Source organism: Grampus griseus (genome assembly GCF_964374135.1).
Source record: "Grampus griseus genome assembly, chromosome: X".
NCBI lineage: Eukaryota > Metazoa > Chordata > Mammalia > Artiodactyla > Delphinidae > Grampus > Grampus griseus.
The window spans coordinates 23,834,925-23,955,167 of record NC_138999.1 but is presented as its reverse complement, the minus strand read 5'-3'; the positions used below and the strand labels follow the sequence as shown (position 1 = coordinate 23,955,167).

Below are 120,243 nucleotides of genomic sequence, written 5' to 3'. Positions count from 1 at the left end.
TAAAAGGCGATAAATATTTACATTCCCTTATCATGTTTAGTCTGTTGTTCTGTAAAATTAAGAGATATATACTTGGATGTGCTTACTTTATTCAAGAATGTAGAATTAATTACATCATAAGAAATTAGACCTCTTGCACACTGTCTCATCTATTTCTCAAACATTCCATGAGCATCTGCTCTTTGGCAGGCTCTGGGCTACTACTGGGAATGTCAGGAAAAACAAGACCAACTGTGCCCATAGAATTTTAGAGTCTAGGAACAGCTGTAAAGTAAGGAAGATAATGAGATACACCCTAAGACCTAAGGACAGGTCAAAAGGAGGAGAGGACATAGGAGGATCCAGAAGAGAGCAGTCAAGTGTAAATGCCCTGAGGCCAGTGGGTTTGGGAAATGGCAAGTCCTTCAGTGTGAGTCAGTGCTGTGGTAAGCTGGGAGGCGGGTCAGACGAGGCTGTGGGAGTGGTGGGCAAGGGCCAGACACTCAGAAGGTGTGTCCAGAGTTGAGAGACTAAAGCCTGAAATGGAAAATTTCTAGCAGTTACGTTTGAGTCATGGATAAACCAGAGAAAGTTCTCCACCTGGGATAAGAATGGAAGGTGACCTACATCCTTTCCAGTGTCCTTTTCCCAGTGCAGTTGAGCACAGCACGTGAACTATGTGTTTTATGCTCATCATCCCCAGGGAATTTCTGAGAAATAGGGGTGATCATCTATGACATGCGTGTGGTCAGAAGCCACCATGCTAGCAATCTTTGCTCTGGCCTGGGAGAGACAGAGTCCACTACATTTCAAGTTCATCTTATTTAGGTTGTCTTGTGTGTAATTTGGCAAACTCCAGGTTAGGGCTAGATTTTTTTTTTTTTTAGGGCTAGATTTTTAATGGGACTGAAATAAATGAAAATAGAGGTGGTTTGAATGGAAGGACAGTTGGAAGGGATGGAAGGAGTTGGTGCTTGACACAAATTCTGGAATCCCTAAGTTCCACCTGGGGAAGATTCCCCTAGACACACAATAAATAACATAACCTCAAAAACTTATGTAGTAAGTAATTTAGTTTTACTTGCTAAGCATCATGTTAGCTAATATGTTATGCCATATCATAGGGTGCCCCATATTCTCTGATATCTCTTGGATTAAAAAAATCATAGAGCAGATTTTGGTAGGGTCTGCGGTCAAAATAATAACAGTAATAACTGCAAATCATGAAAAGACTCAATACTTGCCAGACACTGTGCCTGGTGCTTTCATACATTACATACATCCCAGGAGTCCTACACAGCAGGGCTTATCAAACTCACTTCATAGAAAAGCCTCACAGAGCTTCGCAATTTTCCTGACTTCACATGGCTCATGAGTGTCAGAACTGGGACTAGACCTCTGGTCTGAATTCATTTAGGGCTCTCACTGTTCCACTCCTTGAATAAAGCAGTTGCTCTGTCGCTTAATTCAGTTCTACTCTCAACACTCCACAATGTCTTTTAGGCAATGAAATGAAGGACCCTGTTGCCAATGTACTAACGCCAGGTATAATAAGTAAAAATTAAAATGAGAATTAAAAACAATTCAGGATAGGCTGTGAGCTTAGTTTACCTAGGCTCCTCCTGCCCCTACCCCCAGAGATCCTTGAGATCTGACTCTGCCCTAATCCAGCACTTCCAGAAATATATCACTCTTGGCCTGGGTCTTCCTCCTGTCACAATCTAGATCCTGACTTGCTGTCTAGTTTCCTTTCTTAAGGCTGCTATCTGCTCCCAGTGGAAAAAAAATCCCCGAATCACCCGCCTCTCCCCTGATTTAGAGCCTCCCAATCCCCACAGATGTCCCCTGTCTGTCCCATCCTTGACTATGGAATCCCTCTGATAACAATAGCCCCGTCCATGTGGTTGTTCACTTTGGCAGTGAAGTTTAGACGTCTGCTCATCTGCTCTGGGCCCTTCCCCTACACTCAAAGTTTTTTCCAAATTGGCCTGTGAGTAGAGTCTGGTTTGGCACAGGATCTACGGGTTATTGGAAGATAACCCTGAAGTTAGGGAAGAGATTTTAGAAAGCGGATGAGGTTAGTAAGAAAGGAGAATTTAACTTGGGATTTATTTGAGACTGACCACTGAATCCATACACTGAAGAGTGAGCTTAACTAAGTGGCCAAGAACCAAAGCTTCTTTCCTAAGTGGTAGATGAGGAAGGACCAAGGAAATTGCTGTGTCACAACCATCTGCAGAGGCTGGATTCCTAAGAACTCAGGTTTTTAGGAGGATTTAGTATTTTTCTATTGCTGACAAACAAATTGCCATAAATTAAGGGACTTACAACAACACACATTTATTCTCACATTTCTGTAGATGGGATATATGGGTTGGCTATGCTGTTTTCTTTGTTCAGGGCTACACAAAGCCCAAAACAAGCTGTTGGAGACTGGGTTCTCATTGGTAGGTGCTGAGAAGAATTGCATTCCACTCTTACTCAGGTTGCTCTCAGAATCCAGTTCTATGAAGAATTCAGTTCTTTGTGGTTATAAGACTGAGGCCGTTTCCTTGCAGACTGTCAGCCGGAGATGCCATAGTTCCTCTAGGCCTTCCTTCAGTCCTTGCAAATGGGCCCCTGCTTCTGAAACAGCACATTGCATCTGTCTCTTGTGGAAACTCCTACTTTCCCCTCTGCTGCATCTCTCTTCTGCATCCAGCCAGAGAAAAGTTCTTTGCTTGTAAGGGCTCATGTTGTTTGATTGGGCCCACCCAGATAATTCAGTATAACCTCCCTATTTTAAGGTCCATTCCATAATTTTAATTACATACACTAGGTGCCTTTGGCTATGTAACATGACATATTCACAAATTTCAGAGATAAAGCTATGGGCATTATGTGGAATGACTATTGAGTCTACCACTGAGGTAGAATATGTCTCCTTGGTGGAGATGCCAGCTTTAATAAGAAAAAGAAATTGACCATCATTTTCCTGAGTCTTGTCTGTATCTGCTCCAGAGGAAAACCCTGCTTTTCCAGTGTGCCTAGAGACATCTGTACAAGTGTTCAGGCATGTTCAACAGGTGGTGAATAGCAGAGACTCACAACTATGATTTTTTCATGCAGCAGAAGGAAGAAGAAAAATCTCAGTGTATTGAGATTATAGAGGTTACTGAAAAGGTCAGTGTAGAATGGTGCTAAGAATGAAGAAGGGCGCATCCTCCCTGCTGAGATTTATGAGATCCTTTTGAAAGCTGAGGTGACCCTGTATTTGAAAAACACAGGTCACATACTGGCACTAGAAAAAGTTGTTGAATTGCAAGGAAATTTGATCTTCCCAGAAAATCCTCCAGGAATGATGAGGGCTAATGTCATAACAAATTTTAATAGTTGCTCTTTTTTGAGCAACTACTGTGTGACAGTTAATGGGAACGTCTACAAGTGCTCATTCACTTCGTGTCCTACTCTCCATCCTTGTAGTTCATATGGAGACTACACGCACAACCACTTGTAGCTAAGAAGGGTCATGTGATTATCCATGACACTGAAATATGAGCAGAAGCATGCTTGTCACCTCCAGACCCAGGTATTTGAGAACCAGTATGTCAACTCCATGCTTCGTGTTTCATTCAGCAGCAAACGCGGAGAGCCTGTGTTGAGATGTGGAAGCTCATGATGGAAGCAGCCTAGATCCCTGAGTCACCTGACAGTGTAGACACCACCACCTCCTGCCAGCACCCATCAGATTTTATGTGCATAAGAAATAACATTTTGTTATGTTAAGCCATTCAGAAATCAGACTTCTCCCATCACATCTCATAAAAATCTTTATCTGAATAATACATACCTACTCTTTCTGTTATTTTTATTTAAATATCTTAACCAAAAAGGAAATAGGACATATATTCTTGTTTCCAAAACATTCTAACAATAGGAAGAAATCCCAATTCCTCTTTCTTACCATGTTCCTCCAAAATTCATCCTTGCCCAGAGGTAACTGCATTAAAAATTCTTCTGTGTAGTATTTTAGCATTTATTCCAGGCCTAGTCTTACATACCTGTGCTAGAAATATACACTGTGAGTTTTTAAAATACATGCATAACACTATTGTTCTGGCTTTTGCCCTTGTCACTGAATAAAATGAATGCAGGATCTTTCCGTGAGAACATATATAGATCGTGTCGCTCTTTTAACTATGCCCTAGAATTCTAAAGTGTGTATGTGTTGTAATTAATTTAACCATTCTCTTCCTGACAGACACACAAGTTGTTTCTCATTTGCTGCTATGATTAACAGAACTGACATCAACATCATCGAACATCAATTCTCGGGCAAATGTGCATGTTTTATCATAGGAAAGATGTACAAAAGTGCAATTAGATTAAAGTGGAAGGAGTGTGATGATAGTAAATTTTTATGAATATTGGTGATATTCTGTTCCAAGAATGCTATACTAAATTATCTTCTCACATATTTATGTATGTGAATAAATTAAGCTCTCATTGGTATTTTATCAAACTTTTAAATTTTGGTCAAACTTTTGATTGAAAATATATCATCTCACTGTCATTTTAATTTGTATTTCCCTATTTTCTAAATAGATTGAGCAGAAAATTAATTTAGTCCTTCACCCATATAAAGCAGAGTTTCTTCAGTGATATCTTAAGTACCACGATTGCCCTACGTGCACGCTTTAAGAATTCTGATAAGTCAAGTAAATGTTCCCTTTACTTTGAGAAGCAAGGATCTGTCAGAATGATCAGGTGCCAGGAAATGAGCCTGGACAGGAAAACATCACTAAGTGAGGGACAACAGGAGGATGTTGGGAGGGGTGATGGGGTGATGGGGGGATGGGGGGAGTAATTTCCAGAATCCATGAGAGAGATCAAATATTGAAACAAGTCCAGAGAGCCTAGGGCAGCTGGAAGTCGGGGACCTGTATACAGACTTCAGCAAAAGATGGAAAAGGTACAAGGAGGAGAGAAGGTGGAGAATCTGGTGGAGGGTACTGGACAGCTTACATGGAAAGGCTAGGGAATCTCTGGATCATCATTACCACCCTGAAGTTGTAGAGTGGTCTGAGTGGGAAGGTCTGCTGGATCAAAGTACCAGAGGCACGCCTGAGAATGCCCCTCCCCAATGTCAGGCAGAGTATAGCTAGCTGATCTGTGTCATCCACCAAGTGACGTTATTGACGGATTCTGGGAGGGTACATCTCTTCACTACTCTGGTGGTTCCGTGCACCCTTGCCAGTGTACCAGGGCCGAGAGCTGTCTTGATGCCTGAGGGAGACGACTATTTCTCCCCATGTATGTGGCCCTCCTACTGCTGAGGCTGAAGCTATGCAAGTGGATGGAATTGGTTGGTGATCCAGGTCAGGTTTTAACTGGGCAAGTATTACTAATGAGTAGAAGGGGGTGTGCAGCTGCAAGGAGGGGGAAACTGGAGGAGGAATTCCCTAAGGCTAATTACCTCAGTGACTCTGGGAATAAAGGGCTGAGTATAGACATGCCTTGAAAAACAACTCTGGTGTTATCCCCAGCTTGGACTGCCTCCATGGTTCCTGATTTCTTTGCACACCAGAGGGCAGAAGTACTTTGGCTCTGTTTGGTGGTCTGTGTTGCTACCAGATACTGACTGGAGTAGGGGGCTGGTCCACAATGCAAACATTTACAGGGTAGATGGAGAACCATGTAGTTTGTGTAGTTCCTTGTTAAATGGACGGTGGATGACAGATATATGTGGAATCCAAAGCTATATCTCTCTTATGGTAATAACTCTTATGGTTTAACTTGATTGAATTAAAAGTAAAAAAAGAAAATTCTGTGCCAGCCATTCCTGAAATCATCACAGTGATCTGTAGTAAATATAGTAAAATCAAACTCTGAAGTGAGGACAGTGGACCAGCCTGTCAGTTTCAGGCTGGCCGATGGAGGAAACCCAGGCCCTAACAAAATTAAAGGTGAGGACTCTGAATGAGGTCAGAGGGACCAGCCATTCCAGAACAGATGGTGCCATACAGAGGCCCATCCCTGTTGTCAGCCTTGGGAAGCTCCAGAAAGCGTGGCTGGAAATGGCTTCCCTTGAATTCTGTCTCTGGTGTCTAAGGGATGTGAACACTTTGATCTGAGGTGGGCAGCATCAGGTCAGCAGAGGGAAGAGTTTCTGTCTTGCTTGGCGTTTAGGTAAGGTCCCTGATTTAGTTTGAGGGGACCCCGCACCCCAGAAGAGTGGACCCCAGGGCCTCACCCCTGCTTTCAGTCCTGGCAAGTTCTGTGCAGGGATTTCCTAAAGTAGTGCCTTCTGCATTTCCCCTCTGGGGACTCAGAAAGTTGGGGGCATTGGACCTGAGTGTCAGCTCAATGGAGAGTGGGTCCCAGGCACTAACAGAAGTAAACATGAGAATTCTGTTTGATTCTGAAGGAACCCCAGAACATGTGGGCAGCAGAGTGGCCTGCTCCTGGTGTCAGCTCTGGGAAACCCCGGTATGGCTATGAGGCTCAAGAAGTCCCTTCACCTCACCCTTTGAAACCTGGAGAGCGATGTATGGAGGGCCTTGGTTTCAGTCTAGTTAACCAGAGGGAGGATACACAGGATCAGGCAGGAATTAAAAAAAAAAAAAACCCTATGTGAATTCCAAGGGAATCCCCACCCGTACAACAAAGTTGAACCCATAGAACCCCGCCCCCTCGCCCCATGTCAGTCCTGGGAGACCCCAGGCAAAGCTGGCCGGAAGTGGTGCACTCTGATATCTGCCTTGGGGTCTCAGGGAAGTGAAGGCATAGGTCTGAGGGGAGCGGTGTCTTGTACGCTAAGGGAGGCACTCTGGGCTCTGCATGGAATTACAGGAAAGATCCTGAGTTAGATGTGAGGGTACCGCCCATCGCGGACTAGAGAGGCTCCCAGAGAGCCCCACTCCTGCTATCGGCCCTTAAAGAAACCAAGCAGGAATGTAGCAACCTCTGAGAACCTTCTAAATTCCCTCTGAGAGGCCTAAGGCAGGTGAGGGCGGTGGGACCAGGGTGTCAGCTTCAAACTAGCAGAGGGACGAGTCCCAGGCCCTAAAGGAGTAAAGGCAAGGACCCTGGGCAAAGTCTGAGGGAACCACCCGCTCCAGCGCATAGGTGGCCTCGCAGAGCCCAAACCCCTTTTGCCGGCTGCGGCGAGGGGCCTAGGTAGGGGTAAGGATGTGACGTGGGCCAACTTCTGCCTGTGGTGTCTGAGGAGGCAGCATCACGTCAGTCCAGGGAAAAGCTCCAGGCTCTGTGTGGAATTACGGTAAAGACCCAGAGTTGGGATTGAGGGGACTGGCCAGTCCAGATTAAAGGTGTCCCCAGAGAGTTCCACCCTGCTCTCAGCCCTGAGAGAACCTGGATGGCAATCATCTGACCGAACGACCTGTTAAGTATTTTTGAAATTTCCCCTGAGGGGATGAGGGCGGAGCAGGGTGTCAGCTTCAGACCAACAGCGAGACGGGTCCCAGGCCCTAATGGGGGTAGAGGCGACATCTGTCTCTTGGTGTTCCGGGGGAATGAACACTCGAGAATGGGAGGAGGATGGCATGGCGTCAGGGGGAGGTGCTCCCAGGCCCCGCGGCCTGTTACAGCGAGGGCGCCGAGTGAGGTCTTGGGGAACTCCCACCCCCGACAAAGGGGGCCTTGCAAAGCCCCACCACCGCCGTCAGCCCTAAGCAGCCTCCCGTAAGGGGTGAGGCCGCGGCATCCCCTCGTGTGCTCCTCGGGCACTCTCAGCAAGACGAAGTCTGGTCTGAGACAGCAGCCTCATGGTCATTAAAGGGAGGGAATCCAAGCTTTTCCAACCGTCAGTGTGAGGATCCCGAGTGAGGGCCGGGGGGACCACCTGCCTCAGAACAGTGGGGGTCACAGAGAATCCTATCCATGTCATTAGCCCCGAGGGTACCTGGGGCAGATAGGTTAGACTGAGGCCTCCCTAACCTCCTCCTCAGAACTTTCAGGATTTGAGGGCCTTGCTCTGAGAGCATAGGTCTCATGTCAGCAGAGGGAGGAGTCCTAGGCCCTACCAGAAGCGAAAGTAAGGGCACTGAGTGAGGACTGAGATGGCTAATCATCCAAGGATAGAGAGGGTCCCACGGAGCTCTGTGTTCTCTTCCCTGTGCATTCCCAGGCAAGTGTGGTATAATGAAGTTCTGCTCATTTCCATCTCTGGGGTCTCAGAGTGATAAGGACTTTGAAATGAGGGGTCAGCATCAGACCAGTAGAGCACAGGAACCCCAGGGCTTGCCAAAAGTGAAGTGATGACACTCTGTTCGTTAACTCGGAACAGAGCCACTGCTCTAAGCCCCAGTGAGCCCCAGGCAGATTTGGTAGGTAGGAGCTAAGGTACACCCTAGTTATTTCCACAGGGTCCTCAGGGAAGAGGCAAATTAGAGAATAGGAACTTTGTGGGCTCCTAGAACAGTGCCCTCAAGGAAACCTACAGAGGCGGCCTTCAGTAGAGGCCAAGCCTGTATCTATCTCCCTGTTGAAGTGGCCCAGCAATCTCATCCTCTTTCCTTTAGGTCACTGAGTCACCCGCCACTTGCCTGCTGCTTTTGTTGAAAGTCATCATGCCTCGGGGTCAGAAGAGTAAGCTCTGTGCCTGAGAAAAACGCTGCCAGGCCCTAGACGAGCCCAAGGATCTGGTAGGTGCTCAGGCCACTGTGAGAGTGGGAGAAGAGATCCCGTCTTCTTCCTCATTGCAAAGCTATTTCCCAAAACTCACCTATTGCTTGGTCATGTTGCAATCCACAGGGTCAGAGAGCCAGAGCTGTTTCATACACTGAGCCCATCTACAGAGGCCATATGGATGAGAAGGTGGTTATACTGGTGTACTACCTGTTGTACAAGCATCAAATGAAAGAGCCTATTACCAAGGCAGATATGCTGAGAAATATAATCCAGATTTATAGGAATCACTTCCTTGAGATCCTCAAGAGAGCTTCTGAGCACCTGGAAATGATCTTTGGCCTTGACCTGAAGGAAGTGGATCCCTACTGGCACATCTATGTCCTTGTCAACAAGCCAGAACCAAGCTATGATGCAAACCTGAGCGATGATAAAGAGGTTCCCAAGACAGGCCTGTTGATGGCTGTTCTGGGTGTGATCTTGACTAAGGGCACTTGTGCCACTGAGGAGCAAGTCTGGCAAATATTGAATGGGATGGGGTTATATGAGGGGAGGAAGCACTTCATTTTGGGGGAGCCCAGGAAGCTTATCACCAAAGATTTAGTGCGGGAAAGGTACCTGGAGTACCGCCAGGTGCCCAACAGCGATCCTCTGTGCTATGAGTTTCTGTGGGGCCCAAGAGCCCACACTGAAACCGGGAAGATGAAAGTGCTGGAGTTTGTGGCCAAGATCCATGATACGGTCCCCAGGGCCTTCCCATCCTGGTATGAAGGGGCTTTGAGAGATGAGGGAGAGAGAGCCCGAGCCAGGGCTGCAGCCAGGGCTGGCACTGCTGCCCTGGCCAGCGTGCGCTCCAGGGCCATAGCCAGCAGCTCCTCCCACCCCAATAGAGTCTGAGGCAGATTCTTCACTTTGTTGTTAAAAAGAGAAGTCCACATTCTAAGTAGTAGAAGGTTGGGGTGGGGCTGCAGACAACATAGTGTATAACATATATTTGTGTTTCTGTTCTATGTAGTAACTTGGATACTTTTTTAAAATATTGTTCCTTTTAGTAGAAGGTTTAAGTAGCTTCATAATCCAAATCTATGAGTGATGTTGCTCAAACACTGATGGCTGTGAATGAGATTTAAGAGTAAGAGTTTTATTATTTTGTAAAACTAATTGGAAAAGTTCTACCTTATTTAGTAATTTGGAATAAGATAACATGGCAATAGACGAGGCATTTCCTTGGAAATGTGAAAAACTCAACAATGTAATAGTTGGGGTCAAGAAATAAATAAAAGATGATAAATTCTTGGCTTCATTTATCACTTTTGGTCTGTTATTTCATAACATGATATATATATAAAAATAAAATAATATTGTAATAAATATTGTAATAATAATATTTATTATTATTAATATTGGAGAAATAATATTGTAATAAATTAGACCTCTTTTTCAGTGGCCCACTTTTTTCTCCCTTAACAATAATTAAGCATCTAATCTTTGCAAAGCTCCCTGTTAGTATGGGGAATACTAAGATGAACAAGAACCATTCCTGCCCATAGAATTTTAAAGTAGAATTTTAAAGTCTTGGAGCAGCTATGACGTTAGGAATATTGTAAGATATTCCCTACCACTAAAATGACAAGTCAAAAGATGGTGTGAGGACTTGGGGGTTTTAATTGTAGTGAAATGTAAATATCCCATGGTAAAGGGGTTTGAGACCTTGGGAAACTGCAAGCCCTTCAGTGGGAGGTAATTTTAATTAAGCTGGGTGGTCGGTCAGATGAGTTTGTTTGAGCGGTAGGCAGAGACTAAAATCTCAGATGATGTGTCTCAGATTGAGAGACTAAAGCCTGGAATGAAAAGCTGCTTTTAGCAGTTGCTTCAAGACCATGTATAAAGCAGAGCGATCTTCACCTGGGGCGGAAGTGGAAGAGGGCCTGTGCTCTTTTTCCAGTGTGGGGGAACACAGTCCAAAAAATAGGTGATTTGTGCACATTATAACAATGGAGTGTCTGAGAAGTAAGCGTGATACTTATATGAGGCGGGATGCTCAGAAGCCACTGTGCTGGCAATCTTTGCCTTGGGCTGGGAGAGACATAGTCCATCCAATAGATGGGCATTTTAATTAGGTTATCTGGGATGTAATTTGGTAAACTCTAAGCTAGAACTAGATTTGTGACGGAGGTAAAGTAACTGCAAACACAAGTGTTTTGGATGGAAGGGAAGATATAAGGGAGGGATGGAAATAGCCTTTGACACAAATTTCAGGAATTTTGAGTTGCATCAAACTGGGTAGGATCCCCCACACCAGTAATAAATAATATATCCTAAGAAAATTTATACAGCAAGTAACTTAGTTTAACATGTTAAGCAACATATTGGCTGATTTCTTATGCCATATCCTAGAGAGCTACAAATTCTATGATATTTCCTGGATTGAAAAAAAAATAAACCAGAGGGGGAGGTTAGTAGGTTTTAGGGTGAAAATAATTATAGTAATAACTAAAGTTTAGTAAAACCCAATAAATGCCAGAGAGTGTGCCAGTGTCTTGCATAAGTTACATTCCAACATTCCTATTTACATGATATATGTGAAGCAAGAGCAAGAGGACTACTTATCAAGTCCATTTCACAGATGAAGACTCTGAGGCTCATAGCGTTTTGCAATTTTCCTGAGTTCACCTGGCTTGTAAGTGACAGAGCTGGGACCAGAACCCTGGTCTGAATTCCTCTAGAGCCCACACTGTTCCACCCCTCCCAGCCTGAGGCCAACTTTCTATCTTTTAATTCATTTCTCATTACTCCACAATGTCTCCCGGGAAATAAAAAAAAGAAGTTATCTGCAGCCAATGTACTAAACCCAGGTGTATTAATAAAGTGAAAATGAGAATTAAACACCACGTGAGGACTATCTATGGCCTGCATTTGCCTAACGTTCTCCTGCCCCTATCCACAGGGTTCTTTTAGGGCTGATTCTACCCAGTGCTGGTACATGGGACCAGATCCAGTCCTTTCCGAATTACATCGCTCTTCCCCTGGGTTTTCCCCAGTGTGCCCTCATGCCCACATCTGGATCCTAACCTGCTGTCCAGCTCTCCCCTGCTTCCTTTTATAAGGCTGCACTCTACTCCCAGTGGAACAGAAAACCCAGAATCACCCACCTTTCCCCTGATTTAGAGCATTCCAACTCCCTGCAGACATCCCATCTGTCCCATCCCTGACTGTGGAATCTCTCTTCTAGCAGCAGCCCCAACCACTGTTGTTTACTTTGGAGGTGAAGTTTAGAAGTCTGCTCATCTGCTCTGGGTGCTTCCACCACACTTTCAAAATTTTTTCCAAATTGGCTTGTGAGTAGATTAGGCACAGGATCTACAGGTTCTTGCAAGATAAACCTGAAGTTAGAAGGTTTTAGAAAGCAGACAATGTTAGAAAGAAAAGAGAATTTAATCTGCTGACTTATTTGAGACTGGCCACTGAATCGGTACACTGATGAGTGAGCTTAACTAAGTGACAAAGAACCAAAGCCTCCCTTCTAAATGGTAGATGAGGAAGGACCAAGGAAGTCACTGTGTCACAACCATCTGCCTAGACTGGATTCTAACAGACCCTGTAGCCCTTCCAGAAGTTTATGCCAGTATTCCACATATTGCCACAAATTTAGCAGTTTACAACAACACAAATTTATTCTCTCACATGTCTGTGGGTAAGAAATCCAAGTTGCGTCTGCTGGTTTCTCTGTTCTGGGTTTCACAAGGCCCAAGTCAAGCTTTCAGCTGCCAGACCTCTCCTCATGAGTTCTGGGAACAATTTCCTTCCAAAAGCATGCAGGTTGTGGCAGAACCCAGTTCTTTGTGATAATAAGACCAAGGCCCTGTTTTCTTGCTGACTGTCAGCTGGAGCTGCCATAGTTTCTCCAGACCTCTCCCCCGTCCTCACATGTGGGCCCATATATTTTGAGTCAGCAATTAAACTTTGAATCTTCCTCACGCTTGGCATTTCTTGAACTTCCCTGTCTGCCACATCTCTCTTCTGCAGCAAGCCAGAGAAGGTTCTCTGCTTGTAAGGGGTCATGTCATTAGATTACCTGGGGTCCAGCCAGGTATTCCAGTATAATATCTTTATCTTAAAGTCGCTTGCATAACCTTACCACATCTGCAAAGTGCCTTTGGCCATGTAACATAACATATTCACAGGTTTCAGGGATAAGGTATGGGCATCTTCATGGAGCAATTATTCAGTCTACCAACAATATAGAACATAATCTCCCTGGTGGACATGCCACCTTTGATAAGAAAAAAAAATTGACCATCATTTTCCTGACTCTTGCCTGTATCTGCCCAAGAGGAAAACCCTGGTTTTCCAGTGTGCCTAAAGACACCTGTACAAGTGTTCAGGCATGTTCATCAGGTGATGGGCAGCAGAGGCTCACAAGCTGTGATTTTTGACCACGCAGAAAAAAGAAGAAGAAAAGTTTCAGTGTATTGAGACTACTGTAAAGGTAAGTGCAGAAAGGTACTATTTAGTGACAAAAGGTGACCGACACTTCCCTGCTGAGATTTACAGTGTCCTTTAGGAAACTGGTGTGAGCCTGTATCTGAAAACACCTGTCACATAGCAGACACTAGAAAAAGTTGGAGTGTTGCAAGGCAATTTTTGCCTTCTCAGAAACTTCTCCAAGAATGAAGAGGGCTTTTGTATACAAATTGTAAGCGTTGTACTTTACTGATGATCTCCTACTCCATTAACTGTTTGTGGAGAGATTGCAAGACTGTATCGTCCAGTCCACTTGTATTAGAAAGGGTTTTGTGACTACCCTTGCCACTGAAATATGAACAGAAACAATGTTTCTCCTTTTCAGACCAAGGCATTTGACAGTGTGCTACCTCAATGCTTTCTGTTCAATTAAGCAGCAAATATGCAAACCTGTGCTGAGATTTGGATCCATACGGTGGAAGCAGCCTGGATCCCTGGGTCACGTGACAGCAGAGACACTGGCTAACCAAGGCAAGCTTTATGTGTAGGAGAGAGAAACTTTTGAAGTGTTGTCATTCAGGTTTCCGGCTTCGTCCTACATTTCTGCTAACAGATACTTTATCTGAATAACACACAGCTACAATTATTTCTGTTGTCCGTCTTACTTAAATATACTAATTACAATAGAAATACTGCATATATTCTTGATGCTACAAAAATATGGATGAATCCAAATCCCATTCCTTATTTCATCCTCCAAAATTCAGCCTTACTCACAGGTAACCATAATTTTTCAATGCTTATATATTATATTAAAATATATTCTGGGCTTTTTTCTTACATAGATATAGTACGAAAATTCAACGTGAGTCTTAACACACATAGATAATGATATAAATATTGTTTTGCCTCTCATCCCTGTCACTTAACGAAATGAGCGCAGGATTTTCTGTGAAAGCACATATGGATCCATCTCAGTCTTTTAACTACCCCCAATAATTCTAAAGTGTGTATGTGCCATAATTAAATTAACCATTCTCCTTCTGATGGGCACATAAGTTGTTTTCCATTTGTTGCTATAACTAATAGAACTGATACCAACATCGTTAAATATAAATTATTGGGCAAATGTGTATTTTTTCTTATGGAAAGACATAGAAATGAACATTGGGTTGAAGTGGAAATAGTGTATTGATTGTAAATTTTTATGAATATCACTGCTATTCTGTTTCAATAATACTGTACCAATTTCTACTCTCACATATTAATGTATACAAATATCATAAACTCACAAGCATTTTGTTTGATCAACTTTAAATGTTGATCAATCTTTTATGTGAATATATATCCTCAATGTTATTTTATTTTGTATTTCGATTTTCTAATTATTTTACTCAAAAAATAATTCCTCATTAATTAATTCCTCATCCATACAAAGCAGAATTTTTGTAAGGTATCTTGAGTACTGGGATATCTCTGGGTACATGTTTTAAAACTCTATGTCAATAAGATTCTTTTCAATTACTTTAAGAAGCAAGGATTTGGTTAGAATGACTAGATCTCCAGGAAGAGTCTAGACAGGATATCCTCAACTAGTAAGGAGCACCAGGAGGCCTGGGGGGTAAAGAAATTTCCAGAATCCATGAGAGAGGCCACATACTAAACCAAGTCCTGATAGCCCAGGGCAGGCTGGCAGTCAGGGTTCTGAATTCAGAGCTCGGCAGATAGTGGAAAAGGAAACAGAAAGACAGAACATGGGGAATCTTGGAGGGTCCTGGCCAACTTCCATGAAAAAGCTTAGAAAATCTATGAATCATTACCAGCTTAAAGTTGTAAAGCCATCTGAGTGGGTAGATCTACTGGATGAAAGGACCAGAGGCTTGCCTGATACCCCTCCCTACCTTAGAATCTCCCCTGCTCACTGTCAGTCAGGCAGAGTATAGATAGCTCCCCCCCTGTCAGGCAGTGATAATATTAATGAATTCTGGGAAACCTACATCTCTTCACTACTCTGGTGGTTCTGTGCATCCTTGCCAATGTACCAGGGCTGAAAGCTCTCTTGATGCCTGATGACAAAAGCTATTTCTTCTGTGTACAGAGCCCTTCCAGCACTGAAGTTGGGGCTAGAACATTAAAAAATAATCTAGATGCTATCCCCACCTTAGACTGCCTCCCTTGGTTCCTGAGTTCTTTGCAGCCATAAAGCAAACGTGTATTCGGTAGTCTATGTTGCCACCAGATACCCTCTGGGGTAGACAGCTGGCACCAGGTATGTAAACATTTTGCAGACTGGGTGGAGAGAATCATTGCAAATGGTGCAGATTGGGAGTTTGGGATTGACATGTACACACTGCTATGCTTAAAATAGATAACCAACAAGGACCTACTGTAAAAAAAATAAATTAAAAAAATGACTGGAGTTGATATGTGATGTCCAAGTTGTTGTAATAACTCCAGATTGATTGAATTAAACATTAAAATTAAATTCTGTGTTAGCTATTCTCAACATTTTCAATAGTTTTCTAATTACAGAAAAGTTGCAAAGGTAGTACAGAGAGTTCCCTTATACACAGCACTCACTCTCCCCTATTCTTAATATCTTACATTAGTATGATAAATTTGTCACAACTATTGAACCAATATTGATACCTTACTAGTAGCAAAAGTCCATACTTCATTCAGTTTTCCTTCATTTTTTTCCTAATGTCCTTTTTCTGGACCAAGATCCCACCCACAATAGCACATTGCATTTAGACATCACTTCTCTTAGGCTCTTCTAGACTGTGACAGTTTATCAGACTTTCCTTATTTTTGATGATCTTGACAATTTGGGGGAGTATTTGTCAAGTATTTTGCAGAAGGTCCCCTCTATCGGGATGTCTTTGATATTTTTCTCATGATTAGACTGGCATTATGGGTTCTTAAGAGGAAGGCCTCAGGAATAAAGTGCCATTTTCATCACATTATATCAAGGGCACACTATCAACATGACTTAACAACTGATGATATCACCTTGTTCACCTACCTAAGGTAGTGTTTGTTAAGTTTCTCCACTGTACAGTTACTCTTTCCTCCTCCTTTCCATACAGTACCCTTTGGAAAGAAGTCACTATGTTCAGCCCACTTAAGGGGTGGGGAGTTATGCCCCGCCTCCTTGAGGGTGGAGTAGCTATATAAATTATTTGGAATTATTCTCTACATAAGATTTTTCTATTCTCTCTGATTTATTTATTCATTCAGTCACTTATATATAGCAATGTAGACTCATGGGTATTTATTTTATACTTTGGGTTATAATACAGTATTAGGTTTATTTTCCCACTCATGTTGTTCCCTTGCTATTAGAGTCTTGTTGCTTTTAAGCCCTCTCAGAAGATAGAGCTTAGAAAATGTCTGTATACTAGCCCATGTACCCATATATATCTATAATTATTTATACATCTGTCCATTTGTATCTATATTAAGGTACACATGAGTCATACTGATGTCTCCAACTCTAATCTAGTATCACGTTGATTCATTCTAGCCTTCCCCCCTGCTTACCTTTGTGAGAAAATTGGCTCCAACTATCCGTATACTTATTTACTCAATCCCAGTATACACGTATATTGATTTCAGATTGTTAGCCCATACTCTTCTAAGAACCTTACCAACTAGAATACAGTATCTATATACAGTTCCTTTTTTCTTTAGTCTTACAGTATCCACTCATTTCCAAAGTTACTTAGGTCAGCACTCCTTTTCCCCATACTCTTCATTGATGTTATTTCATACGTTTGTAAACAGCTAGATTTTTTTTTTTTTGTCATAGTCTGCATTCCATCCTGGGATACCTAGATCTCTGAATTGATTTTTTATTTGCATACGTTAAGGTTCACTCTTTGTTCTCTAATGTTCTATGGGATTTAAAAAATGCATAGTGTCTCATATCCATCCTTACAATATCATAAAGATAGTTTTACTATCCTAAAAAATTCCCTGTACTTCATTTGTTCAACCACTTCCCCCCTGACAAAAAAACGTCTAGAAACTACTGGCCTGTTTTTTGTCTCTGTTGTTGTCTTTTCCAGGATATCTTACAAATGGAATCATATAGTATGCAGTATTTTCAGACTGGCCTCTTTTGCTTAGCAATATGCATTTAAGGTTCATCCATGTTATCCCGTGAATTAGGAGTTGATAGTTTATTACTTTTTATTGCTGAATAGTATTCCATTGTATGTATGTACCACAGATTATTTATTCACTCACCTATTAAAGGCATCTTGGTTTTTGGTAAGGTAATTATGGATAATGTTGCTATAAGCATTTATATACAGTTATTTGTGTTGACATTAAGTTTTCAATTCAATTGGATAAACAGGAGCACAATTTCTGGATTGTATCAGAAAAACATGTTTAGCTTTTTAAGAAACCACTAACCTGTTTCCAAAATAGCTGCATCATTTTGCATTTTCAACATCAATGTGTGAGAGATCCAAATACATCCTTGCTAGCCTTTCAGTAGGTGTGCACTGGTAAAAAATTGTTGTTTTGGGCTTCCCTGGTGGCGCAGTGGTTGAGAGTCCGCCTGCCGATGCAGAGGACACGGGTTCGTGCCCCCGTCCGGGAAGATCCCACATGCCGCGGAGCGGCTGGGCCTGTGAGCCATGGCCGCTGAGCCTGCACGTCCGGAGCCTGTGCTCCGCAACGGGAGAGGCCACAACAGTGAGAGGCCCGTGTACCGCCAAAAAAAAAAAAAAAAAAAAAAAAATTGTTGTTTTAACTTGCATTTCCTTAGTGCCAAATTGTGTTGTGCATCCTTTCACATGTCCATTTATCATCTGTCTATCTTCTTTTGTGAGATATTTGTTGAGATCTTTTGTCCACTTTTAAAATAAGGTAATGTATTATTTTTGTAGAACATCTGTAATAACACAAACTGGGAGGCTTACAACAAAAGGAGTTTATTCTCTCACAGTTATGAAGGCCAGAGGTCTGAAATCAAGCTGTCAAAAGAGTTGGTTCCTTCTGGAGGCTCTAAGGGAAGATCCATTTCCAGACCTTTCTTCTACCTTCTGGTAACTACCCAGCAATTCTTGGATGTTCCTTGGCTTGTAAATACATCTCTCCAATCTCTGCCTACACCTCCACATTCACATGCCTTTCCCCTCTATGTCTGTGTCTCAATTCTTCCTCTTTCTCTTATGGGACCTGTCCTTGGGTAGATCATCCTTAATCCAGGATGATCATATCTTGAGATCTTTAACTTAATTATATCTACAAAGACTTTTTCCAAATAAGGTCACATTCATAGGTTTCAACAGTCTCTTTTTAGAGACACCATTTAAACCACTACTGGTTCCTTGTTTTATTATTGTTGAGTTTTAAGAGTTCTTTGTACATTCAAATACAAGTCATTTATCAGATATGTGATTTGCAAATATTTTCTCTCAATCTGTGGCTTAGTTTTTCATTCTCTTAACAGTATCTTTCACAGAGCAAAACTTTTTAATTTTAATAAAGTCCAACTTACAAGTTTTTTTCTTTTATATATTGTGCTTTTGCTATTGTATCTAAAACTCATCACCACATCCAAAGTCATAGATTTTCTCCTGTATTTTCTTCCAGAAGTTACATAGTTTTGCAGTTTACATTTAGATATATACTCTATTTTCAGTTAATTTTTGTGTAAGGTGTAAGGTTTGTGACTAAGTTCATTTTTTCCCATATGAACATCCATTGCTCTAGCACTGCTTGGTGAAAAAAAATATTTTTCATTTATTGATATTTGCCTTTGTAACTTTGTCAAAAGTTAGTTGACTATATTTGTGTGGGACTATTTCTGGGCTCTCAATTCTCTGGTTCAACGATCTATTTGTCTATTTCACCAATACTATGCTGTCTTGATTACTACAGCTTTATTTTAAGCCTTGAAATAGGGTACTGTGAGTCTTCAAACTTCATTCTTCTTTTTCAACATTGTGTGGGGTCTTCTAGGACCTTTGCCACTTCATATAAATATTAGAATCAGGTTTTTTTTAATTTCTACAAATAAGTTACTGGGATTTTGATTGGGACTGCATTAAATGTATAGATTAAGTTAGAAATAATTCACATCTTAATAATGGTGAGTCTATCAATTCATTAACAGAGAATATTTCTCCATTCATTTAGATCCTCTTGGTAAGTGCCTTGTAGTTTTCCACAAATCGATTTGGTATATATTTTGTTAGATTTATAGTTAAGTATTTCATTTTTTTGCATTGGTAAATGTTTTTGCTTTTTTAAACTTCTAATTTCAATTGTTAATTGCTGGTATATGGTAAAGCAATTATACTGTTATTAGGTCCAGGAGGCTTTCTTTATAGATTCTTTGTGGTTTTCTACATAGACAATCATTTCCTGTGCAAAAAGTATATAATTGTAATTTATCCCTTTCCTATCTGTATACCTTTTTTTTTTTTTTTTTGTGGTACGCGGGCCTCTCACTGTTGTGGCCTCTCCCGTTGTGGAGCACAGGCTCCGGACGTGTGCAGGCTCAGCGGCCATGGCTCACGGGCCCAGCCGCTCCGCAGCATGTGGGATCTTCCCAGACCGGGGCACAAACCCGTGTCCCCCGCATCGGCAGGCGGACTCTCAACCACTGTGCCACCAGGGAAGCCCTCTGTATACCTTTTATCTATTTGTTATTGTTTGTCTTGCACTGGACAGGACTTCCATCATGATATTGAACTGGAGTAATGAGGGGACATCTTTGTTTCATTTCCAGTCTTAGGGGGAAAGCATTCACTCCCTCATTATTAGGTATAAGGTTAGCTCTAGGTTTTATGTACCCTTTATCAGGTTACAGAAATTCCCTTCTAAACCTACTTTTTAAAGTTTTTATCCTAAATGGGTATTAAAAATTTCAAATTATTTTTCTACATCTATTGGTATGATAACATTTTTCTTATTCAGTCTATTATTCTGATAAAATCACTAATTGATTTATAAATGTTATATTAGGCTTGAATTCTGGAAATGAGCCCTACTTGGTAATAATGTATTACTCCTTTTACATACAGCTGAATTCCATTTGCTACTATTTTGTTAAGGATTTTTTTGTCTATGTTCATAAGAGATATTTGTCTGTAGTTTTCCTCTCCAGTAATATATTTATCTGGCTTTGGGCTTAGGGTGATGCTGGCCTCATAAAAAAAACAGAGTGCTTCTCTCTTCTTCTATTTTCTGAAAAAGATTGCACATGATTTGTATTATTTCATCCTTAAATATTTAATGGAATTCATCAATGAAACTATCTGGGCCTAAAGATTCCTCTATTTAGAAGGTTTTTAACTATTAATTAAATTTCTTTCATAGGTGTAAGGCTCTTCAGACTATTTCAATTTAAATGAGTTTAGGTAGTTTGTGCCTTTCAAGGAGCTAATCCATTTCATCTTTATCAAATTTGTAGACATAGAGCCGTTCATAACATTCCATTTTGACAAAAATCCTTTTAATGTCTCTGGGATCCAGAGTGGTGATCCCTCTTTTATTCCTGATATTGGTAGCTGATGTCTTCTTTATTTTCTTTCTTGGTTATCCTGGCTAGTGACTTACCAAGTTTATTGATGTCATTGAGGATTTTATGGATTTTCTCTACTGTTTTCTTATTTTAAAATTTCATTTATTTATAATTATTTTTTATTATTTCCTTTCTTCTGCTCATTTTACGTTTAATTTGCTCTTTTTTCTCTAGTTTCCTAAGGTGGGCTCTTAGGTTATTTGCATCAGAGCTTTCTTTTTTTTCTAATATTTGCATTTAATCCTCTAAATTTCTCTCTAGGCAGTAGTTTAGTAGCAATCCACAAATTCTGGTAATCTGTATTTTCATTTTCACTTATTTCAAGAAATTTTTAGATTTCAAGAGAAATTTTAATTTTAAAGAAATCTTTGATATAAATTTTAAAGAAGAAATCTTTGATTTATGAATTATTTATAAGTGTATTGTTTAAGTTATAAATATTTGGGAACTTTCCAGATATATTTCTGTTATTGATTTCTAATGTCTGCTGTGATCTGAGAACATATTTTGTATGATTTGTATTCTTTTAAATTTGTTAAGGTGTGTTTAATGGTATTTTATGGACAGAGATATGGATGAAAATGTGGTGTATACAGTAGGCCCTTATTAGTTATCTATTTCATGTATAGTAGTGTGTATACTGTATAGCACAGGGAACTCTACTCAATACTCTGTAATGGCCTATATGGGAAAAGAAGCTAAAAAAGAGTGGATACATGTATATATATAACAGATTCACTTTGTTGTAGACCTGAAACTAACACAACATTGTAAATCAACTATACTCCAATAAAAATTTTTTAACAATTTTAAAAAAGAAAGAAAAAGAAAAGTTGGTCTAGCTTGGTGAATGTCACATGTAAGCTTGAGAAGAATGTATATTCTGCTGTTGTTGTTGGATGGAGTAGTGTATGATGTCAATTAGGTCAAGCTGATTGTTAGGATTGCTCATGCCATCTATATATTTGTAATGATGTTCTGACTTCTTCATCTATCAATTACTGACACAGAAGTGTTGATGCCTGCAACTATGACTGTATATTTCTTCTTTCAGTTCAATCAGTTTTTGCCTCATGTATTGTGATGCTCTGTTGTTAGGTGCATATATGTTTGGGGTTGTAATACATTCTCAGATAATTGATCCTTTTATTATTACATAATGTCTCTTCACATCCCTGATATTATTCCTTGTTCTGAAATCTGCTTTGGCTGAAATTTATATAGCTACTTTAGCTTTTTTTGACTACTTTTATCATGGTATATCTGTCTCTATCCCTCTACTTCTTTTTAAGCAGTCTACTCTGAAGTGCATTTTGTTGAATTCAAAGGTGAAATGCCTGAGATACAAGAAACTAAAATAAAGTTAGACAAGCATGCATCATGAGACAAACCAGTGATGAGTCCCATTCAAACAAAATCAGAGCAGATACTAGTTCATACCACAGCCCCCATGAATGTGTTTCTATTTAATAGAACCGTACATTAACAGTAGCAACACAATGGCCACAAGAGACCATAAGTGCACTTGAACTTTTAGTTAGTTCTAGCTAGGCTCTGACAAGTCTACCATTCTTTTTTCACCAGCCAAGTAAACAAAAGAATTTATCTGTTAATGTCAGAAACCTTAAAGTTCTTTATTCAGCTGAAAGTGACCACAAGTAAGGGTGCATTTTCTAGCTTCCTGCTTCCTCAATACAGATTTGCCTAACAGGTTAATTTCAGCGTAACAGAAGGTGTCATCTGGCTGGCTGCACCATGTACTGGTGAAAGGAACAAGTTTAACGTGCTTTGTGCTCAGGTTGCTAAGCTTCTTGGCTGGCCCTGTCTTGCCCTGCACCTTGGTTCTCAGCATTCTGAGACTTGGTCAGCTGAAGATAAAAGAAATCTACCAGACAGTTTAGAGGTATGTTCTTAACAAGATAATCCATCACATCATCTAAAGACTCCTTCTTTTTCTGTAGCTGACTCTTGCTTGAGTGCTTTAGTTCAATTACAATATAGATTTATTCCAATTACAGTAAGCTGGTTATGTGTCTACCATGTATGTGAATTTCCCTTGCTCTTGTTTTAATTAATAGACATTATTTTTAGAGCAGTTTTAGACTTACAGAAATATTGAGCCGAAAGCACTAGTTCCCATATACCCCCACCCTGACACACACACACACAGTTTTCCCTATTACTGACATCTTGCATTAAGTGTGGTACATTTGTCACAATTAATAAACTAATATTAATATATTATCATTAACTAAAGTCCATAGTTTACATTAGGGTCACTCTCTGTGTTGTAGACTTTGACAGATGCATAATGTTATGTATCCACCATTACAGTATCGTATAGAAGAGTTTCACTGTACTAAAATCTCTCATCCTTTTGCTTTTAACCTATCAGAGTCTTGATACACAAATGGGTTTCTCATAGATAGCATATAGTTGAGTCTTTTTTAATTTATTTTTTAACCACTGTGACAATTTCTGCCTTCTAACTCGTGTATTTAGAGTATTCACATTTAAAGTGATTATTGATATATCAATAGTTTTATTAAAATCTACTATTTGTGTAACTGTTTTCTATTTGTTGCATTTGCTCTTTTTTATATCCTTTTTTATGCTCTCTGGTATTAACTGAGCATTTTATATGATTCTATTTTATCTCTTTTCTTGATATATCGTTCATACTTTTCGTTAACCTCTTCACTGGCTTTCCTAGGGTTTACAATACACATTTCTAAATAATCTTAGTCCACCTTCAAGTAATATCATATTGTTTCACATGTAGTGCCGATTCTTTATAACAGAGGATTTCTAATTCCTTCCTGTCTCTTGTGACATTGCTCTCGTTTATTTTACTTGTCCATGTGCTACAATCACCTAGTCCATTGTTACTATTGCTGCTTAAAACAAACATTTTTAAATTAATTAAGAATGACAAAATTTAAAGATTTCATTTTATCTCCATTTATTCCTTCTCTGATGCTTTTCCTTTTTTATACTCATCCGAGTTTCTGATCTATATCATTTTCTTTCCACATAATGAATTTATTTTAACACTTCTTGCACAGTAGATCTACTATGAGGCCTATGAGGCAATGAATTGACTCCGGGTTTTTTTGTCTGTCTGTTTGACTGAGAAAGTCTTTATTTCCCCTTCTCTCTCTCTTTTTTTTTAATTTTGTTGGATACAGAATTCTAGTTGATACTTTTTCTTTCAACATTTTAAGGATTTCACTTCACTCTCTTCTTGCTTGCATGCTTTCTGATAAGGAGTTTGCTATAATCTTTATTTTTTTTCCTCTTTAGGAGACGTGTCTCTCCCCGCCCCCAACTTTCTTCAAAATGTTGTCTTTGCCTTTGGTTTTCTGCAGTGTGAATACGATATGCCCAGGTATAGTTTGTTTGTTTGTTTTGGTATTTATCTTGGTGTTCTCTGAGCTGTCTGGATCTATGCTTTGGTGTCTGTCATTAATGTTAGAAAGTCCTTGGCCTATTGTTTCAAATGTATTTCTACCCCCATTCTTCTCTGTCTGGCATTGGAATTATCTGTATATTACACCTTTTGATATTGCCCCATGGTTTTTGGGTGTTCTGTTAATTATTTTGTTCTTTGTTTCTCTTTTTGATTCAACTGAGGAGGTGCAATTCACCTATCTTCAGATTCACTGATTGTTTCCTCACATGTGTCACATCTACTAATGAGCCTGTCAAAGGTATTTTTTCAATTCTCTTACTGTATTTTTGATTTCTAGCATTTAGCTTTGATTCTTTCTTATACTTTCCTTCTCTCTAATAACATTACTTATTTAGTCTTGCATATTGTCTATTTTTCCTATTAGAGCTCTTAAAATAGTACTCAAATTTATTTAAATTCCTCGTCTGGAAATTTCAAAATCTGTAAAGTAAAAACCTAACAAATGCTAACTGGATCAATATTTACCACTAACTATTATGTTTAACCTCTAACTATTAATGATTGTTGATTCTGAGTGTCAGGTATATTGGGTTCATTTTACTCTTCTCTGAACGGTTGTATAACATTAATAATTTCTCTAGTGAAAATGTTCATTATAAATATCATATCTTTATACCACATTTTCTTTCTCCAATAATCTGTTGATGAGAAATTGCTAAACTCATTTTAATAGGTGTGCTGACCTTCATACAGAGACCAAATAATGACACCCCAAGAAAAAAAATCACTTGAGCTAAGCTCACTTATGTAGAGGCATCTATCCTAAATAAATTCATGGCATATCCAATACAGCAGTGAGTAAAGAGGCTGACTTCAAGAAATGCAAAGATATTATAACATTACAAAAAATTGTCAACTGGACTTTCTCTATATTAATAGATTAGAGAATAAAATGTATTTGATCACGTCCAGGGGTGTAGAAAAAGCCTTTGAAAAAATACTTAACACCATGGTTAAAAGCCTTTAGTAAAATAACATTTGAAGAGAATTTTCATTTCCTAAAATCTACAGCAAACTTAGATAAATGTGAAATGTTAGAAGCATTCCCATCAAAGTCAGGACAAAGATACAGATATTATGGTACTGTATCTACTGTTTAAAAGTGGACTGGAATACATAACTAGAAGAATAAGAATATTGAAATAAATAAGAGGAAGGAATATTGAAAAGACAGAGATAATAAATGGCAACAATATAACCCTCTAATTAGAAAATCCCAAGGAACCAGTGCACAAAATACTCAAATGAACAAGAGACTCCAAAAGCTGTTGTATATAAGATTACTATACCAAAATCAGGAGCCTAACCACACAAAAGCAATAGCTAATTAGAATAATTAATAGAAAATACTCCCATAACAACAGCAGCAGCATCCAAAACTTACTTAAAAGGAAACTTAACAAAAATGTACATGATCTTTTTGTAGGCAACTATAAAAATGTACTGATAGAAAAAGAAATCCCAAATAAATAAAGAAGTACACTATGTTTATTCATGGGGAAAAGAATATTGTAAATATGCCACTTCTCCTTAAATTATTTACAGATTTATTACCTGGTATGGACTGAATTGTGCCCTCCCCACTCCCCACAAATTCATATGCTGAAGCCCTAATCCACCACTGTTACTGTATTTGGAGACAGGGTCTTTAGGGAGGTTATTAAGATTAAATGAAGTCATAAGGGTGGGGCGCTAATCCAATAAGGCTGATGTCCTTACAGGAAGAGGAACTGACACCAGATATCATTCTCTTTCTGTGTATTTACAGAGAAGAGGCCCTGTGAGGACATAGCAAAAAGCCAGGAGGAGAGCTCTTACCAGAAATTGAGTCGGCCAGCACCTCTATCGGGAACTACTAGCCTCTAGAACTGTGAGAAAATAAATTTCTGTTGTTAAGAAATCCAGCCTGTGGTGTTTTGCTACGGGAGCCTGAGCATGCTAATACACTGCCTCATATGTAGTTTCCAAGATGGCTACCAGAATTGGGCTGCTGTTTACTAAACTCGATACTGGAGAAACTATAAAAGGGAGAATGAAAGAACAATACCAGCAACAACAAAACAAAATAAATGAGAACCCCCTGGGAGAGACTAAGGCTGTGTTGAACTAGAACCTGACTGTGGGCAGGTAGGGGGATGCCCTGAATTCGAGACAGGTCTGTAGCCTGCAAGAGAGGCAGATGACAGGATTGATTAGAGAAAAGCCTATAACGTTGAGCCCTTGATTCTTCCACTGTGCTCTGGGACCATGAATCTCTACTGCTTCACTGAAGGAATCTGAGGCAGCATTTCAGAGCCCGCATGCCAGGAGCATGGGACACCAAAGATTGGGCTGGATGTGGCAGTATGGTCCACAGGCTGTGAAATAACCATCTGAAACTTTCTTAGTGCATGACAACTGGCCTTTTTAAGTGATCATCTTAATAGACCATCGCACACAGACTAAAAGAGAAAAGCAAGTAACACAGTAGTTGTACAAAAGGACAGAAATTCATTTCTGAACTTTTGGGCAATGCCCCTGATGTCAACAAAGAGAGACCACAGTGGGAACTGTCAGGCTAAGGCGCCCCTTCACTAACTCCTCTGGGATTCTGTGGGGCATGGCTGGGGACAGGGATGGATTCATACCAGAGAAGGAAGGAATCGCAGGCCCCGCCAGCAGTCAATGTGAGGACCTTGAGTGAGACCTGACGGGCTCCAAACCACAGAAGAGTCTCGCCTCCTTTCCCCTCAGCTCATCTTACCTGCAGCAGCCATGTCTGGGAGGCTCCAGGCAGAAGAGTCCAGATGAGATGTGCCTGCACTTCACACCAGCAGTCTCAGGGAGTTGATGTCTTTGATGTGAGGCCTTGGCCTCAGGTCAGCAGACGGGAGGTACCCAGCACCTACAGGGAGTCAAGAGAAGACACTGAGAGATGACTGAGAGCAGCATCCACCACAGAAGAGGGTGCCCCAAAGAGCCCTCACAGTCAGTCTCGGGGGACCCAGGCATGGCTGTGAGGCTCAGGGCCCCAGATACTTCCGGCTGGGGGTGCCGACAGAAATGAGAACCAAGGTGTGACGCCTGCTGACTCAGCTCAGCAGAGGGAAAAGTCCCAGGACCTGCCAAGAGTCAATGAAAGGCCCTCGTGCCAGGTCTGCAGGAAGCTCCCCCGGAAGCACCCCCCACCGCCCACCCCCACTGCCCCGCCCCTGCCGTCCTCCTGGAGCCCAGATGCGCATGACCGGAAGTCACGTCCTCCGAGCCGCGCTGTGGGGGCGAGGCCATTTTTGAGAGCTGACGTCCGGCGACGGTGAGCCGCGAGAGGAGTGCCACGTCTCGTCAGGTGTCAAGGTGTGAGGTGACCCCAGTTAGAAGTGTGGGGACACGCCCCTGACACCCCCAATCCCCATCCCCTCCGAAAAGAGGCAGCCACACAGGCCCCGCCCACGGCCACACAGGCCCCGCCCACCACGCCCCTGCTCTCGGCCCCAGAGGCTCGGGCCTGGCTGTTAGGCCCAAAGTCCATCCGCTTCCCCCACGGGGTCTCGGGCAAGGAAGGCCTCGCTCTGAGGCTGGTGGACCCTGGCTCAGCTCAGTAGAGGGAGTGCCCCAGGCCCTGTGGAGTGAAGGACGGGACCCTCGTGAGGACCGCAGGGCTCCACACCCCAGAATGGCGGCCACGCGGACCCCGCCCCTGACGTCGGCCTGGGAGCCTCCGGGCAGGTCTAAAGACTGAGGGGCTCCCTCAGTGCGAACGCGGACGGACGGACAGACGCGGGAGGCCCAGGGAGGAGGGGGCCTTGTCCTGAGGGGCTGGCCGCAGGTCAGCAGAGGGAGGATTTCCAGGGCACGGGAGGAGTCAGGGCGAGGACCGTCCTCCCCGTCGCAAGGGCACCTCAGAACCCCTCCCCTGTTCTCAGCCGCTTCCTTCTGGCCACACACGGAGGAGGGAGGGCTGCTGTCTGAGAGGGGAGGTGCAGGCCAGCAGAAGGCGCGTCCCTAAGCACTCCCAAGAGTCAGCCCAAGCCCTTGAGTGAGGGCCAGTGGGGCCGCCAGCCACAGGGCCTCGACCTGTCTGCCGCACGCTGCAGGCCTGGTAAAACTCTGCCACGTGCGGCCGCGTGGTCACCCTCACCGCCTCCGAATGAGACTCAAGGCGGTGCCGGCACTGGTGCGAGCAGATGGCCCTCGGGGCAAGAGAGGAGCTCCAGGCTGCACCGGCCGTCCAGGGAGGACCCCGAGTGGGGACTAAGGGAGTCACCCACCCCGAAGAGAAGGGACAAGAGAGAATATGGCCCGTCCCCTCCTGTCAACCCTTAGACTCCCAAGGAAGGACTGTCAGGCTGAGACTGCCCGTACTTTCCTCTGCCAGGTCCGAGGGAGGTTAGAGCTTTGTTCTGAAGGGGCAGCCACCAGGCAGCAGAAGGGAGGGTCCCAGGACCCTTCGGTGGTGGGCTGAACGCTCCCGCCTTTCCTCCTCCTGGGTGTCGTGGAAGATGGTGGTGTCAACTTCAGAGCAGCAGAGGGGAGGGGGTGGGGGTGGGGGTCTTGGCAACAACTGTCATCCTGACTCTGAATGGGAACCGTGGGGACCTACCTCCCCTGCCAGCCCCCACTGTCACCCCCGTACCGCCCAGGCAGGGCTGGCTGGCTGTGCCCCAAGGCTCACTCTACCGTCCTCCACAGGGGTCTCAGGGGACAGGCTGAGCAGGAGAACAGGAGCCCTGTGGGTCCTCGGGCAGTGCCCTCAAGGACCCTGCAGAGGCGGCCTTGGTTAAAGCCAGGGAGGAATCTCCCCGCTGAAGGTGCTCACAGCATCTCCTTGTCCCTCCCCCAGGTGCCCTCGTTGCCTGCCTTCCTGCGCACACTCCCGCCTGCTGGCCCTGACCTGTGTCATCATGCCTCGGGGCCGGAAGAGCAAGCGCCGTGCCCGCGAGAAACGCCACCAGGCCCGGGGGGAGACTCAGAGTCTCAAGGGTGCCCAGGCCACTGAGGCGGCGGCGGCAGAAGAGATGGAAGAGTCGCCCTCCTCCCCCGCTTCTGTTTCTCTGGGCACTCCCCCGAGCTCCCCTGCTGCTGGCACTCGCCAGGAGCCTCAGGGAGACCCAGCCACGAGCTCTCGTGATGCAGGGGTTTCATGCCCAGGATCTGAAGAGGGTGCCCAGAGCCAAGATGAGAAAAGTGCAGGTACCTCCCAAGCAGCACCTTCCATTCACAGCAGTTGCAGAGATCCTCTGACCAGGAAGGTCAGAAAGTTGGTGCAGTTCCTGCTTGAGAAGTACAAGACGAAGGAGCCCATCCCGCATGCAGCACTGCTGAAGGCTATCAACAGGAAGTACCAGAAGCACTTCCCTGAGATCCTCAGCAGAGCCTCTGAGATCATGGAGGTGGTCTTTGGCCTCGAGGTGAAGGATGTTGACCCCAGCAATCACTCCTACGCCCTCATCAGCAAGATGGCCCTCCCCAGCGAGGGAAGTCCCAGTGATGAGTCGGGGCTGCCCACATCCGGTCTCCTGATGACTGTCCTGGGCGCGATCTTCACGAAGGGCAACCGTGCCACCGAAGAGGAGCTCTGGGAATTCCTCAATGCGTTGGGTTTCTATGCTGGGAGGAGGCACTTGATCTTTGGGGAGCCCAGTAGGTTCATCAGGAAAGATTTCGTGATGCAGAAGTACCTCACCTACTGCCAGGTGCCCGACAGCGATCCTCCGCGCTATGAGTTCCTGTGGGGCCCGAGAGCCCACGCTGAAACCAGCAAGATGAAAGTGCTGGAGTTTGTGGCCAAGATCATTGGTACCGTCCCCCGTGCCTTACCAGATCTCTATGAGGAGGCTCTGAAAGATGAAGAAGAGAGAGCAAGAGTGAGAGTCGCGGCCAGGGCTGCAGCTGTTGCTGCGGGCAGAGCCCCTTCCAGGGCCAAGGTCCACATCTGCACCAAATGTAGTGGGGGAGGCCGCGGGCAGATTGCTTACTTTGTTTTGGAAGAGAGCAGTCAGGCTCCTAAATAGTGCAGAGTAGTAGTAGGGGTGGAGGGAACAAAGTATAGATCTTATTTATCTTCCTGTTTTAAACTAGTAACTTCTATATATTATTGATTGATTGATTTAGGTTTTTTCAAATTTTTTTTCTTGTAATAGATAGTGTGTTTTCTTAAGAATATGAATTCGTGAATGACATTGCTTGCATATTTATTGCTGTTTAAAGAGTTCTAAAGTTACAGTTTTGGTATATGTAACAGAAAAACGAACCATCTATATTTTCTGTATGATCCAGAAGTAGAAAACATGGCACTGCAATAGAGATTTTCATGGAAATGTGAAAGGCGACCACAGAAAATATTTAGAAACAAAAAATGGAGAAAACAGAGAGTAAAAGCCATTTAACTCGTGGTTTGCCTTACTTCGTTTAAACTTTCTTTTGGTAGAAATAAAAGATACTTTGATTTAGCTCATTTGTGAGTATTTGTTTCTTTTGCCCTAGTGCACTGCATATTCTCTGCTACCTACTGGATTAAAAATAAACTCTGATGGGAGGGTGGTACTTTGGGGTTCATAATAATCATATCATAACTGCCATTCATCAAAAACCCAATATTGCATAATGAGTGTGCCACTGCTTTACATGTAGTACATAACATTCCAACATTCACGCAGGATAGGTTTTAGCAGACTCCCTTTATAGGTGAATAACTTGCAGATGTCTCAAGTTCACAAGACTGATTAAGTGACCTTGCTGGGTCTAGTCCCCTGGTCTGGAATAGTCTAGAGCCTACACTCTTCCACTCCTCCCAGCCTAAGCCAGACCTTACGTCTTTTAATTCATTTTTCTTCTCACCACTCCAAAATGTATCTCATGGGATAAAAGGGGCCCTGTTCCCAAAGCACTGTTTTGGAATACAGTAACGCTGAATAAGTGAATGGTATGAATAAAAAGAAAAATTTTTGGTGACAATGGGGTCTTCTACATATGCAATGTCAGATACCCTGAAAAGATCAGCATCTCCTCATTTACTCTTCAAGTTTCTCAGGGACATAAAAGCCTTGGTTTAAGAGCTGTGTCCTCAGGTCAGGGGAGGGAGGAGTCCCAGCCTCTGATAGTTACTCAAGGTGAGGACCTTAGAACAGAAGGGGGCCCCACAAAGTCTACCCTGCTTTCTCCCTTGTGTGGCCATGCGCAGAGCTGTCTGTCTGAAGGTACCCCTTCTTTTCCTCCGGGGCAAGGGTGGAGAGGTTCTCAGGGAGGTGAGTTCCTTGGTCTTGTGGCAGCATCTCCAATTCTGCCCAAGTAGGAGATCCTAACAGGCCTTAGTTTGCTTCAGGGTGAGGACACTGGGTGCCGATGAGTGGACTCCCCATAACAAAGGGGACCACACAGAGGCCCCTGGGAGGGGTAGCCAGGGAATAGGTCTCTTATCTCCCCTTCTGGTGTCTCAGGAAGGTGAAAGCCTTGGCCTGAGGCTGGCAGACAGACAGTAGGGAGGGTGGAGTCCCATATGCTACCTGAAGTCAAGGTAAGAAACCTGAGTTAGGACTGAGGGGCCACTGACTCCAGAAGAGTGGGGCCTTGTAAAGTCCTGCTCCTCAGAAGACCCCAACAGCTTTGGACAGATCTGGTTCATCCTGACTTCCAATTCAGAATTCCCAAGAAGGTAATGCCTTTGTTCTGAGGAGCACAGCTTCAGGGGAGTGGAGGGTGGAGTCCTGGGTCTGGTCAGGCATCACGATGAGGACCCTGAATGAGGAGCAAGAGGACCACTCACTCCAGAACAGAGGAGAATGCAGAGTCCCGCCCCTGAGGTCAGCCCCAGGAGGCCCAGGACAAAGCTTTCTGGCTGACCTGCCCCCTCTTTCCACTGGGGGTGGTCTCGGGGAGGCGAGGGCCTTGGTCTATGGGGAACAGCCTCACTCAGTAGAGACTGGAAATCTAGTGACTCTAAATGAGGATAAAGGGACTCCACCTAGAGCAGAGCCCTGCCACTGGATACCTCCCCTCGGCAAATCCAGGAATGTTGGCATGGTGCGCCCCACGCCTTTCCTTTTAGAGCGTCTCAGGTAGATGAGGCACTTGGTCCCAGGGGCCAGCCTCAGGGGAGCACAGGGAGGAATTCCAGGTCATGCCAAGAGTCGAGCAGAGGACCATGAGGACTGAGGGAACCACCCAAGTCATAAAAGCGGGGACGCCACAGAATCCCTCCCTTACTGTCGGCCAGGAGTGACCACAGGCAGTCATGCCCACGTGAGGCAACCCTCACATCCTCCTAGGTGGTCTCAGGGAAGTAAAGGCTGTAGTATGAGAGCACAGGCCTCTCTAGGTCACGGGAAGAGCCAGCGTAAGGACTCCGAGTGAGGACCAAGGGGAACGCACAACCGAAAAGAGACAGGAACAAACGCATAGCCCCACCACCCTTTCGGCCCGGGGAAGCCCCAGGCAGGGGTATTTCCATGTGTCACCCACTTGCCTCCGGCTCGGGAGGACTCAGGTCGGTAGAGGGAAGAGTCCCAGATCCTGACAGAGTGAGGATTATTGAGGTCACAAACCCCAGAAGAGCGGAGCCCGGGGAATCTTGCCCTCTGTGTTAGTCCTCAGAAGCCCCTCAGAAATAGCTGTGGCTGCACGTGGCCTACTCTGACTTCTACTTCTGGGGACTCAGGGTGGTGAGGACTCTGCTCCGAGGCTGGCTGACTCAGCACAGGGGAAATTTCCAGGTTGTGCTAGGAGTTGGGGTGAGGACCTAAGGCTGGAGTGGAGCATGAAAACCATAACAATGGGGACAGCACATCATCTCTCCCCTGCTGTCAGTCCTGGGAGACACCTGGAGAGATGTCAGGCCGAGCAGAGGCAACCCTTAACTCCTCCCAGGGTGACAGAGAAGTGGGGACAGTAATAGGTGAAGAGAGGGAGAAATATAGGTCTTCTCAGGAGTCAAACTGAGGAAGAGCCTGAGTGAGGACCGGCGTGGCCAAGCATAATAAGGCCTGGATCTGCTGGCCCCGGCTTCCTGCCTTCAGAGACCACAGGTAGACGTGGGACATCAGGCTACCCTCACTTTCTTCTGTTGGCTCTCAGAGAGCGGTGGGCCTTTCTATGAGCACATGTCCTCAGGTAAAGAGACAGGAGCCACAGGCCTTCCCAGGAGTCAAACTGAGAACCCTGAGTGACGACTAAGGGGAACATGCCCCACCCGCTGAGCTGTGGGGACGACAAAGAGTCTAGCCTTGCCCCTGCTTTCAGCACTTGAAGGCTCAGGACAGGGCAGTCGGGCCGAGGCTCCTTTACATCAGGTCTAAGGGAGGTGAGACCCTTAGCCTGAAGGTAAAGCCATCAGAGGGCAGAAGGGTGGGTCCCAGGCCCTACGTGAAGCCAGCTGAGAGCACTGAATAGGGACTGAGGACCCAGTGATCCTAGGATAGAAAGGACTCCACAGAGCTGTCAGCACGGTGTTCCCCGTCAGGCTGGTGAGCTGGGCCACCACTCACTTCCTCCTCATGGGTCCCCGGGACCACTGAGGTGTCAACTGCAGAGCAACAGAGGGGAGGAAGCCCAGGCCCTGGATGCCGTCCACCTAAAGATCCTGAAGATGAACTGAGCAGACTCCCCGCCCTAGGACACGGAAGGTACCACTGGCAGCCCCTTCTGTCACCCCAGTGACACTCAGGTAGGCTGGCAGCCTGTAGTCCAAGGCTCACTCTACCGTCCGCCACAGGGGTCTCAGGGGACAGGCTGAGCAGGAGAACAGGAGCCCTGTGGGTCCTCGGGCAGTGCCCTCCAGGACCCTGCAGAGGCGGCCTTGGTTAAAGCCAGGGAGGAATCTCCCCGCTGAAGGTGCTCACAGCATCTCCTTGTTCCTCCCCCAGGTGCCCTCGTTGCCTGCCTTCCTGCGCACACTCCCGCCTGCTGGCCCTGACCTGTGTCATCATGCCTTGGGGCCGGAAGAGCAAGCGCCGTGCCCGCGAGAAACGCCACCAGGCCCGGGAGGAGACTCAGAGTCTCAAGGGTTCCCAGGTCACTGAGGCGGCGGCGGCGGCAGAAGAGATAGAAGAGTCGCCCCCCTCCCCCGCTTCTGTTTCTCGGGGTACTCCCCCGAGCTCCCCTGCTGCTGGCACTCGCCAGGAGCCTCAGGGAGACCCAGCCACGAGCTCTCGTGATGCAGGGGTTTCATGCCCAGGATCTGAAGAGGGTGCCCAGAGCCAAGGTGAGGAGAGCGAGTCACACACGAGCGGGCCTGCCCCATCCTGGACGGTTCGCCTTTCCCTCCCCTACCTGGACACTGGTGGTTGCAGCATGCCCAGAGATCCTCCCTCTCGTGGTCCAGGACCACTGCTAGGTTTCCAGCCATACCAGGACCAAGCAAGACAAAACCGCCAGCACAGGTTGACGCAGGCGCACCAAGACCTACAAGGTGACTCAAGGTAACCCAGGGTTCATTACGCCTCACTTGTAATAACTTAGCATTGCGGCTTTTGCTTCCCCGCCCCACCCCATGGGTTCTGCTTGGGTGCTTATGGGTAAGTGCCTGCATACTAGCAGGAAAGTTATATAGCCTAAAGCTGTCGATCGATTTGTCAGTCAAATAACACAGGACACAGGGAGGGACCACCACTCTACAAAACACAGTCCTACCCCATCGCGGGGCTGCTTCTGGTTTCCAGACAGCCCGCTCTCCTGCTTTCTCGGGAGCGTACCTTTGCTTTGCTTAACTGAACTCTTGCTACTTAAAACTGCTCTACGCCTCTCGACTGAATTCTTCCTCTTTGGGAGGGCAAGAGCCCAGGAAATCGCCATTCTGCCGGTGACAGTATGGATCGCATATTCATTACTTTTATCAGGTACAAGTTAAAGTTTTGATATTTCATAAAACAAATTTAAAAACCTTCCATTTTTTTTTTATGACCTAGAACAAGAAAACACAGCAATGGAAGAGGGATTTCCATGGAACTGTGAATAGACTCGGCAGTAAAATCATGTGGGTCAAGTAAAAAAAAGAAAAGAAAAAGCGTACATGGTGGTACATTTTTGGTTTCTTTTATTCTTTTAGTGCTTCTTTTTGTAAACCTGAAAGATGTTTTCTTAGATTACTCAAGATTGTGAGAGAAATTAAACAATAATAGAGTAGACATCCTTATCGTTGCCACTCTTATTCCCAACCATTAATTGAGCAGCTACTCTTTGGAAGGCTCCGTGGCACAACTGGGGATGGGAAGAAAAAGAAGACTGAGCCACTGTCCATAGACCTTCGGAGCCTAGGAGCTGCTGCCATGTCAAGATGGTGAGACACACTCTGAGACCTAAATAAATGGCAAGTTACAACAAGGGGTGAGAAGGAGAGGAGGTTCCAGACGAGAGCAGTCAAGTGTAAATGCTCTGAAGCAAGGAAGTCTGGAGCTTTGGGACACTGCAGTTCCCTCGAGGAGGTGACTTTAAGTTAGGCGGGACGGTGGGCTAAATGAGGCCGAGTGAATTGTGGGGGGGAGGGTGGGACCCTTAGATGGTGGGCCTCAGAGTTGACGGACTCAAGACTGGAATGGAAGCTTACCCTGAATTTTTACTTTGCGACTGTGGGTAAAACAGAGAGAATCTCCACCCGGGGCAGGAAGAAAATGGCTTCCATGTTCCTGTCCCAGTGCAGGTGAACACAGTGCACAAACTAGGTGTTTTAATCCCATCGCCTCCAGGGAGTTTCTGAGAAACAAGGATGATACTTCCTTGAAGTGAGATGTCAAGAAGCCACTGTGATAGCACTCTTTGCACTGGGGTCAAAGGGCCAGAGGCCACTCCCTTAAAGGGATGATCTACTACTTACCTTAAGTGTAATCTGGGGAACTCCAAAGGAAGGCTACAATTTTTGGTGGTGGTGAAATTATAATGAAACTAGGGGTGGTTTGGATGAAAAGGCACCTGGGAGGGAAGCTGTTGGTCCTTGACGCAAATTCTAGAACCTCCGAGTAGCATCCAGCTGGGAGAGGTCCCTCTACACTCAAATGACATATTTACAAATGGGGAAGTTTTACATAGTTTCAGTGTCTAAGCAGTTTTGTTCGTTCCAAAGGTGCTGCGTATCGTATTTTCTGACATCTCATGAGATTAAAGAAAAAAATCCCCAAGAGTTGGTATTATGGTCTGGGGTCATAGTGATCGTAGTAATAAATGCCATTCTTGAAAGACCATTGTTGCAAGTGCTTTACAAACATCACGTATATTACAACAGCTCTACAAGATAGGGCTTATCAGACTCACTTTGCAGATGATGAACTTGCAATTTTCTCAAGTTCACAAGACTTGTGACAGAGCTGGGAATAGACCCTTGGTCTGAATTCGTCTAGAGGCCACACTGCTCCACTCTTCCTGGCCTGAGGCAGACCTAGTATCCTTTAATTCACTTGTCTCCTCACTACTTCAAACTGTATTTCAGGCAATTTAAAAAATAAAAAGCAAGCAAGCAAACAAAAAACCCTGTAGCCAAAGGACTATAAACAGTCCTGATGAAGGAAGGTTAATACAAGAATAAACCGTAATTTGGGGATTGTCTGTGGGCTTCATTTATCTAGAGTCCTCCTGCCCCTCACGCCAGGGTTCCTTGAAAGCTCACTGCCCTGGTCCCAGCACGTGTGTTCAGCTCCAGCACTTTCCCACGTTAGAGCTCCTTTCTCCTGAGACTTCCCCAGTGTGCCCTCAAGTCCAACTCTGGAATCTGTTAATGGTGTGTTGAGACTGGCCTCTGAATAAATACACCAATGAGTGAGCTTACCTAGGAGGTCAATATCCAAAGCCTCCCTCATAAGTTGGAGATGAGGACCTGAATAGACATTTCTACAAAGAGGGTATACCAGTGGCCAAACAGTACATGAAAAGATGCTCAATATCATTAGTCACTAGGGAAATGTATACAAAAAACACACAGTGGGATACCATTTCACTAGGGTGGTTATAAAAATGGAAAATAACAAGTGTTTGCGAGGATATGAAGAAATTGGATCCCTCATACATTGCTGGTAAGAATGTCAAATGGTTCAGCCTCTTTGGAAAACAGTTTGGTAGTTCCTCAAATTTAAACAAAGAATTACCGTATGACCCAGCAATTCCATTCCTAGGTATATAACCAAAATAACTTAAAAACTGTATTCAAACAAATCTTTGTACCCAAATATTCAAAGAAGCATTATTCATAAAAGCCAAAAAATGCAAACAACCCAAAATTTCCATCACTGAATGAACGGACAAACAAAATGTGGTATACTCTTACAATGGAATATTATTCAGTCATGAAAAGGAATGAAGTACGGATAACTGAGAGACCATGGATGAACCTTGGAGACATTATGATAAATGATAAATGAAAGGAGTCAGAAACAAAAGGTCACATATTATATGACACCATTTACATGAATTGTCCAGGATAAGCAAATTCATAGAGACAGAAAGCAGACTGATGGTTGTCCGGGGCTAGGGAGAGGTATGACTGGGAAGTAACTTTTTGAAGGGTAAGAGATTATGTAAGCAGATAGGATAGGCGGTCCCTGGAGAAAGAGAACCAGGTATGGCTTTCTTGACATAAGAGAAGCCAGTTTTTGGCCTAAGCCATTTTGTGATCTAAGCCTGGAGACAATGTTTGCCCTTGAACACACCTCTGTAATAATGATCTTAAGGGAATTAAAGAATGCGGCGACAAAAGACTGTTATCAGGCAGGAGTAGTAACAGAAGCAAAGGTAATAAATCAGTTGTTAAGACTCTCAGTCTTTTCAAGGGTAAAGATTAGCCTGAAGCACAATCTTCAGTTGTTCTGCAGAATTCAAACCCCCCTCCAATGATCAACCACCACCAGATCAACTGGAACTGAAGGAATGAAGACGGTAATCTTCTCTGACCCTTGTGACTTCAAACCCCTATAAAGCTAGGACTCTGTTGACCTTTGTCCCAAATCTAGGCTGAATTCTCCTCTGCTCAAGCCCCTTCATGAATATGCATGTACCCTTAGCTTGAAACTTCCCCAGTTCTGCTGTCCAGGGAAACACTGCTTTGGGGAAGATCCCCAGGGTTCTCCTTCCTTGCTGCAAGTAATAAATCCTTCCTTCTCCTGCTCTTTGACTTGGTTGTGTATTTGGCTCGACACCCACCAAGAGGCAAACCCAGTTTTCGGGTAGCAGTTACCTTTTGGAATGAGGAATATGTTTGGAACAAGATAGAGGCGGTGATTGTACAACATTGTGAATGCAGTAATGCCACTGAATTATTCACTTTAAAATGTTATGTGGATATACATCAATGAGTTATATTTTTAATATTATATATAATACAATCAATAGATTGATTGATCCCACTATACAGATAATATATATAATATATAGGTATATGTATGTATGTAAAATCAATGGAATGATAGAATCAGATAGAATGAGAGAATTACCATTCTACAGCCCCTAATGGATTAATGGATAAGGGTGAAGATCCTCACTACCTGCCAATACCACCAGGAAGCAGAAAACAGACACTATGTATCTCCTAATGGAAGCACACAGCTTGGTCTCAGGAGTGAACTTGCCAATAAACAAACTGGTAAATCAATAAGCCTTAATCTGAACAAGCTGTTTCCTACAATTATGGAGGATCCTTGATGCTGAGTTCCAGGTATATTGGGTTCATTATTTTATTCTCTGTAATGTTGTATATGATTGTTTTTATTATAAATATCATGCCTTTAAAGTTGAAAACCCAAGTAAAACGGAACAATTTTTAGCAAACTATAAATCACTAAAGTGAAAATGTAGTCCAAACCCAGAGCACCATCAAAATGTGCCAGGACAATCCAGGTTTGGAGCCCCCTCACACCAAATGATCAGGGAAAAACTAATCACCACCTTATTTGAATTCTTCCAAACCATACAAAAAGATAGAAAACGGATCAACCATTTTAATAGGGTAGCCCTCCTTGATACAAAGTCCAGATAAGAATGCCCCAATAAAAGGATACTCACACATAACCATGTGATTAAATGAAGAAATGGGCTATGACTAAGGAACACAAAGATATCATATTAGAAAATACTGACAGTTGGAAATCACTGCACTAACAGAGAAAGGAGAAAATGCATTTCTAAAGGGAAAGAATATTTGTCTCTACACTTCTATTCCCAAGCCTGTTGACACCAAATGTATGGGCTTTTTGTTTTGTTTTGTTTTGCTCACACAAACCAATTCTCTACCACCAGCTGAGTATCCTACAATTCAATTCAATTCTGACAATACCTACCTGCAGTTAGCATCAGATCCCACAAGGTAAGGGCTCATTCCCACAAGATTGCCCTACACTTAATCCAAACCCAGGTCTCCCATAATTCTGACTGACTGGCTATAAATTGGGGGCTCCCACAACCCCCTCCCTGGGTTTGGTAATTTTCTAAAGTGGCTCAAAGAACTCAAGGAAACAGTGTACTTACTAGATTACTGGATTATTATAAAAGGATGTGACTCCCTAACAGCCAAATGGAAGAGATGTTTAGAGTGAGGTGTGGGGAAGAGGTGTGGAGCTCTCATGCCCTCTCCAGCTGCATCACCCCCATAGCACCTACCTGCGTTCGGCAAACTGGAAGCTCTCCAGACCATTTTGGTTAGGATTTGTATGCAGGCTTCATTACACAGGCATAATTAATTAAATCATTGGCCACTTGTTAATTAAGTCAATCTCCAGCCCTTCTTCCGTCAGAGGGTAGGACTGAAAGTTCCTAGCCCCTGATCACATGGTGGGTCCCCCAGGCAGCCCCCCACCCTTAGGGGCTTTCCAAAAGTCACCTCATCAACATAAACTCAGGTGTGGTTGAAAGGGGCTTGTTACCAGTAACATGAAACACTCCTTTCACCTTTCTTGCTCTTTTCACTTAGGAAACCCCAACAGTTTTAGCAGCTCTGGGGACAAAGACCAAATATATATTTCTTAGTATAAATCACAATTTAATTATATGCAGGGGTAAAGAAAGGGCCTTTGATAAAAATTTTACACCAGTCCATGGTAATAACTTTTAGCAAACTCACATTAGTAGGGAATTACTCTTCTGTAAAATCTATACGTATTAAACATACTTAAATGTGGAATATTATCAGAATTCCCAATAAAATAAGAAACAAGACACAGATATATGGTACCACCTCTACTATTTGACAAGAATTTTCCTGCTCTGCCACATGAACATCTTGGAAGTCATCACTCCCATCCTCACAATGATAAAAAGCTGAACAAACTCAAAATCAACAACTTTTCTTAGATCCATCAGAGAATTGAAGTTACAGGGAAAACCAATGCTTCAAAACTGAAGATGCAGGGAAATACAGGGAATCACAGCTCACTGGGAGCTGAAAGTCCTGGATCCAGGAAGGAGGAGAAAAATTTACATTGTACTTGATGCAACACTGGAAGCTATGTGTGACAAGCTTCAGAGCCCAAAACTCCTAGGAGCCTAGTCTTAGGGGAGCCCGCACACTTCTGTGAGTTTTACCTTCTGGGGTCCTAACAGGTTCTCACCGTAAAGATCCAAGAAAAATGTCCTCATGCTTCTGGCATGAGGGGGACATAAACCCTTTTGAAGTACACCTAGGAAAAAGTAACCACAGGCCCAGATGTTTCTGTTCTGTGTATTTCCTAAACCAACTAACTTGGATGAAGGGAAAATCCTAACTCCAGCTCCCTCCAGACTTCCTATGTCACATAACAGGGGGGATAAAAGCTGAGAAGCATTTGTGAAGGCAATAGCCCAGGGGGCACAGAGCCACTAAAACATGGACAGCTAATCACAAGATTATAGAACACTTCCCGGACAACTTACCACTGCATCAACAAGGTCCAATATAATACCAGAGGATTCCTGCTGAAAGAATTGCAAGGCTTAGACTACTTATGAAGGTGTTCCTAGGGAAAACCAAAGACAACAAGAACACTCAAGGAAACTGAAATCTCAGGTGCCTACATTAAGAGCAAACAGTAAACACGACATAACTCTTATGCAGATAAACACAAACTCTCATGCTAAAGGCCCTTTAAATCGGTTCCTATTTTCCAATACATTAAGTCCAGCCTTCAACGAAAAATTATAAGATATGCTAAAAGGCAGAAAAGCACAGTCTGATTAAAAAGCAAGTAAATTAACCGCACTCAGGTATAGGAGATCATTTGGAATATCAGACTAGGATTTTACAATACTTATGATTCATATGCTAAGCCTCTAATGGAAAAAGTGAACAACATGCAAGAATAGTAGGTAATGTACGTAGAGAGATGGAAACTGTAGGAAAGCATCAAAAGGAAATGTGAGAAATCAAAAACATCATAACTGACATGAAGAATACCACTGATAGGCTCACCAGTAGACTGCATATGGCCAAGGAAAGACTCAGTGAAATTAAAGATATACATTGATAGAAAACCCTCAAACTAAAAAGCAAAGAGAAAACAAAATAATTTTTAAAAAGGAAAAGAGTAACCAAGGATTGTGGAACAATTACAAGAGATGTAACATATGCATAGTGGGAATAATCTGAGAAGAAACAGAGAAAGCAGCAGAATTTTCAAAGTAATAATGACTGAGAATTTCCCCAAATTAATGACAGACACTAAACCACAGACCTAGGAAGCTCAGAGAACACCAAGCAGGATAAATAGAAAAAAAAAATCTACACCTAGGCATATCATACTCAAACTGCGGAAAACCAAACAGAAAGAGAATTCTTGAGACGAGGTAGAGAAAAAAAGAACTTACTATAGAGGATCAAGGGTAACAATTACCAAGATTTCTCTTCACAAGTGATGCTATCAAGAAAAGACTACAGTTAAATTTTTAAAGCATTGAAATGGAAAAAACCCAACAACAACAACAAAAACACTACCACCAACCTAGAATTCTGTAGCCAGGGGGAGAAAATCCTTCAACAGTAATGAGAAATAAAGACTTTCTCTGACAGACAAAAACTGATGGAAATTTGTCACACAGATCTACTTTGCAAGAAATATTAAAAGAAGTTCTTCTGGGAAAAGGAATATGATATAGGTCAGAAGCTTTGGCCGACATAAAGAAAGGGAGTAACACAAGGAGTAAATGAAGATAAAATAAAACCTTTTATTTTTATTATTTTCAACTGATCAAAAAAGATAAATATTTCTTCAAAATAATAATATAACAGCAATGCATCCAGTGATTATACATTATGGATAAGAGAAATAAATGGCAGAAATGGTATACTTGCACTGTTACGAGATACTTGCGCTAACCGTGAAGCAGGATGATGTTATTTGAAAGAGGACTTGAATACGTTGGAAAAGTATAACGCAAATGCTACAGAAACCACTAGAAATTTTTTAAAACTATAACTGATATGCTAAAGAGGACAGAAAACGGAATAACATTAAATCTTGAATTAAAAGTAGAGAAGGCAGAAAAAGAGCAGGGGATTAAAAAAGAAACAAAGAGTAAGCTCAATGAGTAGAAAACAGTTACAAATATGGTCAACGTTAATCCAACTGTATCAATAATCACTTTTAATGTGAATGGTCTAAATATACCAATTAAAAGGTAGAGATTGATAAAAAGAATGAAAACAAAGGTGACCTAACCCTATGCTGTTTATAAGAAACCCAGTTTAAATATAAAGACATGAAATGATTAAAAGTAGAGGGATGGATACAATAGCTGGTCATGGAAGCAACCTAAATGCCCATCGACAGATGAATGGATAAAGCAGATGAGATACATATATACAATGGAGTATTACTCAGCCATAAAAAGGAACAAAATTGGGTCATTTGTAGAGACGTGGATGGACCTAGAGTCTATCATGCAGAGGGAAGTAAGTCAGAAAGAGAAAAACAAATATCGTATATTAATGGATACATGTGGAATCTAGAAAAATGGTACAGTTGAACCGGTCTGTAAGGCACAGATAGAGACACAGATGTAGAGAACAAATGTATAGACACCAAGGGGGGCAAAGCGGGGGTGGGATGAATGGGGAGATTGGGATAGAAATATATACACCAATATGTACAAAATAGATACCTAATAAGAACCTGCTATATAAAAAAAATAAAATAAAATAAAATTCAAAAGCAAAAAGTAAAGGGATGGAGAAAACTCTACCATGCTAATATGAGTGGAAAAAAACAACATCTGCTCTAGCTATATTTATTTCAGACAAAGCAGTATTCACAACAAGAAAGTCAGGAATAAAGATGGGCATTACTTAATGATTAAGTGGCCAATTCTCAAAGAAATCATGGCAACCCTTAATGTGTATGCACCAAAAAATTCTGTTAAGATACACGAGGCAAACACTGATGAGACACATCTACTCTTATAGAAGGAGATGTCAACACATCTCTTTTCATAATTGACAAATCCACTAGGCAGAAAATCAGTAAGGTGCAGTTGAACTGAAAAGCAACATCAATTAACTAGATCTAAATGACATTCATAGAATACTTGACAAAAGCAGAAAGCACATTATCTTCAAGTCCACATGGAACATACACCAAGATAGATCACATTCTATGCCATAAAACACACATCATCAAACTTAAAAAAATATAAATGATACAAAGAATGATCTCATTCTGCGATGGAAATAAACTAGAAACTGATAACAAAAAAGTAGCAAGAAAATCAAGGGTATTTGGAGATTAAACAATATACTTCTAAATAACACATGGGCCAAAGAGTAAATCTAATGAGAAATTTTAAAATATGTTTAACTAAATGAAAACAAAATTACAACTTATCAAAAGTTGTGCAATATAGCAAAACCAGTACTTAAAGGGACATGTATAGCATTGAATGTCTATACTAGAAAAATCTAAAATCAATAATTTAAGCTTCTACCTTAGTAAACTGGTGAAAGAAGAGAAAAAAAGCAGAGGAAAAAGAAATAATAAATCAAAGCAGAAATCAATGACACTGAAGAAAGGGAAAAAATAGAGAAAAAACAGCAAAACCAGAAGCTATTTCTTTGAACATATCCAAAAGAAAAAACAAGAGAACATTCTAACCAGGGTACTCAAGGAAAATAAAAAGAGAGAAAACACCAATGAAATCGCTAATAGCAGAAATGAAAGAAGGGCCATCACTAGTGATTGCACGGACATTAAAAGGATAATAAATGAATGTCATAAACAACTCCAGGCCTACAAATTTGAAAAGTTAAATCGACAAATTACTTGAGGATACAATTTCCCAAAACTATACAAGGATAAATAGATAATCAGAATAGGTCTGTATCTATTAAAGAAATTTAATCTATAATTAATAAGCTTCCAATAAAGACAGCACCAGGCCCAGATGATTTCACTCATGAATTCTAACAAAAATTTAAGGAAGACATGAAAACAATTCTCTACAATCTCTTCCAGAAAACAGAAGCAGAGGGGACACTTCCTAATTCATTCTATGAGGCCAGCATCACTCTAATGTCAAAACCAGAAAAAGAAATTAAAAGAAAGGAGAATTGACCACCAATATCTCTCATGAACATAGATGCAAATTCCCCAACAAAATATAAGCGAAACAAATCTAACAATGTATAAAAGGAATTATATACCACAACTAAGTGGACTTTATTTCAGGTGTGCAACATTTGAAAATCAGTAAGGATAACTCATCATATCACTAGGCTAGAGAAAATAATCACATTATCATATCAATAGATGAAGAAAAAAATTTGATAAAATCCAATACCCATTCATCATAAAATTTCCCAGCAAACTAGAAGTAGAGAGGCATTGGCTCAGCTTCATATACTGAATAGAACATGTAAAAAAGAAAAAACAACAACAGGTAAAACATCCTACTTCATACTGAGACGATAGATGCTCTCACACTAAGATCAGGAACGAGGCTAAGATATCCCTTCTCACCATGCCTATTCAACACTGGACTGGAAGTCCTAGCCAATGCAATAAGATAAGAGAAGGAAGCAAAAGATATACAGATTTGAAAGGAAAAAATACAACTGTTTTTGCTCACAGATGACCTAATTGTCTATGTAGGAAATCTCAAATCATCAATCACAAAAAACTCCTGGTATCAATAAGCAAAGGTTAATATTCAACAGTCAATTGTTTTCCAATAAACAAATGGAATTTGCAATTGAAAAACCTAATGCCATTTACATTACCACCAAAAAAAGATTGATTATAAATAATTCTTAGAAAAATATGTATAAGATTCATATGAGAAATACAAATGTCACTGAAAAAAATTAAAGAAGATCTAAATAAATAGAGAAACACTCCATGTTCATGGATAGGAGGATGCAAGATTGTTGAGATGTCAGTTACTCCCAACTTGATTTATATACTCAAAACAATTCTGCTCAAAACTCCAGCAAGGTATTTTGTAGATAGTAACAAACAATCTAGAGTTTATATAAAAAATGAAAAGATCCATAATAACCAACTCAAATCAATACTGAAGAAGATCAAAGTCAGAGAACTGATATTACTGGATTTAAAAATGGACTTTAAAGCTACAATAATGAAGACCACATACTATTAGCAAAAGAAGAGACAAATAGACCAAGGCACAGAATAGAAAACCTAGAAACAGACCCCCTCATACAGTCAACTGATCTTTAAAAAAGGAGCAAAGGCAATTCAATAGAGAAAGGAGTCTTTTAACTCACAGTGCTGGGACAACTAGACATCCACATACAACAAAAAAGAATGCTGATACAGACTTTACATGTTGCAAAACAATTAACTCAAAATGGATCACAGACCTAAATGGAAAACTCAAAATTAAAAAAAATCCAGGGACTCCCCTCATGGTCCAGTGGTTAAGACTGCACTTCCACTGCAGGGGGCATGGGTTTGATCCCTGGACAGGGAACTAAGATCCTGCCTGCATGTGGAGTGGGAAAAAAAAAAAAATAGAAGGTAATATAGGAGAGAGTCTTGGGTTTGGCAACGAGATTTTAGACACAACACCAAAAGCACAATCCATGAAAGAGAAAAATGATAAGCTGAACTTCATTAAAATTAAAAACTTCTACTCTGTAAAGGGTACTATTAAGAGAATGAAAAGACAAGCCGCAGACTGGGAAAAAATAATTGTAAGAGACATATCTGATAATAAACGTGAATCAAAAATATACAATGAACTCTTAAAAAACTCAACAATAAGAGAACAAAAAAGTCAATTTAACAGTGGTTAAAAGAGCTGAACAGACGCCTCACCAAAAATATACACAGATGGCAAATAGCATACGAAAAGATGATCAACATCACGGGTCTTCAGGGACTTTGGGATTAAAACAACAATGAGATACCTATCAATATGGCTAAAACAAAAACAAACACCTGACAATACCAAATGCTGGCAAGGATGGGGACCAATAGGAACTCTCATTCAGTGCTAAAGGGAATGCAAAGTGATAGAGACACACTGGAAACTGTCTGGAAGTTTCTTTTAAGCTAAACATAATCTTATCACATGATCTAGCAATTAAACGCCTAGGTATTTACTCAAAAGAGTTGAAAACTTATGTCCACCCAAAAGCCTTCAAACAAATGTTAATAGTACACTAATTCATAGCTGCCAGAAACTGAAATCAACCAAGATGACCTTCAGCAGATGAATGGGTACACAAACTGTGGTAGTCCACATGACGGAATGCTATTCAGCCATGAAAAGAAATGACATTTCAAACCACAAACAGATATAGAGAAACTTAAATGTATATTGATTAGCAAAAAGAGCTAGTTTAAAAAGCCTACTTATTGAGTTATTTGTAGTGAGGTGGATGGACCTAGAGTCTGTCATACAGAGTGAAGTAAGTCAGAAAGAGAAAAACAAATACCTTATGCTCACACATACATCTGGAATCATAAAAAAAAAAAAATGGTCATGAAGAACCTAGGGGCAAGACGGGAATAAAGATGCAGACCTACTAGAGAATGGACCTGAGGATATGGGGCGGGGGAAGGGTAAGCTGTGACAAAGTGAGAGAGTGGCATGGACATATATACACTACCAAATGTAAAATAGATAGCTTGTGGGAAGCAGTCGCATAGCACAGGGAGATCAGCTCGGTGCTTTGTGACCACCTAGAGGGGTGGGAAAGGGAGGGTGGGAGGGAGGGAGACAAAAGAGAGAAGAGATATGGGGATATATGTATAACTGATTCACTTTTTTATAAAGCAGAAACTAACACACCATTGTAAAGCAATTATACTCCAATAAAGATGTTAAAAAATAAATAAATAAATAAAAGCCTACATACTGTAGCATTCCATCAATATTGTATTCTGGAAAAGGAAAAACTTCAGAGAGAGTAAAAAGTTCAGAGTTGTCAGGGGCTCAAAGTGAGGTTTTGAGGGATGGACAGGTGGAGCACGGGGGATATTTAGGGCAGTGAAACTCTTCTGCATGATGCTCTGTTGGTGAGTAGATGACGTCATGCCTCTGTCAACCATTATAGAACTGAAAAGCACAAAAAGTGAAATGTGTTATAAACAGTGGACAATAGTCAATAATAATGTATCACTATTAGTTGATCAATTATAACAAATGAACTTGTATCTACTGAACCAATACAAGATGTTAATAATAGGAGAATCTAACTGGAAGAAGAGAGTGGCTGTATGGGAACTCTCTGTACTATCTGCTTAATTTTCTGTAGTCCTAAATCTGTTCTTTAAAAAAGTCTATTAATTTAAAAACTGGAAAAAAAACCTGGACAAGAACACATAGCCAGTACAGAGCTATATACAACAATAGCAAATAAATAAGAGTCATGAGTAATGAAAAGCAAAAGATAACAATGCTAATAATTTGATCCTCTAATTAAAGATCTAAGGGAATAGGCACAGAGAATAGTCAAATATATAAAGAACTTCAGAAACCTGGTGGAAAAAAAGATCACCACAGCAAAATCAAGAGACTGGCCTGAAACAGTCAACAATTACTTAGATCATGTTAATCAAAAATACACCAAAGACAAAAGCAACAATATAAAAAACATACCTAGAAGGAAACCATACAAAAATGTATATAATCTACATGGAGGCAACAATAAGAATTTCCTGATAGACTTTGGAAAAAGAAGTCTCAACCAGAATAGTATGTTATGTGTATTCATGAGGAACAGATATTGTAAGAATATCGATTTTCCTTAATTCTTTTACAGATTTAGTACCTTATCCATAGCAGCTGATGATAATCAAACATGGGCTACTATTTCCTGTACCCAAAATCAACCATGGAAAAATTATAGAAGGAATAAAGAAAAAAACATTAACAAAAGCAAAAACACAAAACTGAATAATCCCTGAGGGACAATAAGTCTTCACTGAACAAGAACCTGAGTGTGGGCAGGTAGGGGGATGCCCTGAATTCGAGACAGGTCTGTAGCCTGCAAGAGAGGCAGATGACAGGGTTGACTGGAGGAAAGCCTTTAAACTTGAGCCCTGGATTCTTCCACTGTGCTCTGGGACCATGAATCTCCACTGCTTCACTGAAGGAATCTGAGGCAGCATTTCAGAGCCCACATGCCAGGATGGCACCAAAGGTTGGTGTTGTTTGAAACAGAATGAGTCCAGAGGCTGTGCAATAACCACATGAAACCTCTTTAGAGGATCAGGACTGACCTTTTAAAAAAATTAATATTATGATCAAACATAAGGAATGGAAAGAATGAATCACACTTAACAAGGGTAGGTGTTCTTTCATGAAAAAATGCATATACACACACACTTGTTAGAGATACAAATATATTTCTTAGTATGAATGAGGGTCAAAAAATAAAAGTGACCACACTGGACTGAGCAATGTGAGATAATATAAAAGAGCTAGGTCTCACAAAATCCTGTAGCTTAGCCTCTTCTCCTCAGAAAGTAGATCTTTTAGAGTAGAAGGTTCCCCAAAGTCTAAGTATGGCTGGCGAACAAACGCTATGGGCCAGTGTGCCTTTTCTTTTACAGCCCACCATGTGTCCTGGGACCCCGCCTTATACTGCAACTTTCCCGTCTGGTATGTAGCCTGGGACTCATCCATTTTCTGCAAGGTTTGCAGGGAAACAGCTCAGAGCTTTCAGAGAGTTAGTATTTCCCAGGAAGTCTTTAAAGAAGCAGCCAAGAGGAGGACACCCTACTCCATGCCTCCACCTTGAGGAATGACGCGACAACCCACCCCAGAATAGAGGAACCCGCACAGAGCCCCGCCCCCGCTTTCGCTCCTGGGAAACCCAGGGCAGAGCTGTCACCATGAGGTACTGACTGACTTCCACCTCCAGGGTCTCAGGTCTCTGGAGGGGAGAGGAGACGCTGAGAGTGAAAGGAGGACGCTTAGAATTGCAGGAACGTGCCTCCCTAGAACAAAGGAGACATCATAGAACGCCTGCTACAATCCGACGCGTGCTAAAAGGCTAGCGGCAAAACTGTTAGGCCCAACGCACCGTCAGTTTTGCCTCGGGGTCTCAGGGAATGAAGACGTTGATCTGAGGCTGGTGGTCTCAGATCAACAGAGGAAAACATCCCAGGCTTTACCTGGCGTCGAGAGGAGACTGAGCGAGGACTGAAGGCACGCTCAACCCGGCACACACACTTGCTGTCCCTGCGGTCCACCCTGGGAGGCCCCGGGCAGGGCTGTCAAACTCCGGCGGGGGCCGGGGATGGGGGGCGGCTTGGCCTGGTGGGGGTGGCAACATGAGCGACGACTGAAAACCCTAACAAAGGGGGTGGCAACATGAGCGATGACTGAATCTAAGTGTATGAATGATATTGTGGAAACGCAACGCTGGCTGACTGTGGATCTGAGGCTCGTAAGCAACACAAGCCGGGCTCTGGGAGAGGAGGCGGCGGGGCGGGGCAGGTCTGATTTTCTGTTTCGTGCAGCCAGCTGAAGGCTAAGTGCAGCTCTAGATGGCGTGAAGCATGCCTGCATCCGCGAGCAAAGGAACTAGCTCCTTGGGACTCATTGAAGTATAAAAGTTTATAATTTTACAGCAGTTGAAATACTGACATCAATATTAAACCCATCAACCCCTGCTCCTGTTGTCAGCTCTGGAAGGCCCCAGCAGGGGTGGCCCGCTAAGGCTCTCCCTCATTTCCTCCTGGGATGGGGGGTGGGGTTTAGGGAGGGAAGGCCATTGGTGGAAGGAGTTTAGCTTCAGAGCGGTAAAGGGGAGGATGGCCGGGCCCTGCCAACGGTTGACAAGATGATCCTAAATGTGAACTGAGAGGATTATAGAGGGGACCACACAGAGCCTAGACCTGCCAGCCCAAGGCACACTGACTTCTCTGCAGGGGTCTCAGGGGACAGGCTGATCAGAAAAGGAGCCCTTTGGGTCCTAGTGCAGTGACCTCACAGAAAACTGCAGAGGCGGCCTTGGTTAAAGCCAGGGAGGAATCTCCCCGCTGAAGGTGCTCACAGCATCTCCTTGTCCCTCCCCTAGGTGCCCTCGTTGCCTGCCTTCCTGCCCACACTCCCGCCTGCTGGCCCTGACCTGTGTCATCATGCCTCGGGGCCGGAAGAGCAAGCGCCGTGCCCGCGAGAAACACAGTCAGGCCCGGAGTGAGGCTCAGCGTCTCCAAGATGCTCAGGCCCCTGCAGCAGAGGAAGAAGAGTCTCTCTCCTCCCCCACCCCTCCTCTTGGTGGTAATCTCCAGAGCTCCCCTGCTTCTGGGTCAGGTAGAAGATCCCAGGGGTCTCAGAGAGCCCCATCCACTACCACTACTTCTGCAGGTGTTTCATGCACAAGATCTGATGAAGGTGCCAAGAGCCAAGATGAAGAAAAACCAAGCACCTCTCAGGCATCACTCGGCACTGATTTTTCCTGCAGAACCGTTGTAGACCAGAAGGCAATTCTGTTGGTGCAATTCCTGCTGTGCAAGTATAACATGAGAGAGCCCATTACAAAGGAGGGTATGCTGAAGCATGTCATCAAAAAGTACAAGGAGCAGTTCCATGAGATCCTCAGGAGAGCCTCTGAGCTGATGGTGCTGGCCTTTGGCATTGATGTGAAGGAAGTCGATCCCACCAGGCACTGCTACGCCCTTGTCAGCAAATTTCAGCGCACCAGTGATGACAGGATGAGGGGTGAGGAGATCATGCCCAAGACCGGCCTCCTTATGACAGTCCTCTGTGTGATCTTCATGAAGGGCAACTGCGCCACTGAGGAGGATATCTGGGAAGTACTCAATGTGATGGGGATATATGCTGGAAAGAAGCACTTCATCCACGGGGAGCCCAAGAAGCTCATCACCAAAGATTTGGTGCAGGAAGGGTACCTGGAGTACCGCCAGGTGGCCAACAGTGATCCTCCACGCTATGAGTTCCTGTGGGGCCCGAGAGCCCACGCTGAAACCAGCAAGATGAAAGTCCTTGAATTCTTGGCCAAGATTCATGATACGGTCCCCAGTGCCTTCCCACTCTTGTATCAAGAGGCTTTGAGAGATGAGGAAGAGAGAGCCCAAGCCAGATTTGCAGCTATGCTGCTCACTGGTGCCGTGGCCAGTGAGCGTTCCGGGGCCGACTTCCAGGGCAGCTTCTCCCACCTGTAGTGAAATCTGAAGCACCTTCCTGCAGTAGTGTAGGGGCTGAGGTGGTGGTGGAGGGATCACAGTGAATAGCATATTAGAATAACTTACAGATTTATGTTTTGTTGTTGAAGGTTTTCAAATGTTGCTTCTTCTTTAAAAAAGTTTAATTAGCTTCAGAATCTAAGTATATGAATGATATTGGTTACATACTTAATGCTGTTTATGAAGTTTAAGAGTAATAGTTTTGCCATTTTATTAAACAAATAGGGTAACGTTCCATCTTTTTTAGTGACTTGGAACAAGAAAAGATAGCATTGTAATAGGCATTTCCTTAGAAATGTGAAAGAAATTAGCAGTAAAATAGTTGGGATGAAAAAATAGAGAAAAATGTAAAAGATGATCAATTCTCAGTTTCCCTTATTCCTTGTATTTTGCTGTTCTGTAAAATAAAAGTTATACACCTGAACTTGCTTCGTTTATTCAATAATATAGGAGAAATAAAATCATAATAAATTGTTCACTTTTTTTCCCCTCAAACATTAGTTGAGCATCTGCTCTTTGGAAGGCTCCATGGTAGTATGGGGGGTGGTAAGAAAAAGAAGACTGAGCCTTTTCCCATTGAATTAGAGTCTAGCAGCAGCTAACATATAAGGAAGATGGTGAGATGCCCTCTAAGACAAAAAAGACAAGCAAAGAAAAAAGGATGAGGGGGAGGGGGAGGGCCAGATGAGAGCACTTAAGTATAAATGTCCTGAGGCAAGACAACTTGGAGCCTTGGAAAAACCTCAAGTCCTTCAGTGAGAGGTAATTTTCAGTTAAGATGGGTGGTGGGTCAGAGGAGGGTGTGTGAGGGTGGTGAGCAAGGGCCAGACCCTTGCGTGGTGTGTCTCAGAGTTGAGAAACTGAGCCTCCGATGGAGAACTGCTTTTAGCGGTTATTTTGGGATCATGGATTAACCAGAGAGAAATCTCCACGCGGGGAGGGAGTGGAAGGTACCCTGTGCTCTTGTCCCAGTGCACAAACTAGGTGTTTTATCCACATCATCACCAAGGAGATTCTGATAAATAAGGGTGATACTTCCTTGAGGTGGGATGCCAAGAAGCCACTGTGCCCATATCCTACTCTTTAACCTGGACTGGGAGAAACAGAGCCTGCTCCATTAGTAGGGTATTTTAACTGGGTTAATGTGAGTAAAATTTGGCGACCCCTATGGGAGGGCTTGATTTTGGTAGGAGTTAAATGAATGAAAATAGGGGTGATTTGGATCCAAGGGCAGCTGGGAGGGAGAGAAGGAGTTGGTTCTTGACACACATTTAGCTTTGAGTTGCATCCAGATGGGGAGGATTCCCCAACATCCAAATTAAATAATACATCCTCTAAGGGGCATGACTTACTGAGGTATATTTTCTTGTTAAGCAGAATTTTTGGCTGACTTGATGTTCAGTGTCCTATAGCACTGCATATTCTCAGATATCTCCTGGTTTAAAACAACAGCAAAACAAAACAAAACTTCTCGGCAGGAGGGTTGGTATTATCTGGGTCAAAAAATCAGGCAAAAATTGCCACTCTTTAAAGTTTCAATGCACACCAGTCACTGTGCCAGGTGTTTTGCATACATTATACACATTCCAACAGTCCTAGAAGACAGAGCTTATCAAACACACTTCATTGAGGAAGAATCCAAGGCTCACAGAATTTGGTAATGTGCTGAGTTCACATAGCTAGTGACAGGGCAAAACTAAAGCCCTGGTCGAAATTCCTCCAGAGCCCATACTGTTCCACTCCTCCCAGCCTGAGGCAGCCCTTCTGTCTCTTAATTCATTTCTCTTCTCACTGCTCCATGATGTCTCTCAGGCAATAAGAAAGAGGAACTTGTAGCCAAAATATTAAAAGCAGGCCTAAAGAAGGAAGGTGAACATGAGAATCAGACACCATTTGGGGATTTTCTGTGGGCTTCTTTTACCTAGGATCCTCCTGCCCCTCGCCCCAGGCTTCCCTGAGAGCTGATTGCCCCGGTCCCGGCACGGGGGTCCAGTCCCAGCACTTTGCGGCATCACAGCGCCCTGCCCCTGGGTCTTCCCCAGTGTGCCCTCGTGTCCAGACTGGAAGCTGACCTGCTGGCCAGCTCTTCTCTGCATCTTCCTCTGGAGGCTGCACTCAGCTCCCGGAGGAACGGACAGCCCATATGCCCTGCCCTCCCCTGACTCGGAGCATCCCGACTCCCCGCAGATCCCGTTCGTCACCGTGGACCCCTGGGACAGCAGCTGCCCTTTCCATGTATCTGTTCACTTCAGACAGTGACGTTTACACACCTCCTCATCCCCACTGGGTGCCTCCACCACATTCTCAGTGTTTGCAAACCTGCTGGTGACGAGACTCTGATTTGGCACAGAATCTACTGGTTGTTAGGGTAATAACCCTGAAGTTAGAGAGGAGGTTTTGGAAACCACCCTGGCATTTGCAGTAGAATTTTAATGGGCTGAATTATTTGAGATTGGCCACTGACCACATACCAATGGTTGAGTTTACCTTTTTGGTCAAAACCAAAGCCTCCTCCATAAGAAGTAGATGAGAAAAGATCATCTACATAGACAGAACTCCTAAAAACTCAGGTGTACTTCTAGGAGGTGGAAAATGGTTCTGTGGCAGATGTGCCATCCTTGATAAGAAAAGAAAAAGTCAACATTCTTCCACTGCCTCTTGTCTCTATGTTTGCCCCTGAGGAAAATTTTGGTTTTAAGTAATAGTACAAATGCTCTTACTGCCCCCAGATTCTAATAGTATGGATAACTCACAATTCCCCTTCCCTATCACATTCCTCTAGAATTCATCCCTCTCCTCAGAAGCAACCACAATTAAAATTTTGTGTTATTTTAAAATTGATTCTAGACTTTTCCTTACATAGATGTGTTATAAAAATACATTGTGAGTTTCTTAATATACATGGATAACAGTGTACATATTGTCCCATCTCCTGCCCTTGTCACTTACTAAAACGAATGCAGGGTCTTTCCCTGAGAGCACATATAGATTCATCTCACTCTTTTAACTGCTCCTAAGTATTCTGAAGTATGTATGTGCCATAATTAATTTAAACATTCTCCTCCTGATGGACACATAAATTATTTCCCATTTGTTGCTATGATTAATAGAACTTGTATCAACATTACTGAGCATGAATTCTTGGGCAAATATGTGTGTTTTCTTATAGGAAATACATAGCAAAGTGCAAACTGGATTGAATTGGAAAGAATGTGATGATTGTAAATTTTTATGAATATTGCTGATACTCTGTTCAAATAAAGCTGTACTGATTCATATTCTCACATATTAACGTATGTAATTTGCACTCTCACAGGCATTTTATTGTATCAACCTTTTAAATTTTGGCCAAACTTTTAGGTGAAAACATATTGTCTCACTGTTATTTTAATTTCCAGGTTTTCTAAGTAGGCTGAGCAGAAAATTAACTTAAGCCCTCATCCATAGAAAGTGGGATCTCTTCAGTGATGCTTTGAGTATCAGAATTCCTCTGGGCATGCTTTAAAATTCTGAAATGTCAATAAGATTTTTCTCTTTACTTTGAGAAAGAAGAATTTGATCAGACCGACCAGGTGTCAGTGAAAGGGTTCAGACAGAACACCCCCAGCCAGTGAGGAACATTAGAAAGAACCGGGGAGAGAGCAGTGACCAGAGTCCATGAGAGGGAATATGAAGTCCAGAGAGGCCAGAATTTCACGACACAACCTGTTATCTAACTGGTCTATAGCAGCTATAAACATTTTAGACTTAGGGCCTCTTATTCCAACTTAAGCCTTCCCCAGAAATCCAATCTGTGATTTGAAGGCAGTTAGGATGCTGTTATGGTAGCCATTATTTTTGGACTACATTCATCCTATTCCTACAGCTTAGACTTGTCTGAAACTGTACCAAATTACTTGGGGTGTTCAAAGAGGATGCTCCCCTCTGGCTGTTCAATATTTAAAAGTCTCCCAGCCATGTTTGTCTTCCAATAGTTGTTCAGCTCACTGCTCTCCAGTATTTTTTTTAACTCCCCTGGTAGTTGCCCTTTGCCCAGTCCCATGGAGTCCTGCCCTTTACGTGAGCAGCTTAATGTTCAGTGAAAGACCCAAGGGGACCTTCTACAGATTTCTGGAGCATTAACTCCACCCAGCTCTCTTCTCTCCACCAACTTGCTCTGCAAATTTCAGCAGCTTTACTATTCCCAAACTCTACTTACTGTATCCTCAGTTCAATGAGTCCACCACGCTCTGTTGTGGCTTATCCTCCTTGCACTACAGTCTAGACATTGCCTCTAAGCAGAAATACAGGGTCATTTGGGGAGCCTACCTCATCTGTTTTCCTACTTTTTGGGATCATAATCTTGTGCTGACTGTTTTCCAGTCACTTCATATATTCTGCCTATTTTGAAAGTTGTTTACAGCAACTAACGTGGAAGTCCTCCTGAATTTTTTATAATGGCAATTTTTTTAAATGAGTATAAAAAAATAAATTTTATTATTTTTATCTGCTTTTCCTCCAGCTTAAACTACATGTATATTTTTGGAAGCTTGAGTTCCTAAGAAAATTCCACAATTTCCACTATACCAGCTCCCACAATGTGACTGAGTGAGGTTAATCAAGGTCCTACTCCCATAAGGAAATTAATTTTTATCCTTGCGGATTCTGAACAAGCAGACCTCTAGGAACTTAAAAAGCAGGTGCTTTCATTAGGATCCTTCTAATATGGGGAAAATGCAGCCATCATCCATTAAAACACAATCCAGTTTGGGTACAGGTACTCTTCAGGCTTTCCAAGTTCTCCACTTGACTAACAGACAACGCCACCAGCTTTTCTGGCAACCCAGCCTCTCCAGCTGCACCAAAAGTGGGATTCACAAAACTGAAGATAAAGCATTTCTGACCTTTCTTCCTGGAAGTTAGGAGGCTCTCTGGGTAAGAAAGGTAAGGAGGTTTTGCATCAAGCTTGCCTTAACAAGGAGTACTAGGGGAGGGACTGCTAAATCTACCCAGTGCACACCTGTGTTGATGGTATGAGTGTATAGCGTATACTTATCCATCACCACACAAGAAAGATAAGAGTAAACTTATAAATCAATCTGGACCAAGCCCCTCAAAACAGAGGCGAATTTCATGAACCAAGGCCACTGCCTGTCGTAAAAACCTCAGTTCACCTAGGTCCTTTCCTGAGGAACCATATTAATCTCCTGATTCAAGAGGCACCTGGGCCAGGACAGAGGACAGAAGGGAAACGTAACTTCTGGGTAGGGCAATGCCACATGGAGTTTAGAGGTTGTGATTTATACTACAGTACAAGAAGATGGCAGGGTCACTAATACTTAGAGCTGGAAAGAGCCTTGGCTGGACGACACTCCTGGAGCATCTTTACTAATGCAGCTTAATGGCGGTTGCCCAGATGTCGTTGCTGGGGAGCGGGGGAAGAACCCATCCTTGGGGAACGGAGTTGCCTTTGGGATGATCAGATGGCACCAGGTACTGATCCCAATCATGTCTTATCGGGATGAGCGCTGGCAGCGAGTGCTTAGCCTGGAGGTAATACTGCCGGAAAGGCTGCAAGAGGTGAGCAAGTGGGAACTCATCTGGATCCCCAAATAACTTGGACTCAATTTCACGCTTCTGTAGTAAAAATTTCTCTTTTTCTTTCCTGTTTCTTCTCTAATTCTCTTTTCCTCTCTTCCTCTTGTTCTCCTTCCAACATAACTCTGAGGGCTCTCTCTTCAGCTTCATATAATTCAGAGCGTTTTTTAATGAGTTTTCTCAGTCGCTGAAGGTGATGCTCAAAGGTCTCATCTGCTGAGGCTGGAGGACAGACCCCTTTCCTTGCTGCAGCCTCTTTCCTGAGTTTCCTCAATTTCTCCAAGGCCCGAAGAATGTCCACCATTCTTTTGGTGTCTGCTTGTTTTTTCCTCACTTCAGATAGGACACCAGCAGCAGCAGCAGCTTTAAGTTCCTGCTCCCGCTTCTTCTCCTCCACCTCCTGCACGCACTTGACCCTCCAGCGGTCAATCTCCTGCTCGCGCTCCGCTGCCCGCGTGGCCTCCGCCTCCAGCTCGGCCTCGCGTTCCCGGGCCCTCTCGCGAAGCCGCAGCCGGCGGCTCCGGACCCTCTCCAGCCTGCGCCGCGCCTCGCCCACATAGGCTGCCTGGGTCAGGAGCTGAAGTCGCTCGGCCAGCTCGGCGCGCAGCGGCTGTGCCTCCGCATGCAGCTGTGCCCAGGCCACGCCGTCAGCCTCGGCCTCGCGCAGCGCATGGCCCAGGCCGCGCAGCCGCCGCACCAGGCGCAGGGACCCGCGCAACCGGGCCCGCACCTCGCCCAGGTTGGGGCCGGCGGGCGCGCGCGGAGGCACCGGGCAGCCGGCCCGCCGCGGGGTTCCGAACACCGCCTCTAGCCACTGCCGGTCGCGCAGGCGCTGCAGGGCCGCGTCCCCAAGCACGTCGTACGGCGGCGGTGCCTCAGGCCAGCGCGGGCTCCAGGGCGACCCCGGGCCTGGAGGCGGCGGCCGCGGGCGCTCACCGGCGTCGTTCCCTGGGAAGGGCCGGCACTGGGGCGGCGGGGGTATAATGGCAATTTTTAAAAACGTTTTATTTGAAACTACTTTTAGACTTATAGAAAAGTTGCAAAAATAGTGCAGAGTTTATCCCTCATCCAGCCTTGTCCAATGTTAACATCTTAGGTAACCATCATACGAGTACTAGAACAAGGTAATTATTTTTGTCTTAGTAGCATTAACCAAACTAACTACCTCATTTAAACTTCATAATTTTTTCCACTATTATCCTTTCTAAAGATCCTAATCAGTGTCCCACATTGCGTTTAGTTGTTATTTCTCCCCGGACTCCTACAATCTACAATAGTTCCTCAGTCTTTCCTGCTTTTTCAATACACCGTCAGCCCTGAAGAGTATTGATCAGTTATTTTGCTGAATGTCCACCACTTTAGGCCTATCTGGTATCTTCTCGTTACTGGACTGAGGTCATAGTTCCTTGAAAAGAGAACCACAAAGGGTCTTCCTTGGTGGCACAGTGGTTAAGAATCCGCCTGCCAATGCAGAGAACACGGGTTCGAGCCCTGGTCCAGGAAGATCCCACATGCCACGGAGAAGTTAAACCTGCGTGCCACTACTGGGCCTGCGCTCTAGAGCCCACGATCCACAACTACTGGAGCCCGTGCTCTGCAACAAGAGAAGCCACCGCAATGAGAAGTCCATGCACCGCAACAAAGAGTAGCCCCCGCTCCCTGCAACTAGGGAGAAGTCCGCGTGCAGCAACGAAGACCCAACGCAGCCAAAAATAAAATAATTTATTTTTTTAAAAAAAGGAGAACCACAGAAATGGTGCCATTTCTTTCAACAGTGCACCAATATCACAGGGTTCCTGATTTCAATGCATCTTACTACTGGCAACAATGACCTTGATCACCTGGTCAAAATGATCTCTGCTGGGCATTTCCACTGTAAAGTTACTATGATTTCTCCTGTAGTCAACAAATATCTTGCAGGGAGATAATTTGAGACAGTGCAAATATGTTCTCTCCTCAGATGCAGTGATTGTATCACCCATTAGTAGATTAAGTATGCAGTAATCACCACTGTGATATATGCCTAATAGTGGCTTCCATTTCCCTTTTTTAAATACTTATTAATTGCAATTCCACTATGAGGAGGAGCTGTCGTGTCTCTTCCATCTACATATTTAATTATTTATATTGTTATGGACTCAGGATTTTTTTTTATTCTTTGGGTTATAATCCAATATTAGCATTATTTATTTTGTTGCTCAAAGCTTTGGCCATTAAGAGGTCCTTCTCCTAATGTTGTCTTCTTTCAACAATGCTCTCTTCCCTGTATCTTTTGAGAATATTCTTTTTTTTTTTCTGGTTCTACAAGATGTTCCAAGCTCATTTTGATTTTTTCCATCTCAGCCCTGAAAGAACCACCTTTCCAAGGATCCTTGGTTCCTTTTATAGAAGAATGATGCTTAAGAAACCAAGATCTTGTCTCTAGGTATGCTGATTACTACTGGAATCTCATTGTTTCTAGGCTCTCTCAGCAGCCAGGACTGGGAAATATTTGTGTATTAATCCATGTATACACACATATCTATTTTTATATCTGTGTGTGTGTGTGTATGTGTGTGTCTGTAATGAGTTTATACTAATACCTCAGATTCCAATTTAACACCATAGGAATCTTTTTAATCTCCCCAGTTTATTTAATTGTAATTTCTTTCTCCAATTGTAAGAAATCTTAGTTTTATTGTTAACAACTTATTTACTTATTTGTTCAATTCTAGTATTCACATAAATTAGTTTCAGAATGTCTTATCAATGCCTCTATGAGAAACATATTTACTGACTACATAACATTTGTGCACAGTTCTTTTCATTTTTATCCTTTTAGCATCCAGTCAAGTTATTGTTTTCTAAGGTTATTTGGGTTAGTTCTTTCCCCCTTACCTTCAGTATAGTTATGTTATTGATTTTTATTACCAGTAGTTTCATTTGTTAGTGTTTGTATCTCATGTTGGGTTTCTCCCACATCCTGATTGGTTTTAAATATTCATTTATTAATGGCAGCATTTCTTAACCAAGTATTTATTTCTATTGATTAATGCTTTACCAACAGACATCATCATACGCACAGTAGATGACCTCATAATATCCATATCAGCTGGCCGTGATCATAAGGATGTGCCAAAAATATGCATCCAGATATTTAAATTAGAAAAATCTGTTTGTCTTGTGCATTCCAGGGGTACTTTGTTTATTCAGGTGAATGCCTCATGTTTATTCACTTTTTTCCACATACTAATTCACATACAATGGCTAAAATGTTTTACATTGCTGCACATACCAGAGCTCAATCTGATCTTATGCACTGGGCTTAATTCTTGAAGGCAAGAAATTTAATGTCTCCATATGGCCATTAAAACCAGCTGAGGAACTACTATTTGTCATGATGTTGATGATGGGTCCTTTACTGCTTGTGGTTTTTTTTTATTATTATTGTTGCCAAGTAACTGAAAAACTCATGCAGCAATGCTGAGGATAAGACCTTTCCCTATTAAGAAGAAAAAGATGACAGCCTGCTGTGTGAACAATAGGGAAACTACCCTTATCATTCCCAGCACAAACACTTCATCAGTAGGGGTGCATCTTTACAAAAAAAAACTCTTTTAAATTTTTCTGTAAAATATTCTGTTCCTGTTCACTGACATGAAACTTTTAGAGCTTTTAAAGAAAAAATAATATGTTAACTGGCAGGAAAAAAAAAGGAGATAAAAATCCAGAAAATGTATTACACATCTGTCTTTACCAAATAGTTGGTATCTTAAAACTTCACATTAGGAGAGATAGAAGCAGTTATTATTATCACATGGCATCTTGCCCCACTTAATTCCAGCAGAATAAGCCGCCTCCCACTGTGCTGTAGAGAAGGATAGTCTCAAGTCAGATCAAAGGCCAAGCTGTGATTATTGTGAAAAGAAGAGAAGAGGATTGCATACTCTTTTTTTAGCTATCTATCCTCTCAAGATATACTTTCCCATTTGAAATATTGCTACATGAATGTCAAAAAAGTATCAGATGGTAAAACAGTATCAATAGCTCAACTTTGTGAAAAATAGCCTTTGAAAATGGAGGTCCATGGAAACACAGTTACTAAACTCTTTCAAACCAAATCTTCTTAGCATTCCACAGTGATTCCTTCAAGAATAAAATTACAGACTTAAACTCTCATCTGACATTTAATCCCTTTTTTATAAATAAGAATTAATTTTTTTCATATAACATGGAAATGTAGAAAATTTATGCTTTTAGATTTATCTTCATGACTTGGATATTATTAAAAGTTAGAGATTAATCTTGCTCTATCCTCGAATGGACAATATGATGCATATGTTTAACTATATTATAAACAAGAATACTATAGGAATTTAATATGTATAGCAAAATTGATGTGTGCCTCTTTAAAGCAGATATTCACCTTTAAATGTTCCCATGTGCTAAAAAATACTGACATCTTTATTCATACAGCCTTTCCCAGGAATAACTAAAATTCTCCCTTTTCCATGCCCTCTAAAGAGGCAGTTGAATACCATGTGCTGGTTTATTATCAAACAAATGAACAAATATATGATACTGTATTTCGAAAAGTAACCCAAACTACTTATTGTACATATGATGAATAGAAATTAATTCTCCCCTCCTTCTGGGTATCTAAGTACATATTCTTTTACATAAATCACATATTAAAATATACAAGATAAAAATCTTTGAAAAGTTCTAACCTCAAATAAACAAAAATTAATAAATCCAGTATATATATATATATATATATATATATATATATATATATATATATTTTTTTTTTTTTTTTGGCCACTCCGTGTGGCATGCGGGATCGTACTTCCCGGACCAGAGATTGAACCCACATCCCCTACAGTGCAAACACAGTCTTAACCACTGGACTGTCAGGGAAGTCCCAAAAATAAATCCTGTATTAAGACCAGTAACAAAACATATTCAAGTCACGTGATCAATGACAGAATAAATGAGCTTATATTCATCTCTGATCCAATATTTCATTTCTCCAATCCAATTTTCAAACCAAGAACTGGAATTTTTTAAAGCACTTTATTGTGGTATGACTGACATACAAAAAACTGTGCACTTTTAATGTATACAACTTGATGAATGTAGAGGTAAGAATATATCAATGAAACCATCACCATGATTTATGCCATAAAGCTATCCATGACCTCCAAAAGTTTCCTACTGCCTTTTTATTTATAATAATTATTATTTTGTGATAAAATGCTTAATATAAGATTTACCCTCTTAACACACTTATAAGTATACAATACAGCATTATTAACTATGCTGTACAGTAGATCTCTAGGTCTTATTCATCTTACATAAACAAAACTTTGTGCCCTCTAATATCTCCCAGTTTCCTTCTTCCTCCAGGCCCTGGCAAACATCATTCTTTTCTCTGCTTCTATGAGTTTGACTATTTTAGATTGCTCTTATAAGTAGTATCGTGTAGTATTTGTTCTTCTATGTCTGGCTTATTTAACTTAGCATAATGTCCTCCAGATCCATCCATGTTGTCACAAATGGCAGGATTTCCTTCCTTTTTAAACTTGAATAATATACCATTTTATGTGTATACTTTATGTGTACATTTCTTCAAACCAAGAACTTGAAAACAGATTCTCCCTCACTAAAGAATAAGGATATCTGTTAGACCCTTTAAAATTGGGGGGGGGGTGCTTCAAGATGGTGGAGGAGTAAGACGTGGAGATCACCTTTCTCCGCACAAATACATCAAAAATACATCTATGTGTGGAACAACTCCTAAAGAATACCTACTGAATGCTGGCAGAAGACCTCAGACCTCCCAAAAGGCAAGAAACTCCCCACGTACCTGGGTAGGGCAAAAGAAAAAAGGAAAAACAGAGACAAAAGAATAGGAATGGGATCTGCGCCTCTGAGAGGGAGCTGTGAAGGAGGAAAAGTTTCCACACACTAGGAAGCCCCTTCACTGGCGGAAACGGGGGTTGGGTGGGTGGGAAGCTTTGAAGCCATGGAGGAGAGTGCAGCAACAGGGGTGCAGAGAGGGCAAAGCAGAGAGATTCCCACACAGAGGATCCGTGCCGACCAGCACTCACCAGCCCGAGAGGCTTGTCTGCTCACCCGCCGGGACGGGCGGGGGCTGGGAGCTGAGGCTCGGGCTTCGGAGGTCAGATCCCAGGGAGAGGACTGGGGTTGGCTGCATGAACACAGCCTGAAGGGGGCTAGTGCACCACAGCTAGCCGGGAGGGAGTCCGGGAAAAGTTTGGAGCTGCCGAAGAGGCAAGAGACCATTGTTTCAGGGTGCGCGAGGAGAGGGGATTCAGAGCACCGCCTAAAAGAGCTTCAGAGATGGGTGCGAGTCGCGGCTATCAGCGTTGGACACCAGAGGCAGGCATGAAATGCTAAGGCTGCTGCTGCTGCCACCAAGAAGCCTGTGTGCAAGCACAGGTCACTATCTACACCTCCTCTCCTGGGAGCCTGTGCAGCCCACCACTGCCAGGTCCCGTGATCCAGGGACAACGTCTCCGGGAGAACACATGGCACTCCCCAGGCTGTTGCAGCATTAAGCTGGCCTCTGCCGCCGCAGGCTCACCCCGCATCCGCACCCCTCCTTCTCCGTGGCCTGAGTGAGCCAGCGCCCCCTAATCAGCGGCTACTTTAACCCCCTCCTGTCTGGGTAGGGAATAGACGCCCTCAGGAGACCTACACACAGAGGCAGGGCCAAAACCAAAGCAGAACCACAGGAGCTGTGCAGAAAAAGAAGAGAAAGGGAAATTTCTCCATGCAGCCTCAGGAGCAGTGGATTAAATCCCCACAGTCAACTTGATGTACCCTGCATCTGTGGAATACCTGAATAGACAATGAATCATACCAAAATTCAGGAAGTGGACTTTGGGAGCAACTGTAGACTTGGGGTTTGCTATCTGTGACTGACCTGTTTCTGATTTTTATGTTTACCATAGTACAGATTTTAGTACTTGATATCTTTGGTGGATTTGTTTATTGGTTTGGTTGCTCTCTTTTATTTTTATTACTTAAAGAAGTTTTTTTTTATTTTAATGATTTTTAAATTTTAATTATTTTACTTTATTTTATATTTTTATTTTTTAAAATTTATTTTCTTTCTTTTTTTCTACCTCTTCTTCTGAGCCATGTGGCTGAGAGGGTCTTAGTGCTCCGGCTGGTGTCAGGCCTGAGCCTCTGATGTGGGAGAGCCGAGTTCAGGACATTGGACCACCAGAGACCTCCTGACCCCATGTAATACCAATAGGCAAGAGCTCTCCCAAGATCTCCATCTCAAGGCTAAGACCCAGCTCCACTCAACAGCCAGCAAGCTCTAGTGCTAGACACCCCATGCCAATCAACTCACAAGACAAGAACACAACCCCACCCATTGGCAGACGGGATGCCTAAAATCATACTAAGTTCACAGACACTCCAAAACACACCACTGTCTTTCTGGTGGGCCCTGCCCAGCAGAAAGACAAGATCCAGCCCTACCCACCAGAACATAGGCACTGGTCCCATCCAACAGGAAGCCTACACAAGTTCCTGAACCAACTTTACCCTCTGGGGGCAGACACTAAAAACAATGGGAACTATGAACCAGTAGACTGTGAAAAGGAGACCGTAAACACAGTAAGTTAAGCAAAATGAGGAGACAGAGGAATATGCAGCAGATTGAAGAGCAAGGTAAAAACCCACCAGACCAAACAAATGAAGAGGAAATAGGCAGTCTACCTGAAAAATAATTCAGAGTAATGACAGTAAAGATGATCCAAAATCTTGGAAATAGAATGGAGAAAATTCAAGAAACTTTTAAAAAGGACCTAGAAGAACTAAAGAGCAATCAAACAATGATGGACAGCACAATAAATGAAATTAAAAATTCTCTAGAAGGAATCAATAGCAGAATAAATGAGCCAGAAGAACGGATAAGTGACTTGGAAGATAAAATAGTGGAAATAACTACACCAGAGCAGAATAAAGCAAAAAGAATGAAAAGAATTGAGGACAGTCTCAGAGACATCTGGGACAACATTGAACATACCAACATTCAAATTATAGGGGTCCCAGAAGAAGAAGAGAAAAAAAGGGTCTGGGAAAATATTTGAAGAAATTATAGTTGAAAACTCCCCTAACATGGGAAAGGAAATAGTCAATCAAGTCCAGGAAACACAGAGAGTCCCATACAGGATAAATACAAGGAGAAACATGCCAACACACATGTTAATTAAACTTTCTAAAACTAAATACAAAGAAAAAATATTCAGAGCAGCAAGGGAAAAGCAACAAATAACACACAAGAGAATGCACATAAGGTTAACAGCTGATCTTTCAGCAGAAACTCTGCAGCCAGAAGGGAGTGGCAGGACATATTTAAAGTGATGAAAGGGAAAAACCTACAACCAAGATTACTCTACCCAGCAAGGATCTCATTCAGATTTGATGGAGAAATTAACACCTTTACAGACAAGCAAAAGTTAAGAGAATTCAGCACTACCAAACCAGCTCTACAACAAATGCTAAAGGAACTTCTCAGGTAGAAGCCATAAGAGAAGGAAAAGACCTACAATAACAAACCCAAAACAGTTAAGAAAGTGGTAATAGGAACATACATATTGATAATTACCTTAAATGTAAGTGGATTAAATGCTCCAACCGAAAGACATTGACTGGCTGAATGTATACAAAAACAAGACCTGTACATATGCTGTCTACAAGAAACGCATTTCAGACCTAGGGAAACATACAGACTGAAAATAAGGGGATGGAAAAAGATATTCCATGCAAATGGAAATCAAAAGAAAGCTGGAGTAGCAATTATCATATCAGACAAAATAGACGTTAAAATAAAGACTATTACAAGAGACAAAGGAGGATACTACATAACGATCAAGGGATCAATCCAAGAAGAAGATATAACAATTGTAAATATTTATGCACCCAACATAGGAGCACCTCAATACATAAGGCAAATGCTAACAGCCATAAAAGGGGAAATCGACAGTAACACAATCAGAGTAGGGGACTTTAACACCCCACTTTCACCAATGGACAGATCATCCAAAACGAAAATAAATAAGGAAACATAAGCTTTAAATGACACATTAAACAAGATAGACTTAATTGATATTTATAGGACATTCCATCCAAAAACAACAGAATACACTTTCTTCTCAAATGCTTATGGAACATTCTCCAGGATAGATCATATCCTGGGACACAAATCAGGCCTTGGTAAATTTAAGAAAATTGAAATCGTATCAAGTATCTTTTCCAACCACAATGCTATGAGACTAGATATCAATTACAGGGAAAAAACTGTAAAAAATACAAACACATGGAGGATAAACAATGTGCTGCTAAATATCTAAGAGATCACTGAAGAACTCAGAGAGGAAATAAAAAAATACCTAGAAACCAATGAAAACACGATCACCCAAAACCCATGGGATTCAGTAAAAGCAGTTCTAACAGGGAAGTTTATAGCAATACAATCCTACCTCAGGACACAAGAGAATTCTCAAATAAACAACCTAACCTTACACCTAAAGCAATTAGAGAAAGAAGAACAAAAAACCCCCAAAGTTAGCAGAAGGAACAAAATCACAAAGATCAGATCAGAAATAAATGAAAAAGAAATGAAGGAAACCATAGCAAAGATCAATAAAACTAAAAGCTGCTTCTTTGAGAAGATAAAGAACAGTGATAAACTATTAGCCAGACTCATCAAGAAAAATGGGAGAAGACTCAAATCAACAGAATTAGAAATGAAAAAGGAGAAGTAACAACTGACATTGTAGAAATACAAAGGAATATGAGAGATTACTATAAGCAACTATATGCCAATAAAATGGACAACCTGGAAGAAATGGACAAACGCTTAGAAAGGCACAACCTTCTGAGACTGAACCAGGAAGAAATAGAAAATATAAACAGACCAATCACAAGCACTGAACTTGAGACTGTGATTAAAAATCTTCCAGCAAACAAAAGCCCAGGACCAGATGGCTTCACAGGCGAATTCTCTCACACATTTAGAGAAGAGCTTACACCTATCCTTCTCAAACTCATCCAAAATATAGCAGAGGGAGGAACACTCCCAAACTCATTCTACGAGGCCACCATCACCCTGATACCAAAACCAGACAAAGATGTCCCAAAGAAAGAAAACTACAGGCCAATATCACTGATGAACATAGATGCAAAAATCCTCAACAAAATACGAGCAAACAGAATCCAACAGCACATTAAAAGGATCATACACCATGATCAAGTGCAGTTTATCCCAGGAATGCAAGGATTCTTCAATATACGCAAATCAATCAACGTGATACACCATATTAACAAACTGAAAGATAAAAACCATATGATAATCTCAATAGACGCAGAAAAAGCTTTTGACAAAATTCAACATCCATTTATGATAAAAACTCTCTAGAAAGTAGGCATAGAGGGAACCTACCTCAACATAACAAAGGCCATATATGACAAACCCACAGCCAACATCATTCTCAATGGTGCAAAACTGAAACCATTTCCACTAAGATCAAGAACATGACAAGGTTGCCCGCTCTCACCACTATTATTCAACATAGTTTTGGAAGTTTTAGCCACAGCAGTCAGAGATGAGCAAGAAATAAAAGGAATCCAAATTGGAAAAGAAGAAGTAAAACTGTCACTGTTTGCCAATGACAATATACTATACATAGAAAATCCTAAAGATGCCACCAGAAAACTACTAGAACTAGTCAATGAATTTGGTAAGGTTGCAGGATGCAAAATTAATCACAGAAATCACTGGCATTCCTATACACCAACAACGAAAAATCAGAAAGAGAAATTAAGGAAACACTCCCATTTACCATTGCAACAAAAAGAAGAAAATACCTAGGAATAAACCTGCCTAAGGAGATGAAAGGCTTGTAGTCAGAAAACTATAAAACACTGATGAAAGAAATGAAAGATGACATAAACAGATGGAGAAATATACCATGTTCTTGGATTGGAAGAAACAACATTGTGAAAATGACTATACTACCCAAAGCAATCTACAGATTCAATGCAATCTCTATCAAACTACAATGGTGTTTTTCACAGAACTAGAACAAAAAATATCACAATTTGCATGGAAACACAAAGACCCTGAATAGCCAAAGCAATCTTGAGAAAGAAAAACGGAGCTGGAAGAATCAGGCTCCCTGACTTCAGACTATACTACAAAGCTACAGTAATCAAGACGGTCTGGTACTGGCACAAAAATAGAAATATAGATCACTGGAACAGGATGGAAAGCCCAGAGATAAACCCACAAACCTATGGTCACCTGATCTTTGATAAAGGAGGCAAGAATATACAATGCAGAAAAGACAGCCTCTTCAATAAGTGGTGCTGGGAAAACTGGACAGCTACATGTAAAAGAATGAAGTTAGAACACTCCCTAATACCATATACAAAAATAAACTCAAAATGGATTAAAGACCTAAATGTAAGGCCAGACACTATAAAACTCTTAGAGGAAAACATAGGCAGAACACTCTATGACATATATCACAGCAAGATCCTTTTTGACCCTCCTCCTAGAGAAATGGAAATAAAAACAAAAATAAACAAATGGGACCTAATGAAATTTAAAAGCTTTTGCACAGCAAAGGAAACCATAAACAAGATGAAAAGAGAACCCTCAGAATGGGAGAAAATATTTGCAAATGAAGCAACTGACAAAGGATTAATGTCCAGAATATACAGGCAGCTCATGCAGCTCAATATCAAAGAAACAAGCCAATCCAAAAATGGGCAGAAGACCTAAATAGACATTTCTCCAAAGAAGATATACAGATTGCCAACAAACACATGAAAGGATGCTCAAAATCAGTAAGTATTAGAGAAATGCAAGTCAAAACTACAATGAGGTATCACCACACACCGGTCAGAATGGCCATCATCAAAAAATCTACAAACCATAAATGCTGGGAGGGTGTGCAGGAAAGGAAACCCTCTTACACTGTCAGTGGGAATGTAAATTGATAGAGCCACTATGGAGAACAGCATGGAGATTTCTTAAAAAACTAAAAATAGAACTACCATATGACCCAGCAATCCCACTACTGGGCATATACCCTGAGAAAATCATAATTCAAAAAGAGACATGTACCACTATGCTTATTGCAGCACTATTTACAATAGCCAGGAAATGGACGCTACGTAAATGTCCATTGATAGACAAATGGATAAAGATGTGGCACATATATACAATGGAATATTACTCAGCCATAAAAGGAATGATACTGAGTTATTTGTAGTGAGGTGGATGGACCTAGAGTGTGTCATATAGAGTGAAGTAAGTCAGAAAGAGAGAAACAAATACTGTATGCTAACACATATATATGGAATCTAAAAAAAGAAAAATAAATAGTTCTGATGAACCTAGAAGCAGGACAGGAATAAAGACGCAGATGTAGAGAATGGACTTGAGGATACGGGGAGGGGGAAGGGTAAGATGGGACGAAGAGAGTAGCATGGACATATAGACACTACCAAATGTAAAATAGATAGCTAGTGGGAAACAGCCACATAGCACAGGGAGATCAGCTCGGTGCTTTGTGACCACCTAGAGGGGTAGGATTGGGAGGGTGGGAGGGAGATGCAAGAGGGAGGAGATATGGGGATATATGTATACGTATAGCTGATTCACTTTGTTATACAGCAGAAACTAACACAACATTGTAAAGCAATTATACTCCAATAAAGATGTAAAAAAAATAAAATTTTATAAATCATGTGCATTAACAATTTTTTTTTTTCTTAAACCATATCTTGCCGTATCACTCAGTCTGAGAATCCACTATAGTGTATGCAAGCTTTTGTATGTATTGATGCATTGTACAGTTTTCCTTCATGGGAGGGATTCAGTGCCTGTCATTATATTTTTTTAAAGTGTTAATGATTCTAAGATAGTTGAAAACTTCTTTTCCAGTATCTATCACACTACTGGAATTTTAAGTTAAATTCTAAAATTTATTAATTTTATTTTTTTAATGGCTCTGCAAGCAGAAGTTGACTCATTTGTTTATGGTTAGGAGAATTGATACAGAGGCAGAAAGGGTCAATTCAAGTGTAAAGAAGCATTTGATTTTGGATATTAAAATATGAAATGAAAGAACGCAAATACTTTTATTGAGTTAAAATGATTAAGTTCCAAAAGAATATTGTCAGATATAATTGTCACCTGAGCTGATAAATAGATATAGCATATAGATTATTATGTGGGGATTTTCAAAATATTTATTAGTATTTCAAATGTTTAAAATTATATATATATATGAATAGAATATATATAAGAATCAAGTATAAATATAGTAAGGTTAGGAACTAGTTATATATATGTATATATGCATATTTACACACACATACCCAACATTTTGTATATTGATTTAAGATGTTTCTGGTAGCCAGTGAAAGAAAACACAACTTAAACTGACCTAAACAATAAAGAATTTTATTTGCCCATATAACTGGCAGTGAAATTTTAAGTTAGGTTTCAGGTTTGGCTTATGCCAATAACTTCTGCTTTATTTTATTGAAATAATCTTGACACTAGCCAACCCCCTTCTCCGTCTTTAGTCTGCTAGCAAGATAGCTGTAGCAGTTCTGGGCTCTACAACGGCATATAACAATTTGCAGAGGATAAGAAAGAACTCTGGTGTTCCGGCACTCGAAGAGACGTTTTTATCACCCCCCCCATTACCCATTTATCTCATTTGTCCACTTCTGTCCAGTTTCTAGGAGGTAGTATGTGCTAATTAACTTAAGCCAATCAGACTCTCACACCAACGAGATTTGTAGGGTCAGATTCCTCTGAGGCACATGGAATGAGAGTACTAAATGTTTGACCTACATCAAGATTCTGTTAGGATTCAAAAGAGAGGAAAGGATGTTGTGAGAGCTTCAACAATGCCCACTACAGTTGTATACTGCTGCATATTTTACCAGATCAATAATATTTAACATTTTGATGGACGAGTATCTATAACGTGATAAAATTATATTTTACTTGCTGTTGCTGTTCTGTCATAGCTGTGGTGGTTCTAAATACATCTCATTCTATTACTATTTCATACCTTTAAAGACTGAAAAACCTCACTGAATCAAAAAAAGGAAATATTTAATTAGAAATAAAATGTATTCTGAATTTTTCATGATTGTATTCTGTGCAGGGAATTCTTGATAATTTCCTGTATTATGAGAGATAATGTCAAGCTCAATTATTTTCGATCAGGCTAAATCTTTCTACATTAAAAGTGCTGAGATAAAAGCTCTTCAATTTACGGGTATTTTACTTAGAGCATAGGCCTCAGTCTTTGAAACATTTTAAGTGAAGTTCATTTTTCATTATGCATTAAAGTTCTACAAAGTTTCTCACATGGGACCTCAAATTTGGTTTGTCTTTATGAGGCTGGCAGGTTTTTAAAAATGTGTCCGTTGTTCCTGTTTGTTCTCAACTACATTCCTCTCCTTTTTTCCATTTTATATCATTGGGGCTGACCCCAGGAGAAATATTTCTCCTAGATTCCTGGGTCAGCTGACTTCACCTGTAGTCTGCCAATGGGAGGCACTATCAGAAGGAGGGAGTATAATGGGTATTTCTCACTCTCTCTGCCTGCCAATGGGGCATTTTTGGCATCAGCTGCTTCTCCTCTGTGGCTTCAGTTCTTACAAGAATTGAATCCAACTTTCACCAGGAGGACCCCCTGGTTTCTGGGCTTCTCCTCCCTTCGTTCCTTTAGCAAAGGCACTGCAGCAGCTTTTGAGATTGCTAATCTCTGAGTTGCCTCATTATCTCCTATTAGGTTTTTCACCTATCACCTATGTAATCACTTCCAATATTAAATTCCCTCTGTCTTAAATATTCTGAAATATTTCTGTTTCCAGAATGGAACGTAACGTGTGCATACTTAAACACAGTTTTATTTAATTTACCTGTACTTAACCCTCTGTTATATGTTTTCTGCTTCCATGCTCCCACACTTGAAATTGCTCTGGCAACATCATTAGTGGCAAAAAATATTGCTAAATCCAATGGACAAATTTTAGATTTGGATATTTCTGCTTTGTTTGACACTTCTGACTATTCACTTTCTTAAACTATTTGTTTCCTTTATTTCTACAGTGCTAATCTTTATTATTTCTACCTCTCTGATCATCTTGCTTAATTTCTTTCATGACCTTCTAATCCTTTTCTCATTTTTTTTTTTAAAAATGTTGTTTCCTTTCATCTCATTTTTATCCTCTACTTGGATGAACTTTCCTAATCTTAAAATATAAAGTACCATTTAAATGCTGATGATTCTCAAATCTATTTCTCCATCATTAACATATTAATGTACCTCAGAAGCATATTATTTGGTACTTGCTGATAATTTCCAAAAGTGAATTTATTACCTTCTAACTTTCTAGAAACATACACCAAACAAAGCAAGCACCCACAATAACTCTGCTCCTCTTCTATTGCTTATCTTGTAGATGTCACTATAATCCAACTGAACACTGAAGACAAAAATGTGGGCTCTATTATTGACCACCGTGTCTGCAATGAGTCTTGCCTCAGGTTATTCATGCCTATGTGTAGTCATCTTGCACGTATGCAACTAATAGGATATTGCCCAAATGACTGTGCTTGACTTCAAACACAAAAAGGTTTGCAGCTTATACCTTTTCCTTTTTCTTGGATAACTGGTTGTTAGGGAAAGTGAGCTGCCATTTCATGAGGATACTCAAGCAACCCTATGTAGATATTTATTGGCAAGGAAATTAGTCCTCCTGCCATGAGCCAGCAAGGCACAGGCTTCCTGCCAACAGCCATGTGAGTGAGCTATCTTGAAAGCAGATCCTTCAGCACTAGCTGACATCATGACTGCAACCACATGAGAAGACCCAAGCCAGAACCATGTAGGTAAAGCTGCTCCAGATTCCTGACTCACAGAAACTGAAATAATAAATGTTATTGTTTCTAGCTGCTAAGTTTGGGGGTAATTTGTTGTGTGGCACTGAATAACCAATACAACTATTCTGTCTCTCCTTACTAATCATCAAGTTCTGTCAATGTCATTGCACAAATATTAATGAAATCCACTTTTCATCTTCAAATACTATTGTCCTAGTCAGGTCTTCATCAACTCTGGATTGGATTTAGCCCTCAAAATTATCTCTTCTCCTAGCACGATACTTTTCAAATCCATTCCCCATTCCACTTTCTAAATGATTTACAGAGAATTCAAATTAACCATTCCACTTTTATGCAATAAAGATGTTAAAAAAAACCAAAAAACTCCAGTGGTTCTTCTGCATTAATATGAAAGTAAAGTATTTGCCATGATGTAAAAAGTCTTAGGTAACCTGAAAGCTTTTATTTTCCTATCCAGTTTTATTTCTCACTACTTCTCAGAACTCACTTTGTACAATAGAAATAAATACTGGACTGTTTTTTGACCTTGACACACAGCAGCTACATACCTCTATGTCATTTCTCCTAAGTTTCCTCTTCTTATAAACCCTTCTATCATCTTCTTCCTGACCACTTCATTATCAACTTTTGAGACCTAACTCAAGAATCATTTCCTCCAGGTAAACTTCTATAACTCCTGGAGGTCCGATGAAATAAACTCCTTTTGTTAACCTATAGGACTATTTAAATCCCTCTATCATAGCACTTACCACGTCATAATAAAATTCTTTAAGCATCTGTTTCTCCTACTACTATGTGTGTGCAATGAACTGAATGCTTGCGTCTCCCTAAAATTCATATGTTGAAATCCTAACCCCATAGGTAATGGTATTAGGTCGTGGGACCTTTGGGAGGTAATTAGGTCATGAGAGTGGGTCTCTCATGAGTGGGATTAGTGTACTTGTAACAGAGACCCCAGTGAACTCTCTAGCTCTCTTTCCACCATGTGAGAATAAAAGGAGAAGTCAGGAGTCTGAAACCTCACCAGAACCCAACCATACTGGTACCATGATCTCAGACTTCCAAGAGTGTAAGAAATAAATGTATGTTGTTTAAGACACCCAATTTATATTTTTGTTATAGCAGACCAAACTGATGAAGACAGTGTGGAAGAACAAATCTTCACATTGATTTTGAATAGAAATCTACTGATTGCATGCTTTATTTACTTGTAGTTTGCAAGTCTGCAAATGGAACAAAGAGACTCAGGGGATTGAGGTTTTCTGACTAGCAGAAGGAGTTATATGAGAGAGAGAGAGAGAGAGAGAGAGAGAGAGACTAGACAAATTTAGATAGAAATAGTGGTGGATCAAATTAGTACAAGGCCAGTGGGTTATTTTATGGGCTAAGTGATCAATTTACATTTCTAAAAGAAATATTTAACAATATAAGTAAACAATATTTCCTGCAACAAACATGATTTACAAGTTTACATGGATAAACTATTACATTTATAAATCTTGCTTCTTTTTACTACTTATTATGCATAAGAAGAGGTTCTTGTAACTCAGACAACAGATTATGCATAGTTTGATCTTAAATAGATTTTTCTTACATAGTCCTTTCTTTACAGTATTCTGAGTTAATCAGAATATGTTATCTAAAATTTACTTCCTTATTTTTAATGAGATATGTTGTACCAATTCCAGCATTTTAAGTCAAATAATAAATATAATTGTAATTCCCCTTTTCTTTAATTATAGGTGTAAAATAAAAACAGTTTATAATTGTTAATGTCCAAAATAGGAAACATCTGAATATCAGGGATTATGTCAATCATTTCTATACATTCAGTACGTAGATAATACCTAGCCTATATCAGATACTCCATAAATATTGTTTATATAAGAGTGAATTGGATCAAATGATGGATCAATGATATCACTAATATATTAACACATCATATATGGGATAATATGAGTAGATTATCATTTATTTAAGGCTTGAGTTTTGATCCAATTATCTGAGAAAATAATCATTAAAGACTAAAACATATTTTAATAAACTGTACACTGTAACTTAGATTTGCAACAGATTTTAATAATATTGATTAGGGTCACACACATGGTGGTTAGTGACATCAACTCTAGGAAGTGAGAGAATAAGTGTAACTGATCCCATGATACACTTTTCGGGGGTTGGGGAATGAAAGATATATGCAGGTGTAATGAGGTCATTAATTTAGGATGATGTCTAAAATATTAAGTAGGATTGTTGATCTGTTCATTTCCTATCAACCGTAATATCTTGCTATGATAATGAGAACATTATAGGTGTAGATGAAAGGGAAATAAAAGAAGCCTCCTACCGAGAGTGACAGTTGACAAGAATGGAGAAAGCAGAGATATCAACAACTATGTCAAAAAACATTACAATTGGGAGAATTCAGAGAGTAATTTAAACTCTGAAAAATTTAATAATGCCAGGGAATATTATTGATTTCTAGCACAATAAAATAAATCATTTTCATAATATTTTCTTCTGTCATTAATAAAAAGTAAAATTAGGTTTAGTATACCCAGTTATAAAGTAATTGAAAATCAAGAGAATGCACTGAAAATAGCTTATTTCTAGAAAATGTTGAAGACTTAATTATGCAATGAATTCATCAAATAATGTGTTATTTCTAAATTACATAATATAATGTCCTTCTAAAACAAATATAATAATTTAAAATAGATGCATAGTATAAAACATAAGACAAAGATAAAATGTATTTACCTGCTTTATCTTTTAAGGATATAAAATATGCACAACTCAAGTTTCACCTTTTATCCCCTTACCATTTCTGCCTCCAAAAGTAGCCTTTATATTGCAATTGGTATGTACCCATCCCATGCAGGCTTTTAAATTTTTCATAAGCATGAACATACATACAACTATAATAATTGTAGTAAATAAAATTCACATTTATTGAATATAAATCTGTGAGAAGCACCATTCTATGTACTTTACAAGCATTCATTTATTTAAGCTATGTAAGTAACTCCTTATGAGATAAATTTTATTATTCCTATTTTATTTACTTATTGAAGTATAGTTAGCTTACAATATTATATTAGTTTCAGGTGTACAACATAGTGATTTGATATTTTAATACATTATAAAATGTTCACCACTATGAGTCTGGTTACCGTCTGTCACCACATAAAATATTACAATGTTATTGCCTATATTCCCTAGGCTGTACATTACATCCCCACGACTTATTTATTTTACAACTGGAAGTTTGTACTTCTTAATCCCCTTTACCTATTTCACCCACCATTATTCCTATTTTAAGCATGAGGAAAGTAAGATACAGAGAGGATAAATAGATTTACCCAAGATGACAGGATGTAGTCTCAGGATTTGAACCAGATAGTCTCTATCTAGAGTCTGAAATTTTAACCATTAATTGCACTTATTTTTTAAATTAAAAATTTTATTTTGAGATAATTATAGGTTCATCTGTAGCTATAAGAAACAATATAGAGAGATCCTGTGTCCCCTTTACCCAGTTTTCCCCAATGGTAACACTTGTAGAACATTACTACTCTATGAAACAGGATACTGAAATTAATAAAGTCAAGATACAGAATAATTTTATCACCACAAGGATCCCTCATGATGACTTTTACAGCTACTATCTGCCTGTCCCTGGCCAACTGAAACCACCAGTCTCATCTTCATTTCTATAATTCTGTCATTTCAAGAATGTAATATAAATGGAATAATATAGTTTGTAATATTTAGGGGGATTGCTTTTTGTTAATCAGCATAATTCCCTGGAGATCATCCAGTTGTTTTGCATATCAATATTTCATTCTTTTTCATGCTGAATAGTATTCCATGATATGGATTACCACAGTTTGTTTAACTATTCACCGTTTGAGGGACATCTGGGTTGTTTCTAGTTTTGGCTATTACAAATAAAACTGCTATGAGCACTTAATTAGTGTACAAACTTTTGTGTAAACATAAGTTTTCACTGCTCTGGGATATATATGGCTGGGTTGTACAGTAATTGCATGTTTAGTTTTATAAGAAACTGCCAAACTGTTTTCCAGAATGGCTGTACCATTTTTACATCCCCACCAGCAACCTATGAGTGATCTAATTTCTCCACATCCTCACCAGCATTTGATGTTGTCATTATTTTTTATTTTAGCCATTCTGATAGTTGTGTAGTGATATCTCATTGTGGTTTTAATTTGCATTCCCCTAATGGTTAATGAGGTTGAACATCTTTCCATGTAACTATTTGCCATCCATATATCCTCCTCAGTGAAACATCACTTCATATCTTTTGCCCATTTTATGATTGGATCTATTGGCTTTTCGCTGTTGAGTTTTGCAAGTCTTTATATAGTATGCTAGATATTAGTCCTTTATTGGATAGCTTGTCTTTTCGTCCTCTGAATAGGATATTTCACAGAGCAAAAGTTTTTAATTCTTATGAGACCCAATTTATCAGTCTTTCCTTTTATGGAACATGGTTTTGGTCTACAGTCTAAGAACTCTTATCTAGACCTAGATTCCAAAGATTTTTTCCTATTTTTTCAAAGTTTTATAGTTTTCCTTTAACATTTCAGTATCTGTTTTTAAGTTAATTTTTGTGTAATGTGTGAGGTTTAGGTCAAGATTCTTTGTTGTTCTTATTGTTTTGCCCAGGGATGTCCATTTGCTATAGCACTATTTGTTGAAAAGGTTATGCTTCCTCCATTAAATTCCTTTTGCATATTTGTAAAAAAAAAATCAGTTGAGCATATTATGTGAACTGCCTCTGGGTCCTCTGTTCTGTTCCTCTGATAATACAACACTGTCTTGATTACTGTAATTATATAGTAGGAGTTAATATTGGGTAGAAAGATTTCTCTCATTTTATTCTTTTTCATTGTTTTAGCTATTCAAAAGCCTATGCCTTTCCATATAAATTTTACCATAACATTTTCTATATCTACAAAAATCCTTGTTGGGATTTTCATAGTAACCACACCAAACCTATAGATCAATTTGGGGAGAACTGACATTTTTACTATATTGAGTCCTCTAATCCATGAAGACAGTATGTATCCCCATTTATTGAAGTCTTCCTTGGTTTATTTCATTAGTAAGATATTGTAACTATTTTGTGAAGACAATGATCATTTCTCCCCACTGTCTCATCTGAACAACCTCAATATCCATTATGCTGGTCACTCTGCAATCACCATGCTAAGTAAAAACTAAAAGAGCACCTATAGCTGGCTGTTGCTAAAACTCAAAAAGATATCACACTTCATTAAGCTTCACACACACACACACAGACACACACAGACACACACACACACAGACACACGGTACACTAAGAAATCTCCGAACACCTATCCGGGGGATCACGGCCATTATGAAACACACAAACACTCTCCCATACACTCAGCAGGGAGGAGACCCTAACAAGGAGGGATCACAGGGGTAACAGTGAGACTGGCATTTTATCTGCCTAGGCATTCTGGCGCTATTGACCAGGATGGATGCAGACTTCTCACAGGAATTTTCAGCATACATATTCTGTACATGATTTGTTAGATTTATACCTAAATATTTCATATTCTTTGTTAATGTAAATGGTATTGTTTTTTTAATTTCATTTTCCACATGCTGATAGCTAATATATAGATATGCAATTGATTTTTATGTGTTAATTTTGTATTCTAAAACATTGCTAATCTCACTTATTAGTTCTAGTTTTTTTGTTTTTTCTTTTGGATTCTTTAATATTTTCAATATAGACAAGGATGTCATCTGCAAATAGTGAAAACTTTATTTCTTCCTTTCTAACCAATCGGTATGCCTTTTATTTATTAATTATCATCATCATCATCATCATGCTTTATTTCAGTGGTCAGAATGCCGAGTTCTATGTTGATTAAGAGTGGTGAGAGTGGGCATCCTTGTCTTGTTCCTGATATTAGGGGGAAAAATAATGTCTTTCACCTTTAAAGATGATGTTAGCTGTAGGTTTTTTGTAGGTGCTCTTTATCAAATTGAAGAAGTTCCACTCTGTTCTCAGTCTGCTGAGAGTTTTCATCATGAATAGATGTTGGATTTTGTCATATGCCTTATGTGTCAATTGGTATCATGATATGATGTTTATTCTTTAGCCTGTTGAATTGTGGATTAAATTCACTTTCAAATGTTGGACCAAAGTAGTTGCATCAACATGCATGTCCATTAATGTTCTTAACCAATACTAGGCCTTTCACACTTTATAGTTTTTGGCCTTCAGAGGGGAGTGAAATTGTATCTAGTTGTATCAATTTGTGTTTTCCAAATTTCTGGTAAGAATATATTTTTATGTTAAATTCAAGTTTCCTATTCTGTGAAATTCCTGTCTGTGTCCTTATCTGTATTAGGTTTTTGTTAACGATTTATAGGAGTTATTTGCTTTGGTACCCCTAACATATATATGATATTTTTGCATATAATGTCTGTTGTATATGATATTATACTTCATAAATTCTGCTATAAGTGGCAAATTTTTTCAACATTATATTTCTGAGATTCAGCCATACTGAAACATTTGGCTTAATTTTACCTTTCACATTTTATGAAAATAACACATTCCATACATCCATTATCTTGTTAATAAGTATATACAGTAAGATTGTTTCCATTTTTTTCCATTTTTATGAACATTTTTCTACATGGGTTTTTTGGAATATTTGTAAGAGTTCCTCTAGGAGAAAAATTATTGACTTATAGACTAAAGGCATTGTGATAGAGTACTAACATGTCTTCCCAAGATTCTTATCCCCGGTATACACACACTTTCTCCCAGCTTCTCAATAAAACACTAATCTAGGTACTGGTGTGAAGAGATTTTGCAGATGTCAAATAGTCCCAAATCATTTGACCAAGTGTTGTCTTGAAATCAGTCAATTGAGCATGGTATAACTGACTGTGGTCTCTGCAATTTCTACCCCAGGGGTAGTAATTCTAAATTTTTGCCTCCTCATCTTTATTGTATCAGCCATTCCAATTGGTGTATTAGCCTCTAATCTTTCTTTAATAGGAGGTGTTTTGGTTTTCTGATTAATTATGACTGATACACTTTTTCTTGCAGTATTTATCTTTGTTTTTAAAATGTTCATATAATGTCTTATTCTTGCTTGAGATATGATGTGACTGTGTATTTCCATTGCTACAAAAAAAATAATTTCCATTTTCTTTAACTCTCTCTTGTACATCATATGCCATCTATTTTTAAATCGATAGGATACAAACAAAAAACAGCATATTTTTTACAGGTACAGAAATAAAATGATTGTGAGAAGAATTCACTACATATCACTCCTATTGTTACTAAAATGACATAGTACCTAATGTCAGGGAACATAACACTTTTCTTCACTGAATACCCTTATGTGTATCCTCAAGAATATTGGAAACTGAGAGAACTTGATCCACCTTGCTGGAGTGTATTACATTTAAAGTGTACCTGAGTATTTTTAAAGAAAAGACTGCAAAATTCTTCTATAAAGCAATTCATCTTCGAGTTCCTCCTCCTCCTTCTCTTTCTTCTCCTTCTTTATCTCTTCCCTTCACCTTCACCTTCCCTTTCTTTTTCTTACGTGTCCCATCTTAATTATGCAAATATGAAGAAAGGAGGCGCCTGTTGCCTTGGGAGATGTATATATCTGCAGTATAATTAGCCTAGCAAAGAAGGCTCCTCTTAATATCCCTTGGTTGCAGATTCTGTTTACTGGGAGGAGATGGATAAATGTGCCTGAGAGCCAATGAGTCACATGGGAGGAAAGGATTAAAACTCTTGCAAATCCCTTTGGAGGTCAAACATTATTAAAAACTCACTGATGTTTTGTGATGGTTCTAGGCAAGATCTGCTGACATGAAAGGCCACCAAGCACAAGCTATGTGCTATGTAGAAATGGGTAAAGCAGTTGAAGATCTAGACTCTTTATTAAGAGGACTATTCAACTCAAGAAACAGAAACTGGATTCCTGCTGATATAATCATTCGAGGATGCGAGCATTTGATTTGATTTCAAGTTCAAAAAGCAAATCACACTTAAACTTTAAATAAAGCAGTGCATGTAAAGTACCTCTGTAGTCTCTGACAGTAAGTGGCTACTCAGTAAATAACAGTTATTTATTCTATAACTCCTCCTCTACCCACACTGGGGGGAAGAAATAGAATATGTATCATTTGGTTGGAATTTGCAGATTTCTTTTGGGCTTCTGTTCACTGCAAAGCACAAACTCCCAATTGATCCTCCCTTCATCTCTAGAAAGTCCTCTTACCATTATTATTAACAGCTCTTCTATAAAACTGTCACAATTCAAGTAACTTCGTGTCTTAGACCTCTTTTCTGTCCTTACAACATATGAAGGGACTTCCTGTGGCTGATCAACATTTATTGATCCAAATATTTGCTGTCTTCCAATAGCATTGAATTAAAATTATTCTTAATTATATCAATCCCAAAATTTTAAGATTATCCCATTATAGATGTACTTTATTGAATTTAAATAATCTAATTATCAAAATATTTATATATTAGGATTTCTAAATTCTTTAACACTAATAAATATTAACACTGTGGGAAATATTTCATCTTCTGACGTTGTTTATTAACAAACTCAGTTTGTGTGTGCATCACAGTAGTACACTTAATCAAGCCAAACTATTTTTATCCAAATAGATGGAGAAAATTATTAGGTCAACTCTTTTGCTTAGTAAATCTACACTCATTTCAAAAAATTATTCATGGAGATCCCCACCTTCTATATGCTGCCAATATTATCAATGAAAAAAATAGTGCTATTTTTGAAATGGCAGTTATATAAACTTACCTTTCCACATTTTCTTAAAAGTGACCTACCTTTTAAAGATTCAAGGCATGTATTTTATTTCAAATAGCATGTTTTACTGCTGTAACAATTTAATCTACTTGCCTACTCCTTCAAAACTTAAGTTCTTGATTTTTTTAAACTCATCACATTTTTTTACAATCCCTTCTCCCTCTTCATAGACAGCATTCTTGATTTTTAATAGAAATTGCATATATTTAAGGTGTACAACATGGTGTTTGATATACAATACATAGTGAAATGATTACTACAGTCAAGTTAATTAACACATCCAGCATTCTTGTTTTTACTTAAAAGCATCACAATTTTCAAAATTGTATTCCTCCACTTGTCATAGAGTAAAAACCTCCTTTTGGCTTAAGTTATGGGTGTTTTCCTATCTCATATTTTGCTCTGGAAATAGAGGAACAACTAACTTTAAATCTAAAACGTATTTATAAATTTACATCAAGAATTTTAAAGTCTTTTAAATAGAATTATGGCATGTTTTATACTGTTTTGTTAACAACCACTTGCAAATAAGAGGCATTTGGCAATTGTTAAACTGAATTATATTCTCCTTATTATCATATGTAGATTTATATCTAAGATGAACCCCAACAAAACATAGCGGCATCTTGGTACACTCAATAGGAATAAATACAATGAAATGTTTGCTCAGGTTATTAGTAAACACATGCTGATTTGTTTCCAGAAAAACTTCAAATGTTGTATTTAAAAAATACTAGAGATATTTTATACTTTAGCTTAAAAAACAAAGACACTAGTGTATTGATAAATGGTAGTTTGTGCAATCACTTCTGATTTGGTATACTGGGGTAGAAATTTTCAGAAAAGTGAGAAATAACTTACTAAAAGTGAGTATGTACTATGTATTTTGTAAAAGTGCAGGTAGTTATTATATTGCTGTAGCCCTTCATTATGAAGATAACTATATGTTATTGCAGCCCAGACCACATTCGCAAGTTTGTAAAGAGATACCTAACTAGCTGTGTTCACAAAACTGCTACAAACCAAACACTCACAGCATTTCATTTCATTCTCAGTGCCAAATCAAAGATGAAGTACCTGGATAGGGTATGCCTTTGTACAATTAAATGGGAACATTCAGGATGAAGGAGCAAAATTGCCCAAGTTCACACAGTTTGAATATGTCAGATCAAGAAATAGAACTCACATCTTGTGCGTCCAGAGACATTTCTAAGACTGTTTCTATATGACTGTTGCTTCTAGACTATCTGTATCCAGAACTATGTCCATAGATGATGTTCTCTTCCCCCTTCCTAGATGCCTCTATACACATCCCTTCTTCACCTGTACTGAGCTAATTGGCTTTCATTTGAGGTAGGAAATATGACTCTGACCCTTGACAGATTTAGAACAGATTTTTATTTCTATTCTTGTTTCACAGGGGTGAGATTTATGAATGCTATTTAAATACTTCTTAATTTAAATGTGCTAAAATAATATGAAGTTAGAAACTCTTTAAATGGGTGGTAATTCCAAGTATTCAAACACATTAGGAAATGTAGACGAGGTCATTTTGCAAAGTTAAAAGTGCAAGAACTCAAAGTATCTAATTTAAAAATTAATTTATTCTTGTATCTGTTATGGAATTAGTTTTCCTCTTCCTTTTTTTCCTGTACTATTTTTCTCTCCTCCTCTTACTTCACAGGCATATATTCAGATATCCAGCCCCTGTCAATGAGCCTCCTTAATTGAGCCAGGTGGTCTTGGAGGCAGAATTTCACCAGGAATACTAAAGGTAGTGCTTATGTGGATGCTCTTTAAAGCCCCAGAGGACATTTGGCAATGACTGAAGACGTTTTTGGTGTCATAACTAGAGTACAGGTGCTTCTGTCATCTAGGGGATAAAGACCAGGGATCCTGCTAAACATCCTTTATGCACAAGACACCCCCAACACACACACACACACACACACACACACACACACCCCAAAGAATTATCTGACCCAAAATATCAATAGTGCTGAGACTGAGCAACTCTGACCTAGGTAGGCATGGATCTCATTTTCTACTACGGAAATCTTGTAAAAAGTTTTTTATGATTAACCTCTTAGCAAGCTCTATCTAACTCACTGGCAGAGATTATATTTATGATTGATATGATCTAGTGCACTATCCAGTATAGCAGTCACTAGCCACATGTGATTATTTACATTTAAATTAAATTTGTCATTGAATAAAGTGAAAATTTCAGTTTCTTGGTCATACTAGCCAGATTTTGAGTGCTCGATAACCACATGTGGCTAGAGGTTTCTTTATTAGAACATTTCCATCATTGTAGAAAGTTCTATTGCACAATGCTAATCTAGAGACTCCACATATGAACCACAGTGAAAGTGAAATATCTGATAGACACCATGAATGATATATCATGTGTGTGAAGGAAATGGGGGTGGGAAATGTTATCTATTCTGAAGTTTATATTTTTACTTTTAATGATCAGTCATGTACCTACAACAATATCTAGAGAGGTTAAGGACTGAGCAAGATAACCAAAAATAAAGTAAAATAAAAATAAATTTTTCTTGAGAACGATTGAGGCCACGCTCTAGAATTTTAACTATACACATATAATATGCAAATATGTGTTCAACAGCCTATACGATGGGTTTTAAACATTGATTTCCGTTTCTTTTTCAATCAATGAAATAGGATAATAGTTAAGCAACTGTTTTCCTCTTCTGTGTCAAAAGCTGCCTTGGGCCTACCTCACACTATTTGCACTGGGATATATGTCTCTGCTTCATAGCTCTGATTGTGTAAACCTTACTGGGTTTGCTAAGAACAGACTGTAATCATAAAGTCTGTGTAATTTCCCTCTGAAAAATTATTGCATTCCTCTCATATGTTTGGTTTAACCCAGATTGTGGTCCTTAGTATAGCTGCAATATCTGATCTTATTCCACATAAAATTAGAAGGAAACAGAATTCTCTATGCTTTAAAAGAAAAATTGCACCAGATCGGTTCAACAGCCAAAGGAAAACATATTCAAGACTATTGCAATAGGGGAGAGAGATATAACTCAGCTTCACTGAAACAAAAAGCAGGAAAATTTTAAAGGCTGAGGTGAGCTAATGGAAAAATACTGGAGGATGTTGGAGGGAAGTGTGTCAGTGTGATTAGGCTATCTGTGTTTGCTAACTGGTGCTTATTTAAGTTAGTTTTCAACTATCACAGAGTCTGGGAAACATTTCTGATAATTACATTTCAAAGGTATGGCTCCCACGTCTTTGAAAAAGACATTCCTAGGTTGTAGAAGACTTACATCTCAAAGAGACAGAGAAAAAATATTAGCATTGCCAGTTTTCTTAAATAAATGTTCTACAAAAAGGAAGTCAGGGGTCTGTAGTTAGGAAGAAGCCTGGCTAAAGTTTAGTCAAGCTGAGGGGAATGTTAAGGCTGTCTTGGTTAGTACACAATGAACTGTGACATTTTAACCCTAAGTTGCTGGAAAGAATAATTACTGATTTGAGTTTAGGTCAGAAAATGGAATCTTCCATTGAGCAATATCACACCGCCCCTCATACAACACAATTTACACATTTTATCACCCTGAATGAGGCCTAAGACAGTGCTATTTAGTTTTGTTTTGTTTTCAGGTAAGCAGCTTCAAGAAAACCAGTACTGAGTAATGGAAGGAAGAAAGAGTCTGAAACAGTAAGGGCAATTGTACCTAATTATCAACTTGATGACAAATTGAAATTATAATGGAGTTAATCACAGTTAAGGCATACAAAACTGGAGTTGGGCAGCCATTAAGGATCTGGTTTCAGACACATCTTTGCACCACTGAGAACTTGAATTTTCTTTGAACTCTACCAGAACCAAGGACATCACCAGCCAGCTGCAACCTTATGGTCTCAAGGTTGCTTGTAACTAAGCAACCATTTCGGACCCCAACCAACCATTACTTAACAAGCACCCTTACTTCTTGCCAGCTCCAATTATAATTCTTGATAAACAACTTACGTAAATAACTGTAACCTTCAGGATTTTGCCTTTATCAGCCTCCTCCATGTTGTAGTCGGGCGGAACACAATTCAAGTGCTTCTTGAAGCTGTGTCTCCCAAGGTGCAGTACTAACAAACCCGAAATAAACACTAAAAAGAAAAAAAATCCAATCAGTTCTCTATTACTGAAATTTTGTTTAACAAGCTGAACCGAATTAGGACACAAAATTCATTCATTTTCAGAGTTTCTAAGAGTACCTTCTAAGTCCATAGCTATACTATAGTGAATCAGATTTGAGGACAAAGTCTCCATTTCAGAAGCTCACAGAGTAGGAGAGATAAGCTCCTGGCCAATTGGTCATCTCAAAGAGAATTTGCATGGGGCAGACGTGCAGAGTTTCCTGGTTTCTGAGCAATATTTTAATTTTAACCTCATAAGACTATTGTGCTGCTTTTACCCCAAACAGTGTGGGTTCTAACTTCTCCTTCATCTCCAGAATAAGGCAAGTCTCCCAGTCTCATTTGTCCATAACATTGCCTTTGAAAGCATTTATCACAATTGCAAATATTTAGTTATTTGCGTAATCACTTAGTTTTAAAATTACCTGCCCTAATAGCCTGTGAACTCCATGAGAGCATGTATACTCATAGCTTCCTTTTCCATTGCTGTGTCTCTAGCCTCTAGCTTAGCACATGGCCAAGAGTAGGTATTAAATGATTATTTTCAATGTAGTGATACTGTGTGATAAACTCTTTGCTTCTTAAGAAACTTACAGGTAAATTCCTTTTACTCTGCATCAGACTTCTTAAGGAAATTTTCTAAAATGTACTATTTGTTCCTTTAAAAATAATATTGCATATTCAAAACAATTCAGAGCACAATGAAGCATTTCATAAGTTATGAGCACAGATTTGTCTCCATATGTTATATGTCATAATATATATGTTATTAATTTTCAAGATAGAGAGAAACCCAATCTCCTCACATACTTCAAAATAAACATTTTATAGATAAAAGTGGCATAACTGAAGTGAACCATATCAGTTTTTAAAAATGTACAAAGAGTATGTGGCCAGTAGGGTTGGTGTGTATTTCCACTGATGGTCAGAAACAATTTTAGACTAAAAAAATAATGATGTAGTCATGAAAAACAAAGGACACAAATGAGACACAATAAGGGCAATGAGATTATGCTACTTAAATGTAACTCAAATATATTGTATGCCTAATATATCTTAGATACTTTATAAATTGCATTTAACAAAGTAAAATAAATTTTTTGTTGAGGAAATATTACCCTAAGAAGGTTAGCTAGAAAATAGCAACAGAAGCTAAAAGAATGGAAAAATGATAGTTTAAACCTTATCCCTAAAACCTAACTCCAGTATTTAAGTTTGAATTAGATAATTTTCCCAACTGAGATTCTTCATGTATTTAGTAAGCTTGACTGGACTGATTCTAATTCATTTTCATACACAATGAGTCCTGCTCTTTAGAAACTCTACACTATGTAATGTTTCACGTCACCTTTACATTTTTAAATAGTTCACTGCCAACCAACATTTGCTCATAAGGGTTCAATAAAAATGATGAGGATATAAAGAATGAATGATATTTTAACCTTGTTCTTTTCTCTTCCCATTGGGCATATTACATTATCACAGTGTTCAAATCTGCATCAAATCTTATAATCCTGGGTTATTTGTAAATGTTTTAGAGATAGTTGAATTTTTTGGAAAGAACATTTTAAATTAAATTTATGTATTTAATTTTCTGATAGACAATCAGAGCCTTTTGATCTAAAAATTATTCCTCAAATGTCTTGTAGAAAAAGTGACTCAAGAATAAACTCATGCAGAAAATATTTTCTCATGCAGAAAATATTGCCTGAGCTTTATTGAGATATAACTGACACATTGTGTAAGTTTAAGGTGTACAATGAGATGAATTGATACATTTATATATTGTGAAATGATTACAACAATAAGGTTAGTTAACATATCCTTCACCTCACATAGTTACCATTTTTTAACTATTTTAGATGGCCAATTACTTTTCCAAGTTATATGTCAATATATGTAAAGAGAGAGGTTTTCTCTGAAAAGTCCTACTTTTTGTTTAATATTTCTGTTATATAACATATTGTATTATATGTTGGGGTTAATTTTTTCCAAAACAAAAATGAATGTTTAATACTTTGTTCTTAAAAAATAAAGTATATGATATGTTGATTTTAAATTTTGAAGAAAACTGTGATATTCTTATAAATTAACCAACTACTTTCCCTCCCCCTCTCCCTCTTTTCCAGATGCCTCCCTTATCCAGATGTCTAGGACTTCCAACCAACTTCCAAAGGCTTTGCGTTTTTCTCATCTTAAAAAATTTCCCTATTATTTGATTCCTATGATTGTATTTGCTTACTATATACCATTAAGTGTCGATCATGTTGTCTAGGGCTCAGCAAACTACCTCCCCTTGGACAAATCCAGCCCACCACCTGTTTTTGTTAATAAAATTTTATTGGAAGAAAGCCACGCCCGTTCATTTGCATGTTATCTTTGGCTGATTTTATACTACAAGGACAAAGTTGAATAGCTGTAACAAAGATCATATGGCCTGCAGAGCTTAAAGTATTTACTATCTGGCCCTTTGCAGCAAAAGTTTGCTGTCTCCTATCCATTGCCTGATATATAGCAGGTGCTGAATATATACTCATACATTAATTACATTAATAGATGATGGATGGCAAATGATAGGGAGATGCAGGCTTTATGTAAGAGGAGACCACTTCCTTCATTCCGGGTGTTGAGATCCAAATTGGCTTCTGGAGTATGAGTGGGTTTTATTATGGTTAGAGAGAAAGAAAAATGTAACTCTTCACAGAAACAATAAATATTGGGACCAGGTGGTGAAGTGAACTAAAAGATTTAGTTCTTGGCTGTTGTAAAAAACATATAATTTCATATCAGAAGAGTATACGAATATCTGATTGCCTCCAATTCTCAAAAATTGGATGCTCAGTAAGAACACTAAGTGTGGTAGAGTTCACTATTACCTAATTTAAGAAATTTTCACAGCCTATTGTGTTTCTTATCTTGAGGTACTTTCATTGCTACTTCTACCTTTGCTGTGGAACTGTTAACTAGTCAAAAGTGAAAATAAACAGTCAATGAATTTCTTTCTAAAGATTGCTATAAAATACTTACAGTATAAGTTAGGAGTTTGGAATTAACCTATTCACACTACTATATGTAAAACAGATAACCAACAAGAACCTACTGTATAGCACAGGGAACTATATTCAATATTTTGTAATAACCTATGAGGGAAAAGAATCTGAAAAAAATAGATATATATGTATATATAACTGAATCACTTTGCTGTACACCTGAAATTAATATAACATTGTAAATCAACTATACTTCAATAAAAATAAGTAAATAATTTTTTTTAAAAAAATGCTTAAAGTAGAAGAGCTTGTAATATTTAGGGTTTTTAGTTATCGGAGTTATATTACAGTCCTTTGAAATATGGATAAATAAGAGCTGGCTTGAAAAAAAAGTTTAATAGAAATTATGCAGCAGAAATCCAGAGAAGGAGAAAGAATATAGTTTCTTCAGTTAGTGAAACTTGATTTCTTAGATTTCTCAAGTAGTTACTGGACTATGGAATCTCCAGAGAAGTGACTGAACACAAGAAATTTTCATGGTTGATAGAAATACATTTTCTTTGGTCAAATACGAAGCAATCTTGAGGATGGGCAAACATACTATATAAAGAGACTGTCAAACGTTGTTGTTTAAATTGTATTGCTTTTGTGGATTTAAAGTGGGTTTATAATTGTATATTATAATATATTTAGTATAAAATAGAATGTATAATTGGATTCTTCAAAATATAGAAATGATATTTATGTCTCATTTCTACTTTCAGAATTCCTTATTTCATTTTTTCCATTTAAATTATCTCTGTCGTGCTGTTTTACATTCTTTTTATCTGCTGTTTTATTTATATTTATATTTGTTTATGAAGATAGAAAAATTCATAATAAAGGATGTGGTTGGCAATAAATAAGCTGTGAGACTGCATATTTTGTAACAGAGGAAGCTTGGGACATGAAACAGAAGCCCTGAGCGTTAAACTTTCACTCTCTGTGGACGCAGGGGGCTGCGGCATTACTCCCGAATAAAAGAAGACCTGGCTGTGGAGCTGTGAGGACTTGAAAAATCTGTTTACAAGCATGGTGCCCAATTTGCAAGTTAAAGTGGAATATAGCTGGAAATAAATTTAAGAAGCAAATCCACCTGCCATAAAGAGCACTGCTTTTCAACCAAGAGGCCAAAGAAAAGTAATAGTTGGGAAAGTCCTGATCTTAGAACCAGGCACTTTGAATAAAAATTATTAACACTGGAGAGGGAACTGCCATATAAAATGCTTGTATCAGACCATCTAGTTTGGTGGATGAGGAAATCCGGCATATCTAGTCATGAGGTATTTGCAGGACAAAAAGCAAAATATCAATCCATTGTTAGAATATCTTCCATCCTCCTCCAAATGGTAGAATTCAAGAATGGAAAAGAGACCTTACAAATGAAGAAGAGACTGAAATGTCAATAACAGCCTACAAAAGAACTGACTTTTCTTTTCTTTCCTTTTTCTCTTTCTTTTCCCCTTTCTTTCTTTCTCTCTCTCTCTCTTTCTGTTTTTTCATTTATCAATGTTTTATACAATCAACAAGCATTGAGTGGCAATTATAATTTATTGTGATAAACACTGAAGATAAAAAGATAAAAAATAAAGCAATATAGTAAATGGATTAATAGAAATGTGCACATAGTATTATTGGGCACCTAGAGGAAGAATGTAACACCATTTAAGATGAGGAATTCAGGAAAGAAATAACCTCAATATTGAGTCATTGGTATGAGTATGAATATTGAATATTGAGTCATTGGTATGAGTATGAATTGGCTGCAGGAATAGGGACAGGAAAGAAGTGAGGTAGAGATTGAGCAGAAGATATTTTTGGCAATTAGTATGTTATAAGGAAAGTCTTTGAAAAGCAAAACTACACAGTGTATGAAGGAAACAAGTACCATTCTGGGTTACTGAAGCCAGAAATTTGAGGCAGGGAAATGGTCAGTGATAAGAAAAAGGGTCAGGTCATAGAGAGCCTTGTATAAGTCTTTTAGAAATGTTGGAATCCATACTATAAGTAACTAGGACCCATGGAAGCATTTTCAGCAGCTGAATTATTTGAAATATTGCTTTTTAAATAATGTTGGTGGCTTTTTACAGGGTTTCCACATTTTTAGTGGGGGTTACTGAATATTGATTAGTCACCCAAGCAGATTTAGGAAGTTGTAATAGTGAGATGTTAGATTTAAACTTGAAATATTGAAGTTGTTATGAGAATGAATAGAAGGGAGCTTACTAAAAATATTTAGAGGGTAAAACTGACAGACTATTATAACGAATTTGATGTCAGGGTTGAGAGAAAAAAGAGATTTAAAAATGATACCTAGCTGGAATGGTTGGGTGGATGGTGGTATAACTAAGTAAGATATAAAATAATCTAGAAGGAAATAAAAATCTGGTAGAGGAAAGAATAGTGCAGTATTCTTATATGCTATATTTAAGGTGTCTGCAGACAGCTGGATTTAGTGTATAACTCCAGCAGAGATCTGGACAGCATAATGGTAAGGATGAGACAATGACAATGACTGGGATCTCACATATAGAGCAGTGGGTGAAAGGTAGACCATTACAAACTTTCAAGGTTGACAGATATATCCAGATTTGGAAAAACAATGGGTGAAGAATGGGAACCAATATTAGAGGCATAGGTTCAAGGAAGTAGACCATTGAAATAAGGAAACAAAACATTTGCGGCAATGTGTAGGTCAATCCAGGCTAGCTCCATCATGTCATGCTCTGTCCACTCCTAACCAAAATTTGGCTGACTCAGATGGAAGGTCCACTTTTCATTTCATTTCTCTTTACTTTCTCACTTCCATCTTGAATTTAATTCTTTGCTATATTCCTTTTGGGTTCCAAAAAACCTCCAGATTTGAGCATTTTCATGCTTCCTCTCCCATAGGCTCAACTTTCCCCGTCCCCACACCCTTGTATGTATGCTTTTCAAAATCATGCCAGTATCCTGGCAGTCTCATTGTAAGGTGATTTTGTTATTGCTTTTGTTGTTGCTTACTTGCCTTCACCATATTTGTGCCAAACAGTGTGATGGATGTTGAAGAGAGCAAAAATAAGAGGATGTTAATTCCAGTTCTTTGGGGGTTTGTAATCTAGGTATTAAGATATGCTTAAAAATCACTATCATTTGCTGTAGGAATTAGAGTGAGGTAAGCGAAAAAAAAATGTAATATAATATGATCCCAGTATTTTTAGTTTCCTTCCTTTTTCCCACTTTAGAAGTGTTAAAACTGAAACCCAGAAAGCTGATCTTGACTTTCCCAAGATCACGGTACTGGCTAATGTTTAAATGAATAGTTCTTTGGTGAACAAATGGATATTGTGGGGGCTGAAGATTCAGATTTAGGGGTTGACTGCAGGATTAACTATGCCCGCACAAAGTGCACGTTATCATAGAGAGCTATCTATTTAACTGCGTTTCTAGAAAAGGCATATTACTTAATGGAAAATTCAAAATACATGACATGTTCATTTCCATTCAGTATATCTTGCTACAATAATTCCATGTGCTTAGTAAAAAGAAAGAAAGCTCTCTAAAAACAGCAGGCCACAGTCTTTCCTTGTTGAAAAGCTTACTCTTCTTTGTCATATTGGCTGATGTTCAGCTGCACACAAAGAAGCAGGTTGTTCCTGCTGGGCTTCACAAGGAGGAGGTGACAGAAGCCCAGGTATGAGCTCATAGCCATGGTCCCCGACATGGTAGGGTACAGCAGTCCCTCCATTCTGCACAGAGTCACATGTTAATTGTATATCTGTTGAAATGCTGCTCCCTCCAATCCTGATCTACAGAACACTGTGATGAGAGCTCTAGGGAAGCCCTGTTCCAGAACCAAGGAATTTTTATGGCAGTGATATAGGAAGATGAAAACATCTCATCCACAACTTCCATTAAGTTGGCTACAGTAACCAGGCCAGGGGACCTAGGCTCCTGGTGGGAGAACTCACAGATCTTTGTGGCATGCCTATAAATGTCCAGATAGCCATCATGGATCCCCAGAGAGAGTTACTATCTTCCTGGCTACCAAGCAGATGGCACCATCCTCAAAGGCTTTTAAGTACTTGAGTCAGGACACTAAAATACGCTGTAATTGGCTGTTAAGTATAGCAATGGAAGGACATATTTGGAAGACACAGTCAGCTAGATATTGGTTCATAATTATTTGTTCTGGAAGATTCATTGTGTTGGCAAAGGTCAGGATCACAAACCGGGCCTCCTTGTGATTGGGCCAAAGAAATTGTATACTATATCTTATTTTCACTCCACAGTTTGAATTCATCCACAAGCAGCAAGACAGTCTCCAGAGATGGTTCAAAGCTATGTGATAGCAGTTTTACTATGAACTACATATGTTGGCCTTTACACATTGGAATAGGAAGCTTCTCTAGAGGAAGGTTTCTGAACCCTGGCACTATTAACATTTTGGGTTGAATAATTATTTGTTGTTGGGAAACTGTCTTGTGCACTGTAGAATGTTTAGTAAGGTCATGATCTCTGCCTACTAGATGCCAGCAGTAACACCTCATCAGTTCTGACAACCAAAAATGTCTCCAGATATTTCCAAATGTCCCCTGGTGGAAACCACTGCTCTAGAATTTTATTGGTAAATATATTCGTATGGCTATGTTTTGTTTTTTCATTAAATCAACTCACACTTTAAGTTATTTAATAGATTTTATAATACTGATATTTAAAAAATGTTTTTGATTGTCTATTTACATAATAATTATTTATCCAAATTTAGCAAAAATATAAGTAAGAATTCCATGGATACCAACTTTAACCAAAATTCTTTGTCTAGAGAGGAAGGTATGAGCAAACACAGAAGGACCCAGGTAACAGCAGTGGCATTATGTAAAGAAGTGTGTGTTGTTACATATGTAACCATCACTAAAGTACTGTAGAAGAACAGAAACCATTCAAAATTTACTAATTTTAGCATGACTTTGAAAACTACTTAGTCTTTTAGAAATGTTGGAATTTTTTAAGACTGGAATTTACGAGTATCACCTTAACATTTTTCTTCTGCTTTCCTTTAATTTCTCATATACGTAGTGTCATTTCTTAATGGTGACAGAGGCTTTTGGTACCAACAAGCTTTTTACCAGGGAGTAGTATGTTTTTTTCTGCAAGATAACCAGCCTACGTTTTGGCATTAGAATTTTCTAAAAATAATAAATATCTCACTTTTTCCCTCAAAGATTATCCCAATCCTAAATAAAATTAATTTAGTAAGATGCTTAACATTTAAATGGCAATGGTCTTCAGAGCTGTTTCATTGGATAATTTTTCACTAGGATTTTTTTCAGAATCTCTGGTATCAGAGAAAGCTTATAGTAAAGGAACAGATAATTTTATTTTTAAAATATGCTTTAAAATTACTTAAGCCTTCGGTGGGAATGTAAAGTGATACAGCCACTATGGAGAACAGTATGGAAGTTCCTTAAAAAACTAAAAATAGAACTACCATACGACCCAGCAATCCCACTACTGGGCATATAACCTGAGAAAACCATAAGTCAAAATGAGTCATGTACCACAATGTTCATTGCAGCTCTATTTACAATAGCCAGGACATGGAAGCTACCTAAGTGTCCATCAACAGATGAATGGATAAAGAAGATGTGGCACATGTACACAATGGAATATAACTCAGCCAGTAAAAGGAACAAAATTGAGTTATTTGTAGTGAGGTGGATGGACCTAGAGTCTGTCAGAAAGAGTGAAGTAAGTCAGAAAGAGAAAAACAAATACCGTATGCTAACACATATATATGGAAATCTAAAAAAAAAAAATGGTTATGAAGAACCTAGGGGCAGGACGGGAATAAAGACGCAGACCTACTAGAGAATGGACTTGAGGACATGGGGAGGGGGAAGGGTAAGCTGGGACAAAGTGAGAGAGTGCTATGGACATATATACACTACCAAATGTAAAACAGATAGCTAGTGGGAAGCAGCCACATAGCACAGGGAGATCAGCTCAGTGCTTCGTGACCACCTAGAGGGGTGGGATAGGGAGGGTGGGAGGGAGACGCAAGAGGGAGGGGATATGGGGATATATGTATAGGTATAGCTGATTCACTTTGTTATACAGCAGAAACTAACACACCATTGTAAAGCAATTATACTCCTATCAAGATGTTAAAAAAAAAGATACACTTATGCTGCAACCAGGAAACATACTACTAGCTATTTACCCAAGTTATATGCAAACATATATGTTTGCACAAAGCCTTTTACAAGAATGTACATAGAGCTTTATTCATAAAATCCAAAACTGGAAACACAGCTCAAGTGTTGATCAATAGAAGAATAAATAAAGTGTAGTATATTCATATAATGAACTACTTAGGACTACAAAGTAGCAAGTTCCTTGCACAGAAAGTGACATGGATGAATGTCAAAAACATGCTGAGTGAAAAAAGCCTCACACAAAAGAGTACATAGTGTATAAACAAATCATAGAAAGTCCTAGAACAAACAGAGAAAAATTAATTTATGGTTGAAAAAAGTCAGAATAGTGGTTACCTCTGAAAGCAGGGATGAAGTGAAAATGGACTGGAAAGGAACATTTGAAAACTTTTCTGGGGTGATGACAACATTCTATATTGTGATAGGAGTTTGGGTTATTTGTCAAAATTCATCAAAATGCCTGCTTAAGCTCATGCAGCTCAATATGAAAAAAAACAAACAACCCAATCCAAAAATGGGCAGAAGGCCTAAATAGACATTTCTCCAAAGAAGATATACAGATTGCCAACAAACACATGAAATGATACTCAACATCACTAATCATTAGAGAAATGCAAATCAAAACTACAATGAGGTATCACCTCACACCGGTCAGAATGGCCATCATCAAAAAATCTAGAAACAATAAATGCTGGAGAGGGTGTGGAGAAAAGGGAACCCTCTTGCACTGCTGGTGGGAATGTAAACTGATACAGCCACTATGGAGAACAGTATGGAGGTTCATGAAAAAACTAAAAATAGAACTACCATACGACCCAGCAATCCCACTACTGGGCATATAACCTGAGAAAACCATAATTCAAAAAGAGTCATGTACCACAATGTTCATTGCAGCTCTATTTACAATAGCCAGGACATGGAAGCAACCTAAATGTCCATCAACAGATGAATGGATGAAGAAGATGTGGCACATATATACAATGGAATATTACTCAGCCATAAAAAGGAACAAAACTGAGGTATTTGTAGTGAGGTGGATGGACCTAGAGACTGTCATACAGAGTGAAGTAAGTCAGAAAGAGAAAAACAAATACCATATGATAACACATATGTATGGAATCTAAAAAAAAAAATGGTTATGAAGAACCTAGGGGCAAGACGGGAATAAAGATGTAGACCTACTAGAGAATGGACTTGAGGATACGGGGAGGGGGAAGGGTAAGCTGGGATGACGTGAGAGAGTGGCATGGACATATATACACTACTAAATGTAAAATCAATAGCTAGTGGGAAGCAGCCGCATAGCACAGGAAAATCAGCTCGGTGCTTTGTGACCACCTAGAGAGGTGGGATAGGGAGGGTGGGAGGGAGGGAGATGCAAGAGGGAAGAAATATGGGGACATATGTATATGTATAACTGATTCACTATGTTATAAAGCAGAAACTAACACACTACTGTAAAGCAATTATACTCCAATAAAGATGTTAAAAAAAAAATGCCTGCTTAAAATTTGTACATATTGTTATAAGTAGATTTTACCTCAAATTAAAAAAAAACTGTAAAAAAATACTGACCTCTAGCTTATGAGTTGCATACTAAAATGTTTATCACAAGTATACTGATGTGTGCAAATTATGATAAAATGCCTACAAAAAATACGATGGGTAGAAGGATAGCTAGACAAAGAAACGTGATAAAACAGGTAGAGCAAAATGTTGTGTCGAGTATTGATGTTGGGTATATGAATGTTCACTGTAAAATTCTTTCACATTTTCTGCACACTGGAGATATTCTATAATATATTATATATATATTTATATATATATTTTACACCAGAAAGTGGCAACAACATTTTCTCTGGCTTTCTGACTAGATCTGTGTTACCCACCATTTCTGCAGAGGCAGGAACACTGAAATCGTCAGTACGATGGAAGATTCCTGAGGAGGCTCTGAGGTAGCAACTACAAATGCTCTAGAAGGCAAAAGAGAAAAAGAAGGAAAAAATATTATTTAAAATGAGACTCTTAATCAAATGCAAAACATGAATAAATGGTTTTTTACAAAAGAAAACCATCAAAATTCACCATTGAAAATATTAGTGCAATAAATCCCATGAAGGAGGCTGCACAGCCCTAACGAAATATAATCAGGTACTCTAGATGGTGTTACTGCTTCTAAGAAAAAGAAAGTATAATTAAAACATCAAATTGTCATTTTACAGCATAACATTTCCCTGATGGGACTTTGGATTGGTACATGCTATTTTAAGTATATAAAGAAAGGTGCCAGAGAAACAAATATATCCAATTATGACTTGGTCTTGGAATGCTCAGAAACAATTCAACTCAATGTATTAAATTAATGCATGCACTCATTCATTCAACAAATGTTTATTAAACACTTAGAACAATCCAGGTACTATCTCTGTAAAAAACAGCTAATTACAAGGCCCATGAAGAGTATACTTTTGACCTTTTTTTTAGCGTTATTGATATAACTGACATACATCACTGTATAAGTTTAAGGTGTACAGCATAATGGTGTATATAGTGAAATGATTACCACGGTAAGTTTAGTTAACATAACTCTTCTCATATATATACAATAAAAAGGAAAAGCAAAAAAGAAAAGAAAAAATATTTTCTTCTTGTGATGAGAACTCTTAGCTCCTCAGGGTTTACTCTCTTAAGAACTTCATCTTTACCTCTAAAGCATTAAGGGATGACAAGGGTAAGCCTAGAAATAAAAGCTATATTGGGCATCCAATATAGCAAAATAATTAGCAAAAATAATGTATGCAAACTACACTTATTAGATGTTCTTTTTCATTTTGTCTCTACTTGAGGCTAACAAGATATTGGGGTGGGCTCCTGGTTGCCAATGAATGCAAAACACATTTTTACTGGGAGACCTTAAGTTGGCTTTCTTATATGTGGTCAGGAAGAATTTTAGGGGTCGAGTATATGATTTCTCAAATACTTAAAAAGCTATTATGTTGACAAAACCCAGAAATTTTATTAACTGAACTGAATTGTATTTAGCTGAATTGTTGGTTAAGAATTCTAATCTATATGTTTGTTGAAAGAGACATGTAATGCTATTTCCTCAATTAGCTTCAATACAGACCTCAGCATATCCACATGTTCTCCCCAAATAATACACACATGTCAAAACTATTATTCATTTATCTATTCAAAAATATTATTGATCAGCAACCATTTTCTCTGCTAAGGTTTCTCTGCTAACTGATAGGAACACACCTGTGGTCAAAATAGATATGATTCCTGACTTCATGGGGCTTATGCTCTTGAGAGGAAGATTGACAATAATTAAAGAGAAAAAAAGCCAAGATAATTATACGATCTTTTCTCTATAATAAAAAATGGAGTGCCTATTGAATCTAAGAGCCTCTTACCTTGATTCAGAATTAATCCAGTGGGGGATTTTTGAAGTCCTTAATTTAAAGAAAAGTTTATGTCAACTCAATTGTATTCTTTACATCCTTGATGGAACTTAGTAACGTCATTTTTTTCTAAGCATAATGGACACTGAAATAGTATTTCACTGTGCTTTTAATTTGCATTTTATTGGGGCTTAATTCACATTTCCCCAGTAACTAGTGAGTTTGAACATCATGTTTATTGACTGTTTGAGTTTCTATTCTGTGAACTCTCCCATCTGAGTTTCTATTCTGTGAACTCTCCCATCATGTGGTTTATACTTAATTTTGTTTATGGACTTTTTGTACATTTTAAATTTTTTAATGACAAAGAATTTTTGTCTCATCATGTTCATACACATAAATTTTGACCTTGTCCAATATTCTCAAATCTTACATATACAAACCCAGGTTATCAGTAGACAAAAGGTATTCCAGTCTTTAGAACCTACACATTTTAGAAAGTGGTCAGAGTTTTAAAATTTAAAACAAAACTTTCTACATAGCAAAATTTTATAATTTAGATAGATGGATAGATGACTGATGATAGGTAGATAGATTTTTATCAAGTGTAATTGGTTTCAATTTACTCACACAGGGACAGACAATGTGCAGTGTTCGATAGAAGACAAAATGTGGGAGGTTGAAGCTTCTGTTGGAGCAACTATGGAGAGACTTTTTTAAAGAGCAGATATTCCATTATTTGCTTTTACTTTTACATTTCAGCTCTGTAAATCCCCCCATCTGTCCCATATTTCAATAAATTTTGCTACACAACAGCCTTTTGTATGGATAAAGGAAATGAACAGAATTCTATATCTAAGCTAGCATGATGTAGAACAGGGAAAGTGTGAATGACTCTTTAGATCATCATCATCTGGACCGATTTAGAGGGGAAATGGAATTTAGGGTCAGAAGTGAACATGAGAACCCAATCTGAGGAGCTTCACACAAATGGAAATTGGACTTTCTGCATACCACGGAATGGCATCTTGAGCTAATGTTCATTATATTTAAAGGAACAGGGCAATTCCAGATTTGGTTTTCTATGGTTTTCTACTTCCAAGATGAGAGAAGAGAGACCCAAGTAATGCAGCAGAGAAGCTGAGTGTATTAAGGCCATACAAATAAAGATTTTTTTGTATATAGTTAGGCATCAAACCAATCCTTTCACCTTCTCTTAGTACAGTTTACTTTAATTTAATAAAGTTTTATTGAGAAAAGTGAGGAAATAGGTTGAATTCCACATTTAATTTGGATTCCTAGAAACACAAAAGGAAAAACTTTAAAGCTGAGAATAGAGAACAAAATGTCAGTAAAGGGGAAATTATAATCAAAGGTGACGAAGAAGAAATTAAGTCCAAACCATCCCATCTACCGCACACAACACAAATGAAAGTATACATTATGGGAGAAGAATGGGTTTGGAATTTGAGCTATTTTCTTTTAGATCTTGTGGGACACATAGATTGTGCTAACCCCGTTCTCTTTAAGAAGCACAATACTCGCTAAAATTGCAACTGCCTACTGTATAACTCAATCTCAGTACTTCTCAAATCTGGTTTCATTTTAGAACCACATGGGAAGCCTTAAAAAATAAAAATATCGAGGCCCTATGACATACCAATTAAATAATACCCTCTGGGCTGCTTGGTCTTCTGCCCTGGTAGTTTTCAAGCTACCCAGGTGATTGTTAATACGTAAGAGTTGAGAACTACCACATCCTGAGTCTGTCAGGCTGAGCAAACCTGGGCAGGAATATAAGCATTCGAGCTATTTCTTTGCAGTTGGATATTTTGTAGACTTTCTGCAGGAGCCACGTCCCAGAAGCAGAGCTCACTGGTGGCATTAAAAATGTGCCTGCATGTTCCATACCTAGTTAAAGTGAAATGCATTACTGTAGAGCAATGTTTCTCAAACTTGGCTTTTCATAAGAATCATCTGAGGAACTTTTAAAAAATACATTAAGGGGCTCACCCACAAGCTACTGAGTCAAAATCTTTAGGGATCTCCAGGAGAGGAGCCCAGAGCTTGCGTCTTTAACGAGGTAAATTTTATGGTGAGGCAAATTTGCTAAATACTGCTTTGGAAGAATCACTATTATTGATTAGGATATTGGACCTTCAATATCTCTTGTCTTTCCAAGAAGGCATCCTGTTATCACATAGGAATATGGACGCAGTCTACCTTCCATAAAATCTGGTAACTTTCTGAGGTAGGGCTAAGACATACAGTCAAAAGGAAAGTGGGATGCCACATTTTGATTAGGCTTTAGCCATCTTCGCAGAACTGGGATAATAAGTATGACTAATTCTTTTAGGGGACCTATTCTAAAGAGAAAGACCAAGCTAATTTCATTTTTAGACACTACTTAAAACTTTATGTATATACTTAATGATTTGTGCACTCTCTGTACCAATTAATAGTTAAAAAACAACAATGCCAGGAAACCCCAACAATTATCAATTTTTCCTAATTCCCCAAAATAAAAGTGGGGTGATTTGCATAGTCACACATCCAGAAATCTTCTTTCAAGGCTGAAGTTTTAAATAGGTCTAACTTCAGATTAATATGTGAGACCTGGGCTGGTGAGGAAATGATGCTGAACACCCAATTGGGAATAATCCCCTAACTGAGTAATTACAACTAGCCAATGGGCAGACTCACCTGGGGCAGTTTTAAATATACAGACCCCTGAGCTATGAAAGGATAAATAAAACTCAACAGTAACAACAAGAACAACAAAACTAAAATTAAAACGGCAAAAACAATATTACAAATTTACTATAGAAATTTTCAAGCATACACAAAGTTAGAGAAACTAGTATACTAAACCCAGTCCCGTGATTAGTACTAGCCCACTTTTTGATCTTCTCCAAAATTTTGGGAGGTAGAAATTTATAAATACCGGACTTTATGTCGTTTTACAAATAAATACTTTGCTATAATGCATAAATGATAGATATATTGATTTTGAACATAATGCTTATGCTATTTTTATACATATCAGAATTTACAATAGTTTCTTAATGCTATCTAAATAACCAGACAATATTCATATGCTCTGATTCTCTCAAAGAGTATTTTTACAGTTAGTTTTTTTCATTTTAATTAGGTTCCAAACAAGATCTGCTTATCATGTTTGGCTCTTTTGTCCTTTAAATCTCTTTTATTCTGTAAGAGCTGCGTATCCCCACTCCTTTTTCCCCTTGCAATTGATTTTCTGGAAAAACTAGGTCATTTGTCCTATAAAGCTTCTTACATTTTTTTTTTTTTTACTTCCATGCTTTCTGGTAGTATCGTTTAACTTGTTCCTTAAAGCCATGTATTTTGTATAAACTCTACATTAAATCTAGAGGCTGATTTGATTTAGATTCAATTTTTTTAAGAATACTTCATTACATCACATCATGAGACACATGACGTCTGGTTGTACTACTTGTAGTGATGTTAAGATTGATCTTAGTGGGTCCAGGTGAAGCAATGAAGGAAATAATGTGAGAATGTATTCCATTATAAATGTGGAATGTATTCGATCTCATTCCATCATAAAAGTGAGTTAAATAATAGAGGAGGAATAGATTTCTTTGGAGATTTGCAATTCATCACCTTCCCCTCCTTTGTCATGGGTCTAGTAATGGGAACTTCCATACGGACACTCAATTGTGTAGTCCTGAGATATGGAGAACCTGTGCTTGATTCCTGCTTGAGAAAGCTTAAAGTGTCTCTAACCACAGGATTTGGGTGGCTGTGTTAGGATCAGCCTATAATCTTTGGGGCATGAAATGTTCAAGAGAGTCCTGTGGACTAGATATAAGAAAGAGCCAATATGACATTGTATTGAGTCCTCTTCAGAGGTAGCATTACATTTTGCCACTGAATAAAATGGGCAAGGTGAGGACAAAACAAAATTGTATTGTGCTCACATCCTCTGAGTTGTGTGTTCTATATTCTAGTAACACATGAAGATACAGATTGAATAGAAATACAGCTGTTGAAGATGACTGCAGATGAGTAACTGGAGAGACATTTCTCAGAAATTTGGCTGTGATGGGGCCAGAATAATGGAGTGTTCACTGGAGGAAAATGCAAGGAGGATTTTATTTAATGTAATAAAGAGATCAGGAGACCATCCAATAGGGCCATCTAGAGGGAGGCAGACACCACCATCAAGTAATGGGATGTACTTTTGATACTAGGGCTTTGAAAAGAGCTGCAAGTGATGATCTGGGAGAGAAATCCACTTGGATCAAGGGAAATGCAGGAGTGACCCCTAATAATAGGAATTTCCAAAGAATTCAGGAAATTGTCCCAAGAGAGAAGTTAAAGTTAAAAGGTAGGCAACCTAGTGATAACCTTTTGGGATACATGCAGAGTATTAGCAGCCATCATTCTGGAAGGCTGCACAGTGGAATCACTTGATCCACAACCCAGAATAATTCAATCAGAATCTCTGGGGGCAACCCAGATATTGGTATTTTATTAAAGATCCCCAGTGGTTCCAATAGGCAGTGAAGTTTGAGAACCACCATCATAACTGATATGCTCACTTTCAAGGAGAATCAAGTTTCAGTAAAGGTAAAGACATGATACAGAGATTTCAGAGGATGGAGTAGAAAGCGCAAAAGAGGAAGGCTGCAGTGGGGAAAAGTTTCAAAGATCATAATAAGCATAACAGCACGGGGAGGATGGCAGGCTTAAAGTTTGGGCTTTGGGGTACCATAATCTTGGACTCTAATTCAGGCTCTACCACCTTTTAGCTTTGAGATCTTGAGCAAATTACATGCCTTAGTTCAAATTAAATTTCTTCATTTGTAAAATGATTTTATTACTAGAACCTATCTTGTTTGTTTTATCTATTTATTGCTTGTCATCTCTCACTGAAATGTCAACTCCTCGAGAATAGGAACCTTACCTGTCTCGTTCAAAACTGAATTCCCAGTCCCTATAGATCAGTGCTTGAACATGCAGTAGATGTTTATTACATGCTTTTGAATGTATGAATGGAAATACTTTATATTTTTTGTTTACGTATGATGCACACTTTTTTCTAAGCAGTTTACACCCATCATTTTCTTCAATTCATAAAACAACCCCAGGAGATCAGTACTATGATAATTTCCAATGTTCAGACGAAGACAATTAAGCAGAGGTCAGCTAATTAGTAGACAGTACACATGACATGATGCATGTAAAGAATTTAGCTAATCTAAAAAATTCTCACTAAATGTCAGCTAATAATGAGAAAAGGATAAAAGGCATCATGGAATTAACTGCTGTTAAGATTCCGAGAGGAACTCAGGTGTTAGGTTTTGTCCATAAAGTCTTATACATGGGAACTGAACATTAGGATATCAAAAGCAAGATGATGTTTAGAAGTATGCAACCTTTGTTTACATTCTAGATGAAACATGAGTTAAAAAGGCATTTCATGCTTCTCCAAAGCTAGCCGAAGGTGATGTAGTAGCAAGTCCCATATACCAAGAGAGATTATTGCCCACCTTGGATTTTGGCTCAACCTCTTGTATATATCATTGAGGAACCAGTGGGTCTCTGTAAAAATTTACTTTTGATTATTATTACGTAAGGGGAAGCATTGAAGGAAGTGATTTTTTGAGTCAAGAAATATAATATTCTTTGGAAAAGCTTGTAATAGGCAGTTTTTCTCCTGTTAATTAGAGTACAAAAAAATGCTACACCAAACTCAAGTCTACCGGTCCTTACAGAAGGTGTGATGTGAACTCTCAGTACTTTCTAGCTTTAATATTACTAACTACAGGAGTGAAAGGTATTTCTCTCCTCAAACCCATCTTAAATCTAGCCATTCTGTTGAGATTGTCAACAATACAGAAAATTATTCCTTAGAACATTTTCATGGGCAGAATTTATTAAGTGGATAATAAATTATTTATTTAATAATTTTTCATACTATTTTTAAAGTGTCAAACTTCATTGTAAATCACAGCCTATTTTATTCTGAATTGTAACATTTTCCTTACCGTGCCCTTAACTTGACAATTTAGTCAGATGATCTCTTTGCAGTTCATCTATGTAATCACAGCATAACAGATGACCATTAGAGGATCAGAGCTGAAATGTACGGGAACGCAAAAGCAATCTCTAGACAGGATTAAAACCAAATTGCCTGCCAACTTGGTACCAATAGGGAGAGCTTTGCTTTATGCACTGCCCAGTAAACTGCTGCCCTATTTAGCAAAGGAAGTATGTAAAACTAAATTAAAAATCACGTGTCTACTCATACAATCCCTTAGCTTCTGTAAGATTTCTATTTCTTGAAATAATGTAAATAAAATGACAGTGTAGAAGAAATGAATAATTAATGTTATCAGAGCCTCATAGTATGTGTTTAAAATTTAATCCTCTAAAAGCAAACATATTTTTCTAATGTGAATTTTTTCATTAGCCTATAAACAACATACCATAATTCTACTAAAGTATCCTTACATATATACACCATTTCTAAAGCTACATGGAAATATGTAGCACCTTAAAATAAAGTTGGTTGGAACAGTCTTGTTTAACAAAGCACAGCAACACTTCTGACGACTAAAGAGGAATGGGGTAGATTTAATTATTGTTCCTAATTCTTCACTCCCTCCCTTAACAGAATTCTGCACACATTCCCTTTGCTGTGCAACTTTGTAGAGCCTATTAACAGAATAGGTGGATTTTACATCTCTGCCCTATTAACTTTGAGCTTCACCGTACGACTAGCTTTGGACAATAAATAGTAGATATGAAGCAAGTGGAAGCTTTAACTGGGCTGCTGTGGTCTGGCTTGGCCTCTTGTCCTTCTGTGCATGTGCCACAAAAATAACTGCTCCTCTCAGGAAGAAAGACTTGTGGAGCAGACCTAGACCCAACCCACAGCCTGAAACAAAGCCACCCTGACTGACCTGCAAACTTGTCAGCAAGAAAAAAGAATGTTTATTGTTTCAAACCACTGAGATTTGGAGCTATTTGCTTTGCAGCATCATTGTACAGAGACCTGAGGGACACAAGGAGAAATGTGGAAACTGAGGCTCAGAGGATGAAAAAGGCCTTTCTCAAGGTTATATAGCAAGTCACAAGACACTCAAGGTAAAACCTAGCTAGTCTCATTTAATCCAAGTACTTTATAACCTTGACTAATATATTATATTTTTGCTAGGTACAGTAACTTACTTTCCTATATATATATCTGCGTATATATGGCATCCACAAATTACAACTTAAAGTTTTGGGAAGAAAGAAAAGTTAAACTTTGAATATCCATTGAAAATAACAGAGGCAGCTCTGAGTATACCAGAACTCAGAAACTCTGGGTTAGCTATCCACATAGTGTTTTATCATGTATTTGATCACTGCTCTGCTCTTTATTTTCTCTGAACCTCAGTTCGTTTAATTGCTAAAAAGAGTTAACATGATTTTTTCAGAAGGTCTGTGAAAAAAAGATATTTTAAGTAATGGTCTTGTAAGTGACAGGCAAATGGTATGTAATCAATATTTTGTATCAAATATAATTTTATTTTTAACATCCTAAGATACTGTGTGAGTTAAAATATCTTATTGCTCATTTATACTTAGAACGTTGTTGATTTCGGTACATCATAGTTGATCACGTCTTCCTCTCTAGAGCTTGTAATCTAAGGCATGTGTCATCAATTTAAAAGTGAATAAAATTTTATATTCCCAAATATCCATCTACTGCTAACAGAGAGAGAAAAAATTCTCTTAGGAAGCATTATTGAAAATGCTTTGATATTACAAAACAATTGTGTAGAATGGAGAACAAATGACAAAATATGTCTTAAAAAACAAATTGTAAAGAATTTGTCCTTTAAAGCATTTTCAGAGTTTTGCTATTCCTGGAATCAATAATAGAAGTAGTAGAAATGCAACTGTTCTTTAACAATTTTTGAAAGGAAAATTTCCTTTACTGTATTTAAGTATAATTAATAGAAAACACCACAAAAACGTTGTTTTTCATGGTCAACAAAGTTGATAAAACTCAAAATGAAATACTTTCACAGTTATTTAAAGGAATCTTCTGCTGAGATGCAAATTAATAATTGACACAACTTTTTAACCTGTAGACTACAATACAAATGTCTTTCTTAAAGTTAAAGTAAAATTTATGGAACCTCATTATTATGTAGAATATTTAGAGTTGGTTACTATTACTTTCAATGTACCTGAAAATTAGAAATAATCAGTAGTGGATATTTTCCTAATAGGGTATATATAATTCCTCTCCAATACAAACACAGGAAAGAATTGATGTTGTTGACCAGCCAATCAAAAGATTAGGGCAACTTATGTCTTAATCCTATTATTACTTTGTACTTTCTAGTTCAGTTTCCAAGCCCAGAGGTCTGCAACTAGTGAAGGGGAAAAAAAGAGAACTGTAATCGTGTTTCTTATAATACTTAGAGTCTGGCAGAAGACAGTTAACCATCTAGTGCCCTTATGCCTTGAATAAACTCAAGTATGTCAGATGAGTAAGCAATATATTCCCAGGGAAATATTTATTTCCTGTGAGATCATTCAAACATACATCTATATTGAAATTTCCCTGATTTTCACAATATTTCTTAATCAAAAAATTCTGGGAAAAAAATAATAGCATCTATGTTTAATCAGACACAATTGTTAAATTAATGAATTTAATAGTAATTAATTAAATTAATAGGTTAATAAAATTATACTTTATTGGTATATGCTGGAATACTTGTTGGTATCATAAACATTCAAATATTTTCCTTGAATACACTGAGAAAGTGTTGTAGAAAAATAATAATTTTACCTTTTTATCCTGAGAAAAATCAGGGTCATAATCCTAAGTTATTTATTTTTCTTTAAATACTAGGATTAAAAAATAATAAATAAAAGGAAGGTAAAAATTAAAATAAAGCTAAACACTAGAAATTAGAAAGATCAACTATGATGTCTACTGCTTAGAATAGGTCAATGTTTGGAAGCATTTGGAAAAGTCCTGGAGATTCTCAGAGGTCTTAAGTTTTCTTTAATGTTTGCACTTAACTTGAACTAGCTTAATAAAACATGGAAACCTACAAAATTATCAAAGTGTTCCTTTTCTCTGTGTAATAATTTTGGAATGAGTCAGATTATTAAAAAGAAAGATATATAACAGCAATTTTTAAAATTAATATTTAAAAAACAATTAATTTTGGCAAAAAGAAAAAGGTAGCATAGCTGAAGCACTTTGAGGAACATTTTAAAATGAAAACTTCCCTTTATTCTGGAAAGCCATATACATATACATATATGTTTGTGGCTTATGTCCTCCTCTTCATCCTTGTCTCTTACCCCTCCTTGACATATAATGTAGCTTCCAGCCACGTGGAACCAGTTGTGGTTCCTACATTTTTCATGCTGGTTAGTGCACATGTGTCATTGCACATGCCATTTATTCTGCCCAGACTACCTTTGCTTCTCACTTTGACGATTCATTGCAAGTAGCACATCTTCTGAAAAGCTGCCCTGCCCCTGACCCCCACTCACGGTTATGTGCTCCATTTTGTGCACTTATTGAATCCTATATTCTCATTAAAGCAGTTCTCTCTCACACACACATACTGTATTATTATTTTCCTATCTCTTCTCTAGACAACTGCTCTCCAAACTTCTACAATTACTCACTCCAAAACTTTAAAATTATCTGAACATGCACTACCAATAAATTTGTGCATTATGATGTGTATGTTTGCATGTATACTTAACTTATTGATAAACATATTTCTTGACAATATTTCATTCATAAATATGCTTACTACTGATAATCCATACATCAAATTCTTCCAAGGCTTTTTTTTTTTTTTGGTACGCGGGCCTCTCCCTGCCGTGGCCTCTCCCGCTGCGGAGCACAGGCTCTGGACGCGCAGGCTCAGCGGCCATGGCTCATGGGCCCAGCCGCTCTGCGGCATGTGGGATCTTCCCCGACCGGGGCACGAACCCGTGTCCCCTGCACCCGCAGGCGGACTCTCAACCACTGCGCCACCAGGGAAGCCCCCAAGGCTTATTTTAAATAAACAATGAATATAGAAAATTTTAACATATCATTCCTTTAGTTTTGAGAATCAACTTGGTCTCCTCTGAGGTAAAGCACTCCACTTTATAGGCTACTCCTCTAGATTATTACTTCCTTGAAAGCAGATCCTTAAAAAAACTATCTGTAACCCCAGCACTTGTGCTTGATAATATCAAATGTGCATCCCTCATTAAATGCTATCCATAGGTTGATACCCACTGGGTTGATTTCAAGTGTCTAATTCATGGAACTAAGAATTATAGAAACAGATGGGAAACTTAAGACCACCAAACAGAATATCCTTATTGTGTAGATAAATAAACTAAAACTCGGACAGGTCAAGTGATTTACCCAGTATCACACATTCAGTGATTGATGGCCAACTGGAGCCTAGGCTCCCATTTCCAAGTCTCCCAATTCCAGTAGGATGCTCTTACTATGATCTCCTTATAATGGTAAAGGAATTTAAGGAGAAGAGGCATTTTATACCACCTTTCCTCTCACACTTCTAACCTACATGAAATAGCTTGATATTTCAGAAATAGACCAAATACACTGGGAATAATCCCTTGAGTTAACTAGATTTTCTCTTTCAACTGGTTATTCTGGTTCACTAAAGCTGCCAGTCTGATCTGAAGGCTGTTGAAACTGACAGTTTCAAAGCCTAACTTAGAATATAGTCATCTCTAGACAATTGCTGTCCAATAGAACTTTCCCTAATGATGTAAATGGTCAATATCTGTGCTATCTAATACACAGTATGTACTTGAAACGTGACTATAATGACTGAAGAATCAAATATTTAATTTAATTTTTATTTTAATTAATTTGACTCTAAATAGCCACATGTGGCTAATACCTGCTCTATTGGAGGGTGCAGCTCTAGACTCAGAAAATAAAATGTCAAATGTAAATGTAGAAAAAGTACTTTTGTGGAAAGGAAGTCTTTCCAATCTAGTGTCCACAAGAAAACTAGCATATTTTTGAGGCAGTTTGAGAACTTAGCATCCAGGCAAAGATGAAAGAGAGTAGTGAGTAGGCAAGAAAAAGAAGTAGTGAGTACATGATATGCAAATGAGAATAACCAGCTGGAATGTTCTTTTTCCTTTCATAAAATATTTTTGAACCATACTTCTCAAACTTAAATGTGCATATGAATCACCTGGGGACAGTCTTTTAAAAATACAGATTCTAGTTCAGTAAGTCTGAGATGAGGTCTGAGATCCTACATTTCTAACAACTTCTAGGAAATGATGATGCTGGTGTGTGGACCACAGTTCAAGTACTAAGAATTTAGACAAAAGGTAAGAGCTCTGGGGAAAAAAATAATATTTGGTGAACAAAGGGTAAAAAGGCATTCAAAGGTAATGATAAACCATATAAAACTGGATTTAGAAGAGCATCCCATACAAATTCAAATTGAATTCTCTCCACAAACCAATAAATGACTTTCAATTCCCAACATTACATAATCAAATTTCACCTTCTATGAGATGTAACTGCAGCAGAGAAATCCTTTGTCATGTATCCTTGTGTCACTGTGGTCCATAAGAATATTTTTAAAGGGAGAAAGGGGAAGAAAATCGATTATTCCTTGAAAGGAATTATACTGGAGCTCACTGAAGGAAAATTCCCAAGAAATATTTCAATGTAGAGATAACCAGGGTCATGTCTATGACTGGCCACAGGATAAAAGTAGAAATCATTAATAACTTGTAGAGTTTGAATGACAATGGTAAGGCTCCTTGCTTGATATGAACTGAATATAGCCGCATGACGTTCACAGTTTTGGTTATTTTCACAGACATATACTGGTGTGTGGGGGGAATCTAAACTTATTATTTCTAGTAACAACCCAGACAGACACACCCATTGGTTTGACTGTTCCTATCAAGAACTTTAGGGAACAAAACTAGGTGCAAGTAGTAGATAACTAGCAAAAATGGCTAAGAAGCTTGGGGCTAAGGCAAAAGACAAGGGGCTGGTCTAGATTAAAAAATTTCAAACAATGTTGATTCCAACCAAGTTCAGATTTGCCTTCATTCATATTTACGACTGAGTCCACAAACAAGCAGTTAAATTTGAGGGGATGCAGACACCAAATTTCCGTGTATCCATATTTCTTTTTGGTAGCAAATCTGGAGTTTGAAAATCTATGTACCCCACAGGGAGTGAGGAATCTGTCAAGTTTTAAGAAACAAAGAAACCATGGGCTTAATGCACTTTATACATTGGGTTTAGAGAGGGACCATATCAACATTCAAAGGTCTACATATTACTAGGGAAATTATTTGATGTTCCATAGTTACATAATATCATGTTCTAATCCTTACTCCTTTGTCAGGTCCACAGCTGTCCTAGAAAGGCAACTGGACAGCTAAATCTTCTGATGGTCATATCTTCTTGTGCTTTACAGTAAGAAAAGAAATGATTAACAAACCAATCATTTATCATCATAATGTTGTAAGATGCTGATGACTTCCCCATCTTCAAGTCTGTTAGTGTTTATATCTTTACTGAATTTAAGCTACCAAAGTGATTATCTTTCAATAGTCAGAGACACTACCGTGATAGAGGTCACAATGTGTGCAATGGTATAGACATGTTCAAAAACAGTGTGTTATTTCCCTTTTCACTCAACCACTCAGCACAGACTTGTATGTATCATTTAGGATGCTTGGAGTTGTTTGCAGTATCTACAGTTTAATACCCCAAGTCAGTTCTCAAAATGAGGTCATCTGTAGAACTGCTAAAGGATGTTATTTAGGTAGTAAACCTGTAAGTATGCAGAGAAAGATTTCTTATTTCTGCTATGGGTTAGTAGAAAATGAATTGTTTTGTAGTTGTAAAAGCTCTGAATTACAGATGCAAAGATATTTGGGGAAGAATTGTAACTACTATTTTTTCCTTATAAATATATAATTGGCATTCTGCAATTTGATAGGATCAATTTCAAGACGTTAAGTTTACTTTGCTCTTTTTCATACTAATATATGAAGCTCCTGAATTTTTACATTGCCAGAAGTAAATACAATTAAAAAGAAAAACAAAATCTCATCTATCACAATAAAGTATTTTTCTTTGGCAGAAGCAAATTGCATATCTTCATTCTAAGTCCCTTTCCTTGCCTTCAGTCCCAAGAAGAGAAAAATCAAGCAATATAGAGATGTCAGAAATTAATTCACTCTTTTATTAAATATCAATAGAAAGTTTTAAATAAATTATACAGTAAATATAATATAGCAAAATAAATTTTAAACCCTTCCCTCTCTCTCACTTGCTCTGTGTGTGTGTGTGTGTGTGTGTGTGTGTGAGAGAGAGAGAGAGAGAGAGAGTGAGAGAGAGTGTGCTCATATACACAGAAATAGATAATGGATAGATGTAAAAAAATATAGACACTATTTACCTATAGATCCAGTGTTTTGTCCTATGTGCTCTTATAGCTCTTCAAAACTAATGTTTATTCATGTTCTTGTCAAGCAATGAGAATGTTGACTATCCCGGAAATTTTGTTTGTTAGTTTGTCGTCTAAAGTAAGAAGGTAACATGGAGTGGCAAAGAAGATGTCTGAAGCATAGGAAAAGCAAAAGTGCAAAGAGAAAAAAAATTTGTATTATATACAAAATTTAAGAGCTGAAAAGTAATCCTTTTCATATACATAAAATTTGTTGTGTCTCAATGAAAAAGGAAACCAAAATTTCTGAACAAACTAAATAGTCCCATTCTTCCAAAATAAATGATCTCTTCATACTTAAGGATTATTTTAAGATCTCTGATTACTGTGGACAACACAGATTAAATAAAATATTAATTCTATTCTATTCTACCACTTGCAAACTCTGTAACCTTTGTGGACAGCAAAGGGCATCTATTATTATTATGGCTTCTTATCCACCCAATAATCATATATTTCTTCCCACTTATCTTGGAGGAAATTCATTTCATACTAGAAAAATACTTTACTTGCCATCATCAGGCCACAGAATGCCTAACAGAGAGATTATTATGTGAAACTGGTTTATGTGTGTGGGAAGGATTCACTTTTACTGGTGACTCTCTATGGTGTAAAGAAAGTATCTATTTTCTAACACCTAACTGCTTTATGTGACCCATAACAGGAATTACAGAGGAGTCCAAAATGCTTTTATATTTTACAATTTAAATGACTATTACAAACATCACTCCTACCTCTTCACCTTTGCGGTACCAATTTGATTTATATGGCTAGTTTAGGAAAGCTAAAGCTAAACTGATCCTCATTCTTTGTCCAGAATATATAACTACGTTTTAAGAAGTTGGAAAAACTGCAAACATCAGTCATACATATTAAAAGATAAGATATAGTAAGTTGCATGAATGAAACCAATGTTTTTATTCCTACTTTAATAGGCCAATTGGAATTATAATTAGAGAGTACCCAGGAGTTCCACCAGAATTAAGGACCTGTCAGCATTTTCACTCAATTTTCATCTTTTCCAGGGGTTAACATTTAGCTATTAAAAGAAAATAATCCTCCAGACACATAGTAAATATTCAAAGAGATTTTAAATGACATGTTCTCCTTGACAAATTTGGTTGGTGCCACATTGATCATTTTTAACTTGTAGATAAGTGAGATCAACTTCTACATTAAAGGTTTTTCTTTCTTCTTAAGTGTGGCTAACACGGCCCTCCCTAGGTAATTCCAAAAGTATTCACAGAAAAATATCTCAAATTTATGATTCATTTTGGGAAATACTTGTATTTCATCATAACTAATATATAACCATTATAAAGTACAATATGGAAATATAGACAAAACATATAAGTTTAGTTTTGTTTCCACTTTCCTCATTTTTTATTTGATCATTATCTAGCTTTAATTTGGTATTACATAAACAGATTAAAAATAGAAACTCAATTATTTGCTCCTTCCTGAATACACATTCTTTACAATGTAACTTTGATGTTTCCCCCATTAGAAGATGCAATTTATTATCCCAACTCTAGAATCTGGGCTGCTTTCCTGACTTACTCCTGACTCATGGAATGTGGTGGAAATTACATAGTGCTATTTCCAAGCCTAAGCCTCAAAGAAGCCTTTGGTGCCTCTGCTCTTTCTCTTGGAACCCTGCCCCAGTCACGAGAACAAATCAGAACTAGCCTTCTGGAGAATATGGAACAGAGACATGTCATACTAGCCAAGGCCATTGTAAGCCAGCCAGCCCTCAGCTAATCTGCCAGCTGATCACAAGTCCATGAGAGTTTAAACCAGAACTTTCCAGCTTAGCCCAGCCTAAACTGATGGCCTTACAGAATTGGGAGCTAAGTAAATGGTTCTTGTTTTAAGCCACTAAATTAGAGTGATTTATTATGCAGCAAAAGCTAACTGATACAGATATAAATATTCAAAACAAAGTGCACACAATTTTTTTTAACATCTTTATTGGAGTATAATTGCTTTACAATGGTGTGTTAGCTTCTGCTTTGTAACAAAGTGAATCAGATATACATATACATATATCCCCAACTCTCCTCCCTCTCGAGCCTCGCTCCCACCCTCGCTATCCCACCACTCTAGGTGGTCACACAGCACCGAGCTGATCTCCCTGTGCTCAGCGGCTGCTTCCCACTAGCTATCTATTTTAAATTTGGTAGTGTATATATGTCTATGCCACTCTCTCACCTCATCGCAGTTTACCGTTCCCCCTCCTCGTGACCTCAAGTCCATTCTCTACATCTGTTTCTTTATTCCTGTCCTGCCCCTAGGTTCTTCATAAGCACTTTTTATTATATTCCATATATGTGTGTTAGCATATGGCATTTGTTTCTCTTTCTGACTTACTTCTCTCTGTATGACAGACTATAGGTCCATCCACCTCACTACAAATAACTCAATTTCATTTCTTTTTATGGCTGAGTAATATTCCATTGTATATATGTGCCACATCTTCTTTAACCATTCATCTGTTGATGGACACTTAGGTAGCTTCCATGTTCTGGCTATTGTAAATAGAGCTGCAATGAACATTATGGTACATGACTCTTTTTGAATTATGGTTTCCTCAGGGTATATGCCCGGTAGTGTGATTGCTGAGTCATATGGTAGTTCTATTTTTAATTTTTTAAGGAACCTCCATACTGTTCTCCATAGTGACTGTATCAATTTACATTCCCATCAACAGTGCAAGCGGGTTCCCACACCCTCTTGTTTTCTCCACACCCTCTCCAGTATTTATTGTTTGTAGATTTTTTGATGATGGCTATTCTGACTGGTGTGAGGTGACACTTCATTGTAGTTTTGATTTGCATTTCTCTAATGATTAATGATGTTGAGCATCTTTTCATATGTTTGTTGGCAATCTGTATATCTTCTTTGGAGAAAGTTCTATTTAGCTCTTCTGTCCTTTTTTGGATTGGGTTGTGTGTTTTTTTGATATTTAGCTGCATGAGCTGCTTGTAAATTTTGGAGATTAATCATTTGTCAGTTGCTTCATTTGCAAATATTTTCTCCCATTCTGAGGGTTGTCTTTTCATCTTGTTTATGGTTTCCTTTGTTGTGCAAAAGCTTTTAAGTTTCATTAGGTCCCATTTGTTTATATATGTTTTTATTTCCATTTCTCTAGGAGGTGGGTCAAAAAGGATCTTGCTGTGATTTATGTCATAGAGTGTTCTGCCTATGTTTTCCTCTAAGAGTTTGATAGTGTGTGGCCTTACATTTAGGTCTTTAATCCATTTTGAGTTTATTTTTGTGTATGGTGTTAGGGAGTGTTCTAATTTCATTCTTTTACATGTAGCTGTCCAGTTTTCCCAGCACCACTTATTGAAGAGGCTGTCTTTTCTCCATTGTATCTTGCCTCCTTTACCAAAAATAAGGTGACCATAGGTGCATGGGTTTATCTCTGGGCTTTCTATCCTGTTCCATTTATCTATATTTCTGTTTTTGTGCCAGTACCATACTGTCTTGATTACTGTAGCTTTGTAGTATAGTCTGAAGTCCAGGAGCCTGATTCCTCCAGCTCCGTTTTCCTTTCTCATGATTGCTTTGGCTATTCAGGGTCTTTTCTGTTTCCATATAAACTGCAAAATTTTTTGTTCTCGTTCTGTGAAAAATGCCAGTGGTAGTTTGATACGGATTGCATTGAATCTGTAGATTGCTTTGGGTAGTATAGTCATTTTCACAATGTTGACTTTTCCAATCCAAGAACATGGTATATCTCCCCATCTGTTTGTATCATCTTTAATTTATTTCATCAGTGTCTTACAGTTTTCTGCATACAGGTCTTTTGTCTCCTTAGGTAGGTTTATTCCTAGGTATTTTATTCTTTTTGTTGCAGTGGTAAATGGGAATGTTTCCTTAATATCTCTTTCAGATTTTTCATCACTAATGTATAGGAACAGATTTCTGGGCACTAATTTTGTATCCTGCTACTTTACCAAATTCATTGATTAGCTCTAGTACTTTTCTGGTGGCATCTTTAAGATTCTCTATGTATAGTATCATGTCATCTGCAAACAGTGACAGTTTTACTTCTTCTTTTCTGATTTGGATTCCTCTTATTTCTTTTTTTTCTCTCATTGCTGTGGCTGAAACTTCCAAAACTACATTGAATTATAGTGGTGAGAGTGGACAACCTTGTCTTGTTCCTGTTCTTAGAGGAAATGGTTTCAGTTTTTAGCCATTGCGAACGATGTTGGGTGTAGGTTTGTCATGTATGACCTTTATTATGTTGAGGTAAGTTCCCACTCTGCCTACTTTCTGGAGGGCTTTTATCATGAATGGGTGTTGAATTTTGTCGAAAGCTTTTTCTGCATCTATTGAGATGATCATATGGTTTTTCTCCTTCAATCTGTTAATATGGTGTATCACATTGACTGATTTGCATATATTGAAGAATCTTTGCGTTCCTGGGATAAACCCCACTTGATCATGGTGTATGATCCTTTTAGTGTGCTGTTGGATTCTGTTAGCTAGTATTTTGTTGAGGATTTTTGCATCTATGTTCATCAGTGATATTGGCCTATAGTTTTCTTTCTTTGAGACATCTTTGTTTTTGGTATCAGGGTGATGGTGGCCTCATAGAATGAGTTTGGGAGTGTTCGTCCCTCTGCTATATTTTGGATGAGTTTGAGAAGGATAGTTTTAGCTCTTCTCTGTATGTGTGAGAGAATTTGCCTGTGAAGCCACCTGGTCCTGGGCTTTTGTTTGTTGGAAGATTTTTAATCACAGTCTCAATTTCAGTGCTTGTGATTGGTCTGTTTATATTTTCTATTTCTTCCTGGTTCAGTCTCAGAAGGTTGTGCTTTTCTAAGAATTTGTCCATTTCTTCCAGGTTGTCCATTTTATTGGGATTTAGCTGCTTGTAGTAATCTCTCATGACCCTTGGTATTTCTGCAGTGTCAGTTGTTACTTCCCCTTTTTCATTTCTAATTCTGTTGATTTGAGTCTTCTCCCTTTTTTCTTGTTGAGTCTGGCTAGTGGTTTATCAATTTTGTTTATCTTCTCAAAGAAGCAGCTTTTAGTTTTATTGATCTTTGCTATGGTTTCCTTCATTTCTTTTTCATTTATTTCTGATCTTTATGATTTCTTTCCTTCTGCTAACTTTGGGGATTTTTTTGTTCTTCTTTCTCTGACTGCTTTACGTGTAAGGTTAGGTTGTTTATTTGAGATATTTTTTGTTTCTGGAGGTAGGATTTTATTGCTATAAACTTCCCTCTTAGAACTGCTTTTGCTGCATCGCATAGGTTTTGGGTGATTGTGTTTTCATTGTCATTTGTTTCTAGGTATTTTTTGATTTCCTCTTTGATTTCTTCAGTTATCTCTTGTTATTTAGTAGTGTATTGTTTAGCCTCCATGTGTTTGTATTTTTTACAGATCTTTTCCTGTAATTGATATCTAGTCTGATAGTGTTGTGGTCGGAAAAGATACTTGATATGATTTCAATTTTCTTAAATTTACCAAGGCTTGATTTGGGGCCCAATATATGATCTATCCTGGAGAATGTTCCATGAGCACTTGAGAAGAAAATGTATTCTGTTGTTTTTGGACGGAATGTCCTATAAATATCAATTAAGTTCATCTTGTTTAATGTATCATTTAAAGCTTGTGTTTCCTTATTTATTTTCATTTTGGATCATCTGTCCATTGGTGAAAGTGGGGTGTTACAGTCCCCTACTATGAATATGTTACTGTCGATTTCCCCTTTTATGGCCATTAACATTTGCCTTAGGTATTGAGGTGCTCCTATGTTGGGTGCGTAAATATTTACAAATGTTATATCTTCTTCTTGGATTGATCCCTTGATCGTTATGTAGTGTCCTTCTTTGTCTCTTGTAATAGTCTGTATTTTAAACTCTATTTTGTCTGATATGAGAATTGTGACTCCAGATTTCTTTTGATTTCCATTTGCATGGAATACCTTTTTCCATCCCCTCATTTAAGTCTGTATGTGTCCCTAGGTCTGAAGTTGGTCTCTTGTAGACAGCATATATACGGGTCTTTTTTTTGTATCCATTCAGCCAGTTGATATCTTTTGCTTGGAGCATTTAATCCATTTACATTTAAGGTAAGTATCAATATGTATGTTCCTATTACCATTTTCTTAACTGTTTTTGGTTTGGTATTGTAGGTCCTTTCATTGTTTTGTGTCTCCTGCCTAGAGAAGTTCCTTTAGCATTTGTTGTAAAGCTGGTTTGGTGGTGCTGAATTCTCTTAGCTTTCGCTTGTCTGTAAAAGTTTTAATTTCTCCGTCCAATCTGAATGAGATCTTTGCTGAGTAATCTTGGTTGTAGGTTTTTCCCTTTCATCACTTTAAATATGTCCTGCCAGTCCCTACTGGCTTGCAGAGTTTCTGCTAAAAGATCAGCGGTTAACCTTACGGGGATTCCCTTGTATGTTATTTGTTGTTTTTTCCTTGATGCTTTTAATATTTTTTCTTGCTATTTAATTTTTGATAGTATTATTAATATGTGTCTTGGCATGTTTCTCCTTGGATTTATCCTGTATGGGACTCTCTGCACTTCCTGGACTTGATTGACTATATCCTTTCCCATGTTAGGGAAGTTTTCAACTATAATCAATTCAAATATTTTCTCAGTCCCTTTCTTTTTCTCTTCTTCTTCTGGAACCCCTATAATTCGAATGTTGGTGTGTTTAATGTTGTCCCAGAGGTCTCTGAGACTGTCCTCAATTCTTTTCATTCTTTTTTCTGTATTCTGCTCTATGGTAGTTATTTCCATTATTTTATCTTCCAGGTCACTTATCCGTTCTTCTGCCTCAGTTATTCTGCTATCGATTCCTTGCAGACAATTTTTAATTTCATGTATTGTGTTGTTCATCATTGTTTGTTTGCTCTTTAGTTCTTCAAGTCCTTGTTAAATGTTTCTTGTATTTTCTCCATTCTAGTTACAAGATTTTGGATCATCTTTACTATCATTACTCTGAATTCTTTTTCAGGTAGATTGCCTATTTCCTCTTCATTTGTTTGGTCTGGTGGTTTTTTACCTTGCTCCTTCATCTGCTGTGTGTTTCTCTGTCTTCTCTTTTTGCTTAACTTACTGTGTTTGGGGTCTCCTTTTTGCAGGCTGCAGGTTCTTAGTTCCTGTTGTTTTTGGTGTCTGCCCCCAGTGGCTAAGTTTGGTTCAGTGGGTTGTGTAGGCTTCCTGGTGGAGGGGACTAGCGCCTGTGTTCTGGTGGATGAGGCTGGATCCTGTCTTTCTGGTGAGCAGGACTGCGTCTGGTGGTGTGTTTTGGGGTGTCTGTGACCTTATTATGATTTTAGGCAGCCTTTCTGCTAGTGGGTGGGGTTGTGTTCCTGTTTGTTTTGCAGTATGCGGTCCTCTCACTGTTGTGACCTCTCCCATTGCGGAGCACAGGCTCCGGACACGAAGGCTCAGCGGCCATGGCTCACAGGCCCAGCTGCTCCGCGGCATGAGTGATCTTCCCGGACTGGGGCACGAACCCGTGTCCCCTGCATCGGCAGGCAGACTCTTAACCACTGCGCCACCAGGGAAGCCCCTGTGTTCCTCTTTTGCTAGTTGTTTGGCATCGGGTGTCCAGCACTGTCGCTTGCTGGTCTTTGAGTGGAGCTGGGTCTTAGTGTTGAGATGGAGAACTCTGGGAGAGATTTCGCCGTTTGATATTTCCTGGAGCCCGGAGGTCTCTGATGGACCAATGTCCTGAACTCGGCTCTCCAACCTCAGAGGCACAGGCCTGACACCCAGCCAGAGCACCAAGACCCTGTCAGTCACATGGCTTTCTTCCTATGCTTCTGCTCCCAGAACTCCAGTATTCTCTCCAGCAGCCACTGTACCATTTAGCATTCTAAGCACTGTG

General features: G+C 39.2%; 3 protein-coding genes across 3 annotated transcripts; 2 read left to right on the top strand and 1 right to left on the bottom strand.

The window, feature by feature from the left end:
• Positions 1 to 8,549: 8,549 nt before the first annotated feature.
• Positions 8,550 to 9,504, top strand: LOC309839994 (melanoma-associated antigen B10-like; the record flags this gene model as incomplete). The annotated part of the gene is given in 3 exon segments (XM_082682014.1): positions 8,550 to 8,582; positions 8,586 to 8,689; positions 8,691 to 9,504. Coding segments are annotated over 3 exon segments (951 nt in total).
• Positions 9,505 to 28,969: 19,465 nt separating this feature from the next.
• On the top strand, positions 28,970 to 51,601 carry LOC309839992 (uncharacterized protein; the record flags this gene model as incomplete). Its single annotated transcript, XM_082682011.1, has 4 exons — positions 28,970 to 29,992; positions 31,707 to 32,122; positions 33,926 to 34,480; positions 50,494 to 51,601. 4 exons carry the CDS (start codon positions 28,970 to 28,972, stop codon positions 51,599 to 51,601), a joined length of 3,102 nt encoding a protein of 1,033 aa, XP_082538137.1.
• Positions 51,602 to 56,989: 5,388 nt separating this feature from the next.
• On the bottom strand, positions 56,990 to 92,944 carry LOC309839991 (programmed cell death protein 7-like; the record flags this gene model as incomplete). Its single annotated transcript, XM_082682010.1, is given in 3 exon segments — positions 56,990 to 57,266; positions 57,268 to 58,224; positions 92,823 to 92,944. Coding segments are annotated over 3 exon segments (1,356 nt in total).
• Positions 92,945 to 120,243: the final 27,299 nt, after the last annotated feature.